The 144,179-nt window shown below is 40.7% G+C and overlaps 2 protein-coding genes across 14 annotated transcripts; one reads left to right on the top strand and one right to left on the bottom strand.

Annotated features, from left to right (window-relative positions):
- Positions 1-34,219: 34,219 nt before the first annotated feature.
- Positions 34,220-35,060, bottom strand: LOC118897977 (anoctamin-8-like). Its single transcript, XM_036857665.1, has 2 exons — positions 34,700-35,060; positions 34,220-34,450 (listed from the first exon to the last, which is right to left on the bottom strand). Exons 1-2 carry the CDS (start codon positions 35,058-35,060, stop codon positions 34,221-34,223), a joined length of 591 nt encoding a protein of 196 aa, XP_036713560.1. The 3' UTR covers position 34,220.
- Positions 35,061-35,258: 198 nt separating this feature from the next.
- Positions 35,259-142,882, top strand: KLF7 (Kruppel like factor 7). Of its 13 annotated transcripts, XR_005020592.1 has the most exons (6): positions 35,297-35,838; positions 75,520-76,153; positions 128,774-128,897; positions 140,669-141,122; positions 141,747-141,865; positions 142,221-142,882. XR_005020592.1 is itself a non-coding variant. In XM_036857905.1 (5 exons), exons 2-5 carry the CDS (start codon positions 35,737-35,739, stop codon positions 140,718-140,720), a joined length of 912 nt encoding a protein of 303 aa, XP_036713800.1. In that variant the 5' UTR covers positions 35,294-35,389; positions 35,599-35,736; the 3' UTR covers positions 140,721-142,882. The 13 variants fall into 13 exon arrangements, 6 of the variants coding, with proteins under 6 accessions (XP_036713801.1, XP_036713800.1, XP_036713799.1 ...); XR_005020595.1 differs by lacking the exon at positions 141,747-141,865 and having other exon boundaries at positions 35,263-35,838; positions 75,520-76,150; positions 140,669-141,132; XM_036857905.1 differs by having other exon boundaries at positions 35,294-35,389; positions 35,599-35,838; positions 140,669-142,882.
- Positions 142,883-144,179: the final 1,297 nt, after the last annotated feature.

Here is a 144,179-nt window from a genome sequence, read left to right as displayed (position 1 = left end):
ATGGCTGCCAGCTTTGTTAAAGCTCCCAAACTGACCATTGGTCCTTATTTCTTCTTTCTACATCAAATCCAGACCTCTGATCTGTTTTTCAAAATCCTCATCATAAAGCCTCACTTTGCCTCTTGCCTCTTCTCACAGCTCCTCTCAAACTGTACACTTCCATTGGCCCATCTTTGCTCTGTCCGTGGTCCTGACTTCTCAGGTTCATATTCTCACCTGCCCCTTCTTAGGCTCTCCAAATCCTCCTTATGTTTCAAGGCAGTTGAGGTTCCAGCTCTTCCAAGAAGCCTTCTATGATTATTCCAGTCCTCGTTGAGTTACTACTCTGAGATCTGACAGTGTTTCTGAAACCTGTTAAGATAGTGCCTGATTTTCACTGCTTTGGGTACCCATTGACTGTGACTGAAAGAAAATTGTTGTTAATTATAAGTGCAGTGTTATATTTGGCGATGTATCTGATCAAGAACACATCTCATATATTACCCTAATACGAATTTATCATATTGGCATAATAATAAATCAGTGAATTATACACAGTCATACTAAATATATGTATGAATTTCTATAAAATAGGCACAGATGAATATCTGACATTAATTTGCTAAAAGGAGATCAGGGTATTTAAAAGAGTGTATTTTTCTTATTAAAATGTTCATGTAAGTGGGAAAAATGCACAAAGATGTTTTTGGTAGCATTGTTTATCAAAACATTGAAAACACTCTAAATATATGTCAATAAGGCTTGAGATGTTATGATACATCCATACACAGGCAGACCATGTACTTACTGAAAAGAGCAAAATGGATCTCTATATATTGACAAGGAATGATGTCCTTGGTACATTATGTACAAAAAACAAGCTGCAGAGTAGTAATTATGACTAAATTTTTGTAAAGCAAACACATATTTCAAATATATTTTCTGTTCCTCTATGGATAGAAAACACCTAGATATACATTAAACTGTTAAAAGTGCTTATCTCTGAGAAGTTAGATATTGGAAATGGATTGGGGTAGCTAGAAGAATAGTTATTATGTTTTTTAAGAATCTATACAACAAATAAAAATCTGAGTCCTCTATGTCATAAATTTAGACCAATTATAATATGTATTTAAAATTTTATATACAAATATTATGATTGTTTTCTAATAATCATAAGGGTATTTAAAAATATATAAAGTATATGACTGAAATAATGTTTTTTTCCTCAGTATAAAGTTTCTCCCAGCAATAAGTGTTATTCGTATTGCCTTCCTTTAACCTTAGAGCTGCATTCAAATTTGACATTATTCCTCTCAAAAACCAATATTCAGTGTCTCCAAATTCAGAAATCCATTAAGGAGTTATGGAGGATGATATTTTAAAAATATGTCATATCCTCAATAACTTCTGCACTGACCAGTTAGAATGGATGCTGGCTAGCTAGTATGCCAGACTAGGCATCCTGGTGGAACACCGGCCCTGGCCTTAACTTTGTGAATTGGCAGAAGGTAGTCTCTGAAATCTGTTCTTCACCTTGGTTTGCTTGTGCTCCATCCCTCCCTTTTTCCACCCAACGCAGAATCGGGGGCCCAGAATTATTTTGAAGAATACTATTCACATAGTAAGGTGGAAGAGACAGCAGTTATACAGATGCTTTGGTCAAGATGATAGAAGGTGTGAAAGGGATTTTGAGAGAGTGGAAAGGGTGTGGACTTTGGAGCAGACAGATCTCGATTTGAGTCCTGGTTTGCTCATTTTCTCATTGTGTGACATGGGGCAAGATAGGTAATCTCTCTGTGCTGCTATTTCTTCATGTGTAAAATGATGTTAATCTCTACCCCACGGGGCACTTGTTAAGGGAAAATGAGGCAACCTGTAAAGTGTCTGGGGCATAATTGGTGTTTGTAAATGTTACTAATTCCCCCTCTTCCCTTCTCCCCAATCCTACTTCCCACGTGCCCTTGATTTACTCTAAGAATGTATGATTCAGGTCTTTTTAGCACCCGCTGGTGAATCCACTCTTTCCTTTGCCATGTACTACCTGTCTGAGTTACTGCTCAGTGCCAGGTCATGTGCCCATTGTGTCACTGTATTAAAGCATTGACGAGTGAAGTACAGGTGTTTATTAGGCAGCTTTGAGTGCATAATTGTCAAAACAGTCCAGATCAAAGAATACACCAACCTAGCAATTTGGCCATAATTACACATGGGTTCACATGGGTCAGTTTCACCTCTTCTAACTCAATCAGAAGCTCCCTGAGGGCAGAAGTCAATTATTCTCTTACATCTACAACAATGCCTTGCACAATTATGAACACACATATTTACCAAACATTTGTTGACTGATTGACCAACTGGCCTATGTGTAACAAGGTCTCTTTAGGTGTGGACAAAGCAGTTTTCAAACTGGTTAACAGGGCTTGAAAAGATATAAAGCCCAAATCTGACTGTTGGAGCTTAATTACACGTTATAAGCAAGCACATCTACACCTACATCATTGCAAATTGGAGAAAACCTTCCATCTGTAGCTATTCTTCATATTCACATTGGCTTTTCAGCGGCTCATTAGTGTAACGGAGATGCCTTGAGGCAAGCTTCGGTAGCCTTAGAGCACAGGCAGACATCCCTGAGCTCCGGAAAGAACCTGGACAGGCCCTGAAAGCATGAGGGAAAGCTTTGGAGAAGGCAATTGAGAAACCTCCTGGCGAGACATTGTCTGCGGATCACTGGCCCGATATCGCATAAAGGCCCCATCTGAGCCATTACAGCCTATTGTGTCAATGTGTTTTCTGGGAGGCTGTCATCCATAGATCACAGTCGGCAGCGAAAGTAATGCCTCCATGGGAACTGTTACTATTTCCCATCGGTGAATTCTATTAGAGGTCCGTGGGTTACTGCCACTGGAGTTCATATTAACTCGGTCAAAGGGATGGTGATTGATTCTGTGGAATTTTGTGAATACACACAAAATACATTTCATACTGTCATCTGGGTTTTGTATTGCACTTCCACGATCCCTGCTACATGGTTAATCCAATATCATCTACTCGAATTGCTACAGAGAAAAAAACAAATTTCCCATGCCATTTTAAAGCTGAGATACCTGCCCATTTCCTTTCTTCTCCAGTCACAAAAGATTTAGACCTAACTATAAACCATTGACTTCTCTTCTGACTTAACAACTTGATCTGATGGGAAAGGCATTTATTGAATGCCCACTGTGTACCAAGAAATAACAGTGGGAACTATGAACGATACCAAAAAATTAATACAGTAGGTTTGTGCCCCCATGGAATTTATAATATAATCAGAAAGAAGGCATTCATAGAATGATCAAAGAATATAATTACAAAACTAGTAACAGGAAGTGCCTAAATAAGATATAGTTGCATCACAAACAGTGCAATAGCTATATTCTTGAAAAGATGAATGGGTACTAAATCTTGTGAAGTGCTGAAAACAAACAGCTATTTATAGGAGTCCTTTATGGTAAAGTGATTTTTTTCATAGTCTAACTTATTGATATTAAAATTTCTAAAGTGTGTGAATGGGTTCCTTGATGTGGGTTTTATACTTTAGGCTCCTGGGCCAGGAAAAACACCAAGTTTAGGAGTAACCTTAGAAAGTTTCCTCAATTAAATGAATTTTAAATGAGATGTTGAAAATGAAGGACATGAGTTGGCAGTGATTTTAGAGAAGGCCAACTCTCCTACATGCTCAAAGTAGAAAAACATAGCATCAAGTCTCTATTTCCTTCCTGAGTGGATATTGCACGGCATAGGGAGAGCTGGTGCTAAGATGCTCGTGTTATTTACAGTGGAGTTTTATAACTGGTATAGGAGTACTTTCTTGAACATCCCTTCCTGAACTGCATTCTGATATATTCTGTATTCAGCACATCAACGGCTGGAGATCTTGTGTGTACATATAGACACTTAGTGGTCCTCTGACCCCACATTTGGACTCCTAGAGGAGAAGCAGGTACTCTCAGGGCATCCCAGGTTATTATGGTCAATGGGACACGGAGTGCAAGGACCAGAGAGTCTCATTCATTATGGAAATTCTTTTGTTCCCATGACTCCTCTCTCTGAAGGTCTTAAAAAATGGCAGAAATGCAGGAGAGTTCACTTTATTGAGATCTCCATTTTGAAAAGCGATGATCTGGATGGACAAAGTTCCTCCTAATTCCTTCCTAAAAACTCTTAAAATGTCCCTTGAGTTTGTACCTCCCTTCAATTCTCAAACTCCCCTGGCTGTTTGGATTCTCTTTGCCAGATAGATAGATAGATAAATAGATAGATAGATAGATAGATAGCAACAACCTCTTAGATGTTTATTCTAATTTTCGCCTCTCTTTGGTCCAACCCATTCTAAAACCTGCTGAACGCAACTGTCCTCAAGTGCAGAAACCATCATGTTACTCCTCTGATCAAGAATTTCCTATTGCTTACAATAAAGGTCCACATTCTTCACTTTAATATCAAGGTCCCTAACAAATGCCCTCTCACTGCAAGTAAACCCCTATCTCTACCCCTCTCTTTAATCATCAACATTTCTCCTTCCTCTCTACTCTCCGCTATCTCCTAAGTAAAGTTCGTTTCTTCCTCTTCTGTGGTTTTCCATGAGATATCCCACTGCTCGAAAGCCCTATCACATCTCCCTTCCAAGCCACACCTTTCAAAGCGTAGGTTTTTTAGATTATAAATTTAATGTGGTTGAAAGAACTAGCTATGCACTTAGACACCTTGTTTCCCTGGGACAATGGCTCCAGCGCCTGACAAGGAGGGATCATGGAGGACTGAGGAATGCTTGTGTAGGAGCCCCAGACATGGCAACAATGGAGCCCAATGTCCAACCCTCGCCCGCACCACCCCCTCCTTGGCAGGGAGCCGGTGTTGGCCAAATGCAGACATTAGTTCTGCAGGGCTGAGAAGGAATAGAGGATACTTTCCTCAGGCAAGACCAAAAGCTGAGAACCATGAGCAGGGGAGCAATTTAAGCTAAAAAGGTACAGGAAAAGCCTATGCTCAAGCCCCAGAAACACCGTATCCCAACAACCAGTTCTGAGGTCAGAGGGCAAGGGTCACACAGCTGAGAGGTGTGAGGAGAGAGTCAGTCAACAACAAAGAGTCCCTGGGAGCTGATGGTGTCTTTTAATGGTGGTGGTGGGGGTGGAAGGTATGTGGTGTGGGACAACACCCAGCCCCTTCCCAAGGGCAGTGACAGGGAACACAGTGACGGGAGGCTCCCTTCACGCTCTTGGCCTCTGGGGACTAGAGTGCTCCCTTGACATAGACAACCCTTTAGTCGGCCAGGTAAGCATTTATAACAGGGATTATTCCATCTACCTGATAAGGGAGCTTAGCTCTGTGAGACTACAGGCCAGATCTGTCTTATTCACCACCATGTCCCCAGAGTCGAGCAGGCTGCCTGGTACCATTTCTAATCAGTTTGTAGCTGCTGAGTGGGTAAGGTAGTTGAGAAAATTAAATGAAATCATATAGGGAAAGGTGCTATGGGCTGAATGTTTATGTCCCCTTAAAATTCATGTGTTGAAGCTCTAATTCCCAATGTGATGGTATTTGAAGATGGGGCCTTTGGGAGGTGATAAGGTTTGGATGAGGTCATGGGGGTGGAGTTCCCATGATGGGATTAGTGCCCTTATAAAGGGAAGAAGAGACCAGATGCCTGTCAGTCTCTTTCTCCTTGGCCATGTGAGGGTACAGTAAGAATGCAGCTGTCTACAAACCAGGAAGCAGGCTCTCACCAGATACCAGATCTGCTGGTAGCTTGATCTTGAACTTCTGAGCCTCCAGAACTATGAGACATAAATGTTTGTTGTTTTAAGCCACCAGTCCATGGTATTTATATTATAGCAGTGTAAACCGGCTAAGAACAAAGGGCTTAGCCAAAAGTGAATCACATATTTTGAAAGGCTAGTTTAATGACATTAATTTGTGAACAGATCTAACTTGAAATCCCACATCCATATCTCAACAATGGGTAATATTTTTGCTATAATGTGATATATGTACTCCTAAAAAAGAACTTGCGTTCTGTAAAAGCCCATACCCAAAATAGCAGCACTTTTGGGAAAAATAAGATTGAGGCAGACCGACTAACACTGAGGTAACATTGTAAACAAAGTACTAATAAAACAGTAATTTCAATCAAATTTTAGTATTTTATAAATCAGTCATACTGTTTTCTTAATAAATATGCACTACAGCAAATATAAGACTTTAAAAATGAAGGTGGCTTGACGAAATGGATGTTCAAGGAAGTATTGAGTCTGCAGATAATGGTACAAGGCCAAAATACAAAAAGATTGGGGAGAACTGTGTAAATAATTTTTTTTTGCTCTGTCTTAGAAGTCAGTAATCACTTCTAAGACAGAGCAGGGTGGACGGACCACTACTGTATTCCTCTGTGACTTGTTGCATTGAGCTAGGCTAATATACTTTGCATCCAGCTGCCATTACTGTGTGACACAAAACATTGATGTGCTGGCAGAAAACTCTGTGAAAAATCAGTGTGTCATTTCTGTTCTATTAACACAGTTTCCTTATTTACCACTCTTTTACATTCTGAAAACATGTTTTAAAGCAGAACAGACAAGATTTTCACATTTTGAATAAACGTGGACTGGAGAATTATTTCTCTTGACCATCATGAGTTTTACATTGAAGAAGGTTCATAATGGCTTATAGAAGTCTTTTGTGTGGCCTACAAAATATTTTTAAAAGTTTTGGATTGGTATGTCCAATATTCAAACATTTAGAGATTTTATGTAAGAAAGTGGATTTGCTGCCCCTTATTCCTATGCGGCAATAATTTGGCAGCCTGGGTAGAGGCTGCCTCCATTTAAAGAGTAGCTCTATTCATGTACTTTATTTTACCTGCATGATGCTGTAGGCATTGGGGTTGGCAAGACTGGTTATACCTTTTATTCTCCAGGCCTCTGCTCATATGCATGTGTGTTCATAAGTTGGATATTTGTAATTTAAGGAATGCCTGCATTTTATTTATATCCACAGTCCTTTCGTAGATTTTTCGTTACACTAAGATATATACTCTTTCATTTAAAAGTGACCCAGATCCATACTAAACAGGTCACAGGTAAGTGAGATAAATGAATCCCAGAAATAGAAAAAGAAATAATGAGTTTTATAGGCAAATCAAACATTATCCTCCTAATTATCACAGTTAGATGCTTAAGAAAGATCTGTTGATCACCTTTGAGCAGTGAGTATTTTAGCGTATTCTTTTAAATTTAATTTGACTTGATTGCTGTTATTCTTGTGGAAAGACAAGTGTATATAATGGCAATGTAGTTTTATTAGTTGCCTCCCACACAATTGCTTTAAAATAAACTAATTCTTCCTTGCTACACCTTAAGGTTCTGTTATTATTATTATAAACACACACAGAGCATAAAGCCTTTAATTTTTGTGCGACAACTGTCTAATAATTATTTTTACTGTTGATCTTGTTATTGAGATGAAATCAATACACATTTACATAATTAGTTTTTATTTTTCAAACAAGACGATGAACACTTCTTTATATTAATCTAGAAGATAAAAACTGGCACTGGGCTACTTCTCAATATAATTCTTATGTTTAAAATGTTTTGCCTTGGAGTTTGGCATTTCTTTATATGTGATTCTTTTTTTTTTTTAATTAATTAATTTAATTTATTTATTTTTGGCTGCGTTGGGTCTTTGCTGCACGCGGGCTTTCTCTAGTTGCGGCTAGTGGGTGCTACTCTTCGTTGCAGTATGCAGGCTTCTCATTGCGGTGGCTTCTCTTGTTGTGGGGCATGGGCTCTAGGCGCGTGGGCTTCGGTAGTTGTGGCTCGTGGGCTCAGTAGTTGTGGCTCGCGGGCTCTAGAGCGCAGGCTCAGTAGTTGTGGCGCACGGGCTTCGTTGCTCCGTGGCATGTGGAATCTTCCCCGACCAGGGCTCGAACCCATGTCCCCTGCATTGGCAGGCAGATTCTTAACCACTGTGCCACCAGGGAAGCCTATATGTGATTCTTATGGTATGTAAACCACCCCCCCTCTCCGCCACCAAATAGAATGAATAATCAAGAGCCCTGTTTCTGTGTTTGACCATGGAAGGGTTTGTATTATATTTAAGCCTTATTTAAAACAGTTCCTATTCCTTGACTTGAATTTAATGGATGTGTGTTCACTGCATTAAATTCACCTTGTTCTGTTCCAACAATGATTGACAGCCTTAAGACCAGTAAGTTAAAGGCAGGTTGTTCAAAGATGGCCACTATTCCCTATCAGGATGTCAATGGTCTATAGAAGATATACAATCCATAACCTTGGTTGTAGCTTTTCAAACGAAGAGAGGAAATAAAGAGAGCATAAAAATATAAATATATTAAAATATTAATGTAGCAGTTTCTTTTCTCCTTCTGATTTTCTTTGGTTAAAAGATTATTGACACCAATTTGAGCAGTCATCTAGCATGAGATAATTAAGTGGATTATAACTGAATTTTTGCAAGTCATTATTAATTTAATACCCTACCAGACCTGGAAGCTCAACTTGCTCTTCCTTTTGGTGTTATTGCTAATTAGTTGTGTTTTCAGGGTCAGAAATAGTCAATGCAGTTTTTTTCTGTCCTTCCACCACTGAAGTGTTATATAGATAAATATTTTTATAGAGTTTAGTTGTTGATTCTATAGGATAGTTGATTTACAAGGTTGTGTTAATTTCTACTGTACAGAAATAATTCAGTTCAATCTTATATATATATATATTTTTTTCATAATCTTTTCCATTATGGCTTATCACAGATACTGAATATAGTTCCCTGTGCTATACAGTAGCACCTTGTTGTTTATCCATTCTATATATAATAGTTTACATCTATTAATCCTAAACTCCCAATCTATCCCTCCTCTAACCCACCCCCTCCACACACACACACACACACACACATACACCCTTGGTAACCACAAGTCTGTTCTCTCTGTCTGTGAGTCTGTTCTAACAAGAATTTCTACTCTCACCTTTGGTAATTTTATTCATGATTATTAAATAAGTTCTTGAATAGATACATGACTTGCCAGTAAAACATTAAAAGAAATCACTTTCAAGGAATTTCCAGCTGGGAAGGAAGCCTGTAAGTGTGCACAGTATGCTGCTCACTACTGCAAGTCTTCACGACCGCAGGGACACAGCAGACACTGTCAGTGACCACGAAGTAACCGTGAACCCCAGGCTTCTGACACGCTAGCCTCTTCGGAGAGAACACTTGCACTGGGGGTTAGGAGAGCTGTTCTGCCCTTTACAGTGTAAATATTTAGTCCCCCGCCTCTTACCACAAATGGTTTGGGACAACTTACAACAATATTGCAACAATAATAAAGCCATAAATAGAAATAGTAAGTCAGGACAAATGAAAAGAAAAGAGAACCAGAAATGTGCCAAGTCTGGGGTTAGCAGAGCGGCTGTTGTTGAACTTGAAGTTAGAAGGACAAGGTTACCATCTAGGGTCCATCCACATCCTGGTGGCCTTGAGCAAGATGCTACATCTCTTTGCACTGTGACTTCCTCAACTAGAAAGTATAGGGATTACAATTCTTAGATGATTTGTGAACTATCGTCCAGCTTTAAAATTCCAGGTTTCTAGGATTTAGGGCTTTCATGAATCATTCAGCTGAATATAAAGAAAAAAATGATTTTAGGGCTGAGGGTGTATCTTGTAAGTCTAGCCAGTTATCTTGCAGATGAGGGTACTGTTGTTTGTGGTGTAGACAGTGCAGGAGAATGCAGAAGTGTGGACCCTGTCTCCCCTGGTTGGGGGAGGGCCTCAAAGCTGACCATGCTTTCATTTCCACAGGGATAGCCTGTGCAGTTAACCCCAAAAGAACAATGTCCTCTGCTTTGCTCTGATCTGCAAAGTCTCCTTTCAATTTTAGATGCAACTGATTTTTCAGATTTATTTATTCGTTGACTTAGATATGAATATCTGACATTTCTTTTAAAGGAAAACTCCTTTATAGTTTTTATACAATGTACATAATGTTTTTATATTACAAAGATATTGTAAGTGATACGGAAGAGTAAAGGCAGAAAGTAAAAACAAAAAAAGGAAACAAGCAAAGAAAAACCACACTAAATCTCACAACCCAGAAATCAGAATCATTGATTGCTCAGGTAAAGATACTCTGAGAATAGATAAATAGAAATGTTTTTATAACGTTGGGTCATATTATACTGACTATTTTAAACAGGAAGAATCAATTTTAATTTAATTCAAATTTAATACAAATGAAAAGAAACTGAAGTGAAACAAAGGGAATTACTGAACTTAAAAATGAATGCTTACTCCCAAATATTTGTTGTGGGGAGGAGACCTCTGCCCTAGTTTATCCCACACATCTACCTTCACTTATAAGGAGGTACAGAGACCAAAACATTTAATGCTGAACTCGTTCCCATCACTTGATTATTTTCTTCTACTGTGATATTTCAGTGCAACCCATGACTATACCTTAGAGTGTAATTCCAGTTAAACTTGTGTATTTGGACCACTGGTACCATGGGGAAAGCTACCACCGAGCCAAAAGGAAAGAAAGCCCATGTGTTTGTGTTTAATGTCTGACCCTCAGGGAGTTTCTAGAGAGATGATATGGTGACCCTGAGTATAAGCAGTGCCTGGCACGTGCTCCTTTGCACAAACAAAGTTATTTACTTCCGAAAACTGGCGAGAGGCAGTGTGATCAAACAGATGTGCTGAAGGGAGCCCAAGGATTTGCCCCCTGTGGGGCTCTGCCCGATCTGCCCCACTCAATAATTCAGTGGTTTCCAAGGCAGAGAGGACACAGGAAAATCTGTGACAAGAAGACGAATGTTGAAGTCATTCTTACAAAATCTCTATTTTTAGTGCATGCTTTACAATGTACGTAATATATTACTGCAGTGAAACAAGTATATATCACTTACAAAGAAATGAATAAAAAGATATACTTTGAGAGTGCAGGCTTAAAATTTTCTTTGAGGTAGGTGTGCCCAGTCAAGGCCCCTGCATTAAATGGTGGGAACAGTGCCAGTCTTTCTTTGCACCTCTGTCTCCTGATTTGTAAACAGAAGCTCTTCTCCCTTTTCTTTCTGCCCCCTCCCTTGCAGAGAAGTTGGGAGAGCCAAGGAGAGCACTGTTGCCCTAAAGAGCAAAAATTCCATAAACATTCTGCATTAACTGGGGTAATTTAATTCAGATTAAAAAATTGTTTTACAGCACTTATTTTAGTTCATATGTTAATGGTCTCCATTTCCTATGTTTAATTCATGTTTGTGGGCATTATCCCAAATATATATTCTGAGTTCAGTTAAGAAGCCAAAAAAAATGTCTAGGAGAGGCTTTTCACTGTACCCGACAGATTCGTATTAAATCCCTGTGTCTTAATATATGATTTAAGGGGAATAACATAAACGGACTCTGAATTTCTCCCATGTAGCTCATTTACAAAAGTACCTCGGCTTGCTAAGAATTCGCCTCTTGTTGGCCATTAGAACACTTACTAGAATATTTATTAGTTATTAACACAGAAAGTGTGTTTGCATGTGTGTGTGTGTGTGCGAGCACATACTGAGAGAAACATAGCTCTCTAGGCACTTATTGGTGGGGCTAGCTTAGACTGTAATACGTAATAGATGAATTTTTAAAAATAACTAAATTCAAGAGTGAATTGATGTGAGAGTCCGGAGTAGAGCTGATTGGTTGACTGGGGCAAAAGCGGAGAGAACCACCATGCCTAACATATCCTGTGTTTCTGGGATTCAGAGATGCAATCCCCAAGTAAATCCAAGCTGTAGAACTAGTTATGCCTGACACCATGGCTGTATCAGTTTGCTTGGGCCCCATACAATGCACAACACACCGGGTGGCTTAAACAACAGAAATAATTTTCTCATAGTTCTGGAGCCTGGAGGTCTGAGATCAAGGTGTCAATAATGTTGTTTTCCTCTGATGTCTCTCTCCTTGTCTTGTAGATGACTACCTTCTCCCTGTGTCTTCACATGGTCTTCCCTCTGTGTGTGTCTATATCCTAATCTCTTCTTTTAAGGACATATTATAAGAACATATACAATGTAAGGACATACAAGTCATATTGTAATAGGGTCCATCCTAGTGATTTCATGTCAACTCTCATTTTACCTCTTTAAAGACCCTATCTCCAAACATAGTAATTCTGAGATACTGGGAGTTAGGACTTCAACATATAAGTTTTGGGGGGACACAATTCAACTCATAAATAGTGGCCAAGGTCAGCTCAACAGCATTCCAGATAAGTTACAGATAAATTCACACTGAATAGTAGCATTTTTGGCCAGGACTATCTTTATACACCATTGTGAAATGCTTTATTGTGTGCTGTTAAATCAAATTTGTTGCTCACCATGCCAGAAGTGGCCCTACTCCAGAAATGAATGAAATGTTTCCTGTGTCTTTTCTGTAATGAGAGATAGAGAGAAAAGAAAATTGGGGGTAGTGCTGTCAGGTGCTATTATGAGGTATTTAAGAGTGCCAGTTTTAATTTATTTGTAGGTTTCATTTTCATGGAAAGAATTTGATTTCTACTTTAACATAAATTTGGTTTATTTTCCTCCTGAACTTGAACGCTTTAGAATACAGAGAAGAGGGTCAAAATACAATTGGTTTGCTAAGCTCTCACACAGATTCTCTTGCTAACATTTGCAGTATTTTCCTTGACTGACCAAGCACTTTTCTCCCTGGAAAGTAAACAGCAAACAGCTATCTATGAAATGGGTCAGAGCAAATATATTTGGTCAGGTGCAGGATAAATAGATCGTAGATTGACTAAAATAGCCCTAAACAAAACAGAACAAATCTCTAAGCCACACACATCCAACCTGAAGACTTTCAAAGGCAAAACAAACAAACAAAACAAAAACATCTAGTGTATCATGGACTAGTGCATATTTCTATTTAAAGTATGTTTCTTAAGTTTTTTTCTCACAACTGTAGATGACCAGAGTAGCAAACCTACCAACCCCAAAACCATGAGCCTGACAGAATTCTTACAAACTCTGATATCCCATGATGTCACAGACCAGAGAGGTGGTCTAGAGATTCTGGAACCCTCAAAATCACAGAGAACGTAATGGAGTGATTGTTGCCTCAAGAGATAGGAGGAGAATAGGAGAGGTTGATAACTGAGTCTGGCATTTCAGATAATGATGAGTATTCTTTTAATAACCAGGAAAGAATTTGAGAAAATATATGGACAGAATGTATAGAGAAAGAAAATACTAACTTGTAAAGCAAAACAAACAAAATCTGTCACCTCCACCAAAGATGAAACAAAAAAATTCTTTATTTTGTGCTTGCAAAGACAATTAGAAATTTAACAAATCTGTTAGGTATCAACTTCCAAAAACCTTTGGATTTTTACCATTCTATTTCAATTGTATCAGTTTCTTAGCAAAACCTGATATCATTACAACTGTCAACTGGGATCATAGAATTCTAGAATTCAGTGGGAAGTTAGCAATTATCCTTCCTTGAAACTCCCTTGGTTTTGATGGTATCAGTCTATCTTGGCTTTTCTTCCACCTTTCTGGTTGATTTTTCTCAGTCTTCTGTGCAGCCTCTTCCTTCTCTGTCCATCCTCAGATGTCAGTGGTTCAGTCCTTCTAACTCTCTCTGGGTGATCTTATTCACTCCCATGTCTTCTGCTATCATCTTTTTGCTGATGACTCATTGTGCACATCTCTCTTCTGATTCACGACCCAGAAGTCCAGCTCTCTACTGCCCATCCCCACCTTGATAGTGCTTGATAAGTACTTTATATTCAAAAACTGAAACATCCAGACTGAAGTTTCAGGGGTAGCCAAGCCACAAGATGACCCCTCATGATTCCCACCTCTTGATTTTTATGCCCTTGTACCCCTTTCCACACTGGTTAGGGCTGACCTGTGTAACCAAAAGAACATTATGGAAATGATGAAGAGTGCCTTCTGAGGCTTAGTCATAAAAGACATTGTGGCTTCTTTCTTGCTCTCTCTTGATTATTTGCTCTAGAGGGAGCTTACTACTATGTCATGAGGACACTCTGAGACAGGCTGGGACCTGGGACCCTTTGCTGCGGTGCTGCAATGCTTGTACCTGGACAAACCTCTCCTCCAGCAACAAAATACAAAGAAACTATATGGGACTAAAAATAACTGCGTGCATGCCCAGTTGGGGCAAATTCTGGACAAAAGATACAAAAAGACCAAAAAACCCCTACTACCACTTCTGAAGAGCCAGGAGCAAAAACAGGGTGTTGGGAGCAAAAGCAGGGTACTGAGCATGCCCCCTGCACTCAACACCACCAGAGGGGTGGGCAAAACACCTAAGCCACCCCTCCGGCCCGACCCCTGGACACACCCCTACCCTCACTCCATATAAGGAAGAAGCTTGTCCCCCCACCCCACCCCAAGCGAGCAAGCAAGGGAAACTGTTATTTGTTCTCACTACCCCCTGCTGCAGCAGGGGGTCCCAGTAAAGCCTTGCCTGAATTTCTTGTCTGGACTCTAGTCAATTACTATTGATTGGGGAAGGCCAAGAACCCTGGTCGGTATCAACTCAACCTCCCCATGGAGAGGACTGTGTGGTATGGAAGATGCCGCCTACCAACAACCAGCAGCAACTTGCCAGGCATGTGAGGGAGCCAAGCTGGAAGCAGATTTCCAGTCCCAGTCAAGCCTTCAGATGACTGCAGCCCCAACCAACATTTTGACTGTAATTCCATGAGAGAACCTGAATCAGAACCATCTAGCAAAGCCACTCTCAAACCTTGTGTCACAGAAACTATGTGAAATAATGTTTATTGTTGTTTGGGGACACTAAGTTTGGGGTCATGCAGCAAGTGTATAACCAATATTCCAACAAAGCCTAAAACTCCTCCTGTGTCCCCTTCTTCAGACATGTACACCACATTCTAATTTCAATAACTCACATAAGAAATAATGAGGACCCTGTTTAAAATAGTGGCAATAGATGTGGCAGAAAATGAAAGGACTAAATAGAAATTAAGGAAGTATATGATAGACTTGGTGATAGGCGGTGAGGAGGTAGAGAGTGACAGGAGTTTAGGATGAGAGGCTTGTTCATCGGTTCGTGTTTTACTATGCTCAATTCCAAAAGGAATGAAAGAAAAATACAGGCAAATAACCTTTAATGAGCTAGGTTTTCATACATCACTTTGCACAATTTCTTCACAGGAATCAGATTTTAAATATCATGATTGAAGAGGGAAAATAGCAAGAGGGGCTTACCTTTATGGTAGATCAACAATAATCTTTCATGCTTTCATAGTTCTGTTCCTACCCTTGAAATTTCCCTTATACGCATTATCTCATTTGCTGCTTACAACAATATTGTGTATTAGCTCAATCAGTCTTTATGCAAATATGCAAAATATTGTGACAGAAGACCCAAATCAAACTGGCTTAAGCTGAAAAGGAATTTTATTACTAGAAGTGTAGGAATAGGTACAGCTTCGGGTCAGTATGATTCAGTCCTCAACAAAGCTGCCGTAAGGATCCATGTCTTGGCTCTGCTTCATTGGTTCCTCTGGGCTGGCTCACTGTTAGCCTCTATGTGATATGGCTCAGTGGCCTTTGGCTCCTAGTATGACAACACTCAATACTCAGATTGATAAAGCTAGAGCAAGTCTCTTCAGGTAGCTTCTAGGGAAGTCCTGAGATTCAGTTCACATAATCCAGGGAAATATGAAATTCTGATGGGCCACGCTTAATTCACATGCTTCAGCTCTGGAGCTGAGAACGAATGAAGTCCATCCTGAAGCTCATGGGCTATGACTGGAAAAGAGGTAGTTCTCAGAGGAAAATCAGAGTAGGATTACCTATGCAGACAACTCAGGATGCTAGAGGACCAAAAATCAATAGCTGGCCTCTAGAACCATTATATGTAAAAGCAGGGAGCATATACCTGATGCATAGTCATTATCAAGAAAAAATGTTGTTAGGTCTAAATGTGAAAACCACAGCAAAAAAAGCACCTAAGCTAGAGTTAAAACCCAGAGAGCCTGCGTGTTAGATTGATTCGTGCCGCTTCTACCCTGCCCCTGCTGAGGTGGGAGGTTAACAGTCTCACGGGTTGCAGATAGTGGATGCTTGCCCTCCCATCTCCACCCCATCTACCTTCTCGTTTCAGGGCTGGGTTGAATCATCCTGTATTCTAAATGCTGACAGTGGAGGTCATGGCCATACCCATATACTGTTATCTCTGAGCCTCCTGTGACTGCAAAGATCCCTGAGACTTGCAGAATAGAAGCAAAGTTGAAGGTGGGGAGTTGGTTCCAATGAATCAGGCAGCAACCTGGCGAGAAGGGACACCTCCACCCGAGCGCAGGGATCGGAACGGATGGCTGAGCAATGGATATATTGTGCATCCTTCATTAGTGCTGAGACTACTTCTAGCTTTGAGTCCCAGGGAAGGGAAATTTCCTTCTAATCCCACAGCGGGGAGCACAGTGTCAAGCGGGGATACTGCAGCAGAGTTGCAGCAAAAACTCTGAAGTAGTGTGGGAAAGCATGTTTCCAAGGAGGGGCCAAAGTGATTCTTCATAAGCGAGTGCTGGGAAAATATGAGTAAGAGGTGGATGAAGCAGGCAAGGCATGATCACTTAGTCATAGCATCACAAGAACTCTACTCAGAGACCTTACAAGATTATCCAGTAAATGCCCTGGCTCAGGTGGGTCAGCTTTGAAACCATCCAAAATACCCAGTCTTCCATGTTATGGTTAAAGGAATTTGGAAAGGAAGATTCCCTAATTTGGAAACGTGTTCTAATGCTGAAGGACTCTTTCAATTGAAAATTCTTTCTTACATATTACTGTACTCCATTTCCTGTCTTTAAAGAGAGCTAAATAATTTGAATACAGGAAGTGAATTGAAGGATCAATTTTTCGTGACTGTTTGACCTCACATTTTGTCACCTGGTTTTTTAGTGCCCTGACTTTTACATCTATAAATCAGAAATCATAAGTCACCTCCTTTATGGGAGATAATGATGAGAAGATATGCTATAAAAAAGTATATTGAGCCTGAAAGACAAAAAGTACTATTTAAACAAGTGTATTATTAAAATCTCCATTATTACTAATAATCATAGTTATAGTAATACTCCTATATGCAGGAAGAAGAGAGTAATTTCTAGTTTGAGCAAAAATGTACACACACACAAATTAAGAAAAGATGAGTAGTAACACTTAGCTGTCACTGGATTTTGCATTTGTTATAAGGAAACAATTGGGAATTTCTATCTTTTGGAATGTGTATTTGTGTGTGGGGGGGGGGACTGTACAAAGAATTTGAAAAAGAATAGATACATGTATATGTATAACTAAATCACTTTTCAGTACACCTGAAACTATCACAACATTGTTAATCAACTATACTCCAATATAAAATAAAAAGTTAAAAAAAAGAATAAGCAATATTTTGCATTCAAGGCCAAAGCCATAAATTGGGGTGACTTCAAGTTTTGTTCATTAATTTTCATACCTTTCTTACGATAGCCCCCAGGTTATTATGAGAGGTTAAAACTAACCTTTTATTGTCTAATTTGAGAGCACTTTCTGGTGTGGATGATCATAAATCTCTCAAAAGGAGTATTGCTCACTTCTTTTAAGAATTAATGGTGATTCGTGTTTTACTATGCTCAATTCCAAAAGGAATGAAAGAAAAATACAGCCAAATAATAGGTGGGATAGTCATGCATCATACCCACAAGCATTAGGTTTTTCCCAGCAGAGACGCTCAAAAGAAGTCTGGCAACTTTTGTAGTTGCCAGCAATTTCACGGTTACTGTCTGAAGCAGAAAGGGCACATCATCAGATTCTTCCTTCTAATGCAATCTTGTCTTCCTGGGATTTGTAATATTTTTCTACTATGGATAGGGAATATTTTTTGAGAGTGCACAGTCATGTTAAAGTAAATACCCTGGAGAAATACTTTCAATTAAAATTCAGAAGGTTTAAAAATCCAGGCTAGAAAGGATTTCCCTGACCTACAAAGCCTAATAAGATTTTTCCTTTCCATTTCTCCCTCCTCATCCTCTCTAAGTGTGTGGAGCCGTCCTGCTTTCTTACCTGGTGGCCCCATTTAGCTCTGCCCTCTAGACATTTAAGTCAGAAAATGGCTTTAAAGAATGTTTTGAGAAAACCTGACATACTGATCTACTCTGAAACTCAATGAATTTTTTTTTTTAAGCTGGAAAAGAGTAAGAAACCACAAAAGCAAAGCAATAGTAAAATCTTTTAGTCAAGGAGGAAAAATCTGACCAGGAGATGAAGAGGTAGAACTTGTGGTGATTAAGGGGATTAAAACAAGAAAAGCTTGGAAAGCATGGATTTTGAGGCCTGAAGAGGGCGCAGGTGCCACAGGTGCAGCTGCGGCACTCCTGTTGGAGTGGCCCTATCTTCTGTGGGGCTCGGGGCAAGTCATTTACTGTCTCTGGGACTCATCTACCAGGTGGGATATGGATGCCTAGACTGTAGAATTTCTTAGTGTGTTACACATAGTACACTACACAGCTTGGGCACATAGGTACTCACTTATTTGGAGTTATCATTGTAAAAAATTAAATGCCTGGGTAGGAAGGAAAGAAAATATCCTTTTCTGTAATTGTGTTCTTATCAGGATTATGGTGAAAAGTATAACTATTCAACTGAAATTAATAAAACATACAGTTTAGAAGCAAAAAGCAGACATGTAGCAACTGAAATGAATTTAAGGGGGTAATAGTCCATTAGAGATCATTCTTGCTCGGAGGCAGGGCTGGGACGAGGGTGAGGCAGGAGAATAGCCCAGGGCAAAAATTAAGAGGTGCTGACCCTGCACTGCCTGGTGCTGAGTGTAAGCGCCTCCTTAAATTTTCCCCCCGAGTTTCCCCTCCTGCCTTATTCTAGTCCTTGTCTTCGGAGACATCCCGCCTGGCTTGTTGGTAACTGCACCTTGCCCTCTCCCCAGCGCTTTCTTTCACACTTTCAGTATCTGGAGAAACAACAGTCACTGCTGTCAGACTTCTTTAACTTCCCCAAGAATTCCAAAAGAGATCATTACAGGATGTGGCGTGTGAAAGGGAACAGAGGTGCAGTTAAGACTATAAATTTTAACTGCAGAGATGATCTCATGTTCCGTCGTCAAAGAAGTATATGGAGGGACTTGCTAAAATTTCCACTGTTGAGGGTTACAAGTCATGACCTCATTTCTCACCCTAGAGCCTTAGTATAAGCGCTAAGAATAGCAAGCAGGATCTTTTTTATTGGCTTGTCAAGAACACCACTCGGGGCTGGAAGACCCATTCACCTTCAAGAACAAGCAACAAAAGGGAGTTGGATGGAAGTTGGTGGACAGCCTCCAACATACGTATTTTTCGTAGACATTGTTTTCCAGAATGTCTGCAAAGTTACGGTACTTTCATTATTCAATTCAGTCAACCCTGTTTTCAATCTAATCATTCGTAAACATAGCTTGATAATAACTAGCTGTTTTACTCTGGATTAATTGGTATTATTTGATAAAATCACATAAAGCCAGTTCTTGGAAAATGTGATATAATAGGATGTGTTTAGCTATAAATAACAGAAAACCTGCTACAAGGACTTTTAGCATAGGGGTTAATTTGTCTCATGCAACAAGATGAAGAGTCAAGCAGCTCCTAATGTTGGTTCAATTCCTTAGTTCTCTTGGTTTTTTGCTCTTAATCCCAATAAGGCTGGGCAGCTCCAGCCACTGAGACAGTATATAAGGCAGAAAGAAGGAAGGACAGTGGAAAGATGGCACACTGTGGCTGTCCCCTTTTATGGGGAAAGCAAAGTCTTCTCCAGAAGCCCATACTCTCCCCATGTTAGGGTTGAATTGTGTCCCCTTAAACAAGGTATGTTGAAGTACTAACCCCAAGTACCTCAGAATGTGACCTTATTTAGAGATAGGGTCTTTACAGAGGTAACCAAGTTAAAATGGGTCATTAGGGTGGGCTCTAGCCCAATGTGACTGATGTCTTTATGAAAAGAGGAAATTTGAACACAAAGATGCGCATACAGGGAGAACACCACGTGAACAGGAAGGCAGCCAACGCCAAACCAAGGAGAGATACCTGGAACTGATACTTCCTTCATAGCCCTTGGAAGGAACCAACCTGGCCAACACCTTGATTTCAGACCTCTAGCCTCCAAAGCAGTGAGATAATATATTTCTGTTGTTTAAGCCACCCAGTTTGTGGTGCTTTGTTATGGCAGCCCCAGCAAACTAATACATTCCACAAGACTTCTATTTACATCTTATTGGCCAGAAGTGTGCCCCTGGCCACCCCTAGGTACAAGGGAGGCTGGGCAAATATGTATGTAGCTGAACATGGTCCACCCAAAGCATTAGGATTCCGGCAGCAAATTTAAAACGGAAGTTGGGCATTGGGTAGATAAGCCAGAGCATTTTCCATAGGGGAGAGAGTATTTGCTTGGTGGTGCTAAGATGGGTAGCTCTCCCTCCAACACAGCTCAGAGATTTGAATTAATGCTTTGGCGAGCTGACCGAGCAGTGGCAAGAATACAAGGGGTCTGCACACTAGCACTGACGTTGCCACTACTTGCTATATGGTTTCAAGTTGCTTTAGTAACTAAGCTTCAGCTTTTTTATCTGACAAATGGGAATAATAACCTATACTCTGAGCATTTTAATGCTAGATAGAACTGTTGTGAGGACCAAGTAAAACAGAAGATACGAAAGTACCTTTGAACTTACATATAGTATGTTGTAAATAGTCTGTTCAGATATAAAAGGATAATTAAGGAGGAGGTAGTTCAGCTTCTATGTCTTGGAAATGAAGGAAAGTTGAAACAAAACAGACTTCTCTTAGAAGTTAGAGGAAGTGAAAGGGGAATGGTGGTTCCTCTAAATCTAATTCTTACCAAAAAGAAGGCACCAATTGATGAAGTGGCAGTGACACCACAGGAAACAACCCCATTATCTCAGAGTAAATTGGAGTCAGGCAGGTGGGTGTAGCCAGATGGTACTGGCTCTAGGCTTCAGGAAGCCATTTTTAACAAGTTCAGAAAAAGAGAGGTGATGAGTCCTTGGCCTATAACAGTGCTTCTCAAACTTTACATGCACACAAATCACCTGGGGATTTTGTTAAAATGCAGATTGCAGTTCAGTAGGTCTGGGGTGTGGCTTGCCCTTCTGCAAGTCTCAGGTGTTGTCAGTGCTAGTGGTCCAAGGATCACACTTTGAATAGCAAGATCTACATCACTGAAAAGGAAGCTGAACCCAAAAAGGTTAGGAATTTTTCAGAACTGAAATTCTGACAACATATTGATGAATGACTCTACTAAGGAAAAAATTGTAAGGAATCTAAAGATACTGCCTTGACTGTCTTAGGGTAGCTTCAATAAGCTCAGATTCTAAAAGAATGTGTAGAAGTTGGAAGGAGAGACATATAATCAAGGAAAATTATAAACAAATGGTATAGACTTGTCTAGAAGGCATTAGAACAGAGTGAGCTGTTATTTAAAAGTTATTTTAATGTTATTTTAAAATTAGTTAAATTTTAAAAAGCAATGCTAGTGTACCCAGGAGATAGACCCATAGCCAAGAATCCTGTTTTCCTTAGTACCATGTGTATCCTTATAACAATCTATTTGGGGGTTTACCAAAATCCCCTCCTGGGTCAGATTGTATGTTGAATCTTGACACCATTTCTTAGCAAAATTCTAGAATTAATTATTAAACCAATAATTTGTATGGACCCAAAAGGAGAAGCCACAATACCCCGGAACCACCATCTATGCCCCAAGATGGAGTCAGGCCAAATAGCCCGGTGTCCTTGTTTAAGTGAGTGATGACCTAGCCAGAGGTAGAGGGACTGTGGACATAGTACATCTATGCAAAGCAGCCAATGAAATCATTCATGGTATCCTCATGGACAAGATGAAAGATATGTGTGATAACCAGTCCACTGACTTTATAGGTCCCCTAAGTGGGCTCAACGAGGAGGGTAGTCTCTAAAGGGTTCAGCATCCTCATCTTGTCTGTATAAATTGCCCTCAGAGATTTGAGGGAGCAAAGCACAGGGCAGTGACTAAGCATGCAGACTTAGGATTCAGATTTGGCCTATCACTTAGGAACTATGTGGTCCAGGGTTGGTTACTTAACCTCTCTGTACCTCCGGTTTTTTATGTATATAATGGGTATACAATTAGTACCTAATTCAGGGTATTATTATGAGCATGAAATAATACATGTAAAGCACCCAGAACAGTGCCTAGCACATGGGAAGCTTCATATATGTTAGCTGTTATTATTAGGCCTATCCAATTTGTAGGTGACATGGAATTGAGAGGAATAGCAAATGAGTTAGGTTATAAAATCAAGAACCTTTTAGATTTAGATTTTTTGACAGAAAGGAAACTTGAGCTGAATATAACAAAATTTTCCAGTGAATAACAATATATTCATCTAGATTCTACCATTACCATTTTGCTATACTTGTTTTGTTACATGTATATCTAAATATCACCTTTAAGTAGTACAAAACACATTTAAAAAATTTTATTGTGATATTGCCTTTAACGTACAGGATATTTAGTAGCATATTTCCTAATTTCCAAACACATGGGGACTTTACAGTTATCTTTTGCTGTTGATTTCTGGCTTAATTCCCACTATGGTAAGATAATCTATTCTGTATAGTTTTGCTCTTTGGAGTTTGCTGAGACTTGTGTATGGCACAACGTATGGTCTATTTTGGTAAATGTTCCATACGCACTTGAAAATATGTTTTCTATAGGCATTAATGCCATATTCTCTGTTTGACAATTAGACATCTTGTTGATCAAATTCTTTATACCCTTACTGATTTTTGTCTGTTTGTCCTATCAGTTACCAAGCAAAATTAAACTCTATCAGTATGATTATATATTTTTCTACTTTTCCTTTAATTCTTCCATTTTACTTTATCATTTTGAGACTATATCATTTTGAGGCTACATTAATAGCTTTAGAAGTGTTCTCTCTTTTTGGTGGACTCATAAACTATTCTTTTTATGTCTAGCTTATTAACTTAAAGTCTAATTTCTCTAATCGTCTCATATTTGTACTAATTATTCTCTTTTTTCTCTCCTTTCCTAGATTAATAATTTTATTCCTCCCCCTTTATTAGCTTGTTATTTAATATTCTTAAATTATTCTTTTAGTGGTTACCTTAGAAATTATAACATTTCTCTTTGATTTGTTAAAGTTGGATACACATTTGAACTTTTTACATGTCCTGGGACCATGCAAGGGGTATGAGAATATTTTAACTTCAATTACTTCCCTACTTTTGTGCTATTTTAATTCCACATAATTTAAAACCTCATAGACCTTATGATTATTGTTTTATAGAATCAATATTTATATTCACTCTTCCCCACCTCCCCATCTCCATATCTTCATCTGGCACCATTATCTTTCTGCCTTCAGAACTCTCCTTAGTAATATTTTAGGGTTGGTCTGCCCCCAGCAATTTTTGAAGGACATTTTCACTGGGTATAGAAATCTAAATTGACAGTTATTTTCTTTCAGTGCTTTGAATATGTCATTCCATTGCCTTCTGTTTCCAATGTTGCTGTTGAGAATAAAGAGTTCAATCTTATTTTTGTACTCTTGAAAGTAAAATACCGCTTCCTTAAATGCTTTTCAGATTTTTTCTTTGGTTGTCAGCAGTTTTTCTATGAATTGCTTAGAAATAGTTTTGCTGTATTTATCCATCTTGGGGTCTATATCTCTTTGTAGTCCGTGGTTTTTGATGTCTTTTGTTTAATTTTGGAAAACTCTCAGCCATTATCCCCTTCTCTCCTGTTCTCTCTTTTCTCTTTTACAGAATCCAGTTATACATATGAGAGAATGTTTCATGTTGTCCCCTTGCCATTTGTGCTCTTTTTCCTTTTCACCATTTTTGGCATCCCCAGGCTTTTGCCTGAATATTTTCTTCTAACCAACTTCCAATTCTCTCTTTATCCGTGTCTAATCTGTTGTTAAACTGTGGATTAGGGTTTTGTACAGAAACAGAACCAACAGGAGATATACATATAGATATCTATATCTATATCTATATCTATATATCTTGTCATTTAATTTTGTGATTATATTAATGACAGTTATTTTAAAGTATCAAAGGAAACCATGAACAAAATAAAAAGACAACCCATAGAATGGGAGAAAATATTTGCAAACGAAGTGACCGACAAGGGATTAATCTCCAAAATATACAAACAGCTCATGCAGCTCTATGTCAAAACAAAAACAAAATGAAACAAAAAAACCAAACAACCCAATCAAAAAATGGGCAGAAAATCTAAACAGACATTTCTCCAAAGAAGACATACAGATGGCCAAGAGGCACATGAAAAGATGCTCAACGTCACTAATTCTCAGAGAAATGCAAATCAAAACTACAATGAGGTATCAACTCACAGTGGTCAGAATGGCCATCATCAAAAAGTCTGCAAACAATCAATGCTGGAGAGGGTGTGGAGAAAAGGGAACCCTCCTACACTATTCATGGGAATGTAAATTGGTATAACCACTATGGAGAACAGTATGGAGGTTCCTTAAAAAACTTAAAATAGAACTACCATATGATCCAGCAAGCCCACTCCTGGGCATATATCTGGAGAAAACTGTAATTTGAAACGATACATGCACCCCAATGTTCACTGCAGCACTATTTACAATAGCCAAGACATGGCAGTAACCTAAATGTCCATCAACAGAGGAATGGATAAAGAAGATGTGGTACATATATATAATGGAATATTACTCAGCCATAAGAAAGAATGAAATAATGCCATTTGCAGCAACGTGAATGGACCTAGAGATTATCATGCTACGTGAAGTCAGACAGAGAAAGACAAATATCCTATGATATCACTCATATGTGGAATCTAATATTAAAAATGATACAAATGAAGTTATTTACAAAACAGAAACAGACTTACAGATTTTGAAAACAAACTTATGGTTACCAAAGGGGAAATGAAGGGTGGGAGGGATAAATTAGGAGCTTGGGATTAACATACACACACTACTGTATATAAAATAGATAATCAATAAGGACCTACTGTATAGAACGGGGAACCCTACTCAAAATTCTGTAATAACCTATATGGGTAAAGAATCTGCAAAAGAATGAATATATGTATATGTATAACTGAATCACTTTGCTGTACACCTGAAACTAACACAACATTGTAAATCAACTACACTCCAATAAAATTTTTAAGAAATTAAAGTGTATGTCTGATAATGGCAATGTCTGGATTTCTTATGGGTCAATTTCGACTATCTGATTTTTTAAATACTGGTTTTGGGGAAGTTTTACCTTTTTATGCCTCTTTCTTTTTAATTGAGTGCTGGACATTAAGTATAAAAAATTTTGTAGATTAGTTCAAGGTTCTGAATTATATTTTTGCAGAGAGGATTTACTCTTTTCTTCTGAAGGGAGCTTGACTAGGGGCAGACAACTTTACTCCAATCAAGTATTGTGATATGTCAAAGCCAGACTTCAGTCCTGGTAAGGTATAGCCTATTTCTGCCCTCCACACCTTCCCTCCCTCAACCTCCTGGTCAACTCTAAACTCTAATATTTATACTTCCAGCCTTTTGAATTTACTGAATCCTTTGCTCATCTTCCTTTTCAGTTGTGTTTTCTGCTCAGCTTCATAGCCTCTCAGCTTTCTCTTAGGTAATTACTTCCAGTGGGATAAAACCATGCTGATTTTTTAGTTTCTCTCTTTGGGTCTCCTTTCTTTCCAGGATCTAGGCTTGATGAGTTATTGCTGCATTGTTATTTCATAATATAATTTTTATATTTTGTCCAGATTTTCCAGGTGTTCTTTGGTATAGGGGAGGGCAGGGTTTATCCAATACCCGCTAGTCGACCTTTGCTGGAAGCACACATGATAATTTTTAAGCTCTTTCTAATATACAGCTAGTGCTGAGAATATTGAGTTTAAGAGTGCTCACTACCAGAAGTGATGTTGAATCTCACTTTCGCTTAGATTTTAGCTCAATAATTCCTTATTATCTTGTCAGCTCATCAAGACTTATATCCTAGCATTTTGGTTGTTTTTACATGGAGGGAGTCTGACCCAATAATCTAGTCTGCCATATTACTTATGTTACTTTTTATTTAAATCTCTCTTCACTTAACATGTTAGTTCCAGAAGGACAAGAATCATATCTCACTCATCCTTATAGTCCCACTCCCCAGCCTAGTGCTTGACAAAATAGGTACTCAATAATTGTTGAGTAAATGAAATGATGTGGCTTTAAATGAGACCACCTGGGCACATCTCAGTGGGTCCACCAGAACTGAAAAATATGAAGCTCAGTTTTGCCAGTTTAAAAACCAAATGACTACATTCACAGAAAGAAGATTCTCCGAATTGGTTCACGCTAGGCAAATTTACAAGGAAGTAGTTTATAAATAGCAACATACCTTGATCAGTGCTTAATGGGAGACACAGCTGGAATGATAATGGATACCTTCTATATTTCTTCTTCCCTTATTCTTTGGTACTTCTGTCTTTTCTTTAAGGCTAATAGTTTTCTGTATTACGTTTCCTGTGTTTTAATGTCTTTATTCATACTTCTCCTCTGGAAGTAGAAGAAATAATAAACAAGTAGGTAAATAAATAAAATTGATACTACATGTTTACAAAGGGCAATCTTGTATAAGTCAGTCCACTCAGAAGACCAAATTACAGATCAGAAGGTTGCCATGGTAAAGACAAGTCAGAAAGGGGAAATTCAAGGTTGCCAAATAACTTACTTTCAAGCTACTAAAGTAGATCTCTTTCTATTCTAAGTAATCTTTAAAGGTCATTTAGCATCAGGACATCCTCTACCCCAGGTCATTATAAAAGAAACTCAAATTTAAAAAATTCTATTCTCCAGCTTCCTTTTTGCTAACCTTCCCAGAAAAGTCTGTTATTACATCACTTTGTGAAATGTTACAATATTCAAGATTACAGTCTCTCTTAAAATGTAACAAATGTAACAGTGGCTGTTTCCTGATAGACTATGTAGTACCTTATTTAAAAATATACATTATCTGTGAATCACTCTGTAAAGTGGGTTCTTTGACAACATATCTCATATACTTTATGTAGATTTTGGTATTTAAAAAATTTTTTTAAATTAATTATTTAATTTATAAATTAATAAAATTTTAATTAATAAAATTAATTAATTAATTTATTGGCTGCATTGGGTCTTTGTTGCTGGGCATGGGCTTTTTCTAGTTGCAGCAAGCTGGGGCTACTCTTTGTTGTGGTGCAAGGGCTTCTGATTGCAGTGGCTTCTCTTGTTGTGGAGCACAGGCTCTAGGCATGAAGGCTTCAGTAGTTGTGGCACGTGGGCTCAGTAGTTGTGGTGCACGGGCTTAGTTGCTCCGTGGCATGTGGGATCTTCCCAGACCAGGGCTCAAACCCGTGTCCCCTGCATTGGCAGGCAGATTCTCAACCACTGTGCCACCAGGGAAGCCCAGATTTTGGTTTTGGTTTTGGTTTTTGTTTTTTAATTTATTTTAAATTATTTATTTATTTTTGGCTGCACTGGGTCTTTGTTGCTGCGTGTGGGCTTTCTCTAGTTGCGGCGAGCAGGGGCTACTCTTCGTTGCAGTGTGTGGGCTTCTCATTGTGGTGGCTTCTCTTGTTGCAGAGCACGGGCTCTAGGCACGTGGGCTTCAGTAGTTGTGGCATGTGGGCTCTAGAGCACAGGTTCAGTAGTTGTGGCACACGGGCTTAGTTGCTCCGCGGCATGTGGGATCTTCCCGGACCAGGGCTCGAACCTGTGTCCCCTGCATTGGCAGGCGGATTCTTAACCACTGCGCCACCGGGGAAGTCCCTAGATTTTGGTATTTTAATTACAGAGAATTTTGCCAGGAGCCTTAGATCTTCTTTTTTCTTTCAACCATATTTGACATCATTTGAGGTAATGCCATTTCCTCCTGCTTAGGTCAACCTAACAGAAGCCAGCACAAACAATAGTGTCCTAACAATACCGGAGAAGGAGTAATATTGTTTTTAAATATTACTGAAAATATTTTGTATGCTCTTTTTAAAGTTAGTTTTAAAAAAATTTGTGCTTATCATAACAGATACTAGATTCTCTATAGGGTGATCAGACACATGTTCCCTAAGAATTTATCATCTCAAAAGGGCAATGATGCACATGAACATGTGGAAAGGACAATAACACTTAAGAGGGGTTTAACAAGAGCATCCTCAAGATCAAGAATTGATGTTGCAGAAAAGCAAAGGATAGGTTAATGTATGGCACAGAGGAGTTGGGTTGAATCTCACATTTGGGCAAATTGGATAGAAGGAGTGAGCCTCTCTGAGTTATACTCACTGTTGGTCTTCATCAAATGGGATTTCCCTAGCTTCCCAGCAAAGCAGAGGAGCATGTCATACATGGGGACTAGCTTGGGCATGACCAAAATGTGATGACGCTGATGATTGCTTAGAACAATTTTTGAGCATTGCAAAGCAGTAGGGGGAGATGATGAGAGCTGGGAGAGGGTTGTGAAGCATTCTGAGGTGGACACTGAGGAATTTCCTCTGCCCCCTCCCATTTGGACTGCATAAATGGAAGTTTAGGGCATTTGCCTTGCTTACTCCTGAGAAAAGCAGTAACCAGTATTAAAAACTATGACTCAGCTGACTCTTCTAACCATTCAGATAAGCATCCTTCTGGTAAAGCAAAGTCGGTGAAATTCAAATGAGCAACCAGTCAGCAAAAAAACTGCTGCTGACATTATTAATCTTCCAAACTACCCAGATCTATCATCCACATAAAAACTTATCATTGGGCACTTGTGGAATAGGTATCCCTCACTTAAAGGAATGGTCATTGTCAGCAAAGTTAGCGGTCCAGACTTTCTATCAAATCAATCTTATTCTCTCATTGATTTCCATTACCAAATCTGAGATGCATTCTGCTGTTAAATCCCATTAAATGTGTACCAAACCCTTTGGAAATGGCATGTGTAAAAGAAAAATGATAATATCCTGATAAAACATTGACAGTGATATTTATATATTAATAGTAATGCTGTGCTGTATTCACCATGTCACAATAAAAATTGTTCAGGATGAAACATAACACAATCCTACAAACTGCCTCACACACTGCAAAGGACAATAATCCCTAAAACATTAGCAACTTAATTTCTCACTAGCTTCACAACTGTCTTGGCATTTCTATCATTACATAGCCAAAGGAATTCTTCTTTTTATTATTTAAAATCTTTTCTCATCTTCTACCAGTCTCTTTTCCAAAATCCTTGTCCAGAAACCCCTGAATAGCTTGTGATGCTATTCTCAGATGGGGAAAATTAGCCAGCCAGACTCAGTCATAGTGGTTTATCCCAGTGCCTGCTGGGATTTCCCCATCATTGGAGCAACGGGGCATCTCCTGGAAGGAATATTGTTGAGGGAAGCAGTGGACCTGTGAAAGTAGGACTAGATACTTCAAATGCTTTTTCTAAGTTCTGAGATACAGCTCTACCATCTGACATTGTTTACAGTGGTAAACATGTCTGTCTTTACCATTCTATTTTCAACCTATGCACTTTGCATAATATATGTTAAATGACCAAATGTTTTGCATAATATATGCCGAATGACTGAATGTTTTGCATAATATATGTTGAATGACTGATTGAATTTAGATGATGATTTTGTTTTTCATTGGAGAATATTGACACTTCTAAGTGCTCGTAGCTCAGGCTGGAAAAGTGGCTACCGTCGTTAATCTCCATAGGAAGTATGCGCCATAGGTCATAATGGCATTAAATGTCCAATGTTCTAAGGTCTGGACAGGACATTCCTGACAGTGAACTTTTGCTGAATTCTTGAGTTCCTTACCTTTATCATTGCGGTGAGTCAATTTTTTATTAAGCAATAAATAGCCTGCCTTCTTGCATCAGAACAACATGCCCATCACTGTTGATGCACCCCAGGTATTCCCCTTAATCCTTTTAGCATAGCCCACTGCAATGCAAAGTCAACATTCAGGGTTGACTTTACCATCTGATTAAAAAAATAAATGTTTTGATTAAACTATAACATACCCACAGAATTCTGAAGAGTCAGTGGCAAGATTGGGATGTTTTCTGGAGATCAGCAGGCTACGTGCCAAGAGTTTTTGGTTAATTCACTGAGAAAAGGGTTTTGCTGGTGGTGGTGTTTGTTTTTTTACCCATCATGTCCAGAAACCTCAACATGGAAGAATCTCAAAATTGAACACACCCAGGGAGTCAGACCCATGCTCACTGAACTCACGAGGAGCACACGTACAACTAAAAGGACTTTGTGTGGACAGAAACAACCAGAACTGTCACAATGACCACCAGGCTCCTGTGGTTGTAACCAGCACATTCTTTCCCTGCAGGCAGAACAAGTGGGAAGCCAAAGTATGAGCTGAAAGTAAGTAGAGAATGAAAACAAGAAGAGATGTGCATTCTCAAGGAATATTTTGTCCAGGACATGAGAGGCCTGAGGAAGCTGCCATTTTTTTTTTCAATCATGAAATAACTCTCTGGTTGTATGTATGTATGCATGTCATTGTATGTATGGTCACATACCTTTCCTTTCAGATTCAAACTGTCTCTCAGAGAGTCTTCGGCGTTCTTTGGCATCTCCATCTCCATCTCCTTGTCACTGTGATTTTCTCTGATACAAACAAAGCCTGCTCCCTAAGCTCACACTTTGTTCCACTATAGTAAGATTGTAAAGAGAAGAAAAAGTCAATGGTATATGAAAGTATTATTAATGATATGGCCACTTATAAATCAATCCCCCATTCAAACATCTCTTTTAAACATCTCCCCCCCACACACACAATGATGGTGAACATTTACAGCACAATGCATATACATTCAGTTCTATTGCAAATCTTGCAAAAGGTGTAAGGTCAGTGAAAGTGAGGTTGGTAAAACTGGCACATGAGGATCTATGGAGTTAAACACATGAAGGTAAAATCAACTGGGCTGATGACTATATCGATACTACAGAAGAGAATAGTTTGAATATCAAAGAATTAATTGAGACCCTTGGGAAAACTGAAGAAACTCTGAAACATTTTTACAAAAAATGACCCTCTTTTTTATTATTCTCTGAAAGTCAAATATGAAATAAAGCATGTTGTAAGGTGCTTCACAATGCGTAGGAGAAAATTAAGCCAACAATAATCATCTTGATTTATTATTTATTCATTCTATAATTAGCACATAGTTGTACTTATCAATTTTGTTCAATATAGGATAGAATAAATGTGTTTTAAAAATGTTGAGTTTTATTTTCAAGACAAGTCCCCAGCAAACCTTTTTTCACTAACTGCTCTGAAATTTGGTCTGTGTTTTAAGTAGATTTACTTTAAGGAGGCTTTCCCAGTGCTAATCACAATAGGATATTAAGGACTTCCTGTACTAATGACACAGAACTTTTCTAGTAGTAACAGTCTGATGTCTTGTTTCTATTTGCATATTGAATTTTTACTATTTTGTTCATAAAATATCCTCATTTCTCAGTTCTTGGGGGGTAACTTGTTATTTACTCTTAGGTGTTTCCTATAGGATCACTTCCAAAGGGTGATACTTTTAAAAGTATCATCAGTATCTTCTAAGGCAACACATGTGGAGGACATAGACTTTGGAGTCAACTTGGAGCCAGACCTATGTTTGAATCTGCTTTTGCCACTTAAGAGACATATGACAATGGGCAAATTATGTGCCCATTCTGAACTTTGGTATCTTCATCTGTGAAAATGGAGCAGTAATAGCTCCCTCACAAGATTGTGGTGAAGATTAGACGTGAACACGTGTAAATGCCAGGTACAGAGAAAGCATTCAGTATGCAGTAGTTGTAGCAGTGCTCTTTATTTTTGGTTTGTTTGGCGGCCAAATTTCCCTTGTGATCTTAATTTGTTGATTATTTTGTATATTCGGATTCTTTCCATGTGCTTTGCAATGTGAACCTAAGGTCTCTAGGCTATTAAAAGTAGCTAAATATGACTAATACTGAAAATATGCCTTTAGGAGCGCCTTGTTACATAAATCTCTCAGAATGAATTCTAATCTATAAAGCTTTGGAAAAACTCATAATGAGGTTTTTAGGATTTACATTGTAAAATTTTGGCTGAGTTCTTCTATAAGTTGGATGGCTGATATTTACATGTGAAAAACCTCAATGGAAGCCTCCCTCTCCACACCCAAGCAATTTTTATAAACAAGTCTTGACTTAAAACCAAGAAACTCAAGTCTTTCACCTTGCAGAGAGCCCCATGCAGAGCACAGTCTTGGAAGTCAGGTGGTCCTGGATTTGAACCCCTGTTTGGCTGCTTCCTGGTTGTGTGACCTTGACCAACTTAGTATTTCCAAGCCTGGGTATCTTTATCCATAAAGTTGGGGATAATAAAAATACCTACCTTGGGGCTGTCATGAGGATGAAATGAGACACAGCATATAAAATGTTTATGTGCCCATACAGCTTGGCACATTGTGCTTAAAATCTTCAAAGTTAACAGGTATGTCATATTTTGTTGAAAATGGTAATAGTGTAACACAAAAAAAACAAAAAACAAGTTCAGTTGAGTCTCAAATTATGTTCTTTGGTCTTGCTCTGCTTTTTGCCTCTTGCATTTCCTACATTTAAGATCCTTTCCCTCCCCTGGGTGGTGGTGGGATGAATTGGGAGACTGGGATTGACATGTATACACTAACATGTATAAAATAGATAACTAATAAGAACCTGCTATATAACAGAATAAATAAAATAAAATTCAAAAATAAATAAATAAATAAGATCCTTTCCCTCCCCTATTACTCCTGAACATGTCTTCTGCCCCAGTACTTCTCAGTGGTCTCTTCCCCATCCCCACACACAATCAGGATAGCATGTTGGGTTGCAGGGGAAGACCTTATTCCAAACTGGCAAGAGGTTTCTACCTTCTTCTTCTCTGAGACTGGTATATCCCCCTACAAGCCTGATTGGTTCAGATATTATTTAATTTACTCAGCTAAAGTCAGGAGGTAATGATGGCTAACATTTAGTATTCACCTATTAGCACCAGATACACTATGCTAGGTGAGTTAACAAACATTATTTTATAACATTTTGACTGTTCATAACAATCAGGCAAGGCAGATACCACTTTTCCTGTGTCTGAGAAGGGTAGCCAGAGGGTCTGAGCCAGTAATTTGCTCAAAGTCACACAGTAGTAAGTGGCAGTATCAATGGCCATAAGGATCAAGTTAATGCATTAATTGGTATGTGATGGCTCTAAATGGTTTTCTGCTTCTGGGAAAGGCCCACGCAGACTTCTCATACTGGCACTTATATGTGTGCTATCATAATATCACTTTAATCGTGTAGGACTTTTACCCTTTTCATACCATTTATCCCCTAGCACCACGAATGTGTATAATACATAATACTAAATGTACCAAGATCCTTGTACATTCCATGCACACACACTTACAGTACATTCACCAATTATACACATACACTGGATGCTGGAGATCTGACCAACAGAATTCCAGACATCAAAAAGCAAATAAACTAGACTTTTCTCAACTCAATAATTCCCATTTAATTTCCCCTGGCAAATACTGAATTTCAAACTGTGTTTGTTCTATAAAGTAGAACTTTCGAAATATTGTGATATGGAGTCCCACATAATCAGAAGGAGAGACAGTTGAGAAGGGCGATTAAGGTGGATGTGTTTCTTCCATTATGAATTGAATTTAAGTTTCTCATTTCAGAATAAGTACCAAATTCTGCAATGATTCCAAAAGTGGAAGTTCAGCTCACACTGCATTTTGGGGAAGCTTTAACCACACTAACCATTTAAGGTCAAGCAAACAAGCGGTCAACCCTCACAACGTGCGTAGTTCAGCTAAGAGATAATAGGGTCTCTATCTATACATCTCTATATGTTAGCGCCATAACGCAATCCGGGTCCTCCTCTCACCACCGCAGCTAGGCAGACGGACACCCTCTCTCCAAGCCACATGGGAAGTCTCACGTTTAAGCCCCCAAGCAAGTTGCCGACTCCTGCCTACACCCCGCGTCTACAAGGATTCCCTTTATTGTCTTTAACACACTCTCCAGCAAAACGTCCAGTTCCAATCATCTCTAACTCCGAGTGTGACCCCCGCCCGGTCCCCGGCGCCGGGTCAGAAGGCTGGGCGGGCGGGGCGGGGCGGGGCGCGGCGGCACGCACAGGGGCGCCGGCGGGGCTGGGGGCGGGGACTGCGCGCGGCGCGCGAGGCGGGGGCAGGCCGCTGTTTTCGCGCATTCCCCTTTGTTCTGCTCCATTGTGTGGCGCTTCCTTCTCTGGCGCTTCTTCTCTGCACCCTGGCAGCCTGTGGGGAATTCGTGAAGGGGCTTTTGGTGACTTTTTCTTTCTTCCCCCCTCCCCCCAACCCCCCGGTTTATTTTTGAGGAAGTGAGGAACTCCTTTGCGCTGCCCCGCCCTCGCGGTTCCCTGCCCCCGGGCCTAGAAGGGAGGCGGAGTGGGAAGCGGCCTGCCCTCCTCCCCAAGCCGGCTTCCTCGTCCTCCCGCCTCGCTGTTCCTCCGGGAGGCATCCTAACCCCGCATTCTGGACTTTCACCTCCTGACCGGCCGCGTCCACGCCAGAACGGCGATACGCGACCCTCTCCCCTCTGAGGGGCGCAGGCTCCGGCCGCCTGGGGCTCCACCTGGCGCCCAAGGGAAGGTCGGAGGCCGGCGTGCGGCCCGAGCCCAGTCGCCTCGGCGTCCCGGGAGCCGGTGCAAGTGTCGCCGCTACCCTCCCAATCCCTCGCGCTCGCACTCCCCGGCCACCGCACGGCCTTTTCGGCCCCCTTATATAGCCCTCTAAAAATAGCTCGCCTCGCACCGCCTTGTAAGGCAGCAGGGAGATTCGCAGCGTGCCAATCCGCGCCCGCCGCCAGGGCCAAGCCCCGCCCCAGGCCCTGCTCCACGCTGCCCATTGGTCCTCAGTGACTTCATGAGCCCCCTGTTTACCATACATGGTCACACGCGGCCTAATGGACGCCCTCCTCCGAGATCCCACGGCTGCGCGGAGAGCCGGGCGGAGGGAGGGAGTTTGGGGAGGGGGAAGAGCAGGAGGAGGAGAAAAGGAGGAGGGGGGGGGTGGAGAGACTACAAACTAGCAAGGATGGGGGTGGGGGTGGGGAGGGAAGGAAAGGGGGGGAGAGAAGCGATCGCGAGAAAAAAAAAATGCCACCTCCCAAAATAAAGAGCAAAGATTGCATTAGGAGCGAACAGCGCTGCAGAAATAGATGGCAGCTTCGTGTCAGTGAGTTTGCATCCCCCTTCCTGATCCACGAGCTGGAGTGATTAGAGCCCTGGAAGGGAATTGTTACTCCCGTGAAGTCCCCTTTTCCTGGCAGCCGTCTGCACTGTACACGCTGGATGCCTCTCTCCATCCACCCCACTCAGTCTCTCCTCTCTCACCTCCTCTCTCCCTCTCTTCTGCATTGATTTTTTTTTTTTTTTCCTTTTTAGTTGACTGAAACAAAACAAAACAAAAGGGCCACTGGATGTCTGCCTCCTTGGGGGGTGAGCCAGACAGACTGACAAACAAACAGACCCAACTGTGTTCGGGGGAGGGTTTCTCCTCCCGTTTTGCCCGGCAGCAGCAGCATGGACGTGTTGGCTAGTTATAGTATATTCCAGGAGCTACAACTTGTCCACGACACCGGCTACTTCTCAGCTTTGCCATCCCTGGAGGAGACCTGGCAGCAGGTGAATGATTTAAATTACTTGTGTAAATCGTGTGGTGGCGGCGGAGACGCAGGGGCTGCGTTGGTGTGGGCTTGGGGTTGAATTTTGTTTGTTTGTTTGTTTAATTTCCCCCCCCCCTTTTTGGCTGTCTGTTGTTTAAAATGTTTTCGGAAACAGTCGTATGCTTACCTCTCCACCCACCCCCTAACCCCTTAGTGTGCTGAGCTGAGCGGCCGGTCCGAGCTGCCTGCGTTTCAGTCACCAACACACATCCTTGCGCACACGTTGTGCGGCTCACTGCCCCCCAGCAGAGACCTGCCTAACTTCTGGGGTTCGGAGGAGCCGGGTGGGAAGGTGGTTTGGGGCTTTACGAGCCATCACAGACAGGTACCGCGTCCCTACATGCAGGAGCTCTACCTCCTTGGTACCTTAAATCCGGTTCATCTCTTTCAACTGGTGCTAACGACCGTCAGATGGGGGGGAGGGGATAGGAGCAAAGCGGAGTGTTTTGCTAGTAATTAGCGAGTATCAGTAAAGAATAGGAACTTGATTTTGAGATTAGAAGGTGGGCAGGAGGACGAGGAGCCCAGTGATAAAGGATACTCAAAGATATCTAGGAAGAGGATGGGAAGATGTATCTATCTCATGCTGACCGTGCATTGTAGGTTTCCCCAGTGCGGTGTCTTCAGAAGGAGAACACCCTCTGTGGGTGTCCTTGCTTCTCTTTCGTTTGGTGTGCCTCTCCACTTGCACAACCTCCGACAAAGGGTGGTGTGTGCTTCCAAGCCTCTGACTTTGTTTTAGAGGACTAGTCAAGAAACTCCTAAGATGCTGAAGGGCACCGATGCCAAGTTGGCTAGGTGTCCCAGTGAGGGGGAAGCGGGGCTGGTGACAAGTTCACTGGGCTTTGTGAAGTGGAATAAAGAAAGTACTGGTTAGTGGAAAGTGCTAGATCTGCTGCGGAAACAGTGGTTTTCTCAGTAAGGATTAGGAGCTGCTGAGGGGACATTCTGCAGGAAAGATGGTGGGTGGGGATGGAGGGACACGAACATTCTTTCAGAATTCTACAGTGTGCATCGTGGAACGTGCAAGAAGACAGTTCGGATTTGCACATTGGAAGTGTGAACGTGCACAGTCCGTCTGGGAGAAACGTGCTTGCCCTTGGGGAGGGCGGCAAGAGGCTTGGTGTGTGGCTGCTCATGTAACTTCTCTGCTCCGTGACAGCAGCTTGTTAAGGCTAATGAACAGCTGAATTTCCTCTGCCAGGATCCAAAGCGGGATTTGCCAGTTTGAGCCTGGGATGTAACAGTTGCTGTTTTAGTGAGTCAGGTTTGGCTTTTGGTATAAAGAGCCTATCCTGTGTACCATTGTTGCTAGTTGCTGTTCTCCCCTGATTTCGAGGCTGGAGTTTCTCCAGGTACTGGCCTCTGGTGTCTGTGCTTCCACACATACATTCCTGCCCAAGGATGCTGGCAGATGTGTTTGACTTTGTCTTTCTCTAAACGCACGCACAGCTCACATGTTTCTAGCAGAAGGCATTTCTCCAGTGCATCCTTTCCCCCATCCTCGATGAGACTATCTCAGGAAGGGTCTCAGTAGAGCTTTTTCCTCCTTTTATTTCACATGCTAATTAAACCAAAAGGTTGCCAGAATTTCATTTTCTGAAATAGTCTTCATTTCACACTGTCAGCCCACTGGTGTTGAATCGGTTGCCTATTAACAACTGTCTAGACAGGTTAGGGAAGAGAATCTGTTGATTTAGTCAGCCTGCCCAAGACAGCCCTTGTTTGTGACTAACTGTTAAGCAGGGTTGGAGGGAAGAAAGTTGGCTTTATTTGTTACAACGTTCCCTCCTGATGAATCACCCAACTTTGTTTTGGTTCAAGATTTCACAGTAGTAAAGCCTGCTTTGGGGGAAGGCCTCTCCAGAGGAAACCTGCTTTTCTAGATCTGGTTAGAGCATCCTTGAGAAAGTCTAGATCTGTAAAGAAACATCATTGGTTTGATAATGAGAAGGTGTATTGGATCTTTTGTTTCCTTAGAAGCCTTCTCCGCTTCCCACCCACCTCATCCTTCATCTCACCTCCTTCAGGGCATCTCTAGCTTAGTTTGTATCTGTGGGCAAAGAAATTTTCACCCCCCTATTTCTTGCCTTAATCCTCTCCTACTGCCAACTGCCCTCAGCTTAAAACCCTTTGCCAAGCTCTTTCAGAGGCATGCTCATAATCCATACTGAAACATAACTTGTGAGGACACGGTCCTAAATGAGATATCATTCCAAGGAGCTTTCTTCTGTGGACTCTGTAGTCACGGATGCTTTCTGTAAAGGTGATTGTGACTCCAAGTTCATGGTGATGACATAACCTCCAACCTCTGTCTCTTCCTTCCTCCCTCTACCTGCCCCCTCCCTCTTGCCTCTTCTGAGTATAAAGGAGGGGAGTGTGGTTATATGCAACTGTTGGTTCTAAATCAACCATCACATGGTGAAATTTTAAGGCTCCTTTGCTCAAATCAGCTCAAGAAGGTTGCTACAAAGAACCCCAGGCAGGAGGAAGTTTCCTGATGCTCGGGGGTAATCAAATTTTAGAGGTCAAATGAGGAGCAGTTATTAGATGTAGTCCTGAAAGTGAACAGTGTACCTTGAGGAGATGAGCCAAGTACAGAGATTCCAATAGTCTGATTTGGTTCGTAAGAAAGAGTGGCTTGGATGATAAACTCAAGAACAGCTGTGCATTTGAAAATTAAGGATGGACTCTTTGGAGATTTTATTTTAAACTCAAGTCTGAGGTAATTGTTCTGCTTAATAGTCAGTGAGCTTGTCATGGCCCTCCTGTCACAGGGGTCGTCATTTTGACATTGGGTTTTTGGGCAATAATGTCTTAGCCTCATACGGCTCCAACTATGAAAACCATTGTTGGTGTAATTTTTAAATCCACATGGACATCCTACATTAACAGCTCTCCATTCCTGGGCCCTGACTGCATACTTAAGCATTTGGCCCAAGTAACATCATCCTTGCCTGTCATATAACTGTAAATTACACTGTGCTTATGTGGTCTATTATTTTATGGAATTCCGCTGACGCACAACTCTTAAGGCTACCAGCCTTAAGCTCTTTGGAAACTTGCAGGAAAATTTCCAAGAGCTGTCTGAGCAAAAGTAGGAAAAAGTCAAAGGTAGGACAGAAACTAAGAGTAGCGTATAGGGTACCACTTGATGATGGATAAAGGGGGACCCATTCATGAGTTTTGTTGCCATTAGAAATCATGATTTTTCTGGACTCACTGCTGACTTGGAAAATAAAAAAGGATTTGGTACAATACTGATGGTTATTTTTCTTTGGGAAGCTACAAAGACTTTTAGAATTTGGATATATTCTTTATACCTAGACTGCTATTTCATGAGTGCAGGTCAAGTAATGATGTTCTAAGTCTTATTTGCACTTAGCTTTGCTTCATGCCATTGAGGATCATGGTATGTTTACTTGAAAACTCTTATGGAATTATGCTTGTTGTTAATGCTGATTCATAATTGGCAGATGGGGTCAGTTTCAGGCCTCCTTTTTGCTCAGAGAAAATTTTCCACTGCTACTGGAAACAAATAAATAAATCATAGAACATTCTTCCCTCCTCCCCCATTCCCCCATTGTTTTAAACTAATGGCATACTTGGCTACTGTAAGAACTACAGTGTCCCCATAACACTGCAATTTCATCTTGGTTTCAGGCACCCTGAAACACTTTTTACAAGGGCCTTTGGTATGAAGCATCTCTAGGGGACAACTTACAAAAATGGTTGCCTGCCAAGAACAGCCTCGTGGTGCAAGGGATGGGATTTGATCTGTGAGCTACATCGCTTCTCCTACGTTGGGATCTTGCCTTTGCACTGCCTTCTACAGGCCCGAGCAGCCGGGTGCTGTCTCAGCCAGAAAGACAAAGCAAACTGTAGGGTCCCTGCATCCGCAGGTTTGCCTCTGTCCCCAATTTGCAGAAAACCTTGTCATGAATTAGAATTTCTTGGCAACAGCACCACCCAGGGAAATTTGTAGACACAAAGGAGCCTTGCTAACCACACTGAAAGGATAAAATAGCTGGCTTTTTTTTTTCTTTTTTGTATGTGACTTGTGTGCTCTTTAGTTACCATAACTCTATTTTTTTTTTTTAAATTTGAAACAGTGACTTGATAGATGAAAAAAAAAATCAGAACTGCCCCTGTTCTCCAGATTTTCTAAATAAGGATGCAGTCACTCAATAAATGTAGCTTTACAAATGAAAGCACATGTGAATGCCATCTATCACACAGTTGGCCTTTCCATGTTCTTTTTAATTTTAATTTCCATGTTCTTTTTAATAGATACATCTTTGTGTAGATTTAGGGACTCTCAAACATTATCACTCAGTCTACCTGTTTGCAGTTCGGTATTTTAAAGTGAGTGAATGTTACAACGCAGATGTTTTTACTACATCTGTCTTTAGTTGGGGGGATAAAGGAAGTGGTGACTTCTTTGTTCTCCATGAAACTCCCACCCCCACTCCCTACCCTGAGGAGGATGTGATGTTGGGGTCCAATCCATTTAAAGGGCAGAGCAGAAGATGTGACACCTCACCCTGAAATGATTTATGTATGGGGATGTCAGAGACCTTCAGCGTTCAAAATGTGCTCTTCCTCTCTCCCAGCCCATTCTAAATATAAATGCCAGTGGGGGCTATTTGCCTCTCCACTTAAATGGGAATAGTTTAGAGAAGGTCCTAATGGAGCTTTCAGTAGCCATTCTCTTATAAATCTTCAGATTCTTCTCCCTTCAGAGAATTCCTGTATTTTAACTTTTTGAGTACAAGAAGGCAATGCAGTCTTCTTTAATCACTGTGTGCTTATTTGGGAGAGAAGACAGTTTCCTCTGGCCAGTCCGGACTGGCTCATGTTGATAGGATAGCTGGCCAGATGGGGTGGCAGACACCCGCTATCTCTGTGGTTTGTCAGTAGTGTGCAACGGGTTTTAAATCACCTTTGCTGGACTCCATGATTTGTGAATGCAGAGAACGCCTCTGTGATTCCGGTTCACTCAATCTATCAGTTAGCATGTATGTTTGGAATTGGGATTTGCTGAAAGTTTAGGACAGCTCCCCAACGTAACCTGAGCGGTGCCAGAAGGGTGAAGGGTGGAGATTTATCTCCCTACAAATAAACCCCTTTGTTTCCCCAAATTAGCTGAGTGCTTGCTTAGCATTAACAGGTGGAAATATTTTAACCCAAATTGCCAAATCTTACCTAGTACAGTGATTAGGAAGCTCTATAAGTACTAATGGTGTTAAAGTCGGTGGAACAAGATACACCATCTAATCATTAATGTTACATGCAACATCCACAAGTGAAGAAACAGTCCTCCGCCCAGTTACACTGTGTGCTCATTTTAGAGCGTCCACATGAGAAGCTGTCCTTACTCAGTTTAAAAGTGTTCCCCAAATCAAATATTGCATTACTGGAACAGGCTTTTACCTAAGATTGGTCATGATCTTGTTGCTCTCCCTTCTTGTTCCTTGGCCTTCATTTTCTGCTGCTAATTTGGAGAATCATTTCTCCTGCCTCGAATCCTTTTTGTTTTCCTCACTTGGTATTTTGCTGTGACCCTGAGAACTTGGTCCTGCTAAGTGTATTGTGTCCGTTGCACTCTCCATTAGAGCAGCTTCCAGCTGCCCCATCCACCACATGCGTGACATAGACGTGGACAGCGGGGGGTTAGCAGCAGCTTTGTGATCAGTCCAGAATCAGCCTGCTTGAGGTGGGTGTGACTTCTGATTTCATAGTGATACCATTCCTGACTGAGCATTACTGGAACAGGCTTTTACCTAAGATTGGTCATGCCTCTGAGCTGGTAGAGGCAGTCAGTCACACCTTGTGGGCTTTTCTCTGTTTATATTAAAATATGGAAAATATTTCACAGTCAGTACTTCATTCCTTTGCTCTAGTTATGTGCAAAATACTGTTCGGGTGATGCGAATTTGAATTGGATATAGTTCTGCCCTCTATGAGCTTGACTTCAGTAGGGGAGAGTGAGCATGTCCAGAATTAAGTAATACAGTATTAGAACAGGATTGCCGAAAAAAAGGAGATTTTAAGTCCAGTATTTGAACACTGACCCATGCCTCTCTGTACTTACCCACCTCGTTACAACCTTGCTTATAAAACATGCTTGAGATTTACTAAGTTTTCTTAGGCTTTTTTAGCTAATGGTGTGATGGGGCTGGTGGCCCTTTTAGGGCAGATGAGTCGACAGTGTGAATGAACACACATGTCCGTAATGGCCAGGAAACAGCATCCGTGTCTGTGTCATTCGGAAATGATTATAGGTAATTAAAATAATTAATGCAATATCTATTTCTGAATATGGGTTTATTGACATTTCCTGAGGTCATATTGAAAGTCAGGCCCCAGGCCTTGTACCAAAGCTAGACCCAGAGAATCTTAGAATTTCAAATCCTGAAAGGGTCTTGGTGTCTTTAACTCTAAAACACTATGCTAGGACCAAATGATTGTTGAAGCCAGATGAGGCATTGAACCTTCCAGGGTCACCCAGCTGTTGTTAACACGGATGGTGGTCCCAGGCCCAGTACTCTTTCAGATGCCCAAATCAGTTTGCTTGCTTTTCATCACACTGTTCTGTATATACTTTGAGTCACTTCTTATCTTTCCTCCTCTCTCTTTCCCCCTCTCCCCTTAAAGGGAAGCAAGAAAACCCCCATTTTACCTTGAACAATACTAGTACATGGAATTTTGGAATTGTCTGGGCCCTAAACCAAGCTACTGAATATCTTGGAGAAAGCTTATGTGTGTAATTTAATCTCTTTTCCATTTTTAATAGTGTGTGGTAACCTGGAAAATGTACACTGTACTGAAAAAACAAAACAAAAGCCCCCAGTTACAACTCCAGCCTGATGAAAAAAAGTACTGTCACTTAAATGATAACAAACGGAGTGAGAGTAAGGAGGGTGCGTTGAGATGTATGCGGTAGGGAGTTGGATGGATGATAGAACTGGGGTTTTATGTGGAAAGCGTCAAATGCGAAGTTTTGAAATGCTTTGTCTCTGACAACTTGCCAACAAAGGGACTGCATGAAACTGTAGCAGTTATCATGTGCCAATTCAGAAAAATCTCTTTTGAAGTGTTTTAAAATTTCTTGAGAGGGTTGGATGGGCAGTGAGGTGGTAATGTTTTACAAATTTAAACAAAAAACATTGCACATTGTGATAAGCAGTTGGGAAGAGAGTCAACTTCTGTGCGGTTTTTAAAAAGTCCTTATGGGGTGGGAGGGTGAAGCCAAGGCTCAATTTTCACAGTGTCCCTAGTGAGGAGAGGAAACGCAGGGTGCTCTTCACTCTGCTCAGTGACTTTTGGCCCTTCTCCACCCAATCTCTAGTGTAGTTATGATGGTGAAAATTCTCTCTTGGAACTTGGCTCACAGGTTGGTTTCACCTCTAAGATCTTAGAAACTGAAGATTTCTTCCCAAATGGAGACTTCTTTATTTCTTCAAAGCTGTAATCTACAACTCCAACTCCAAGATTTTCCTGAGTTTCAGGCCCACATTTTTGAACTGGAAACCTGGAGCTGACACTTAAGGCTTTTGAGGTTGTCCCATGAAGACCTCAGCTGAATATGTCCCAAAGCTTGAACTCATCAACTTCTTTCCTCCTTTTCCTGGCTTCCCTGTTTCTTTTATTGAGTTGACCTTTCTTCTGTGATCCAGGTTTGAAGGTCCAGCCATCTTTGGCTCCTCTCTTTCCCTTCACTCTGATTGGTTGAAAAATCCCATTGATTTGGTTCTTACAGTACTTCACCATGGTCTTCCACTTTCTTCTTGCTCTGCCATTGCCCCAGGGCAGCCCCATCACCTCCCCTGGACTGACTTACTACCTCCATCACCATGTTTCAAACTGTCAGTGGAGCCCTCTTTTACATACGATGAGGCCAAACGTCTAAGAGTCACGATGTTCGAAGACTGGGTCTAGGTAGTAGTCAAAAGTTTCCCCCTTTGTTACCATGTGCGGTAACCGCCATCCAAATCGAATGACTGTACTTTTCCTGCTTCTCTCTTCATTTATGTCATTTCCTTCAACCTTTTCCTTTTTCTTCCTCTTTGAGTCTCTTTGTCCAAATTCTACCCATCCTTTAACTTTCAGATGGTTGCCACATCTTCCAGGAAACTCCCTCCCTTTCCCTTGGCCAAAAGTAATTGCTGCTGTTTCTATACTCTTGTGTAGAACTTTTTACTTCCTCATGATGCTTTTCAGTTTTGTCCTGTAGTATAGTTTTTCTTTTCTTTTTTTTCCCCATTGCCTTATTTTTCCAGTTAGGTTGTATGATTTAGAGCAGAGTCCATGCCTTGGTTATAATTTTGATAATAAACTTTGAATACATAACCCTTCAGGTTCTTAGAAAGCCTTGCACCTGGTAGATACGCAATAGATATTTAGGGCTTATGATGTGACTTAAGATTTGGCTATGTCTGTAGTAATGGCTCACAACTGTGGCTGCACCCCAGACCAATTAAATCAGTATTCCTTTGAGTGGAACCCAGGTATCAGTGTTGTTTTGTTTTTGTTTTTTTATAAATTTATTTTATTTTATTTATTTATTTATTTATTTATTTTTGACTGTGTTGGGTCTTCGTTGCTGCGCATGGGCTTTCTCTAGTTGCAGTGAGCAGGGGCTACTCTTTGTTGCAGCGTGTGGGCTTCTCATTGCGGTGGCTTCTCTTGTTGCGGAGCACGGGCTCTAGGCGTGCAGGCTTCAGTAGTTGTGGCACATGGGCTCAGTAGTTGTGGCTTGTGGGCTCTAGATCGCAGGCTCAGTAATTGTGGCGCCCAGGCTTAGTTGCTCCACGGCATGTGGGATCTTCCTGGAACCCGTGTCCTCTGCATTGGCAGGTGGATTCTTAACCACTGCGCCACCAGGGAACTCCCTCAGTGTTTTTTTAAAGCTTCTGGGTGATTCCAATATGCAGCCAAGGCTTTGAGCCATTAATCTATAGAGGGTTAATATCAGAGATATCAGAGTTGCAGGTGGCTACTACTTATATGGAAATATTTCATTTCTTGTATAACTTGGAATCTAAGTGTAATAGAGGTTTATAATAAAGCAGGACAGTGGTGGATGTACTTCATCCAGCTCCCTGGTTAATAGCAACTGTCCAAGTGTTGTTTCATCTTTCTTGTTTTACTTTCCCTTACCCTAAAGTGTTTCTCATTTAGCTCACATTTCCTGTGACCCACTAGAGGTTTGCTTAACCTGGTCAAATTCCATTTCTGGTACCTTTGTGGTGGTGGGCATTAAACTCCAACCATGCCGTGCTTCAAATAATTCATTCTCAGCAGGCTCTCGACCATGATTTTCCACTTACCTCAGCCTGCTCTGTGGTTTTAAAGGGATGGATGCATGCACGAACATTTGTTGGATGATGCCAGATAGGCATTAGGTAGCAGCTCTACATATTTCTTCCTGACCTCACTGTTTGCAAGTAGACTCTGTTTATAAAGAATTTCAAAGGACCCATGTTTCTAGTAAGAGGAGCAAAAATAAACTGTGGAAGAATCGCCGCTGAGGACATTCAGGCAAGGAGGCTGCCTCCTCGTCCATAGAAGGCTTTAGCTCTTGTGGTAATGACTGTGGGCATGTGGCGATGTTCACAAAGAAGCCTTAGAAATGCCTCTATTTCAAACTGTGATGTTTGCAAAAATGTATGTACTGTAGCTACATCCTTTCATCTATAAACTGTCTTTGATGGGGGTATGGTTGGCAAGAGAGAACATCATGAGAGGAGCTCAGAGCTTAGGGTTGAAGGATGTCTTTTGGAAAGCTCAACCCAGCCGTGAAAATGGCAATTAGCTGTGGAGCAATTGCTCTGCAAGGAAGTGCCCGCCTGCTCCTGACCCCGCTTTCACACTCACCTTCCAGAGCCGAGGTAGCAGGAATTCAATGGAGTGGCCACAGTGCTGGCTCTTATTTTTGGAGAGGCGGCAAATTCGCTCATCACACAAAGGAGTGGAAATAGATTGCCCCATCCCTACCTTTTGAGCTCTTAGTGTTTGTTCATATGGCCACTGTAGACCCTGTTAATAGAGCACAGTTCCTGCCTAAGGGGTGAAGGGTGTCTTCTGTGAGGGGGCCTCTGTGCAGAACCGATTCTCCATGAGCTCCCTGAGATGCTGCTCAACGGCAGACCGCGTCTCTGGCTTTGCTTTCTGCGTTCCAAGATGGCTCAGTCCTCCCCTGTGCACTTGCCTCCCTATATCGAGGTTCTTGCTTTCTTTGATATGGACCAAGATATGATTTCCTCTGTGACGGAGATGTTCATGTTGGCTTGTGAGAGTCTAACAAACATCTGTATTGAGCTTTTTTTCTTAAGGGCTCAGGGTGTTTTGCTCAGGATCTCTTGTCATTGGCACATTCTTTTTGTAACTAAGGAACAGACAGGTATTACAGAATTTCCCGTTCAGAGGTGAGAAAATTGGGGCAGAGGAAGATGAAGCAAGTTGTCTTAATGTGGCCGCAAAGCAAATGAGTTGCAAAACCAGTGGTGGAACACACTTCCCTCTTCCTTCTTTCCACTTGGCTATTCTGCCTATTATCATAATAAGCATCATAATAATATCTAATATCTGTCAAATATTTCCTAGAGATGATCTCATCTGAGCACTTTATGTGCATCATTTCATTTAATCCTCACACCAACCCTGTGAGATACATATTCTTTTTATCCCCACTTTACAGATGGAGATGTTGAGGTTCGCGTTATTAAATGACTTTGCCTAAAGTCACACAACTTGGAAGTGGTTGAGCCAGAATGCAAACCCGGGCAGTATGCTCAGGACTCCGAATTTTTACATTTATACTGACTCCTAGTTAGGCAGGAGACACCAGGGCAAGAGCCAAAGGTCATGGCCTGGGACTCAGTGGAACTGTACGGGTTTGAACAGCTTTCTGGTCTGCTTTCTGGGCCTTGGTTTTCTCATCTGAAAAAGAACTGGGTTGTGCTAGGGCTCCTAATGTCGTAGTGTTTGTAGTAGTCAAATTACACGAGGCGTTGAAATCAGGCAGAGCTGGAACCTTGAGAAAGTCACCTAACGTCTCTGAGTCTCATTCTGTCATGAGTGGAATGGAGTTAATAATGCCTAGGTAAGGGCAGGCCTGTTGGCTCTCTGGCCCAGTGTCTGGTACATGGCATCCACTCAACAAATGCTCTTTCCTTCCCCGTTTTCAACCATCCTTCCTCCTGTTAAAAACAGTGCAGAGTGACACAATGCTCTTTTTCTAAATAGTATCACTGGTCTCTCTAAGATCCCAGTGATTTTGGAGTGTCTAAGAGAAGGTGAATGATGAAAGGCCAGGCCAGGGAGAATGCTGGGCATTGGACATGGTGTTCCTTTATCCATCCCACAAGAGAGCTCTCACGAAGTCACTGGTGCTTAGAAGTGGGGAAATACTAGCAATATCCATTGCCCCCCCAAAACTCAGCCTCCTTTGATATCCTTGGAATTTGCTTGACTTGCTCACACAAATGTCCAACTCGTTCCCTTTCTTTCCAGTCTTACTTCTGACTTACTTCCCTTAAGTTTTTCCAGCATGCGGTTTTTTTTTCTTTACGAGCCAGAATTAGGCACATATACTATAATATAGTGCTGGTTACTACACCTGCCTTCTCTGCCTTACCTGATGACTGAGCTTACAGCAGCTTATGAGAGTGAATCTGGTTTTATGAGATCTATAAATATCTCCGATAGGATTTTTATTTCATTTCCCCCCCTTCAAGTAAGACATAATGGAAGCAATCACATACACAAGGAATATTCTTTCTGTGATAAAGTGGGTGTTTTTGAATTGGCCTCTGAAAAGCAATAATTTGATGTGTTTGTTCATGTTGGGAGTTTTATGGGGGAGGGGGAAGGATCACGCATACGCTGCTATAAAACTCGAATGTTATTTCCTCATGTTGAAGGTTTAGCCCAGCACCTATGGGGAGATTTATGTCGGAGATGCCAGCCCTGTGTGCAGACTGTATTTCCTCCTCCTGAGGAGTGTGCATTTGTGTTTTCTTAGACACATAGACTCCAGGGAAGGAAAGTCCCATTGGCTGGCAGGAGGGGGCTCCCAGAAAGAAGGTTTCCAGTTCTTTGTCTCATCTGTTTCCAGCTGCCCCAAGGGAGGATGTTCTCATCCTTCTCTGCACTTCGTGGATTTCCTAGGAAGATTTCACACCACTTCACGTATCTCAGTGAGATTTTTTTCCCTTGGTATTTCCCTTTTTAAAAAAAAGAGTCTTAAACTTATCCAATTTTTAAAAATGTACTATTCCCCAGTACCAAGTATGGAAAGGATTTTCCTTACCTTGCTCTTTGAGGAGTGTCTAGAAGGAACCTTGAACATGTAACTTTAAAGAATACATTAAAAAAAAAAAAAAAAAAGCCATGCGAGTTCTATGTACCTCGTTTTTCCTGTCTGGAAAATGGAAGTCAGGAGCTCCATTTGCCATCTTACTCAGGACCATTGTGACAAAGTTAATTATGGATTTAACAATTGTTTTTGAAAAATTGAATATCTGACTCTGACTACTTAGGATTTTTTAATTTATTTTTTTGGTACAACCTCTCCTTGCATACATACATCTTCCCCCAGTTCTCAGAAGCTTTGTGTTTAGCTAGATGATAATATAATTTGGCCTCTGAAAGAATAACCCATGTGAACTTAGTACACCTGATCCAAGGGCATGCAGGATTTTTGCCTTAATGTCATTTCATTTTTTCTATTTAACTTCAGCTCAGTGTGTAATATAATCCTATCATTTTGGCTCTGCTACCTACAAACACTATTCTGTGCTTATCATCAAATAATGTGACTTTCTGGTCCTCAGTTTCCTCATGTGTATATAGTAGTGTAGAGTTAGGAATAGTCAGCGATCAGAGATACAAACAGGAAGGTCCTGGGATAAACTGGCTTCACGAGCTGTTTTATTTGGCCAGCATACATATTTCAATTTCTTTTTAATTGGAATGCTTTTAGACAGATATGCACTCTTCAATTAACCTTGTCTCCACTATTTCTACCTTGCTTAGTTTCTGATTTCTGGCCAGGTGAGCATGCATTTGGGTTTGTGACCCTCAGACTGGCAGCTCTCTAAGTCACCTTCCCCTCCAAAACGCTGTGATTTGGGGACAACGTTTATATATTTATCAGTCTCAAGCTGGCTTGATTACTACTCTTACCTGGAATCCATTTTCATTTCTTTTTAGATTTCTCTGCCTTGTTGAATGTCTTTGTTTGGGATTCTGTTTTATAAAGCAGATTCCAAATTGCTTCTCAATTTCTCCTAGTCATCCAGGTTCTGTTGTAGATCATCGAAATCTGGGTTGGAAAAGACCATCTGGTTTACCCCTCTCCCCGCCTGGGCTGAGCAGTGTCTGCAGAGCATGTTTATTACTTATTGGTATTTGCAACATTTTCCAATTTGGAAACTGACTCTATGTTTCCTGAGCTTGCAGCCTCTTCTTGGTGGAAATGGGAGTGAAATGGGACAATACCAAACAAAAAGTTCTTTTGGTCTAACAGCCCTCATTAACAAATGACTGCCATTGTCACTGTTTCTTTTGTCACTCCTGAGACCCAACTGGTCAGTGGTGGGAAAAACTCCTTTTTGTGGTAGAAAAACATGTAACCATTTCTGAGGTTTCTTAGTCTTGACATAGAAGCATGTTGTACAGAACCCCATTAACTGCTTTAACTGCTTATTTTGTGTGGAAGTAGATTTTATATGACTTGTTTCACTGAGGAAGTGATGCTTTTTGTGTGAAGAACTCCAGGGCATTATAATAAAGTACTTTCCTGAGAATCAAGTAATTTGCATTTTTTCCTACGCTTGGCACTCAAATACTGCCAGCAAGGCACTTGGCCTTCATTTTCTAATGCTTTCAGGATGCTGGTCTACATTAGGGGTGTTTAAAAAAATTTATTCTTTTGTATTGGCTCCCTGATATTACTAAGGATATCATTTAGTTTGACCAGCTGGTGATTTTCAGGGTCATTCTTTTCCTGTTAAAAAAACCCCGTCATTCCATTAAATTACTTGATGCAGGGTGTTTCTCCTTTTCTCCAATCTCCAATTACTTTTTCTTTCTTTCTTTTTTTTTCTTTTTTAAAAACTCTGAGTGTTAAGTAAAGGTCCAGGTTCATTATCTTGTTAACATATATATTAATTAATTTTTTAAACTAATAGCTGTTTATCTTACTGCGTGAATTGGCAGCTATTAAAATATTTCTGAAAAAATACCCCTAGAAAGGAAGAAAGAAAGAAAAGAAAGATAGAAAATGAGGAAAAGAAAAGGAAAAAGGAAAGAAAGACATTATGTGGGCTTCAACTGTCCTTGCACAGTTCTTCTGTGAAGGAGAAGCAGAATGCAAACCAGTTGTCTTCCTATCCAGGATGTGCCTGCCTACATTTTCCTCCTGTTTTTGCATTCATGATCTCTTTTTTTATGCTCCCTATTCATAGAGACTAGGATTTTACAAATATTAGAATTTGAGGACCATTAGACATTTCACTGCAATCTGTTTTCTTCTCCTCAATTTGTGGGTAACCTGCCTGAACTTTAGAGAACATTATTTAAGTCCAAGCCAGTATTGGACCATCAAGAACTGTGAGCCCCCTTTCAATATTTTGTTTATTTATTTTTCAAATTTTTATTGAAGTATAGTTGATTTACACTGTTGTGTTACTTTCAGGTGTACAGCAGTGATTCAGTTATACATACATACACACACACACACACTTTTTCAGATTCTTTTCCATCATAGGCTATTTTAAGATACTGAGTATAGTTCCCTGTGCTATACAGTAGGTCCTTGTTGGTTATCTATTTTATATATAGTAGTTTGTATATGTTAATCCCAAACTCATCATTTACCCCTTTTCAGTATTTCAAATGCATTCTCATGTTAACACAATGCGTGGTATAGCATGGCTCAAGGCAGTGCTTCTTGAAGGGTGGGCTGCACTCGTGGGCTTCATGAGCACAGCCTTAAATAACAACAGAACCACCTTGGGAGGCCTTACTATTCCCTTTTTAGTTTTCTTTCAATCCTTCTGACTAACTCAAGGCGAAAGACTCAGCTTTGTGGTAGTATGTCTTTAAGGCTTGATAATCTTTTCTTCTCCTCCGCCTTCTCTGTCCTGTCCTCCCTCCCTCCCTTTGTTCCTTACTTCTTGCCTCTTTTTCTTTCCTCCCTCCCTCCCTCCCTCCCTTCCTTCCTTCCTTTCTTTCTTTCTTCCTTTCTTTCTCTTTCTCTCTCTCTCTTTCTCTTTCTTTCTTTCTTTCTCTCTCTCTCTCTTTCTTCCTCCCTCCCTCCCTCCCCCCTCCCTCCCCCCTTCCTCCCTCCCTCCCTTCCTTCCTACCTTCCTTCCTTCCTTCCTTCCTTCCTTCTGACAACAGATCCCAGACCCAGAGATTTTGACAGGCAAACATCCAGCTAAAAGTTAATAATATCATTTTGGCTTTATTGTTTTTAATTTTATGATTATCTTTTATTGATGAACATTTACAGGAAGAGTATTTTAAAATATATTCAGCCTTAATACATAATGCCTTAGGCAATTAAAAATGTAAATAATAGGGAAATGATTACACAGATGGAATGCTGATTTGGTAAAAATGTATGAAGGTGGAATGAAATGAAGTCTGAGGAATGCTGGTGTGGTAGAAAATCAGGGGACTTGGAGTCAGAAAACTGGAATTAGGCCTGACTTTGTAAGTATAAACCAGGGCAAATTGCTAAGCTGCATTTTCCCATCTGCAGTGTGGGGTTTATAATAATAGGATTCTTATAATCAAATGATATATGGCTGTGAAAGTGCTTTGTAAACTGTCATATGCTATATAATGTTATTGTTTTCTATTCTGTGACAGGGGAGGCTTTAGTTTCAAACCTTAAACTAGCACTCCTTGTTGACTTTCTTCTTCCTTATGATTTCTATTTAGTGTTCTCAGCAGGGATATAATAGCTTCTTACTTGTTCAAATGGGGCTATTACTTGTGCCTTAATTATGGCACTTTGAAAAACCTTCCTATTGGTTTTCTAGTAGTGGGGACATAATTTCTAATTTCTTTGTGTGTGTGTGCTAGCTTTTAAATAAATTTTGAAAAAGTAAACTTAGTATCTATAGTATGTCAGAACTTCTAGATTAAGATAATACATTTAGCTTAATTGATTTTTTAAGATAAATTTTTAAAAGTTAAAATATTTTACCACACTCATGAAACAATTGTGTGCATTTGTGTGTGTATGTGTGTTGGTGCCCAAGGATGAAGGAAGTTTGGATTTTGTGTAGAAAGGAGAACCCTGGGGACAGTTTGCTTCTGAAAGTGGAAGTCTGGGTGGCTAAAATGACTCATTCACAATGTCTGTCACATGTTGTTAGATGATAAGAAGATGGGGACTTGCCTGGATAGGAAGTCCTAGACTTACCGGGACCTTTCAGCTGACTTACAGGGAAACCCAGCTTCTGCTACACAAGGATTGGAGTGACAGAGCAGCATGCATGCTGTCTGGGACATGGACTTTTATCCTGCCCAAGACAACCCTGGTAGGAGGTAACTGTAGATAAGAAGGGAGGTTGATCTCTCTGACATGAGGACCACACTATGTTGGTCAAGCTCCATGAACGCTTCAACTCAGGATGCTCAGATCTCCATGCTGCTTAAGACAGGTGCCCTATTGACAAGAATTTGGGGGCCTGGAGTGTCAGGTCCAAAGGCCCACTCTCATACTGCCTCATCTGGAGCACTGGTGGAAATGAGGGTACATCTGGATCACTGTCTATGAGGCCACTTAGGGTTTTAGCCCATCCCTGTTTTGGGGGGTTGAGTAGCTCTGTCTTTCTACGTTCCTTCAAAGCGAAGGCTTGCAGCTTTGATGGTCCTGGGGAGCAGCCCATGTGGAGGCTTGGCATGGGACTGTCTTGCTCTGCCTGCCTGGGTCAGGTGGCAGCCACGGCCCTCCCCTCACCCTAGCTAGAGTTGGAGGGGGTCCCTGAAGCTCACAGCTGCCTGTTTGCCCTGGCTGCAGATTTTCAAGGGGAAGTGGCGATGGAGAGGGACAGGAATCTACTTCTGTAGGGGTTTGTCAGGACATACCTTTGGCTCAACCTCCCACATGAGAAATTTGATTCTGGGGTCAGGAATGTGACAAAACACTTAGGTATGCAGCTGGATTTTTGCCATCAATGTGATTTGCAGGGAAGTGTGACCATAAAATGCTTGAGATCATGAATTGGATGGACTCCCCATCTGGAGAGCCATACCTTTCCCTGCAAAATTAAATATTTATGTACTTTTAAAGTTTAGTTTTGATTTTTTTAAAAGAGGATAGAAGCGCACTCAACTATTAAGAAAAAAAACATGAATTGCTTCAGATCTAGTGGTAACATTTTCAAGTTTGCAACAAACAGCTTTATTGGAAAACATTGTTTTGTTCTTTAAAGAAAATCAAACCCATCCTAAGATGTTTCAAGACCCGGCTGATGCTATAGTCCTGGCCCGTGAACACCATGGAAGCAGCAGAGGCTGGGGCTGGCGTTGGCACATTATATTATCAGAGAGCTTTGTCGCCATCTGTTACTCCGTGTCCTCTCGCTTTCAGGTTCCTCCACTGTGGCTTTCCCCGTCAAGTGCTAACTTATTTCATTTTAAAAACACTTTTTATTTTGAAATAATTATAGACTCATAGTAAGTTGCAAAAACAATACAGAGTCCTGTGTTTCCCCCAGTGGCGACATCTTATTCTATAGCTATCAGATGACTTACTTCATTTTGAGGCACTTGCTCTGAGGGAGTTGGGCAGGTGTGGTAGGAGGGAACACCTTGGAAAGCAGGGTGACATCCTTTTGGGGCAAAGGGAGCTGTGGGCAGGGGGCAGAGGGGGAATCGAGAAGGAATCCAGGCCATCCCCTCCCCAGCCGCTTTGTACCTGGGACCTCTCAGCTGTCAAAATGAAAAGCCAATTACCTTCTGTTTAAATGAGGAAAAAGAAGAAATAAAACTGTCTATTTGCTGATATGCATAACATTTCAAATAAAAGGATATACATAAGTACTTATTGACAGTTTTGAGGAGAAGGAGGAGAGGGTGCTGGGAGATAGAAAAGGGAGATTTTACTTTTTATACCTTTTCTGTTCTGTTTAAATGTTTTTGACCCTCACGTATGGTCATTACTTTTAATTTTTTTAAGACAATCCTGGTGATGGAGTGATGGGCCACTTACATTTTCCTCGTGTTATACATATATATATATATATATATATATATATATATATATATATATTTTAGTCTTATGTTCATTTAAAAAATACCAAGCCTCTTGAGAAGATCAATAATTATCAACAATTTGGACTGTTGACAGTTGTCTATAATTATACCATGATTGCCGTTATTTTAGTGGGGCTAATAAATTAACCCCATCTCTCCCCTCCCTAACCTATTTGAGAAAACAGATACGGGAACCAGAGAGAGAGAGGTTAAATATCAGGTCTAAAATTGATAAAACTGGGTTTGGACCCCGCTGGGCGGTGCCACGTCCCTCTGGCTTCCCAGTATTTACCATAACCCTCCCGCTGGTGGCCTGCGGGCTGACCCGTCCACGGGAAGCGTGTGCTCCACAGAACAGCAGGTTGCCAGCCTTGCCTGCCTACCTGGCCCCTCCGTGCTTCCCCCGCGGCAGGTGGCAGAACCTTCCAGGAAGAGGTCAGGGCAACAAGAGAGGAGCATGGGCTCCAGTATGTTTTCTTTTCTTAATGTTTTTTCTCCCAGTATCACTGATCACTTTCTTTCTTGGGCAGGAGTGAGGGAAGGAAGTAAAAAGAAGTTTGGAAGCTTTACTTCCAGGATGTCCTGGGAGATATTTACTTCTGGAAGAGGGAGCCCTGTGCCTCTGGAAGAATTCCAGAGGAGGGCAGGGAGAAGCCCAGCACAGCAAGGGGAGGGGCTCAGGATGCAGAAGGAAGACTGGAAGCAGCAGTGACAGTTTTACATTGGCCTGACTCAGGGGCGGGGCTCAAGGGTCCATTGTCTTAGGCCCTTGTCCTCGAGGAACGCTGGCCGGAAAGGAACGAGGAGCAGTCAGGGAAGGGGAGTGACCCAGAGTGTGTTCGGTTCTAGTGTGTCCTGAATTCCCCCGACCTCACCCTGCAAGTAAAAATGGAAAGAATTTGAAGACTATAGGCAGGTAGCCTTAACAGAAGAGTGGCAGAGGTGGAGAGATGAGAACAGAAGAATCTTGTGTCTCCAAAACACTCTGGTTGTGGAGACGGCTTTGTCCCTTACCTCTCCACCTGCCCACTTACCTCTCCGTGGCCACTTCACATCAGAACAGAACTCACTCCTAGTCCCTGAAGTCAGCTGGCCCTTGCTGATCGAGTTTGTCATCCACCAACAAGCGGTGAAGGAGTCGGAATAGTCACACTCGCCTGTAATAAACCATTGGGATTCTTGAGAAGGAAGTAGAGAATGCTCAGTTTTGTAGTTGTGCTTCATTTCTCCTCTGTGATTTTTGTTTGGTTCTCTTTCTTTAGGATTTTCTCAGCGATGTCTTGTCCATGAATAGTTGTTAGTTGTTCTTCTTGTGAAGTCTGGAACCACCTATATTGCCATCTTAGTGATGTCACTCTTCTGGTTCTTTTTCTTTAATTTATTCATTTAATTCCTCTTTTCTCCTTCTCTTCCTTCCTTGAGGGCTTTGGATGTGCCAAGCATTGTGCTAGGCGCTGAGAATGTACTAGTGACCCAAACAGATATTGTCCCTGCTGTCATGGAGCTTAGAGTCTAGAGGTGGACCCAGAAGATAAATAGATACATATGGATGTATGCATTGTGATTGGCATATAAGGAAAAGAACAGGGTGTCAGGAGAGAACATTTCTTCAGTGACTTTCCCAGTCACATCTGAAATAGTTAAGGAATTTTCCTATTCATCTCATAGCTTTTTTATATACTTCCCAAAATGTTCTTCTGAAACCTTTTTCCTGGAAGTGTATAGTTACCACTCAAAAAGGAAATCTAAAACGGAACAGACATTTTGGGTTGAGGATACTTACAACCTTTAGACACCTGTATTTCATGTATTACTAGTCTCCTCCTGGGTATATAAATTCTCTTCTATGTGTGCAGCTGGAGTTTTAACATCGCTAAACAAAGAGGTTGTCATGCTCTGTATCCTATATGTATTGTTACTGTTTGAGTAAGTATATTTTTGTTTAAAGGGTTTTTTTTAACCTCAACTCTTTTTTCTAATAGATTTATTTTATTCCTTTCATAGGAAAAAAAAACGAGGGAAGTAAAGAAAAGGAAAAGCTAATGGGTCTTTTCATGTCACACAGCAAATCATGGCAGGCAAGAGATTTTGACTAAGCATGTCAGTTAAGGCTTTAATGATATGTTACTGTACAGCACTTCCTTATAAAATCTGTATATGAAAAAGCAGTAGGTAATTTATGGTCATCAGTGGTGGCAGTTTTAAAAATATACAGATACGATGAACATTCTGTTCCTTAAGTTCTGCCTCAGGATTGGTGAGCTGCCATTGCGTCCTGTTGAGTGATGTGAATAATATTGATAAACATATCGGGTCGTATTTGTCTGATTCTGGCTTGGTACATAGCTAAAGGGAAAAAAACCTTTCTGGGAAGAGTGATGCTTCTTTAACAGCAAATGGATTGAATTGATGTAAGTATGATTTGCAACAGGGGATGCTTAACCTTCTATCTAGAATCAAATGCCGGAATTAGAGACGCTGAAGACAACAGTGACTTTAACAGCAGTAAGACTTTTGCTTGATCTGCGTGATTGGAAGAAGGATTTGGGGATAAAGATGTATCTGAAAACTTAACTTTGCTTACCTTTAACATCTGCCAGTTTTCAGCCTTGCAGTGACAGTTACTGGCATTACCGAGGGATGGTGGCAGGGTACTGGAGAGACCAAGGTACACCTTCGTGTGAAGGAAAGCATGAAATGAACCTTGTTCATCGGGTGTGCATGAGATTTGTTGACACTGACTTGGTGATGGAGGCAGTTGAATTGGGTCATGTGACCTATGAGAGGGAAGCAGTGACTCCCAGCTGGTTGGGAGTCCTAAGCAAATCAGAAGGGACACAAGCATAGGGCTGGTGGTTTCATTTCCATGCAGGTATAACAAAAGCTCTGTATTTTCTTCTGGTGAAAACATTGGAAAATGTTCATTTTGGTACTTGTAGGTGACCCAGGAAAACAAGTTAAAAGTTAGCTACAGTGGGATGCTGTAAAACTTGTGACTCAACATTTGTATGATGTTTTTGAAACTTTTGCCTTGGGTTAGCCCCCTGGCATGACTTTTTGGAAGTCTGCACTAAACAATAACTCTTTGTCATTCAGACCTAGCTTGGCTACCTGTACTTCCTTCCACTATGACAGCTCCTTGACCAAGGGCAAGATTTTTATGGGGGTGGGGGCGGTGCTATATCAATACTGGCTTCATCTGTAGAGCTTAAACGCATTTGCCTCCTGAGAGTTAAGACTTTAATGAGGCATCCTTTCCCTTGGAGCCAGCCTGCCTTTCTGCCGTCTTTGCTGTCCACCAAGGCAGAGAGCAAAGCCTTCTGTTATGATATTGCGGAGTTAATAATGCTGCTCTATTGATTTTATGAGGCTCTCAGTCACAGGGGAATGTATGGGGGATGGGGCCAGCACTCACAGTGCGCTTCCTCCAACTCTCTTTCCAGCCCTGGAGCTTTTGTTTTGAATCTGGAAGCTTCCAACCAGGGCTGGATTTCCAAAGGTCAAATGTGCCTGCACATTTTGTCCTTAATGAGCTAGCTTTGCCCTGGAGCCCTCTCTGAACTTGCCAGCGTTCAACCTGAGTGGTAGCAGCAGCTTCATGACCAGATCCAATTGACGTTCCACCCTTGCGAGGTGCCAAAAGGAGCCACCTAGGGTTATTGGCCAGGAGAATGTGGTCATAAATGCATGTCTACAGGAATGGGCGAGGTTTCCTCTTTGCTTAGAAAGCCAGAAAAACATCAACAGAAAGGGGCTACAAAGGAAAAAAACACATCCAGGCACTGAACCTTTGGTCCCCTCACCAACAAAACAGCTGATGGTTTTAATGAGGAAATTTCACTTTTTTTAAAAAGGGGAGATAATCATCTTCTTTTTTCCTCTTGTTTTTTCTCTTTTATTCCACATTTTCTTGTCTTCCTCCTCTTCTTGCTTTAAAGGTGGCATACACAGGTCAACTGATATCTGAGGAAATCATGTTTCTTTTACTTGATGATGAGAATTTCTTAACTCAGTATTGATCTTTTTGCCTTGGCTACCAGGAAACTCAGGGCTGAATTTAATTCTGTGCATGATCCAGTAGCACTTTTTTAAGCTAAGATTTCTTTTTGGTAATATTTATCTTCTTTTGTTCTCATTTTAAGGTTTGTTATATGTACGTCTTAAATTAGTATGAATCTGAAACGGAAAATGCCTTAGATGACTTTGTAAAACATTTGGGTTCAGGAGTATTACTTGGTAGCATTAATATGACCATTGGGCCTCACTAGTATCTTTTGAGTTCTTGATCTTTCCCTGAATTATCACTGAGGATCTAGAGAAACAGCCATTGCTGTTTAGTAAGTATACTGGTAAAGCTGAACCTAGAACAAACCAGCAACGTCATTGTCAGCCAAAAACTGTTTGCATTTTCTAGGCCCTGGGGATGCATTTTTTGCTGCCCCTTTACAGATACCCCGTGTATCAGACCCCCTAGACTGCTCACCCTTTTCCAAGCACACAGTGGGGCTTTCATGTGTCTACATCATTGCTCATGTTGTGTGCTCTTTCTAGAATGTTATTGTTCCCTTTCTACATTTGACAAAAGCTCACTTATTTTCAAGGTCTAGCTCAAATGTGACTTCTTCATGTGGCTTTCACTGACGTCTCTAGGAGAGTGAGTTGGTTCCTTTGCTGTGTTGCCATAACACGTTGTTTGTCCTAGCTATTGGTCACACATATACCCTGTTCTCTTTAATTGTATGTGTTTCTATGCCTCTGTCCTTACTATACCATGGGCATCTTATAGGTAGATATTGAGCCCTAGGATTCCCCGAAATCTCTAGCAAAGTGTCTGATGTAAAGTGGAGGCTCAGTAAATAACTGTTAAATTAATTTAAAAGAAGTACAAATACAGTACCTGCCCCTGAAAGGCCAACAGAGTTCAAATGGGTATAACCTACATATCGTAGCAGAGTTCTTCCTCTCTGGCCGCTATCCTGCTAAGACAAAGCTACCAGTCTGATCCAGTCACCCTTGCGAAGAGCACAGAATGATAAGTAATAGTGGCTCCTAATCAAGATTTTTTTAAAAATTCATTTAGGAAGAATTTATTGAGCAGCTGTTGATTATACCGAGCACTGTGCTTAGCCCGAGGGAGGTTTAAAACTTGGTGCCAGACCTCCAGGCTCTTGTAGATTTGTTAGCGCTTACCCTCTCCTGCTTGACTTTTCGTGGTGACATCTCTGCAGATTTCCCTTTCTTGTATCAAGATTCTTCTTGAGAGCAGGGATTCCAGCTGCGTGGTGCTGGGCAAGAGTAGCTGAGCAGGAGACGAAGGAAGGTGCTGCTCATTTGTGATTTCCTCCAGCTGGGTCTCTCCTCAAATAAGCAATTTCTTAGGAAAACTTGGTGGAAGTGTTTACCACAGTTCCCACCAGTCTCTGCTGTCATATTCTTTTCACTAATGTGTATTAGCCTCCTGTAGGTGTTTGAGTTTGTGAATCCTGACCTAGATTTATCAGGAAGGGCATTGATAACTACTAGAGGAGGGGATCCTTAGAAACAACACCTGCCTACCCCAGCATGTCAAGGACAACTATCTGGCCTTGTTTCATGGGACCTCACCTGCGAGGTTGGGCAGAAATTGCAGTCCAGAATCTGAAATCGAGATACCTGAAGACTCCTATAAACAGAGGGATCAGAATAGTAAATTCCATCTTCATCATGCCTTGCTTCCTTGAGGCAAGCAAGATTTGGTCACGAGAAACCAAGGATCAAAGAGGAAGTGACTTCAGGAAGGCCACAAAGCTAATTACATAGGAGGAGCTGAAAAAAGTCCTCCTGACTTTGGTCTGTGTTCTCTCCGTGACACCACATTGCCTTTGATTTTATATACCTATAAAAAGTCCCAAAGTTAAAAGATTTTGATATCCCAGGTTGATTAGGTACCCCCTCCCAATAAGATGCTAAATTACTTGATTTTTAATAAAGATGGTCTTCCACAACTACACATTTCTGAATGGCAATAATAATTCTTTCTTCTTAGTTTACTACCAAATGATTATAGATAAAACCACTTTAAAATTAAGGTTTAGGTTCCATGTAGGGAGCAGGGCTAAGTGTCAGTTTTGCCCTTGTGTTGATTTGCTGCCCAAAGTTTGATGGATCCCCTTGGTTAGAGGTATGTCACCTGATAAGAGCTACTGGCATCCAGGATTTTTACACAGAAGTGAAATGCTTGCTGTTCATCTGTTTTCCATTACTACTATTTTTCCTCCCCTTCTTGCTGCTTCTAATCCTTCCATGTTCTTTTTCAAGCTGCATTTTCTATTTGAATCTCGAACAAAAGAAATGAGTGATTGATAATACTGGTGTTGAAAATGGGCTAAGATCCAGTATTCTGAAGGGCACTGGGTTGGGGGGGAGTGTTGAATCTGGTTTAGTGAAATATGCATTTTTATGTTTATTAAAACTAGGAAAATTTTTTTCAAATGTTGAATGACAAATTCAAATACCCCCTTTAAAAAAAGTGTATCACTTACAGTTTTCATATATTTGGTATTAATCCAATAAACAAGTAAAATTAGGTTCTTAGTAAACTGTAATTATAAATTTTCTCAGTTCAGATCTTAAAAAATGATACTGGTTCCATTTCTTTCTATCTCAGTGATGACACTTGATGTTGACAGATTGGAATGACTAAAATACTATTTACTTTTAACAATCCAACCAAGATTTGGAACAGTCAGAGAAAACTCAGAAGTCTCTTAATAAAGGCTGTTGTCAAAACTAAGACCTCTTTTTGTTCTCACCAGGAGAAATTACATAGAAATTACATACGTAGATGAAAAGTTTGTGAAGTGAAATTTGGGATCGGGTATTGTGTTTACAATTTGGAAAGATCCTGAACCTTTTTCAGGAATCCTGTTGCTTCAAGGTTACTGCAGATGGTTTGTTGAATTTTTTAGAATGTTTTGAGATCGTGGTAGAGGGTTCAGATTTGGACCAGAAAAAAAGCCTAAGGGAAAAAGGCAAGAAACTTTTGGTTCTGTTTCTGGTCTATAGTGTGGCTATAGAAGTATGGAAAACCCAGTTTTCTTTACTAGCTTGGGTTCCCCATCAATAGGATGGGGATTTTAATCCTTGTTGTCTAGTTGGTCTCACAGGGGGACTTTGAGGTTACATGAAAATATTGACAACCATTTTCAGAAGCTTTTCACAAAAGAATTCTCTGTAAAAAAAGGTATATGTCATTTCATATGGATTGGATTGGAAAAGTCCCAGTTTCACCTGGCTGCTATAGTTATGATTTGTTCCCGATTCTGTCAGCCTGTTTTCTAGAGAAAATGGAAGGTTTCTGTAGATCTCTGATTCAGTGAATCGTGGGTTCAGAGCTCAGAGTATGCTTTTAAGAACAGCACAGATAAAGCATCCCTGCCTTAGCAAAAGTGATCCTTTCATTCATATAGTTGTTTGCAAATCCTGATAGTGGGGATGGCATTTTAATTTTATTTTTCCAAGAAACACATTCAAGAACTCAATTTATATACACTAATATGTATAAAATAGATAACTAATAAGAACTGCTGTATTAAAAATAAAATAAAATTTGGAAAAAAAGAACTCAATTTATTGAAGATCAAGCCAAATATAAGCAAATTTTATGGCAATTGCAGATATAGACACAACATCAAAATATCTCTTAAATTAAGGCTGTGGCTCTGCTGGGGCCCACATTCCAGGATTCTCAGTAGAGAAAACATGTTTTCTTTATAGGGGAGTTTTATTAGCAGCAATGTTCCGGTATGTGGTTCAGGTTAATTAATGATGTAGTCACACTGGTGTCTTGCCATGAGTTTTATTCCAGTAAGTAGGGCACTAGGAAGTCTCATTGGCATATCCTGTCATGCCAAAATGGAATCCTTAATTTGGACCATTAAAATACATCTCAGTGAGGTCTGTCAACAAGGTAGTTTAAGAATTTTTAATGTGGATACTACCTTACACTGTGAATTCATTCACCATAAACTATTAAGTAGCATGTGCATTGGTTTCAATGAATATATGCCATTCTAGAATATTTTGTTGGCTGAGATGATTGAGACGATTGAGACCTCAAAGACCCAGACCACCCACAAGCTCTGGTAGAGTTGACCTTCAATTGTGTAAGGAGATTTGTACTAAGAACCACCTTTTCCCCATGAGAGTTTCTATTAATTTTAAATCACGGTGGCGTTTTAAAACTTAATTTTATGTTGTGCATATGTAGCAACCTTCCTTGGAGGTTGAAACAACAAAGCAACTGGATTGGAAATTAGATTTTCCCCCTTATGCTGCTAATGTAGTTCTTGTTCCATTGGGATTTCCCTTTGCATGGGCTGATGATTTCTTTGAAACTGTATGGAAATTGGTTCAGACAGGAACAAAGGGGAGAAGGGATGGCAGTGATGATTCAAATTAGTGTCTCTTCTTCAGTGAGAGTCTGGTGCGCCTGAAAGTGCATGTCTTGCGGTACCAGGCGAGCCACCTAAGGTTAAATGAGATGCCAGAGCTACTGGAAACCAAACTTCAGGGCCTCAGCCCTTGATTCCTCCCTGTCCAGTTGGGTTGAGTTGTTAATTTGAAATCTGCAACATCAGAATGTGGTTCAGAAATGGGCCAAGCACAATTTTTCTTTTCTTTATGTGATGGAAAACCTTCTCTTTCTTTCTCCTTCATCTTTTTCCAGCCATCATGTGAAAGCTTCCTATTGCCTAACATAACAAACAGGAAAGGGAATGACTTTGTGACTCTGGGAACAATGACGGGTTTAGAGAAAGGCATCCGAAAGACATGAAAAAGAATCTACATTTCATTGTCAGTGGCATGTGCACACACACGCATACATGTGTTCATACACACACAGGGACCCTGTACAGCTTATATTCAATATTTTCACCCTTAGCTCTTGCCTAGTTTAAACGCCATACCCTCTTAATTGGATTTTGGCTTCCTTCCAGGTTCAGTGTTTGAGGGCTCTGTATCCGTGAAGTAATGATACTGAAATAAATAGCATCTCTCAGTAGAGATATCTTTTTATGTAGAATTCTTAAAGGGAATGGAGAGGAACGAAATGCTTTGTGTTTAGGAATTTATGGGAAGGTCACCAGAATGGGCCAAAACAGGAATTTCCAAGGACCTCACCTATGTAAGTGAAGTGTGCGGCTATTTAGGATGACAGAAAACATGAGTCCTCCCTGCCTGCGAGATTTGAATGCACTGTTTCATCGAAATATCAGTGAATGTGGGATGCCCATGTTGGGAACCAAATGGATGTGACCCTCAAGTGCTTCAGAGACCAGTGGCCAGAGTTGCCTTTCTCAGGGAGGTCCTTTTGGGTAATAGAAATGGGAATAAATGATATAAGATGGTTGAGCCTCTATCTTTAATCTGTCCCCTCAGGGCACCAGTTAACAAGAACCTGGTTGCGGAGGCCAGGAGAGGGTGGGTTTGTTCATCTGAGCGACACTTGGAGCACATGATGCAATACAGACTCCTTAGAAGAAATGCCCTCTTTGCATCTGTTTGAAATGGGCAGGTGTGAGGACCCAAGACTGATCTCTTTGTCTTGAGCAGAGATTCCATCGTACTGAGTCTGATGAGTATGAGTCAGTGAGTGCTTTCTCGGTGCTAAAATGTGAATGGAGGAGAAACATCGATGGAGCCCTCTGACCTAATAAGGTAGACATTTTAGGATAGCTTTCCTGGCTGGTGAGACCAGCTAACGTCCTCCCTGGAATTCCGGATTGACTAATGGCTTCATTGATTCATTTACCCATTAAACTAGTATGTTTAGATGCCTTTTCCAGGCCCTGTGCTGGGTGTGGAGATTCATTGGCACATAAGCCCAGGTCCCTACTCTGCTGGAACTTCCCTAATAGTAGGGAAAGATGGACAATAAACATGAAAACAAATAATTTAGATCTTTCCAGGGCTTGGTAAGTAACTAAAAAACAAATAAAACAAGGTAGTCTGAGGGAGAATGAATAGGGTGTTTGGGTTAGTTTATCTAGGCAGATCAAAGGACTCTCTGAATAGGTGGCAATTAAACCAAAACATAACAGATTAAAAGAAAACAGGTATGCCATGACCTGGGGAGTCTGGATTCTGGGGTGCAGGAATAGCAGGCACTATGGCTCTGCGCTTGGGTGTGTTTGTGTGAATGGGAGGGGGGGTAAAAGGTGAAGAAAACAAGACTGGTTCACATAGGATCTGATTTGCATGGCGAGGAAGTAAGTGTGATGGCAGGCCATTGAAGGACTATTGGCAAGAATTTGAGCTGGAAGGGGTCTTTGAGAGGGTGGTTCACTCACTTTGCGAGAAGGAAATGAACTCCCTGCTCAGGGTTAGTAGTTCAGTGGGAAGGGAAGAGGCAGTGTTGGAAAGGGAGGTGTTGAATCTGATTCCCAGGCCAGGTTCTTTTTACCAATACAAAATGAGAGTTGAACAGCATCTTGTCCACTTGTGTTTATGGCTTCTCTTCCTGGTGGTTTCTGGAGGCCAGAGGAGAAAAGATGAAGTGGCAGGAGGAAGAGGAACGCTCTCTGAGATGAGGAAATGGCTTTTACTTCCTACACAGGGCTGCCCTATGGCCTTGTAGGAATCTAAATGTGCCTCTCATTTGGGAATGCTGGGTGTATCCCAGACAGTAAGCATTTAAACTTTTTTTTTTTCTTTAATGAAAAACATTGAAGAGACAAGTAAATATCACCTGTAATTAAATATTAAAATGCTGCTGAAGCCTACAAGGACTGTTGTTGGTTATGTATGCATACATATTGTTTCTGGTGTTCTTTTGGTGAAGGAAGAAGAATTTTGGGCTTGTATCATACTCTTCGACCCATGCCTGACCAGAATTGTGATCAAATGTGTTGACATTTTGACTGAATTGTTTGTTTGAGAGTTGCTTCATTCATTCATTCATTCATTCATTCGACAAGACAAATGTTTGAATCAGGCCATGAGTCAAAAACAAATCCGGGTGTCTTTGAGGAGCCCATATTCTAGTGAAGATTATATTTAGATGCTGGCGGGCTCATATCCATGGTGAACCAGAGAATTCATTTCATAGAATCTGTAAACCTGGGTTAGTGAGTGTCTTAAGCTTCATGAGCGAGGCCATGAGGTCCCTGTGAAGAGGCCAAAGACCACCTTCTTCTGGGTTTTGCAGCCTCCTTCCTTTCACCAGCCAGTTGGGCAGCAAAGCCATTGGTCTGTTCCTTCGAACCTGTTCTGAATGAGCCATTCCCATGTTTCTTTACCCTGCCACCACTATTTCATGGCCTCCTGGAACTCCAGACTAGTAGGTTCCTGAGAACCCCCATCCATTCACCTGGTAGGTGAGAAAACAGCCCAGTGAGGTCGATCATGCAGCCGGAGTCCCCTGCTCACTTAACCTTTTCCACTCAACAGCTTTGCTTTACATTGATAATTATTTGGTGTTTTTATCTTCCCTTTCCGTGCCCTTGATATATTTATTTCCTTCTTAGATGTGTAATGAAAAGAACACATTATATATTGGCTATAGCATCCATAGTGTGTGTTTCAGGCCCTGTTATAAGCACTTGACACTTGAGAGTGATTGAACTCTCACACACTTCTGCGTTGTAGGTTCTTCTGTTATCTCACTTTACAGATGAGGAAACTGAGGCAGAGGGGTCAAGTAACTTGCCCAGCAGTGATGTGAGCTAGTAAGTAGTGCAACCTGATTTTGGACCCAGGCAGTCTATCTCCAGGGCCAACTCTTAACCCCCTTGCTTCTGCCTTTCAGGGTACACAGGGCCCGTTTCCTTAACTGGGGTGAGCAGCACAGTGGCACACCCACACAGGCACCTTAAATATTTTGGGAAGTTGATTCCAAGGACCCTGAATTAAGTAAATGTACAGCCATCTATGTCAGGAAAAGCGGCTTAGGGCTTGGTTTCATTATGTCTTTGGTTGTCACTTTTCGAAGTCTGATGAGCAAAACAAACATTCCTCTTAGTGCCCCTACGTTGTCTTCAACATTCCACAGTGGAAGTTCTTAAACTCTCTTGGTTTTGAAAAGATCCTCTGTGATCACCAGCCACTAAATTGCATCTGCCACTGAGGGCCCCGATGGGATTTGAACCTGTTGTTCTTGGGATATTCAAACTTCAAGTGGGTTTGTGTGTGTGTGTGTGTGTGTGTATACATTGTACACCTGGGCAGCTGTGCTTCGGGGTGAAAAACAATCATGTATGTATATGTATTTTTTATGGGAGGTAGAGGAAGGATATATTTAATTTACCCGACTGAGAAGGATATAACAATGGTCCAGAAGGGAGTCAATGAATTGAGCTTGCTTTAAAAAAAAAAAAAAAAAAATCCCAGTAGCCTGAGTCAGCCTGTGCAAGTGATTTGGGAGAGGAAGGGGAGATGATGTCATGGGTTCGGCATGTTCCGATCTTGGCCATTCAGTGCAGAGGGGCCCGGGGAGTTTGGGGAGGGTGTGTGCGTGTGTGTGCAAAGTTCACAGGAGCGGGTAGGGGGGTGAGTAAGAGTGGGTTGTAAAACAGGATTAATAACCCCTTGTCAGACCTTTCCCTGTTACTGTGTTTTGCAGTAATTTTGGTTTGAATGAAGGCTCTCTAGCCAATTAATGTTTATTTGTTTCCTTTGGCAAGACCCGTTGGGGGAAGGGATGAGATTGGTGAATTTAAAATTTTTGTTTTGTTTTTGCATTTTGGAAGAAGAGGCAAGTAATGTGAGTGCGGGTTTTCAATGAAGGCTCCCCTGCCCACCCGCCCCCTCCCAGCCCCAATCCACCCCTTTAAGAGGCAGGAGGCAAGACATGGCCAGCTGGTGCCTTGCACTGACACAGGTGCAGAGGCAGTGGGGGGGTGGCGAGCCAAGAATAATTACAGGTTTCTGAACCATCAGGCCCCTCCTGACACAAGCGCTCATCGCAAAAACTGCTCTTTATGGAGAATTAATGGTGAAGCTGAGCAACTGTCAGGGTCATTGTTCTTGCAAAGCATCACTCCTCACGGGGGAGGCCTTCTCCCGAGTCCTTGGGCTCTCATGAGTTGCTGGAGCAGGGTGCCCTTCTTCTCGAGCAAGGACTGCTTGGCCCTCTCCTGCACAGCGATGGGCTTTTCCTTTGGGGGTGTCTCTTGTGCATTTTGTTTCTTTTTTAAACCACACTCTCAGCCCAGATCTGGGTCTTTGCTCTAGCGTAGGATGGTTTTTCATTGACTATTAAGGCATGAACTTTATTTCGTCCATGGAAGTATAATAACTGAAGCAGAGACATCTAATGAAACTTATTTTCAAGCTCTAAAGTAACAAATGGGGTTTCCTCCAGTGTGTGTCAAGCTAAATGGAGACTTAGCTGGGAAGTAAGTTGATAGTGGACCCCAGCGTGTTCTGTGACCTAGCTGTGACGAGCAGTGGTGTCTCTGCACCACTCAGAAGTTGAATTTAGTTATAGTTCAGTGGCCAAGTGAGAGCGAGTGACCCTCCTTAAGGGCTGATGGAGGGTAGGTGCAGTAATTGTAGGTAGAGGCCAGAGTGATAGACTTCTCATTGGTGTGTTCTGAAAAGTAACATATGGAAAAACAACCCTGAACCAAGATAGGACGGCCTCTCGTGCATGGGCCACCTTATCCCTAGTGGACACTGAATTTTAAGGGTCACAGACGCTGTGAAGGAGGAAAGAGCTCTTCCAGGTTGTGGGAGGCCTGGGGGACAAGGAGCACAAGACCTGGGCCCCAACTCTGCGCAGGTTACGTGGCTGTAAAATTCGCCTTAACTCTTAATTCGGATTTGAGTTGTTTGGTGTTTGTTGGTTTGTTTGTTTTTAATGTGCTGCAACTAAGGAATCTCTGGGAGATGAAAGGGGTATTTGAGGCTGTCTATTTCAAAGACGTCACCCTCTCCCCAGGTCTTTAATTTTGTCTCCTTTCTCCCCAGCCTCCCCAAAGGAAAAATATACAACAAATATTTTCTTTGTATGTTGAAAATCGTTGGGGGAGGAGAAACACTAAAGGGGTTTTTGGTAGAGATTTCCCAACTTTCATGTTTGTTTAGAATTCAGTTAATTTGCATAGCACTGTCTCTCAGAATTTACGGATTACTAGAGGGAAATACTTAATTTGGTTCCAGCTCCGGCAACCAGCTGATGTGAGAGACAGTGGGAAGGAATGGCATTTACACTGGTTGCAGTACTCGGTGGTTTTGCGGAGTTCGGCAGTTCTGACAATGATGGGTAATACTGTTGTACCTCTGGGGTGTGCTATTGATGTGGGTTCTTTTTTTTTAACCTAATAGCTAAAAAATGCAGTAAGAGATTTTCACTTATACCATATACTTGCTCACCCACAATTTCTAGACAGAATTTATTCTCTCCTAACCTTCCACCCAAATATTTTCTGGCAGTGAAAGTCAAGAAAAAGTGAATGTTTGTTTAAAGTCTATCTCTAGGTCTTACAAGTTTGATTCTTGTCACTGGTTCATACCTCCTCTCTGCCACGAGTTAGGTTCACTGTTACATTTCTCCTCCTCAGAACTGCTTTGAAATGTCGAAACCCAGGGAGATGGGCAAAACGTTGAGGTGCCTGTTATGTGAGGTTCTCGCATAGGCTTACTGAGTTTATCAATTATGGTGCTTCCTTTCCCTCCCCCAATCCCTCAGAAAAACGGTACCAGAACTCTGGCCATGCTTTCAACTTCCTTTCCCATCTTTCAACTCTGACCTAATTTAGAAAGACTAGAAATGTGTCAGAACCATTACATCATACCATCCTTTGAAGAGGGGAAAAAAAAAAATCACAAAGTTCCCATAAATATCAATCTTTGCAATCCTATAGAGTTTTCAAGTTGGCTTGGAGTTAGAAGAATAAAGATTTTGCCAAAAAGTGTGAAGTGTGAACTTAGTTAATAATATGTTAGAAGGAATGAGTATTTTAGAAGATTGCTTTACAAAAGAAGCACAAATTACCCTACTGTCAGTAGCTTGTTTTGTGTCACTTTGAATTTCCATTCTGGGTTGTGTGTTAATTTCAGAGCACAGAAAAGTAATTAAGCTCTGGGACACTCCCAGGAGAAAGGTAAGAGGTTCGGCTCCCTGTTTGTATACTTCAGACTCTTTGGGGACTGTGGCACCATGGTTAATAGCACGTGACAAAACCACACATAACAAATGTCAGGAAGGGGCTCCCATGGGCAGCCAAGTGCAGTTCACCTGCGTGTGCAGTTACCTGGGTGAGCATTCTTTCTGGGAACCAAAATTCACCCCTTCCTTGCTGGAAGCATCGGCATCATCATTATCATCAGCATCAGTAGGTCAAGGTCTGATCTCAGAAGAAGCATGACTTTGCAAGTTTCCATGAAGGAGATTGCTGGTATCTCCCCATATTTTTGCCTCTATGTTCTTTCCCCAATTTGTTTGATCTCTTTGTTCTTTTAACTCTTGGATCTTTTAGGTGAATGAAATAGGTGGAATACTTGGAATGAAGGGCAGCTGGCTAAAGGGAACACAAATGACTGATAATTGATTATGAACATAGGTAGTAGTGTAGGTGGCACTTTATTTCAATGACTATATTATTCCAGAAAGTAATCATTAGCAAAATGCCATTTCTTTTATTTCTTCTATTTCTTTTTTGACTCACTAACTCAAGTATATGTGGATCCAAAGACTACAAATAACTACTCCTAATGACACAGTTACTGAGTGGTGGCAAGAATATTGGACCAATGGCTTTGTCTTATGTTCTAATTAAAAGACAGAAAAAGAACTAGAACTTTTTATGTTTTAAAAACATGGGTATAGTTTCAGCGGTGGTGATGGATGGGGGTTGTGAGGTAAGCTTATTTTTTAGAAAGTTCTTATAATGGTACACCACTTCAAATACTTAGACATATCTGCCATCTGAGATAGCAAAGGTAGAATTTAGCTCTAAAAGATTATTTTTATTGTTTGAGACCTATGTGATTTAAACAATGTGGTCATTGCTTTTAAGGAGATCATAATCTTAATAAACCAGACATGCTACCAATTTATGGACCCTTAGATTCATTCTGGAGACACTGTTTAATTGTCCAGGATTGAGGAGGGTTGTCTTTCAACACTTGACAGCCAGCATATTTTCTTAACTCTGTGTTTCCTAAACCAGGCTTCCTGAAAGAGATAGACTTTATGCTGAACTTTGGATGAAAGAACGATTAGTGGGAGAGAAAATGAAAGATTGTGTCAAGCATATGGGCATGAGGGGAAGTTAAGGAGAGGAAAAATAGGTGAGGGAAACCCTTTACGGGAGGGTTTTAGGGGAAATGGCAAAAGTGCCTGGAGATATTTGCAATCTTGACTGGCAAGTTTCATGTAAATTATGATGAGATAAGGACAGGTTGAACAAGAGCCATTTGGTAACCTTGGCATCGTCATGCCCGCATATGACCAAGTTTCTTACATATTTCTTGATCCTGTGAAAGTAACTACCTCTTGCCAACAACAGGGAGATTTTGGTGAACTTAATTTGTCCTGCAAGACTTGGATTATCCTGTTTTCTGTCAAATTCTGCCTGTGGATCCTATCGTAGAAGTAGCAGGTATGGCAGTAACAGGTGTGAATTTTTTTCTTTTTTTAAAACTAGGTCTTGGATTATCATTTTAATAAGCATGTTTCAACAAGAAGGCTATGAAGAGAATGGAGAGAGTATTTTAAAATATTTCAGGGTGATCATTTCAAAACCAAGTGCAGGTGATATTTGTTAGGAAACTAGAAGAAGCCATGCATTTCGAAATTGGGATATCGGAGAGCCTTCACAAAACTCATCTGTGACTCATAAATAATAAGAAAGTCACTTTGCTCTTGGGTGCGTTTCCTCCCCATTGCTGACGGTAGTGGAGTTTTGAGAAGGCGGAGGCTGATCCAGTGGCTCAAGCCCTAAGTTGTATCGTTAGCTCAGGCTGAGGAAAGCCTCATTTCTCCAAGGTGGGGTACCAGACAGCCATGATTTCTGTCGTTAAATTGACATCTGCTGACTCCAGTGTGGAGTTTGCTGGCTAGTGTCATTGGGACAGAGTAAATCTCTGGTTCTGGTGGACAAACAAACATTTGAACTCTGTATCGAAATTTGCAATCTGGAGACACTCCTAGTGTGCCGATGGGCATTTCTTTTCTCTCTCTCTCTCTCTCTCTTTTGAAAGTATTTAGACTTACAGTACGTTGCAAAAATTGTACATAGAGTTCCTGTATACACTCTTTGCAGCTTCCCTTAATGTTACATGATCATAATACAAGTATCAGAACAAGAAATTAACCTTGATAAAATACCATTAACTAATTTATACACTTTATTTGAATTACATTATTTTTCCCACCGGTGTCCTTTTTCTCTTCCAGGATCCAGGCAGGGATCCATTGCATTTAGTTGTCTTATCTCCTTAGTTTCCTGCAATCTGTGACAGCTTCTCCTTTGTTCCTCATGACCTTCATACTTTCAAAGAATACCGGCCAGTTATTTTGTATAATGGCCCTCAATTTGTATTGGTCTCATGTTTTCTCATGATTAGATTGAAGTTAGGTACTTTTGGCAAGAATGGCACAGAATAATGTTGTGCCCTTTTCAGACTGTCATGTGCGGGGAGCATGATATCAGTATGCTGCTAAATTTCATCATATGGTGAAGGTGGTGCATGCCAGGTTTCTCTACTGTAAAATTATTATTTTTGTCTTTGTAGTTAATAAATGTCTTGTTGGGGGAGTGCTTTGAGACTAGGCAAATATCTTGTTTCTCATTATACCTTCATCTATTAATTTTAACATCCATTGGTGATTCTTGCCTGTACTCATTACTACTTTGTTGTTTGACTAATGGCGATTTTCTATTTTAATACTTCTATTTCAATACTTCTATGTTTATTAATTGTAATTTTATTATAAGTAGGAGCTGATCTATCTCCTCCATTTATTTATTTATTCAACCATTTATTTATATCACTATGGATTCATGGATATTAATTGTATTCCATGGATTAGAATCTTTTATCATTATTCGTTTTTGTTGCTCACATTGCCTAGATTTGGGCTTTGAGAACTCCTTCACGTTGGCTCATGAGTCTTTTTGACATGCCTCCATCAGTTTATGAGCACTTCCTTATCTTCTGATACGACCGTATATTCTAGTCTCATCTTTATTTTCTTTGCCTCAGCCTTTCAATCAACTATTTCTCCAAGGCACCCTGGTTCCCTTTATTGGATAGTGATATTTAGAAACCAAGATCTTCATGCCAGGTGTGCTCACTGCTACTGGAGTGTCTTTGCTTGTAGACTCTTCTCATTGACAGAGCTAGGAAATACATGTATATATACACATACATGCATATACACATTTATTTCTATATATACCTCTGTGTGTATATGTATTAAAATCTCTGAGTAAATACTGATACCTTATATTCCAATTAAACATCATAGGCATTTCTTAAGGGAGTTCTTATAATTATTTTTCAAAAACATTGGTGGTAAACTGTCTCTTTTGCTTGGAAATAATCTAACATTGAAATCATCATCCTTAACATTTTAATCTCCAACACTCCTGATGAGTTTCTGGTTGACCAAGTCTTCTTTTCTATCTAAGCTTCATCACCAGCAAATATTACAAGAAGTAGATTTCTCAAGACAAAAGTATTCCATAATGATTTCAGAGGGCTACCCAGCACATTCTGATGGGTACTCATGCTTCTCTATCTCTCAGATGGAATAAGAATGCCTTGTATTAGGATTGCAAGTGATAGCCTCTCTTAAGTGGTCCAGATTTTCCCACATTTTAGTGATGGGAAGTATCTCCATCCTTAGATAATTAGTGTGATCCATGTGTTCTGGGATTCAAACTAGGGCATACTGGGTAGGTTATTTTTTATCCTCCCTGAAGAGTGTGTAAATGCATTTAGAATATCTCAGTTCCTTAGAACTCTGAATGTGAAGAGATCTGAGCTTCCTAATAATCACAACAATTTCTTAGTGACTTTTGATTCTTTGAGCTAAAAATATGTAAGATGACATGACATCCAAAAGCTCTATCCATAGACACTGGTGACTGTGGGTGTGAAATAGTCCTTGTGTGTGTGACGCCGGGAACTGCCTCAAGGACCTCTTATAACCCATGATTCAGCTGATTTCTACCTGAAACATATCTGTGTCTCAAAGGTCTGGTTCTGCTCTTTGGGCAAAGCTAAAGGAGCATTACAATTATGTTCTAGAAGACATGTATTAGTGGTCATTTCTAGGATTGCTAGCCTCAGCCTAGTCCAGGTTAGGGTCAGCAGGTGGCTTTTGTAGAGTGGAGTAGAATAAAATGATCAAAATAATAGCATAAAGTTGATTTTATCTTTGTTTGATAGACATTATGTACCTGATGGGTACCAGACACTGTACTAGGTAGATGATGGTTTAAAAAGGGAAGGGGAGGTTTAAAGGAGGTTTCAGGGCTAATATCTTATAATTCAGAAGTGAATTGGCTGGGGCTAACACTGAGGGTTTCAGTATTGGAAAGAAGTAAATGATAATTTTTAGCAATGAGATGGAAAAATGAAAGGGAAAATCTCTGAAACATAGAATTCAGAAAAGGGGCAAATAAGGATAAGACAAATTCCTAGACCTGAGAAGGTGGTAGTACTTGTTTCGGATATAAAGTGGTGGGAAGCTACTCAGCAAGAGCTATTATTTAATCAATAAGCAAAATATAATCAAACTTAACTTTTCCAATAAGCTTTACTTGATTAATACCTCCATAATATAGAGTACAGAATTCATTGTCCACTCATCCCCTAAGAACTTATCAACATACTTTATTGTTATGTTATTTGGTACCACTTTGCTTATAAATTCATGTAATTTTTAGCTTGTAATTGTTTATTCTGCACCTACATCACGTGGATCTATCACAGTCTTCTCCTTCTAACATACAGAAAGCCTTGCACCTTGCTGGGAACACAGTAGTTGAGTGAACACGTGTGACATGAGGGTTGAATGAAGATTGGAGCCATTCATTAGTTTATCCTATTAAAAATCAATAGTGAGACCCAAAGGTGATTCATTGTTAAAAATCTGCTTTTCTTATTCAGTAATGCAGAGTTTTACCAGAAGGCTGATTAAAAACCAATCTTTTGAAATGTCACCAAAATAAAATCCTTGACAGATACAACGCAACTAGGTATATCATTAAAATAGATTCTTAACAGAATAAAAACCTAGAATCAGAACACTGGTTGAAAACATAGAAGCTCTACAGAGGCAGTACATTAGGAGCTAGTCACATTTAAAATTTGCCGTCAGTGTTTCTTTGTTGAAGCCCCAGAAGTTAGAGCAAATTGAACTGATAATATAAGTTAGCACCATGGTTTTCTACCAGATTCTGGAAGAGTAGGATTAAGTGAGGAGAGCTTTTAGATTATAAACTTAAAATCCGCTTTGGCCATAAAAGTGCTTCCCCCATTACAAAGACTTACATGCACCATGGATGAAGATTTGTTGAAACTCTGAACCTTTCTGTTTTTTTTGGTTTCTTTTTCCTCACTTCTTTACCAGGTGAAAACTTTATATTGAAATAGATTGTGTTTTATCTTTAACAATTCAAATAGCTATGATTGAACTTATTTTTATCATGGAGTCAGAGATGTCAAACTATTGTAATGGGTCTCATGCTCCTTGCCACACAGTATGTAGCAATTGTATTTTGAATAACTTGCTGTAAACAATGGGGGTTTTGTCATGTGCATCAAAGGTTTTATACAAGGCGTTCTTTAGAACAGTGTCCATTCCTGCTGGTTAGGGAATCCATTCCCAAGGCAGGGCTTGCTGTTGGTTCAGCTCATGACTTAGTTTGGGTGGGCATGGTTTATTCTTCAGGTCAAGTTGGAAAATTGTCTTATTTTTGTGACTTGCTAAAGTCTATTTGAAAAATTAAGTTGGACTGTGGGGAGTCTTATCTCGATATGAAAACCTTGTCTGATTCTATTTGCTTCTTGCTTGTGTGGGAACTCCTAGGGAGGCTTAGAGCATCTCACCTGCTGAATTGGATTGTGGAGCATGAGACCATTTTAACATTAAATGTTCTCAGGGAACTTGATGGTGTGAGATAGCCCTTCTGGGCTTCTAGTTCCCCATTAACTATAGATGTGACCCTTGTGAACCCTTCAGAAGTGTCCAGGGAGGAAATAACAAGGTCAGACCTTTCAACAAGAGAATTTCAGATACGAGCCATGGAACATTCTCTGTTCCTTCCTGTATCTTCTTCCTCAGCCTGTCAACATGTGGTCTTATGGTGTTCTTTGCTTCTGATGGCTGTTTCTCTCCCTCCCTCCTTCCCCTCTGCAGACATGCCTTGAATTGGAACGCTACCTGCAGACGGAGCCTAGGAGGATCTCGGAGACCTTTGGGGAGGACTTGGACTGTTTCCTCCGTGCTTCTCCTCCCCCGTGCATTGAGGAAAGTTTCCGGCGCTTAGACCCCCTGCTGCTCCCTGTGGAAGCGACCATCTGTGAGAAGAGTTCGGCAGTGGACATTTTGCTCTCTCGGGACAAGTTGCTATCTGAGACCTGCCTCAGTCTCCAGCCAACCAGCTCTTCTCTAGACAGCTACACAGCCGTCAACCAGGCCCAGCTCAACGCAGTGACCTCATTAACGCCCCCCTCGTCCCCTGAGCTCAGCCGCCATCTGGTCAAAACCTCACAGACTCTCTCAGCCGTGGATGGCACAGTGACGTTGAAACTGGTGGCCAAGAAGGCTGCACTCAGCTCAGTAAAGGTGGGAGGGGTGGCGACAGCAGCGGCAGCCGTGGCGGCAGCTGGGACAGTTAAGAGTGGACAGAGCGACAGTGAACAAGGAGGGGTAGGGGCTGAGGCATGCCCCGAAAACAAGAAGAGGGTTCACCGCTGTCAGTTTAACGGGTGCCGGAAAGTTTATACAAAAAGCTCCCACTTAAAGGCCCACCAGAGGACTCACACAGGTAGTGGTACAAGTTGGCCGCACGTGGTTTCTTCTTTTTCCTCCTTTAGCCTCGTGGTGGGAAGGGCTTCTCTCTGTTCCGACAAGTGGCATCCATGCCAACTAGGAGGTGTAGAGAGGCAGGTGGGCCTGGGTGGGGAAGCAGGTGACTCACTCGCTACCTTAGGATCTCCAGGTGTCCTGAGCACAGGACATGGGTTTGTCACTCACTGGCTCGGAGACACTTTCAGAGGCAATGCCAACCACGGTGTAGAATCAGACACTACTGAGGATGCCTGAACAGGGGCTCTGGTGGTGTGACTCACAACCATACGTGATATGTGCACTTGTCACTTTCCTGACAGTTTTCATTGTTTTATCAGTGTCATTCTGCAGTTTGGATCAACACTGGAATCCGAGGAGGTACATTTGAAATTCACAATTGAACAAGGTAGCCAAGGTGTCCCTATTCACTCTTTTTCCAGCATCCGTGATTTTTCATCAAAGTCACCAACAGCAGGAGGGTTTCAGAGTTCATTAGAGGTGATCATTCTATAATTAATTGGCATCTCCTCTTTTGCATTGTTCTCTGGCGCATGCTTTAATGGAGAGATGGCAGAATTGCTTTTTAATGAGCTTGTTACTGAGAAGTTGCTAAAGTGATTACATTGCTATGTGTGTGGTAAGGGCGCTGGGGACCGGTGGGGACTGTATATTTTCCTCAGGACTTCTGTGGTGACTCCCAGGAATCATGTTGATCTTGGGAGCGATGGGATAATTTGGAAGAGTGGGGTTTGCAGAGAAAAGAGTGAGATTAGCATTTTCCTTGAATCTGGTCTTTGTTCTCTGGTTTGAGTTGGAAGCTTAGGGCTGGTGTCTCTTCTTGGGGTTAGCATCGTAGGAGCAATTACTGTCATTGGGGGTTTTTTAATGAGTCCCTGACAGTGTATTGCTGGTATGGTTTTTGCATACTGCGTGCACAGTACAAGCTGGACAAGGAAAAGCTCTGAAAGTATAAACAGCAGAATCAGAGTGTTGTCAGGGAGAAATAGGTGATTGGATCTAGGCTGGGAGATGTGTTGGTGAGAGTTCTTTTCGGGCTCACTGCTTGTCTTCCAGGTACTCTGTGGTGGTTTGTGGACTGTGTCACCAAGGAAGTGTACAGTGCAAAGTTCATTGGCTGGAAAATCAGGAAAACCTGGGTTCTATTCTAATGCTATTACTAACTAGCTTTGTGACCTTGAGCACATCGCTTTACCTCACTGGCGGCCTCATTTTCCACATCTGCCAAACAATCCGGATCTTAATGCCCCTCTCAGCTTTAGTGTTCTGGGGGGAGGGGGTCTGCGAAATGTCTTTGTGCAGGACAGAGGAGCTTCCCTGAGGTAGGAGTGCATAATGTGTGACTAGAAGCCATCACCACCGTGAACCTGGAAGGTACTCCCACGGGAGGATGAGCGTGGACATTGCTTCCTCACACCACAGGACTTAGGCATGCTCTCCTCTAATTCCGAACTGACTTTCCCTTGTGCCCTCGCTTGGTTCATGGGAAGGTCCCCTAAGGTAACTTTTGAACCCGTGGCTCAGGTTCGGGTGCCACTCAGGGTTCCCACTGGAGATTGGGTTCAAGTCCTTCAGTCCACATACATCAAGGCGAAAGCTTCCTGCTATTTTCAGCTTTTTTTCCCCTCTCTCTGATATTGTCCTGGAGGTCATTTTTATTTATATGTCTTTCTTTCTCAAGTCAGTGAGTAAAGTAACGAGAAGACATTGCAGTGCTCCCAGGCTCCAGCCATGACTCATCTCCTGTTCCCCGCAGGAAACCAGAGAAGGCAGGATGCGGCAAGAAGGCTGAGCTTTGTTGGGGGTGTGGGATTCATGCTTATGAGCACAGTTTTTCATTACTGACGTGAGACAGGCAATGTCCCGCCTAGTATGGAGACTGGACAGCTCTGGGGAAGCAGAGAGTCTTTTTTGGGGGTGAGTCCAGGGCATTTTCTTCTTTTCCCTCTCCCCTCTTTCCAGTGGATGTGTTAGAAGGATAACTCTGAGGCGTGATGCGTATTTTGTGCTTTGTTTTTTGGGCATTTTCTGTTCAGAGTGATTATCAAGGTGGAGCTCATTATGTTTCCCAGCACCTGCAACCCCTTGCCTTATAGTGGATTAAAGTGGAAAGACTCCTCCCCGTGGGGAATTTACCCAAGAAGGCACCATGCATTATTAGAAAGGCAGTACTGCAGAGTGGTTAAGAGCAGGGCTTTGCAGTCGGGGAGACTTGGGTTTGAATTCTGGCTCTACAACTTCCTAGATTTATGACCTGGATACATGATGTATCTTCCCTGAGCCTCAGTTTCCTCACCTGTAAAATAGGGATAATTTACCTCCTAGATTGTTTTGAAGATTAAATGAGTAAACATATGTAAAATACTTGGCAGATGGTAAGAGCTCATTAAGGATAGTAATAGGGTTGGTTGTAGTTGTGACTATTGCCGATGATATTGATTAGCAGTGATTTTGTGCAAAAACAGCTTTATGTAAACTAGAAATAAACCACTTAAAGTTAAATGCCACCAAAAAACAAGAAGCTTTTCTTTCCTCACTTCCATAATTTCAGTGTAGGGGTGATGATACAAGGACATTATTCATGGAGGGTGAAATTGGACATGCAGGCATTGGCCCGTTGAAGTTGGCAGTAATGTAGAGCATGACTTTCCTAAAACAACACATGAAGCAATGGCCTCGCACCCTCCAGAAGCATTTTGCCGGTAAAACCTTCTGCAGAGACAAGCATGGAGGGAAAAGTAGGTGCTATAAGAAAGAGAAACAGACAGGAGGGGAGGTAAAAGTGGAGATGGGGGATGAGGAGAGGGAATCTGAATTAATTTGGATGAAATGGATGAGAATCAGAAGTATTTATTTGGAATTGGTGTGAAGGGGGCACATGGGGAACTGAAAAAAACAAAAGTGATAATTTATGTGGTGTGGATGAACTAAGAATAATGAAAAAAGCATGAAGGATGGAATCAAATTAAGTGCAAACATATCAAGGAAGTAGACTAGTAAAAAGCTTGAGGGCCAAGGTATAGGGTGATGGGAATTCAGGTTGGAGACGAGTCTGCTGCTAGAAGTGAACGGAGTAGGGAGAGCCGCTGACCAAATGTTGAAATGAAGTTTAAAAAAATGGACTCTGGTTGGATTCAGGCAAGCTGTTTTAACACAGGGCTCACTTTAATTCAGTGAAAATATTTTCTTATCCATCAGCTGGGGAAGTGTTTTCGGGCATAAAAAGAGAGAGAGAGAGAGAGAGAGAGAGAGAGAGAAAACCATCCAGGAGAAAGATGGGAAATATTGGCATTTTGTTCTCTAGAGTTATATATATGATCTATCTCTTCTACATGGTAATATGTTGAAAAAGAGACACACTTGCAAATGTGAAATAAAATGTGTGGGTCTCTGTCTATGCATAAAGAAGGACAATACATTGTTGGTAACATGGATTTCCTTGCATTGAAGAATTTTTAAAAGTGTTATTCATTTAATCTTTATACAGATAGGATTTACTGAGCTGGAAAAGATATGCTTCTTCTTCCTCTTCTTTTTTTTTTTTTCCCTTCTGTGGCTGTTTTTTGAGGATGCTGAATCCTTCAAACTTTTTGCCCTGGAGGATGTTAGGCAATGAGGTGGTTTTTCTTTTTTTCAGGTAGCAGATGTTCAAGTTGGTAGCTAGGGCACAAATACTGGTTGCCCAAGGAGGTGAAGTGAGGGATGGGGGAGCCAGGCTGGGGGTGGCAGAAGATGAGGCAGGGACTGGGACAAAAGGAATATTGTGAAGTAGCAGAATCTTAGTGAAAGGAAGCATATAAAAATGGACATATGGTTTATTCATTGGGAAGAGCACTTAGTGCTGGCATGAGCGTAAAAATGTCCTTTAGCAGCCAAGCCATTACAGACCTTTCTCTCCCACTCTGTTTTCTGGTCTTTGTATAATATATTTTTCTTTCTCAATAAGTCAACCATTATGTTCATAGTTTTATTCATCTTCTTGGAGACAGCTAAATAATTCTTATATTTTGATGCAGGGGAATCCCTCACTTTCAATTTAAAAAAAACCCCACTTTATTATGCTTATTTTCAGCAAAAATCAATTTGTTAAAATGTTAGTAGTTTCTATTCAAAATGAGAAAGAATAATATTCTACATTTCTTCTCGATCACTACTGAGTAGGAAAGGAAGAAAGTCTGTGATTGAAATGGTGCTTTGTGTTAAGTGAGCAGACTTTTCTAATATGGAAATTCATATAAAAGCATGTCCACATTTACACTATTAAGATGAGTCAGGTTGGTAAATTCCGGACAAAGGCCAGCAATGGAATCTTTGGTTGTTGGTCACGGAGGAGGGAGAAAAGAGGCCACGTCCTCTCTTGTGCTACTTGGAGAACTCTCTATAGACTGGGGTTGCTTTAGCCTAATCCATGGGTGGTGATCGGACATTCTAGATTTTGCACTGAAAAATATAAAAGTATGCTTTCTAAGTGAAAAGATAAAACGAACGTGCAATTTACTTAGCATTTTATATCTGCTTTGGGGTGGTCATAGTGAATCAAGATGTGGCACAATCTCTAAGTTTAATTAGGATTTAGGGAAATTGTTTTTAAATGGAAAGGTGGGTAAAAACATTACAAACAAAAAGATGAGTGTAGTATTTAAGAGGCAAACAAAAGTGCTTATTTTATACATATAATGAAAGTTCTTTAAAGTTTGAAATATAATTTATTTTACTTATTCAACAAATACTTAAAAACACTTGCTATATGCCAGGTATTGTTCAGAGTATTAAGAAACAAAATTCAATTGAGTACATTTTAAAGATCTTACTGGCTTTATTCAGTGGTTCATGAATTGGGCAGCATCTCATCTAACAGATAGAAAGGAGCTCTGAAGCACTATACAAAACAAAAGACTTTTATAGACAGAAGGGGGCTGGACAAGGAAGTTGTACCGGCAAAGAGCTGATTGTTTGTGGCAAGGTCACCTTCCTTTAGGGGATGACAGCGGTCTATCAGGCAGATTACCTCACTAGTGCTGATCAGGTAATTCCAGATTGACTGGTTTAAGATTCCATTCTTGGGGCGGGTGAACCTATATTAAAATTGTAAGTTTCAGTTTGGTGAAGTGGGGCTTAGCACAAGTGACTCCATTTTGGGCCAGTTGTCTCTTTTTTAACAGTTCTGCCCTTCTGATCCGACTCAGCCTGAGAGATGTGATCAAAATTTAACGCATTAATGCCACTCCCAGCTACTGCTCTGAAGATCTCACAGTTTTTGCTGATTCTCTGTGTGCTATTCACAGGTCATGACTTAAGGTTCACACTTTTTAAGTTGGTCATTCTCTTCATCCCTTTTCTGACATTTCAGTCTTAGGGTATTACTTGCTTGGTGGTTAGTGGCCATGAACATGCACTTAAACGTGCATTTAAAGTGCACCAGGAAGACTACTATGATTATTGTAAGCAAGACAATTCCCAGTATCTGGAGCGCACTTCAGAGCCATGCTCCCCAAGACCCAAACCAATCAAAATCAAATACGTCAAGGAAGACCTCGTTGAAGGAGTCACTTTTTAAAGCCAAGTGGCTTATTCAGTGATTTTATGTAGCTGAGTTTCAGCTTCCCCAGAAGTGTTAATCCAAGTGCAGCAAGTGGTATTGGACGCAGCACAGACACCTTATTGTTCAGCTAAAAGATAATCCAGGGCTATCCCATTATCAAGAACAACCTTGGTCAGAGAGTCTAAGGAATTTTCTTGGGCAGCTGTTGCTTTAGCAGTGGATTCTGCAGTACTTTCAAGAGTTAAGGAAGGTTCCTGATCATAGTCTCATTTGTCCTCACTCCTAACCAGGGAAGTAGGTGCCTGCCAAAGGAAGCGAACCCTGAGTCCTGAAGCCTTCTGATAGGTCCCTTCTAACTTGACAATGTAAATCAGGGGAGTTGACCAATGAGGTGCCTTAGTTTGATTGTGGATGGTTAGGGGCACAGTTAGATAACCTAAGAGGCATTGCCTGGTTATGTACCAGCCATCTAGGCATGCATAAGCCCAAGGAGAATGATAATCACCACAGACAAAGATTAATCATGTCAGGGCACAAACCATTCCCATGAATGTGGCACTGTTAACGGATTCATTTGCAGGGATCGTTGCACTTGCCCATTCAAGCCAGGGGTCAGTTAGTTTTTCAGTGCATTTGGAAAGTAAATCTCCTCGCCCCAAATAAAAAGTTGTTCTAAATTCCTTGAAGAAATGGGTGCTGCTGGTAAGATCTTCTCATGATTGGGGTAAGATCTGATTTAGATAATCATAAGGATGTGAGGGTGCGAATATACTATGGTTTGTCTAGGTGTTGTGTCTAGTTGGGCAAGTACAGCTATAATCAGAGAAAAGTAAAAACAAGGCACTGAATGTCCTGGCCGTAAAAGTTAGACCCTCTAAGTGACTTCTAAGGGGGCTTCAATTGTAGTTTACAGGACATTAGGAATAGAAGAAAAATTGGTCGCAGGAAGGACCAGGGGGTCTCTAGCATTATGGACAGGTTGGAGTTTTTAATGGCAAATCCAGCAGTCTAAAAGGTTATCCCCCTTGGTAATGGCCTGGGAGATATGATGGTGTTGTCGTTCCAGGCCAATGCCACAGTAAAGGAAAGAAAGAGAAGAAGAAAGGGTTTTTAATGCTTAAAGTGTGAAGTCTTGATTCAGCATCTTGGGTGGAAGTAGTCTATACTGATGTCAGCTACTTCTCTTCCTAGTTAGTTTGATTTGCAGGTCTCCAGAGTTTGCCCAGGAGCAGATGTCAGGTAGAGCCTTCTTCAGCTGTGAGATATGTACCCAAGGTTCAGTGCCTTCTAGTTTTGCAGCAGTGTCAGTGGTCAGGAGCACTTGGTAAGGTCCTTTCCATGAGTCTCACTTTTGCAAAAATATCAGAGTAAAACAATAACTGCCTGTAAATTATAAAAGACTTTAAAATGCCCACTGTTAAGATCTGATGAGAACTCATTTGCTAAGGAAGTGTATTTATTTCTGTGATATACATTTTAAGATAGTAACTGGAATTACGACTGATAACCTTTTACCAGAACATTTAAGATTTCCAGGAATTTCATACGATTTCTGGAACACTTATAACATATACAAATACGAAATAGAGAAGACTTATTGTTACCTATTTGACAATGCTTCTCATTTAATTTAATGTATCAAATAAGCCTATTTAGTTTAGCATCTTTCTTTTTATGAGGAGAGAGAACAAATCTCTTGAGATATTCCAGGGGCCCTCTGGAAAATCCCAAAGAAAGTTTGAAGTCAAAAAACTTCACTTAGAATTTGATTTGGGGGGAAGTGTGTCAAAAATATCCATTTAATAGTGACAGTAGATATTGTTAAAGGCAAATACAGAAGGTTACATAGTTGTAAGCAAAACTTAGCTCTTTTAATATTGAGAAGATTGGGTTTTCTCAAGCAATCAAAGACCTGATAAAGACAGTGTGAAGCACGGTAAGTTACTGTGGTAAGACACAAAATCTTCACTGTCCAGGCAGATTACTTAAAAAATAAAGAAAATTTCACAATCCGTTATCAAAAGCAGACTAAAAGTCCAGTAAAGCCTTGTAATTTTAACAGAGAAAACCAAATTCTAATTTTGTACCAGTGTACTTTTGATATTAAAACTCATTTTTTTTAAACTTAAATAAATTCATTCTAATCTTAGCCAGCCTGACTACACATAAAATTTGTTTCCCAAGGTTCCTTTTCCACAAACTTTCTACAATTTTGTCCTATTTTTTTTTTCTCTTTCTCATTTTGGAACAATCAATCATTTTACTTTCCTTACCTACTTTTCATACACGGTTGTTTTCCTTCACCCTTATTTTTTTCTAAGTAGTTTTAATTACATATATTGATAATATCGAAAATAAGGAATACATCCTTAATTCATAGTGAAAACTAAGATGTAAGAAATTGTGGACTGTCTCTTATATGGGCATTCTGTGGATTGGCAGATTTATAAATACATTTCATAATTTCTAGAAGTATATTCTTTCTCATAATAAATTTTCCAATGTGGCAAAAAACCCCATGTCTACTAATAAACCCAAGTTTCTCAGTAATAAGAAGCTAAAAGTAGATAAACCTATGTTCAGGACTAATGTTCCAGTATTTAAATGGAAATGATCTAGATAGTCAGTGACTATTCATCATTTAATTTAACTTAGCAAAGCTCTAAGGTTTCAAGTTACCAAAAAGATTGGGGAAACTATTTAAGTAGATATACCATAAACCATAGTTATTGCTGGAAAGTGGAAGCGCTTACCCACTTACATCTACTTAAATCACTTGTTCTTAACAGTTATGTTTAGATTACTCATGAAAATTTTATCATACCAAGTTATTTTTCTTGCTGAAAAATTTTGTAACGGAGATAACATGAACTTATTTGACTAGTAAACCCAGGTAGAGTAAAAGTTGTATGTCTGCATTATTTTCAATGTTGATAACTCTAAAGACATATCTATTTTAATTAAGCCAACAAACTTAAACTAGCTTTTATTTACTGAAGATTATCCTAGGTCATGTGAACTTGAAAAACATTTGAGTTAGTTTTCATATTTTTGAGACTATGTTCAATTTATATAACATTTGTTTTTAAACCAATTAAATGGAGCCGTTTACAAATTAATTTTAGCAATACCATCCAGAGGTAGAAAATACCACACATCTACAACACATATACAGTTGACCCTTGAACAATGTGGGGTTCAGGGGTGCCAGCCCTCTGCATAGTGGAAAATCTGTGTGTAACTCATCGTCCGCCCTCTGTATGCATGGTTCCTCTATATCTGTGGATTCAACCAACTGCAGATCATATAGTACTGAAATACTGACTGTTGGAAAAAACCTGCAAACAAGTGGATCCAAGCAGTTCAAATCTTTGTGGTTCAAGTGTCAACTGTGTATATAGACACACATAAACATACATACAGACAGACTCAGAGACCTTAAAGCTTCCATTCTCAAATTTTAGCCATGAATTAGGTACAGTAATACAAAACTCACTAGTTATATAAAATAAGTTGGATCAAAATTGTGTGTTTGGCAGACGGAATAAGTTAAGGCTCAGATGGCTAAAGCTTTTCACTAATATTTGTGAAGAAGACACTTAAGATTTTTCATTTATCTTAGTTCCAAATAACTCCCTACCCCCCTTTTTTCCCTTTGATAAGAATTACCTCCCTGGAGTTTGCATTTCAAAGAGATATGGCCTAGATACGATTTCCTGGAGATGACCTGGTAGAACATTTACATCTCAAAGGCACAGGAAAAGAATGCAAGTTCTTCCAAGAAGGACTCTTGTTTCATAAGGCCAGAATTTTTACAATACCTACAAGTCTTTTGAGATGAATAGGGGAGGTTTGGAGATTGGGCTTCAAATTGTTTCTAGAGCTGCATTTCTGGTTTTGCAAAAATTTGTAAGATAGGGGCAGTTGTTTTTAATTTCTCAAAGAAGTGGATTGTAGCCTAAATGATTATCAAGGGGTTGATTTGCTTATTCAGCCACATTATCTTCAATTTGCTTTTTTATACTGGGGAGAGGATTTCCAACTAAGATGGAAATGAAAATTTATGTTCTGGATTTAGAGCTGTTTGCCTTCGGAATGTTTTAGTAAATCCTTCCACAAAGGCATCAGAATGTTTTTTGTTATTTTATTTTTTTCCTCCTGGGTACATAGTTTCATTTCTCTTAGGGGAGAAGGTTTAAAAATTTTTTTCTATCAGGCTCTGAATATCAGCTTCCAGTTTGGCCAACTTCTGATCACAGAGCTACTTAAAAAATGCTTTCAAATATCTTGTCAGTTTTCAGCTGAAACACGCAATAAATATAAATAAATAAGATGAAATAAAAAATACTGGCAGTATTGAACAATCCTATGGACTCAAGAGGTGTCCCCAAAGAGGGTGCAAAAGTTATTACCCTCCCAAGATCCAGAGCCACTCCCAAAGATAGTCAAAAGGAGAAAGAAAGAAAAAAATAAAGACTTAGACAATTCCCCTGAGGGCTGGCTGTATACCCAAGCTGCAAATGGAGTCTAGCCCACATTTCTGTCCAGCCATATCTAGCAGCACATGGGATATAACCTACATTTCTGCCCAGTCATATCTTGAGGCCCTCAAATTGACAAGCCAAGTTCTCAGGACGTAAAATAAGACAAACAAGAAGGTAACAGCTGTCCTTGGGAGAGAAAGGATCAATAACCAGTGGATCTGGATTTAGAAAGGAAAGGGCAATGTGAAATTTTATTTTCCTCTCCCAACTGGGCATAACAGACAGAAATTCGGGAGAGCTCCCTCTGCTAAGAACTCTCACTCTTCACTGGCTTCTGCCAGTTTCCCAGGATCCCATCTGCAGGCTGTAGTATCTACCAGAATTTGACAAGGTTTTCCCATTAATTTTAATTTTATTTTTCCTTGGCTGTTTAAGGAAATAATGTAGCAGTTTACCAGAAAATCCCTCAGAGTCCTCTGAGGAGGGGTGCATGTGGGGACCTTCCTTTGAGGGTAGATATGGGGGTGTCTGTATGGCCACTAACTTGGCAGACTTGTTCACAGTCCTGTAGTCTCTTCAGAATGGAAAGACAATTCAGACAGAAGACAGTAGAATGAATGCTCCAGTAAAGGAGGGTAGAGGGGAGCAGTCGGAGCTGTGTCCCTCATATGGTCTTTGGTTTTAGGTACCTCTTGAGTCTTTTCATTAGCCTTTTATAACAAATCTTTCAGTGAAGGTATCTTGGAACTTTGGAGCCTTTTGGAGCCTCTGCATGCCAATTACAGTAGGTATCCCATTCTGTTTGTTTGATTTGGGAACCCTTGTTTTAAGGCACGCTTTCTTAAATGATCATGTCTAATTGGAACGTTCCCTATAACGGCCGTTGTAATTCTAGGTTGTCTTTAGTAAGGTTTTGCCATTGTTGTTAAGATATTTATAGCTTCCAGGACCATAGTTCTTAGACATAAAATAAGCAGGTGTGCCAGAGGTAGTGTACTCAGTTCTTTGAAACATAAGGATCCCAATTTTTTTTAGCTAAGCCTTGGGTCTCTCGGAGCCAGCATTAATACCCAAGAGGGATGTGGCACTGGGTTGGGGATTGTGTGGTGTTTTACAGCATACCTTGTTGTGTGGAAATTTTCTTGGGATTGGCAGGTGACCTGGTGTCAATCTAACCTGTTTTGTGACCAATTTATCCTAACACAGGAGTCTTTTGAGTTAGGTGACAAGCGCTCTAACAGCTTTTAAGTGCTCCACCACACCCATCAATTTTGTGACTTTTGTCTTCTGAGATTCCCATTAGCAATAGTCGTTACCTCATATGCACACTAACATACCAGCAGTAACCAAAGAGATGTTACTGCAAACTGGCCAAGAGAAGGTGCTAGGTGGACACCACCAGCTGTTCCCAATGAGGAGCTACAGACTAAACTAACAGTCCCTAATAAATGGGGATTGTGGACTAACCAAGGGCTAGGGACTTGGGTTCCAGGTGGGACCATCTGCCAGCTCACGCTTACCCACTAAGCCCTGGACTGGGACCGTGGTCTAACCAAGGGCTAAGGATTGGCACTCGGTTAGAGCCTCCTGTCATACCAGACTGGCCCATTAACCCTGCACTGGAAAGCCAATTGGATCAGGAGCTCAATGCAAAGAGAGCAGAACTCAGAGCTGAGAGGAACTTACCCACAGCCCTTGAAAATAATGAGAAAGACAAAGAACTCAAAGGGTTTACAGGTACCAGTGCCTGTGTTTCTTGTTACCTCTGAAGCCATCAGAAGTTTCCTTTGGATCCCACCACTGCCTCCAAATCTGTTAAAAAACAAAATTCAACTGAGTAAATTTTAACGATCTTACTGGCTTTATTCAATGATTCAAGAAATGGGCAGCATCCCATCTGGCAAATAGCAAGGAGCTCTGAAGAGCTGTACAAAATGTAAGACTTTTATAGGCAGAAGGTGGCAGGACAAGGAAGTTATACCAGCACAGAGCTGTTTGTGGCAAGATCATCTTCCTTTAGGGGGGATGGCAGGGGTCTCTCAGGCAGATTACCTCACTAGTGCTGACCAGGTAATTCCAGATTGACTTGTTTAAGATTTCATTCTTGGGGGAGGCTAAAACTATAGTTAAGTTAGGTATTAAGTCTTGGTTTGATGATGTGGGGCTTAGCACAAATGACTCCATTTTGGGCCTGTTGTCTTTTTTTTTAACAGAAATCTTTTACAAATATAACCCTTTAAGCCATATTAATCTAATGACACAGGTGCTATTCTTATTTCACAGAGGAGAAAAATGAGACCAGGAGAGGTCAAGTAACTCGTCCAGTGTCACAGAGGTCCTAGATGGCTGGGCCAAGATTCAAATCAAACAGTATTGCTGCAGTCCGAGCTCTTAACTTCTGTGCTAACTCATGAGGGGAAAAGAAGTCATACAGATATTTTTCTTCATAACCCATTATTCAGAGGAAATGAGAAACTTATAGTTTAAATACAAATTGACAATGAAAACTACTTTAAGTGTCTTCTAAATAGGTAAGAACTGGGAGAATCCTTAAACATACTGCCTCATCAAGTGACTAAGAGCCAGAACAAGGAAATTACAAAGGAATGATCTTCCGTTTCCAGGCCCATTATTGTTACTGCAATAGTTACTATTATTATGGTCATTATTATTAAACCGTTTTTTTTTTTTACTTTAAAATTAAAGAGAGACTTTCTTATAACATTCCCAATTCACTCACTAAAATGACAAATGTTAATACTCTATCCATATGAAATAATAAAAACAAGCATTATCACATATAGTGGTAACTGAGGACCAAAACTATAAAAGTGCCTTAGTCCAGGATATACAACCTGCCACTGGCACAATTAAAATTTGTACCGTGTCCCTTAGGCTTGCATTCTGTTTAGTAGAATTTAGTAGTATTCTTATTTACTTTGTTCATTCAGTCATTCTACAAACAGGTATTAAGTGCCTGTAGATGTCAGGTGCTGTGCCACAGAAATGACCAGCAGTTAAGAAGGGAAGAGCCGGTCAGATAAGGAGTTCTAAAGGAAGACAGGGCATTAAATGAGATCAGGGCTCCTGTCAGTGGTCAGAAGCAGCATGGATGATTCAGAGATACGAAGTTGCTCTTCTCTTTCTGGAAAGGGTGTTTTTTATTGATGCTGTTCATCTTTTAAAATGATGCCAATGTGATAATACACTAATTTATATAAAATAGAAACCCTAATTCAAGGTCAGGCGTATCAGCAGGATGAAATTAAATACCTCAGTCTGGAACTGTAGGGGGCCCATCGACCACTTTCAACCTCCTCAGCGCCATAGATAAGAATTCTTTGAATTTATACAATAGCAACTGAAATAGGGCAATTTTAAGACATTAAAGGGCCTTTAATATGCTGAGACACATGGCTGCTAATGAAGTTTATCCATGTGTTGAGGCAGAAACTCATTAAACCCCTATTATGGGATGGAAACTAGCATAAGGGTTAACTGTTCAGTTCACAAGGTGGAAAGAGTTTAATAGGAGGGTTTGATAGTTTGGATTTAGCATATTCAGGGGCTTAAGAGAAAGAGTTCGAAAGAAGGGGCGTGAATGAGGTGGTGAAAAACAATTGATGGGAGAATTTTATGATTCAGGAAAATCTTAGAGCTTCACCACATGATAATTTAGCAATATGCTAGCTCTTAACATTTATGAAGATAAATTTAGGTAAACATATATTGAGTAGAATGGCTTAAACTCAGCATATACACAGCAAACATATTTATTTTATTATTATAATATGGTAATAACTATAGGCTTTGTGGGATGCCTATTGCAGATGTCCTTTTAATGGATAATTGGTAGTCACAAAGTAAATAAATATGTTAAAATAAGAATTGAGGAGAAAGAAAAAACCATGAAATTAAAAAGTATTTCACCATAAACAATATTTATTGAACACCCACTATACTAGATACTGTTCCTTCCCCGACCTCTGAGAACCTCATTTTTTGATGCAAAAGCCTGAAATATGGTTTCATAAAGCCATTATATTTAGAACCTGATTTCAAAAGAGAATAGAGCATGGATTGGGGATGGGAGGTAGGAAGAGGGAAAAGAAAAGAGGAATCTCATTTCAGAAAAGGCAGTGGAAGTAATCGAATTTTATAAATTCTAAGATTTAAAGGTTAGGCCAGCTCTGTTTGCTAAAGAGGAAAAGAGGGTCATGAGAAGTCTGTGCAAATGAAGGAATGGCATTGGGAAGGCCAAGTGTGAACCTGAAAAAAACTGTTCCCTTTAATAAATAATTAATGTATAGATGCTGTTTCTAATACAGTAAGAATATTAATAACCATGATCATTATGGTTATCCTGTATATATTATATTGGGAGGTTGGAGGAAAGTTAAACGGAGCTTTTTTTAAAAAAAAATTTATTTATTTATTTATTTTTGGCTGTGTTGGGTCTTCGTTTCTGTGCGTGGGCTTTCTCTAGTTGCGGCGAGCGGGGGCCACTCTTCATCGCGGTGCGCGGGCCTCTCACTGTCGCGGTCTCTCTTGTTGCGGAGCACAGGCTCCAGACGCGCAGACTCAGTAGTTGTGGCTCACGGGCCTAGTTGCTCCGCGGCATGTGGGATGTTCCCAGACCAGGGCTCGAACCCGTGTCCCTTGCATTGGCAGGCAGATTCTCAACCACTGCACCACCAGGGAAGCCCCTAAACGGAGCTTTGTAAAGAGTGCAGGCAAAGATAATATTGTAAGAATTAATTGGTGGTAGGCAATAGTTTTTTTATGTCTCCTGAAGTTGAAACAGTAATGGAGTGATTCTGTTAGAATCAGGAAACAAAGGGGAGTTCAAGAAAGTCATGTGTAATAAAACCAAAACCAAAACCAATACCTTTTTTTTTTTTAAGCTTTGGAATAATCCTTTTGAAAAAATTAGTTGAAATACAAGGACAGATGAAAAAGTATTTGTAAAATGATGTGCCTTTCTTTGAAAAATATTCAGTTTGAATTTTGTAGAAATTGTAGTTGAAACCTTGAATATGGATCATGAGGAAACAAACTTTTCATATAAAGAGGTTAATTCTGGTAAGCAAATGGAACTCTTTGGGAATCCAGCCTACTATGGATATATGTGTAATGGGACTCAGAGCCAGGCTATCAGGTACCAAATGGAGAGAGCGTGACCCTTTGAACCAGGCAGTTTCAATTTGTCCCCAGTCTAATGGAGGCGATCTGGATGGCGGCAAATTTGTTTTCTAAAAATCTCAGTTCCTTCCTTCTTCATGCCCCACCAAAGAATCTTATACTTGATGCTTTCCTATACTGAGTCACTTCCTGCCTTTTTTAGCCTTCCTTTACCCTCCCTTACATCAGGAAGGATCTGGTACACTATTGATTGGTGGATGACATATCCATCAACCAGTATAAAACACTGAAATCTTTTATTATGTTTTGAATCTTCAATTATAGGAGACTTAATGGAATTTCAGGAATCTGCAAGCAAGTAGGGAGTCAAGATGGGGGCGCGTTGGAAGCTGGAGCAGCATTCTGCACCTCCCACTCTTCCCCCTTCCCCTGCTACTGGATTTTCTACATTTTCTAAGAGTAACCTCTTTTCAGCCATTTTTTAAAGTAATGTACTGACAGGACAGTTATTAAGCTAAATGTTAATAGAAGGAAGACCATTCAAAATAAACAAAAGTTAGTGACTTTTTTTTTTTTAATTAATTAATTAATTAATTAATTTATGGCTGTGTTGGGTCTTCGTTTCCGTGCGAGGGCTTTCTCCAGTTGCGGCAAGTGGGGGCCACTCTTCATCGCAGTGCGCGGGCCTCTCACTATCGCGGCCTCTCCCGTTGCGGAGCACAGGCTCCAGACGCGCAGGCTCAGTAATTGTGGCTCACGGGCCTAGCCGCTCCGCGGCACGTGGGATCTTCCCAGACCAGGGCCCGAACCCGTGTCCCCTGCATTGGCAGGTGGATTCTCAACCACTGCGCCACCAGGGAAGCCCAGTGACTTTTTAATGTGCTGGCTATTTGGCCAACCAGTGACAGAGTCACCCCCCATTCCTGCAGTGTCTCTATATTTGGTTGCCAGTGTTAGGACCTGACTAGCTTATATAATGGAAGTCAACCTACTTAAATTATTTAAGGGTGTCTGCAGAGAGAATATACTTTCTGTGGTCTGTCCCATATTTATGTTCACCTTGCCTCCTCCTTTATTATCTGTGCTTATTGAGGTAGGTGAGTTGGGGACTGACCCAGGATGGAAGCCAATAAGTTTTGGGGGATGGAAGACCAGGGCGCCCCATTACTAATTCCTTATGGATCCTAGGTCCAGCTTTGTCTTAAACCAGGCGTACTTGGCAGACTTTCTTACTTTTTGGACTTTGCATCTTTTCCTTTCTTCCCTTCAAAAGTTACCTGCAGTCAGGTTAGACTCCTTTTATTTTATTTGCAAAATAAAAATGCACTTACAATTTAAAACTCATTTTATATGATAAGCCACTCATCTGGTGTCAGCAAGCATATACTTTAGACTTCTTTTGTTGTTTTTGTCTTCAGAATGTATCCTCTTTCCATTACTGTAATTGACATTTAATGTACGGAATTCAGTAAAGTAAAACAGTATTATGCATACTGTTTTCAAGCAAACAATACAAAAATTTTAAAAATCCCAAATCTGTTGGGATACAATAGTTTCAACCATTCCACTAGGTGAGCTAAAGTTGACAAAAGCCATCAATCCTTTTGTTGTGGGCAGGAAGCCAGAAGCCATCCTCAATGGAGAAAGTCCTTTTCCTTCATGGAAGAGTGTTGCCCAGTGAAGTGTGTTATGGTGTCTAATGTCTTCTTCTGGAGCCCTTGGAGTTTTCATAGCAGGGGAATTTTGTAAGAAGGGTGATAGATTGTTCCAATATTGAAGGTACTGTTAAAATGAGACAGGTTCTAGGAGTCTAAAGGATGCCCTAAAAATGTGAAATTATATAATCTGTGCCCTGATGACTAGAACCCAGGAAAAAGGTTGACGCCAGTACATATTCTAGTATATAAGATGGGCAGTGTGCAGTTGGAAATATTTTAGAATAGCTGCACGATAGTCATGTTTAAATGTTTTCTGTCTTCATTTTGTATGTTCATGAGGTTTAATATCACCTCACTGGAATTCATTACTGTGATTTTGAACTTACAACATGGCGTTTGAATTCCCTTAGTGCGGTATTCACACACTCTTCACCTGTACTCAACTTCTATTGTAGAAAGGAAATAATGATTCCTCATACCGAATTCTCCATTGGTCATGAGCCTATTGAACGTAGTATCAGTATTTTAAAAAGAGCAACAAAAGATACATCTCCCTTCTCTGATACAGGTAATAAGACATTTTATGTTCCCAGTGTTCAGGAGAGAGTGTCAGAAAATCAATATGAATAAATTCAAGTACACAGAAGATTCAACCTATTCGAAAATATAGTGTATGGCAGAATGATGGTATGCATTATTAAATGTTTCTTGCTTCACTCACATGTGAATAGTAGCATGAAGAAAAGGTACCATAGGCTACTTATAAATTTAGGCAGAAGGCAATTTGCTGGCTTTTTGTTTTTTTCGTTCTTTGTTGTTGTTGTTTAGTGTCTCAAGGCTTACAGCTAATCTGAATTTGAAACTAAATACTGTCATTACAGAAGATTTTTTTCCGAGTTCTTCCAATTTCTCTGGGGACAAAATAATGGCTGCTTGAAGCAGTGGAGAAACAGTAATTAGGGCAAATAGTAATACTGTGCATGATTGAGGAAAATGTGAGGAAGGGAGGGAGAAAATGCAACAGACAGACTTGTACAGCCTGTTACTAGGAAACCACATCAGCATTAAATACAGTGTGCTAATTGGCTATCCTGTTTCTGCCTGGGTACCAGCCTGGGCCTGCTACACAGCTGTTTCTGCTCTTTCTGGTTGCTAGGTAACTGCATCAATTTTTTTCCCCCTCTTTGTATTCTGGAGGCTAATTGGCTACTTCTGCTCCTGGTGTTGCTGCTGGGTACCAGTCTGGGCCTGCTGCTCTGCTGTTTTCCAGAGGGATTTAATGGGGGGAGGGGAGGAAAAAGGGAAAGGAAGATATGCTGGCAATTAATGGAGCATAAGTGCAAATTCTACACAATGTCTGGCACCTGCGTCCCTTCAGCCTGCTTTCTCAACTAAATCCTTTAGCTATGAAAACACATTAGAATCTTGAAGTCTTTCTTCTCTCTGCTTACCTTTTGAATATAGTTTAAAAGAAAAAAGACGTTTGAAGACTTATTACTTCAATGATGGATTTGATCTTAAGAAAGAACGGGCAAATTATTACACATCTATAGTTGATATGGGCACTAATAGAATTTGTGCAAACATGAACATTTCTAACTTAATAACAAAGCAGCATCTTTAACATCTTAAGGAGAGTACCACTTTATCTCTTAAATGGACCAAATTCCTTTGTAGCCGTTCTTCTTGATATCATACATAGTATAAAGTAAGAAATCAAATGGACTAAAAGCAACTATAGGATTTTCCCAACTGTTTTATTCATTAAGAAAGAGTGAAGGGAAGCTTCTAGACCCATGCCTTTCCATTATGGATTTCATTCCTCTGATGTGCAGAGCGCATGTCCTGAGTACTCTTTGGTGATACATTGCATTTACATAGAAATAAGCATGTTTGCACACCTTATTTTTCTTTCCTTATAGCAAACAAACAAATGTGGTGCAAAGTAAACCTAAAATCAGTTTTGTGATTTTTTTTAAAAAGTGTAATTACTTTCCATATCATTTTTATTTCCTATCTAAGTAGAGGTTTCCATTTCATCATTATTGAAATTCTCCCTGGAAGTATGGGGAGGAAGATTCTTCAGAAGTGAAATGATGCTTCAAGGAGGTTTCACTTTAAATGGTTGGGAAAGTATATGTAAATTGAGGCCCCTTGAAGAGGCAACTTCATCCCCCTGGGAAGAAGCTGTTTTATTGAGAAAACTCAGAACATGTTGTGTGACTGTGCACAGAAATAGTTAGCAGAGGCAACTCTTACTCAACGCTAATGGCTAGTACCGGCTTCCCATACTAATGAGATCTACCCTCCTCTATTGAAAGTGAAGCAGGAGAAGCTCTATTCTGAGCAACAGCCCTGCCGCTAGTAGATCAGATCAGGCTCTATGGAATCATTTCTGTTTAAAGTATCCTTAAAATAGGTAGAAGGCCTCAAACTAGGCTAGGATGATGGAGAGAATAGTGCAGTGTTCCATAGATCTTAAGGAAACCAGCTAGCTGTTAGTAGCGATCGAACCGCAAAAGAAAACCTTATTATCAGAGGATAACTACAGAGCAGGTGTAGTATTATCTCTGCTGTCTCTATTAAAAGGACCACTGTTAATCACTCCGAAATATTATGGGTCATCTGCAGTCAACTGAAGCAGGATATGGAGGAAAAGTCCAAGGAAGCCCTGGCTGTTTTTGTCCATTCCTCTTCATCCGTGGATTGGACGTATCTGCATCCTGGCTCTGGTGAGACCTGAGAAACCAAGGCAGAGGTCTTGGAAGACTGAAGCAGTCATGATTAGCCCTAGCCATAAACAAACACCGGGACCCACTTCCTAGCTTCTTCTCTTCCTGCTCTTCAGGCAGGCAGATCTTTATTCTTCGCATGGCTCCCTAGTGAAAGCAATAGTGGGAGTGCAAGCATGCTTTGGGGGTTGAGGAAAGGAGATGTTCCATGCAGCTGCTTCAAACTTTCGATTCTCCTCAGTCACAAAAAAACCTGCTTTGCTAATTCTCATCTGCACGCAATGTTGCTGCCTCTTGTATGAGGTACATCAGCTGATGAACCTGGAAAAGAGGAACCTGATGGCTGCTAGCTGCCCAGTAGGGCTGCGGCTAACCCATAGCATGCTTTTGTGTGAATCAGAAAAAGGTGTGCCTTCCGTGGGGCAGATGTGGCCCGTGCTTGAGCAGCAGAGCTGGATTCAGGCCTCCTCCGCCCTGCAGCTGGCCACCCTGTGTGCACAACCTCACATGGCTGCCTACTCACCACGGGAGCGGATCCACTCGGCGGGCCTTCCCTGAGCCTCCAAGAACTTGAGCAGCTAATGAGGTGCCGGCAGGAACATGAAAGTCGCATGACTGTTCGGGGTGGGGGTGGGTATTGGGACCTCCTCTCAGTGGCGGAAGAGGCCGCCCATTATGTGTGAGGGTAAACCTTTTAGCCCAGTCGCGCTCCCCAAATGTGAGATCATTAGTTGCCTAATGCTCTGATTCTCAACTTGGGCCCATTTTCCCCCTTGGGGCATTTGGCAATGTCTGGAGACACTTTGGGTTGTCACATCTTGGAGGGGGATTGCTACTGGCATCTGGTACGTGGAGGGCAGGAATGCTGGTAAACGCACTACAGTGCACAGGACGGCCTCCACAAAGGAGACTCATGGGGCCCAAGCGTCCACAGGACCGAGATTGAGAAACCCTGGCCTAACGCAACCTTAGCCGTCCTTCGCTCCTTCGCTTTGGGTTCCTCTGCACCACTTGCAAAATATTTCCTGATCCTTTTAAGACTACCAGCCAGGTCTTGCCTTTCCTTTTGTGCTCTTTTTTTAAAAAAATTATTTATTTATTTATTTATTTATTTATTTATTTTGGCTTCGTTGGGTCTTCGTTTCTGTGCGAGGGCTTTCTCTAGTTGTGGCGAGTGGGGGCCACTCTTCATCGCGGTGCGCGGGCCTCTCACTATCGCGGCTTCTCTTGTTGCGGAGCACAGGCTCCAGACGCGCAGGCTCAGCAGTTGTGGCTCACGGGCCTAGTTGCTCCGCGGCATGTGGGATCTTCCCAGACCAGGGCTCGAACCCGTGTCCCCTGCATTGGCAGGCAGATCCTCAACCACTGCGCCACCAGGGAAGCCCCCTTTTGTGCTCTTTTAAAAATTGACAATATAACTACTGTATAATGTATTATTTCTTTTGGGTCTTAGAAGATGTTCTATTCCCCCACCCCCCCCACTTATGGTATAGGGAAATCTCTCCACCTCTCCCCGATGCTTAGCTTTCTAGAATTAACATTCATGATTGTAGTTCCTCACAAGCGACATCCCCTCCCCTCTTGCTGAAGGCTCCTGACCTGTAATAATTTGAGCTTTTGCTGAGGCAGGGATTTAAATCACATGGGCTGCCAGGCTGGTAGGTGGGAGAGAGGCTTTTAGCCAGGAAATGGGTCCAGCTGACCAGGCACTGACGATCATTTTCTACCCGTCCTCTCATGTACAGCAGTCTCGCCAAATTGTAACAATTGTTTCCTTATTATCAAAGAGAAAGTTGACTGTTAGGGCAGAAATAAGGCTGAGAATAAATATTTTCAGTCAGAAAATGGACCTTTTATTGGGAAAAGTGTATTATACTGGTATGTGCTACCTCAGTGCACTTGCTGTCGTTCACTGTCTGGTTCACACCAGCATTGTGAGGAAAGTACCGTGAAGCATTGTGAGTTCCCAGGGAGAAAGGTGCTACCTCACGTAAAAGGATTTTAAGTGGCATTATCTAATGGACACATACTTCATGCTAGCATTTTGTCAGGAGATGTGAATTATGCATTGGCCCTTTCAGCTGCAATCACATGCATAGAAAATAACATTGTCAGACATGTCATCCCAAGATACAATGGACAATATGCTATTATAATTGTGTGGCATTGTCCTTGCTGTTTGGAGATAATACTGCTGACATTATTCCTCTCATACATGTGAATGTGGCTATAGGGAGGACGTGACATCTGTGTCTTTCACACAGATTAGCTTATCCCTTGCCACTTGGAGAGATTGCGATTAGTGGGCTGGCCTCCTGGGGTCATGGTAAGTGCCATGTTTTGGATCACAGTTGTTATCGGACCTTAGTTTTAGGTCCAGTAGGGAATTAGTAATATTTATCTTGATGACCTGAAGAGGCAGTGGTTATTTAGTCAGCTCCCCAGAGCAGATGTACTAAAGAAAGGGTAGGCTGAGGCATTCCTGCTCAGATTGGCTTTGGAAATGAGAAGGCAGTTGGGGACCAAGCCTGGATGGCTACTTAACACATTATTGCTTTATCCAAGGAAGTAAGCAATAAGATATCACTTGTATTGGTTGTCATAGCTCACCAAGTGCTTTTACATACCTCATTTGATTTAACCCTCACTTACCTGTGGGGTAAATGTTCTCATTATTCCCATTTTAGAGATGAGGAGACTAAGGCTCTGAGAATGATTTTTCTGTGATGAACTCTACAGCATACCCCATTCTGTTTGTCCTTTGGAAATCAGTTATTTTGCGGGGATGGGGCTAAATTCAAACAATATAAATGAGTTTAGTTGTGTTTATGGTTCAGCAAAATAAATGGCTTAACGTTTGCCATCCTTCTTATCTCACACACATGCTAAGTAACAGGTGAGTTGTTATATATCCAGTATGACAAGTTTAGAATAGCTAAGAGAACTGAAAGTTTGTCTAATCTATTCCTATATTCTATTTAGATTGAACTTAAGAATCTTTAATCTTGGTTGTTTTTTTCTATTTTAAGAAAGAAAGCTTTGAAGATGCCAGCAAGTGCAAGGCATTGATTCTTGAAGTGATAGCTCAGTACTAGCGCATTTGCATATTTTAGAAAATGTATGGAGAGAAATCATAAATGAAAACTTCTCCTGACCCCTTACAGAATGCACCTTAGTCCTCTTTCCTTACTAAACTGGAAAATCCAAATGGAGTGCCTTAGAGAAGAGGTGGGAGAAGCTGTGGATGGATGGATCTTGGTGTGTAGGTTACTCGTTGCTGTCTTAGGTATACCAGAGCTTTGCTTGGGGAGTTTGAACAAATAATTTGTGCTCTTATTTTTATTTGTATGATAATTATGGAGTTAAAAAGTAATCCTGTTTATCCCTCTTTTGCCCCACTTTTTGGAGGATATTTATGGACGTGTTAAACGTCTTAAGGAGAAAAACACTTGATCGATACAGTAATTATAAATCCCCTAGTGGGCAAAGATCCCAAACTCAGGTGAAGATTCTGCTGCTGTGTGCAGCCATCTCCCCTCTGTATTCACAAAAGCACGTGGTGAAGAATAGCTGCTTTCTAGCATTCTGCCAAAAGGATCTATAGGAACCTCTGAGTGACAAGCACTTGCATTGTCTTCTGGAGAGCTGAAGAAAGAAAAGGTTTTAACACCAAAAGACAAATTCCTGGAAAGTGGAAGGAACAGCACACATGAACCCTGAGGGCTCTACTTTTTGAGGATTGTTTGCCTGTAGATTTAATTTTGTCTGATCCTGGGTTCCTGTGCATCTTCATATTTTCAAATTTACTTCCCCCTTTTATTTATTCTACCTGCCAAAGAAATAATCGTAACAAATCATTAGAACTGGCAGGGCCCTCATCCTCATTTGATATGAGCTTCTTGTTTGCTTAGAATTTGCTGCTAAGCATTAGAACGCTTTCTAACCCATGTGCGTCTTTTCCCCCCTCCCACAGTCAGATCTTGAAGTTTTTCCTGTGGTTTTCCTTGGTGTCCATCTTTTCCACAAGGAATGTTAAATAAGCAACGGCAGGGACTGGAAATAATCCTTTCAACTAAGGAAAACCTTTGATGCATCTTTCCCACTAGTGTCATCGCACGAGTTAGAAGGACCATAGGCACAAAGTTTATGGGATCAATTACAATGAGTTGACTGTTAAACATTTTTTTAAAAATCTGTTGTGAGAAGAATAAAGCAATAATTAAAATTAACTGAACAGCTTTTGCTCTATTGAGGCGTTAAACCTTTGTGTAAACACAATCATATTGTGCAAACATGGGTCTTTTCACTTGGCTGATTCAGACAGTGAAACCGCTAAAGTTTTGAGGTCTCGGGGTCAAGGGCCCATTTTGGCTTGGCTTGAAAGGTCACCTGCTCATTTGTGTCTCTGCTGCGCCGCACACAGGGCCGTGAGCAGGTATGATTCCTTGCCCGCCGCGGCACAGAGAGGAGCTGGCAGATCTCAGGTGTGAGGCCGGCACGTGAAGACAGCGTGCTGCCCACGGGGCGGGTGTGGGCGCCTGCTGGCCGCTGGGGCCCAGGCAGTGAGCCGGCTCGAGTGTGGAGAAAACAGCAGTTCTAAAATATAAATGTGTTTATTATTACACTGGGCCCCATGCTATATGATTTCACACACACTCATATTTGTGATTTATGGCCACAGCTTCATATGGAGGAAAAACTTGCTAATTTATCCAAATTGATAGGGAGGCCTCTGAAGATGATCAAATTGGAAGGAGCGGGGTAACGGAGAAAAACTGGTCTCCTAAAACAACCAAAAAAAAAAGTGGCTGCTGTGTCGGAGGCATCCTTTGTTCATTTATTTTGATTAGCAGAGCTTTGCCTTAATTATTCATGATAATGCTGGCCCTGCAAGGAGTGTCCCTCCCCTGTCCTGGCAGCCTCGGCTCGGTGCTGGGTTCTCCGTGAGGTTAATGCCAAAAACACCCAGCCCAGCTTTTCTTGAGATGGTGTCATGCTTTCACCTGTGAGAGGTGAGACGGATGAAGATTGGGAGGTTCACGCACACCTGCCGCCTGCGCCTTTTTGGGAGACGGATGTTGAGTGGGTTGAAGGAGGGGAGGCCTCAGCCCCGGTTTGAGGCACTACTGTGCTAATCAGGCTGCTTGCTGGTGCTGTACCTGTGTCCCTGCCCTGAATCCTCCCAAGGTGGGTGGTGATTTTCCCATCTCAGCGAGGAAAAATAGAGGCCTAGAAGAGCCCAGGGATACCCAGCTAATAAGGAGCTAAGCTGACTTGAAGTCAAGATCTGACTCCAAAGTCGGTTCTCCTGCAGTATTCTGCTGGAATTTTCTAGGAGAGAAGCCAGGAAGGGGCATAGGAGCAAAGACCCCACCCAGCTTCCACCACAGCCCATCCCATTGGCTGTGCTTTCAGCCCATTTCCTGATCTTAGCAGCAATAAACATCATCGTTTCCGACAGCTTTCCAAAGTGATTCTTGTCTTGGCAGAATCTTGAGTTACTTGTTCTGGGAGCTCTTCAGAAGGAAAGCACTTTGGAATGGCATACGCTGGTTCCAGAGCACTCAGAGCGTCCATGATTCATGCCTCTTGCAGAAGAACTTCTTGCAGGCAGAATACTGAGACCCCGGGATGACTTGATGGGCTATTTTTACTTGGATGTACAATTACTAGAGAGTGGATACTGAATGGCCCACCCACTCTATTCATAGCAGAACCTTGGGAGTCATCCCTGTACACAACCTTTTGTTTCCCCCTTATTCAATCATTTTCTATAACTTTTTGGCATTACTTTCTAACTATGTTTTGTATTTGTTCACTTCTCTCCTTCTCTGCTGCTAGGGACAATGCCATCCATGTTCCAGCCACAGTCTTCTCTCTCCCAGACTGTTGTAGAGCCTCCTAGAGAGTCTGCCACAACATCAGCTTATTTCCCTCTGCAGCCCATTCTCCGTTTTGTAGCCAGGGTGATATTTTAAAGATTCAAATCTGATCGTGGTATGCCTCTGCTTAAAAGCTCACAGTAGCTGCCATTGTTCTTAGGATAATGTCCAAATCCTTACACGTGGTGTGTAAGATGACTGTCCAATAGAAATATGTAATACAAGCCACATGTGTGTTTATATATACATATCCTGGCAGCTTTATTTTAGAAGCAATTAATTATACTAATTAATTAATTTTAATACTAGACTTTAAAATAATTTCAACATGTAATCAATATTAACATTTATTAATGAACTACTTTACATTTTTTCCCATAGTAAGTCTTTTTTTTAATTTTTTTATTTTTATTTTTGGCTGCGTTGGGTCTTCGTTGCTGTGTGCGGGCTTTCTCTAGTTGCGGTGAGCAGGGGCTACTCTTCGTTGTGGTGCATGGGCTTCTCATTGTGGTGGCTTCTCTTGTTGCGGAGCACGGGCTCTAGGCGCGCGGGCTTCAGTAGTTGTGGCTCACGGGCTCAGTAGTTGTGGCTCGTGGGCTCTAGAGTGCAGGCTCAGTAGTTGTGGCACACGGGCTTAGTTGCTCCGCGGCATGGGGGATCTTCCCGGGCCAGGGATTGAACCTGTGTCCCCTGCATTGGCAGGCGGATTCTTAACCACTACGCCACCAGGGAAGTCCCCATAGTAAGTCTTTGATATCCAGCATGTATTTTACACTTAGAGCACATCTATATTCAGATTGCTCACATTTCAGATGCTCGGAAGGCACATGGGACTAGTGGCTTCCAGATTGGACCCAGCAGTCTGGCCCCTTACTGATTTCTCCAGTCCCATTGTGTTGCTCTCTCCCTGCAGGACACACCAGATCCTCCTCTGTGGGCTTCTGGGCTAGGTGTGGGAGAGGATGTGGCGGAGAGGTAGGAGTTTGAGGAGATAGCCCAACACAGAGCCATCTTCAGTCTACCTTTGGACCTGCAGAGCTTTCAGGCAGTCAGAGGTATGGGTTAAGAATGAAGCCGTTGCTTTTCTGTTGGCCTTGGGGGTTTCCATTTTGGTTTATCTAGGGCTGTGTCAGGCTAAACTGATGCTTTTTTGAGAAAGTGAAGGGAATTAAATGGAAAACCACTGGTAAAGTTGATATGTGGTATCACCTTTGCCTGCCTACCCCACACAGAGGTCCTGTAGGGAGTAGTACCATTATATGAGCTAAAGATGAGACTGTGGGACTTGACAGGGGTGAGTGAGGGGTAGTTCACATCCCTGGCTTCTAGTCTCAGTGGATAATATTCCTTCATTTATTCATTTTTTAAAAGTTACAACAGCTACTGTATGGGTGCCTCTAAAGAGTTCTGGCATTCTTTCCAGTTGAAAGATTTATTTTATCAGAAAATATTTCCAAAAGGAATATGAACATTTATTTTTATTGTTGGCATTTAAATAAGAGGCAGAGTGAGATAAGGGTTAATCATGTGGACTCAAGGTGAGCCTGCCTGGGTTTAAATCTTGACTGTACCACTCATAAGCTGGTGAACTTGGGGACTGGCTTAATTTCTCTTACCCTCAGTTTCTCATCTATAAAATGGGGGAGGATGATAGCATGTATCTCATAGGGCTGTTGAGAGGATTAAAGGAGAGAATAGCCTTGAAGCCCTTAGAGTGCTGCAGTGCCAGCCCATAATGAGTGCTGGGTAAATATTAGCCAGTAGCCTGTTGCCCCAGGATTTATAAAATATCATCATTGATTGAGGATTGATGGAATTGGGCCACAAGTCTTGGCTCAGGATGATCATGCAAGATGTTTTCTTGGGAAAGATACATTTATTGTCTGTTTGTGTATAATGTTTTGTGTTTTTCTCTCTCACTTGGTTTCTGCTATATGTACATCTATGTGAGGAAGGAAAATAGAGACATCCTATCAGGATTTGATTCTGCCGTATGTGTATCTAACAGAAAGAGCCGAACATATTTTAGTGCATGAGGTGTGTGGCATGGTGAGATGTATACCATATTTAGTGGTACATGGACTGTGAGCTATTTTTCTATTAAAAAAAGTTGTGCTGTTTGGTCCAAACCCTTTGTGTTTCTAATCAGTGACACAGTGCAAGTTGAGAAGTTGGGGCTTAGGGTGACATCTCTGATCATTAACTGAAAGACTAGCACCAGGAGGTGGTCTGCTCCTGACACCATACACTGATCTCTAACCATGTTAGCTAGAAACAGGTGATTGCAGACCTTTTGTTCACCAAGAGGGTACATCTGGCTACTGGGTGTTGATATGAGCCACCTTGCATAAAGAAGGATGTTTGTTGGGAATATTTTAATAATAAGTTTGCTTACATAATACAAAGCACTTGCCCAGCCATCATCTCTCTTCATACTTCATAAAAGTCCTGTGAGGCCAACATCAAAGAAGAGATTAGCCCCATTTGTTTCTGGTTTTATGTTTATCTTAGTATAGTATTTAGTGCTTATTATCATTGGTGGATTTGTTTATTGGTTTGGTTGCTCTCTTTCTTTTATTTATATATATATATATATATATATATATGTTCTTTTTTTTCCTTTTTCTCTTTTTGTAAGTGTGTATGTGTATGCTTTTTGTGATTTTATCTGTATAGGTTTGCTTTTACCATTTGTCCTAGGGTTCTGTCTGTTTGTTTTTTTCTTTCTTTTTTTTGTTTTTTTGTTTTTTCTCTCTTCCCTTTCTTCTGAGCTGTGTGGCTGTCAGGGTCTTGGTGCTCTGGCCGGTTGTCAAGCCTGAGCCTCTGAGGAGAGAGGGCCGAGTCCAGGACATTGGACACCAGAAACCTCCTGGCCCCATGTAATATCAATCGGCGAGAGCTCTCCCAGAGATCTCTGTCTCAACACTAAGACCCAGCTCCACCCAACGGCCAGAAAGCTCCAGTGCTGGACACCCCATGCCAAACAACTAGCAAGAAAGGAACACAACCCCACCCATTAGCAGAGAGGCTGCCTAAAGTCATACTAAGTTCACAGACACTCCAAAACACACCTCTGGACGCGGCCCTGCCCACCAGAAGGACAAGATACAGCCCCACCCACCAGAACACAGGCACCAGTCCCCACTACCAGGAAGCCTACACAAGCCACTGAACCAACCTCACCCACTGGGGACACACACCAAAAAGAACAGGCACTACAAACCTGCAGCCTGCAAAAAGGAGACCCCAAATACAGTAAGTTAAACAGAATGAGAAAACAGAGAAATATGCAGCAGATGAAGGAGCAAGGTAAAAATCCACCAGACCAAACAAAGGAAGAGGAAATAGGCAGTCTACCTGAAAAAGAATTCAGAGTAATGATAGTAAAGATGATCCAAAATCTCGGAAACAGAATGGAGAAAATGCAAGAAACATTTAACAAGGACCTAGAAGAGCTAAAGAGCAAACAAACAATGATAAACAACACAATAAATGAAATATAAAATACTCTAGAAGAAATCAATAGCAGAATAACTGAAGCAGAAGAACAGATAAGTGACCTGGAAGATAAACTAGTGGAAATAATTGCCACAGAGCAGAATAAAGGAAAAAGAATGAAAAGAATTGAGGACAGTCTCAGAGACCTCTGGGACAACATTAAACACACCAACATTTGAATTATAGGGGTCCCAGAAGAAGAAAAGAAACAGAAAGAGTTGGAGAAAATATTTGAAGAGACTGTAGTTGAAAACTTCCCTAACATGGGAAAGGAAATAATCAAGTCCAGGAAGTGCAGAGAGTCCCACACAGGATAAATCCAAGGAGAAACATGCCAAGACACATATTAATCAAACTATCAAAAATTAAATTCAAAGAAAAAATATTAAAAGCAGAAAGGGAAAAGCAACAAATAACTTACAAGGGAAACACCATAAGGTTAACAGCTGATCTTTCAGCAGAAACTCTGCAAGCCAGAAGGCAGTGGTAGAACATATTTAAAGTGATGAACGGGAAAAACCTACAACCAAGATTACTCTACCCGGGAAGGATTTCATTCAGATTCGACGGAGAACTTAAAACCTTTACAGACAAACAAAAGTTAAGAGAAATCAGCAACACAAAATCAGCTTTACAACAAATGATAAAGGAACGTCTCTAGGCAGGAAACACAAGAGAAGGAAAAGACCTACAATAACAAGCCCAAAACAGTTAAGACAATGGTAATAGGAAAGTAGATATTGATAATTACCTTAAATGTAAATAGAGTAAATGCTCCAACCAAATGACACAGACTGGCTGAATGGATGCAAAAACAGACCCATATATTTGCTGTCTACAAGAGACCCACTTCAGACCTAGGGACACATACAGACTGAAAGTGAGGGGATGGAAAAAGGTATTCCGTGCAAATGGAAATCAAAAGAAAGCTGGAGTAGCAATTCTCCTATCAGACAAAATAGACATTAAAATAAAGACTATTAAAAGAGACAAGGACACTACATAATGATCAAGGGATCAATCCAAGAAGAAGATATAAAAATTGTAAATATTTATGCACCCAACATAGGAGCACCTCAATACATAAGGCAAATGCTAACAGCCATAAAAGGGGAAATCGACAGTAACACAATCAGAGTATGGGACTTGAACATTCCACTCTCAACAGTGGACATGTCATCCAAAATGAAAATAAATAAACACAAGCTTTAAATGACACTTTAAACAATATGGGCTTAATTGATATTCATAGGACATTACAACAAAAAACAACAGAATACACTTTCTTCTCAAGTGCTCATGGAACATTCTCCAAGATAGAGCATAAATTGGGTCACAAATCAAGCCTCGGTAAATTTAAGAAAATTGAAATCGTATCAAGTATCTTTTCCGACCACAATGCCATGAGACTAGATACCAATTACAGGAAAAAATCTGTAAAAAAATACAAACACATGGAGGCTAAACAATATACTACTAAATAACCAAGAGATAACTGAAGGAATCAAAGAGGAAATTAAAAAATACCTAGAAACAAATGACAATGAAAACACGACTACCTAAAACCTATGGGATGCAGCAAAAGCAGTTCTAAGAGGGACGTTTATAGCAATACAATCCTACCTCAAGAAACAAGAAACATCTCAAATAAACAACCTAACCTTACACCTAAAGCAATTAGAGAAAGAAGAACAAAAAAACCCCAAAGTTAGCGGAAGAAAAGAAATCATAAAGATCACATCAGAAATAAATGAAAAAGAAATGAAGGAAACAGTAGCAAAGATCAATAAAACTAAAAGCTCGTTCTCTGAGAAGATAAACAAAATTGATAAACCATTAGCCAAACTCATCAGGAAAAAAAGGGAGAAGACTCAGATCAACAGATTTAGAAATGAAAAAGAAGTAACAACTGACACTGCAGAACACAAAGGATCATGAGAGGCTACTACAGGCAACTCTACACCAATAAAATGAACAACCTGGAAGAAATGGACAATTTCTTAGAAAGGTACAACCTTCCAAGACTGAACCAGGAAGAAATAGGAAATATGACAGACTGAAATTTCAGACAAGCACTGAAATTGAAACTGTGATTTAAAATATTCCAACCAACAAAAGCCCAGGACCAGATGGCTTCACAGGTGAATTCTATCAAACATTTAGAGAAGACCTAACACCCATCCTTCTCAAACTCTTCCAAAATGTAGCAGAGGGAGGAACACTCCCAAACTCATTCTATGAGGCCACCATCACCCTGATACCAAAACCAAAGATGTCACACAAAAAAATTACAGACCAATATCACTGATGAACATAGATGCAAAAATCCTCAACAAAATACTAGCAAATAGAATCCACCAGCACATTAAAAGGATCATACACCATGATCAAGTGGGGTTTATCCCAGAAATGCAAGGATTCTTCAATATACGTAAATCAATCAATGTGATAAACCATATTAACAAACTGAAGGAGAAAAACTGTATGTTCTCAATAGATGCAGAAAAAGCTTTCAACAAAATTCAACACCCGTTTATGATAAAAACTCTCCAGAAAGTGAGCATAGAGGGAACCCACCTCAACATAATAAAGGCCATGTATGACAAACCCTCAGCCAACATCATTCTTAATGGTGAAAGACTGAAACCATTTCCTCTAAGATCAGGAACAAGACAAGGTTGCCCACTCTCACCACTATTATTCCACATAGTTTTGGAAGTTTTAACCATAGCAATCAGAGAAGAAAAAGAAATAAAAGGAAAAGAAATAAAGTCCAAATCGGAAAAGAAGAAGTAAAACTGTCACTGTTTGCAGATGACATGATCCTATACGTAGAGAATCCTCAAGATGCTACCAGAAAACTACTAGAGCTAATCAATGAATTTGGTAAAGTAGCAGGATACAAATTAAATGCACAGAAATGTCTTGAATTCCTATATACTAGCGATGAAAAATCTGAAAGAGAAATTAAAAATCCCATTTACCACTGCAACAAAAAGAATAAAATATCTAGGAATAAACCTTCCTAAGGAGACAAAAGACCTGTATGCAGAAAACTATAAGACACTGATGAAAGAAATTAAAGATGGTACAAACAGATGGAGAGATATACCATGTTCTTGGATTGGAAGAATCAACATTGTGAAAATGACTATACTACCCAAAGCAATCTACAGATTCAGTGCAATCCCTATCAAGCTACTAATGGCATTTTTCACAGAACTAGAACAAAAAATTTTACAATGTGTATGGAAACACAAAAGACCCCAAATAGCCAAAGCAATCTTGAGAAAGACAAACGGAGCTGGGGGAATGAGGATCCCAAACTTCAGACTATACTATAAAGCTACAGTAATAAAGACAGTATGTTACTGGCACAAAAACAGAAATAGAGATCAATGGAACAGGCTAGAAAGCCCAGAGATAAACCCACACACGTATGGTCACCTTATCTTTGACAAAGGAGGCAAGAATATACAATGGAGAAAAGACAGCCTCTTCAATAAGTGGTGCTGGGAAAACTGAATAGCTACATGTAAAAGAATGAAATTAGAGCACTTCCTAACACCATACACAAAAGTAAACTCCAAATGGATTAAAGTCCTACATGTAAGGCCAGACACTATAAAACTCTTAGAGGAAAACGTAGGAAGAACACTCTATGACATAAATCACAGCAAGATCCTTTTTGAACCACCTCCTAGAGAAATGGAAATAAAGAAAAAAATAAACAAATGGGACCTAATGAAACTTAAAAGCCTTTGCACAGCAAAGGAAACCATAAACAAGACAAAAAGGCAACCCTCAGAATGGGAGAAAATATTTGCAAATGATGCAACTGACAAAGGATTAATCTCCAAGATATACAATCAGCTCATGCAGCTCAATATAAACAACCCAATCCAGAAATGCATGGAAGACCTAAATAGACATTTCTCCAAAGAAGATATACAGATTGCCAACAAACACATGAAAGGATTCTCAGCATCACTAATCATTAGAGAAATGCAAATCAAAACTACAATGAGGTATCACCTCACAGTGGTCAGAATGGCCATCATCAAAAAATCTACAAATAATAAATGCTGGAGAGGGTTTGGAGAAAAGGGAACCCTCCTGCACTGTTGGTGGGAATGTAAATTGATACAGCCACTATGGAGAACAGTATGGAGGTTCCTTACAAAACTAAAAACAGAACTACCATATGACCCAGCAATCCCACTACTGGGCATATACCCTGAGAAAACCATAATTCAAAAAGAGACATGTACCACAATGTTCATTGCAACACTATTTACAATAGCCAGGACATGGAAGCAACCTAAGTGTCCATTGATAGACGAATGGATAAAGAAGATGTGGCACATATATACAATAGAATATTACTCGGCCATAAAAAGAAACAAAATTGAGTTATTTGTAGTGAGGTGGATGGACCTAGAGTCTGTCATCCAGAGTGAAGTAAGTCAGAAAGAGAAAAACAAATACCGTATGCTAACACATATATATGGAATCTAAAAAAAAAAAAAAAAGGGTTCTGAAGAACCTAGGGGCAGGACAGGAATAAAGACGCAGAGGTACAGGATGGACTTGAGGACACGGCGAGGGGGAAGGGTAAGCTGGGACGAAGTGAAAGAGTAGCATTGACATATATACACTACCAAATGTAAAATAGATAGCTAGTGGGAAGCAGCTGTAGAGCACAGGGAGATCAGCTCTGTGCTTTGTGACCACCTAGAGGGGTGGGATAGGGTGGGATAAGGAGGGTGAGAGGGAGGGGATATGGAGATATATGTATACATATAACTGATTAACTTTGTTACACAGCAGAAACTAACACAACATTTTAAAGCAATTATACTTCAATGAAGATGTTAATTTAAAAAAAAGAGGTTAGCCCCATTTTGCAGAGGAGGAAAGTGAGACTCAAAGAGTATGTAACTTTCTAAGAGCAAATAGTAAGTAGTAAGAGTAAACACTAGAACCCAGGTCTCCTGATTGTGAGTCGTGTGTGTGTGTGTGTGTATGTATGTGTGTGTGTGTGTGTGTGTGCGTGCGCATATGTATTTTCCACTGAACTATACTTGCAAACATGATACTCCATTTCCAGAATTTCTGGCAACCTTTCTGAATAAAACAAAAAGTGAAATTGAGATGTGAAATAATGCTTTTACTGCAAATTTTCCATTTGGGCATGTATCATTTTCATTCATTGCTTTCTGTTTACCCTTTGAATTAATAAGAACATAAATGAAGCTCTTTGTGACAGAGACCCAAGCTAACAGAGGCTTAAAAGAAGATGGAAGATTTTTTTTCTCTTTCACATAAAAGTCCAGGCTCTGAGGCAGGTGTGCTCTGAGAAGTTTTCAAAAGCCCAGACTCCTTCTGTCCTGTTGGTCCCTCCCGCATCCCAAGGGTTTCTGTCCTTAAGGGATCGCCCATGTCCATGCAATTCAAGATGGCTACTCCCAGGCCTGCTTTATAGCAACCTAGTTTTCATGCAACTATTTTGAAAGTGGGAAGGGGAGAGGATGTCCCAACCTTTAAAAGTACAGCTTGGAATTGCACTTATCACTTCCACTCACATCTCATCAGCCAGAAGTTAGTTATATGTCGATATGCAACTGCAAAGGAGCTGGGAAGTAGAATTCTCATTCTAGGTGGCAATGAGCATGACTAAAATCTGGGGATTCTCTTATAATAGAAAAAGGGAGAATGAGTATAGAAGGACAACTGGCTGTTGCTGCTCTGCTCTGAGTCTTAAGAATAGCCTCTTTTTAAGACATTCAAACATGAAGCACTTCAGTTCAGAAATTCTAAAAGTATAATATGGTAAGAAAAAAAATCCTAGTGCATTTTAGTTTGTGGCACATTGCACAGTCAAAATAACTGCAGGAAAACTAGCTTCCTGTGGTATTCCAGAAGTTCTGAATGGAAATTTAATTTACATTTTGCATTTTATGAGAATATTGCATTATTGGCATAATATGAAGTGACTGGGAAATGAATAACTTTGAGAAAGTAAGCCTATAGGGTCAAATGAACCACATCTTAATATTCTTGCACTTTTTTCTTTCCAAAGTATCAAGTCACATTGCACTGACATTTTCATCCCAAGATGAAAATTTAGTAGAAGAATGAAGAGAAAAGTATTTTGTAGCTGTGGGTTTAGCGCAGACAAAATTAAGGCTGTTTGAGGTTAGAGGTATATAGTCTGACAGATTGTGTGGGGATGTTTTTACATATGTGGGTGTCAACATGTTTGTGCTGAATTGTTTGCAGATTTGGGGGGGAGGTGGTTTTGTGTGTGTGTGTGTGTGTATGTGTGTGTGTGTGTTAATGTAGACTCCATGGGTGGCTTCAATCATTGTGTTTTCTTCCTAATTCCTATTACAAAGCAGCAGAAGGAGGTTGTAGGAGGATCTAAGCTACAGTGCTTGAAGGAAGGTTTGAACTAAGGACTAGTCATAGATGCATGTTTGTTCGATCAAGTTAATTGACGGTCTTTGAAATGTCTCCACTGTTTTAAATAAGTCTTAGAAATACTAAGGTAAATAAACCTGGCCTCTGCCCTTGCAGGACCAGTTGGTTTTGTGAGGCGACAGCATGTAAACAAATCACTCAAGCAGTAAGATAAGACTCTCCTGAAGAAGTTATAGGATCAGAGAGGAAGGGGCACCCAGTTCTACCAGAGTTGGTCTGGAATCGCTTCCCAGCGGATACGCTTTGTGAGGTACTGGTGCCACACATTAGGCTAGGCTCTGATGATACAGCTATGTAAAGACGTGAACTCTCACTTCAAGGAAATCAGTCTCCTGAGAGGGGGGTGGCTTGTCATCAAGGCCCCTAAGGGTGTGGTTCTTACTTCTTTCCAGTCCATTCTTGAAATTCCTCTTCATATCCTCCCCCTTCACCTCAGCTGTGACACCCCCCTGTTCCTCATCTGTGGCCCTTTGCACCTGCTGTTCCTTCTCCCTGAAATGCCCACTACCCTTGTCCCTGGCATCCTTCAAGTTTCAGTGAGGCTTCTGTCTTCTGGGATGCCTACCCTGAGGGTCCTACAGAGTCTAGGGATGGCCTTCTCCACACATCCACGCACACGCACTGATCAGACACATCGGGCTTTTGTTGTTTGTGTGCACGTGTGGGGCTTCCCCACCTGGAAACCTCTCTAAAACAGAGACCCTTTACTTTTTTGCTTTTATCTCCGGCACTGTCATTGCTTGGTGCATATAAGAACCAACAAGTAATGTTGGTTGAATCTAGGTTGTCACACTGAAGAGGCTGATGGTATTTTCACCATCAGTGAGTTAGACCAGAAGTCTTTGTATCTGACTTTGCCTGCTCACTTGTGGACAGAGATGAGGTGTGTCGGAAACAATGCATGTTAGGATTTATGAATCTGGAAGGCAGGATGTTACTGTTGATTTCTGATTGATCACTGACCTGTTCATTAGTAAGTGTCATTCTGAGTGCACTATATGCACTGAGAATGCCTGAGCTGGTACTCGACAGTGGGAGATGACAAAGAGGCAAGCGAGAAAACATCTAGCTCTGTTCCTAGACACATTGGATATTCAGGCAGGGCAAAAGATCAAGGCATAAAAAGATAAATATCTATAGGAAATAGCAAACAAGTGGCCAAAGAGTGAAAACTCGCACAAAACTATAGTTTTCTGAGGAGGAGAAATACTTTGGGCTGGGGTGACACGTAGAAGACAGACACATCTTGACTTGAGGACATCCCCGTAAGCAAGAAGGGCTGGGGAGGGCTGCTTGGGAATGTTGGAGAGTGAGGGGTTTGTGGAAGGAGTAGTGGATAGATAAGGGTAGGAAAAAAAGTGAGACGGTTTTGTGGACATCTTTTCCGAAGTACATAGGCAGTGGTATTTGAAGAGCAACTTGCGTAAGTTATCATTTGTCAAAATAAGAGACTAATATTTTCCTTTTGAGTTTTTTTTTCTTAAACTTCATACTTGGGTAGGTACATATGTGGGATGGCTTAGCTAATGGGGAAATTCAGTCTCTGGGAAAAAAGGGGGTTAATCTTGGGAGAGTTAAGTTATATAGACAAATTGATGTTTTAAGTCTTGACTTGAAACCTCTAGGGAATTGGGTCCATATCTATTCAACCTGAATGGTAGCTGGTCCAGGTGAGGGCCCATATCTCCATCATCTGTATGTAAATGATACAATTTGGGCTTTTTGAGGATTGATAAAGTTACCTTTTTGTTTTTTAACTTAAGACAAATTGCCTTATCCAGTATTGATTTGCTTAGACCACTTCTCTACCATCTGCATTTGTATAATCAGGGAATAACAATTAATGATTGTGTTAGCTGAATCAGAACAAATTCAGGATGCTGACACTAGTCATTTGATAATTTCCAAAATCAGATCTAACATGGTTTTTGGATTATCCAGTCTTATGGTTTTCTATACCACCGGTCCATCTCTTTTCATATATATCACATATGTAGCAGAAAATTAACTCTGTACCCTAATATATGTGTTTCAAGCTTATATTATCCAATTTTTAGTTAGCAAAAAAGGAAAATTCAGTGTATCTAAGACAATAAATTAGGCATCATCTACTAATGTGATATGTGATGACTACCATGTGTCCTGGATCCGGTGAGATTTGTTTTAGCCTCCCCTCCTGACACAGTGGTACTGGACCTCCATGCCTCTCTTTTTTTCATAAATCCCAGATACACAATCCTCTCCCACTGCCCTCAGGTTCTCCCAAATCCTCACCAGTAGGTATCAGGCCTACTCTCATTCAAAGCTCTGTGCTACCCATTATTCTTTTTCTTACTACCTCCCCTCATGCTAGAAGAAGAAATTCCTGCCAATACTCACTTGAAGTTGTACACCTGCGTTGCCAGCCTCTGAAATTCATTGGACCTCTGGGGGGAAGGGTTCCTGTTCTATATTGGTTTGCTTCTGAAGGGCACACTCCTGCATTAGAGATATTATTACTTTCACAGTGGCTTGGTGATACTTTTCGTATCAACTAAGCTTGGAACATGTTGATTGGGCTAAAGTTACATTTTTTTCCTCTTCATTTTTAAAATTAAATTTTTTTTAAATGATTCAAAAATTAATAGTTTGGGCATGGTTGTAATAGTAATAGACTGTTCCTGCATGTACCCTTTGCAATCATGCTATATTTACATTTGAATGCAAAAATCAAAGATTGGCCATGAGTTTGAAATTCATAGTTCTTAATCAAATTCTTACCTAAATACATCACATTGAATTGTGGAGACCTGGCTTACAGAGTAATATCTTTATTGCTAAATGGAGGAAATGCCCTACAAATTAGTTTCAAATAAATTCACATGGTGTAGTTATTGTGACAGGAAAAGAGACAAATGTTTTGACAATTTTTTTCTTCAAATTTAATTTCTATCTAGCTTTTAACTTTTATTGTAACTTTGGTAATCACCAAAATGTACTTAAATTTCCAAATTGATGTTAAACTTTCCTTGAATTTATCCTTAAAAAGCTGATAAAAATAATTTTTAAAATTAATATTGGACAATAGCAACAAAAAGAAGCCATTAAGAGTCAAAGCAAAATAAGAAAAAATTAACCATGGTGCCAGAAAAACATTTAGTTCCCCGAATGGTCATACTTACCTATTTTACAGCTTGAGAACATATAACTTCAGGTATGAGTGTTGAATTTTTAAGTGAGTTTACAATCTTTTGAGAATTACTCTCCTAAGAGTTGTGGAATTTTGTTTTTGTTTTGCTGGGGGAAGGGAATTAATTGTAACTTAATGAAAATATTAGAATGCTGTATGCATTTTGATAAAATAAAAAATCAATTTGACTTTGAGAATATTATGATACCCCTAGCCTTATGGGACACATGCTGTGGTATCTAAAAACAAATGTATTGGACTCACAGGTTGCACATTTGCAAAAACTCTATAATTGCTGAGAGCTATACTTGTTCCAGCATCTGTGATGGTTTCCCATTTTCATGACCAATCCAGTCTTCCTTCAGCATTTCAAACAAAATTCACCAAGAATCTAACAGTTCACCTCCAAAGGAACGTTTTAGAAAAAGTTAACAGTCATTAAAAATGGAATATGTCCCCAAAGACTTGTTTAATCCTGTGTATTTCCAGGCCATGTTTCACAAAGCTAGGTGGGTCTGAGAAGTGATTCATTGCGATGCTTGGGCTCCAGTTTAAGTTTCATGGAGAAGCCCTTGTGCCCTTGCCCTGCATACAGAGGTGACAGAAGTCTCTGTTCCCATAGTCTTCTCTGGCCTCCTGCACACCTGCAAACTCCATTTTGATATCACCATCATTGTCAATACACCCTTTATCCATTTGGGACTTCGTAATTGACCACTTTTATGTACTAGATTCCATTGAATCTTCATAACTACAAGAGAAGCAGGAAGATGTTTTAAAATTTCTTTTCTACGTGGTTAAGAACAGTAAATCCAGAAGAAGAAGTTAACTGACTCTACGAGGCTATATTGCTAGTATGTGGCAAAGCCAGAACTAAAAGAATCTGTTTTTGGATGACTAGTCCTTTTTCTCTCCACCAGACCAATGATTCAAGTTTCATCGAGGCATTGAGGGAAGCCTACCCTGAGGGTCCTACAGAGTCTAGGGATGGCCTTCTCCACACATCCACGCACACACATCTATCAGATGCATTGGGCTTGTGTTGTTTGTGTTCACGCATGGGGCTTCCCCACCTGGGAACTCCTTTAGTGCCGAGACCATTTACTTTTGCTTTAATCTCTAGCACTGTCATTGCTCGGTGCATATTAGAACCAACAATTAATGTTGGCTGAATCCAGGTTGTCACACTGAAGAGGCTGATGGTATTTTCACTATCAGTGAGTTAGACCAGAAGCATCAGTATTTGACTTTGCCTCCTTACCTGCAGACAGAGATGAGTTGTTTTGGATGATGTGTGCTAGGGTTTGTGAATCTGGATAGCAGGGTGGTAACATAGCTTTTTGGGCTGGGCATTGGTAAGAGTTTAGAAAGGATGAGCCCTTACACTTGAATTAATGGTGGGAATTCTACATAGAAGCTATATTTTAAACTAGTGCTGTCTAAAATAGAAATATATGCAAGCCATGTATGTGATTTAAAATTTTCTAGTAACCACATTTTTAAAAAAGTAAATAGAAATAGGTAATAGTAATTTTAATAATATATTTTATCTAAACCAATATATCCAAAATATTTTTTCAACATAAATCAATATGAAAAAATTATTGAGCTATATTTTATGTATTCTTTTTATTAATAAGTCTTCCATATCCGGTGTATTCTATACTTATTGCATGCCTAAATCCATATGCTAAATTTTCAGCGGTTAAAGTTACATACAGTCCTACCAAAAGAAGAGTATAAAATATTCTTTATATTGCTTCAGTTTTCAAATTTTAATTTACATTAAATTAAATCGGAAGTTCAGTTCTTTAGTTGCCTTAGCCACATTTCAAGTGCTCACAGCCACATGTGGTTTGTGACTACTGTATTGGACACTGCAGTTGTTGACAGCTGTGGGATTAAGTCAAAATCCTCTCACCTCCCTCCATATTCTGAAGTAGGAGCTATACCTCATTAAGGATATAAGGTTTAAATTTTAATTTATAAATTTTTAAACAACCGTTTTAAGGTGGTGATCCAGGCAATGAGGAGTTAACCTAACCTAGGCCAGTTATTATTTTATTAGTTATTTTAAAAATTTAAAAAAAGTAGAGTAAATGTTTGTATGGTCTGTAAAGTGTCTGGTGCTTTGCATCAATTCAGTAACTCAGGCCCTAGCACCTAGTTGGCTTTTGGGTGAGCAAGTAAATGGATGAATGAGAAAAATCAACATGGAGCATAAATAAATGAGTACATATTTTATTTTATGTAATAGTTATAAATGCTTTTGAAATTCTGGAAAATAAAGCCCTTGTCTCATTTTTCCATCACTCCCGTAATCTAAAAACCTTGGGAAAAAAAAATATTTAAAATTCAGCTGGAATCTAAGAGGAACTCTGAGACAGTTTTCCAAAGCAGAGTTAATAACATGGAGTATTTTTTAGTTGTAGCACATACACCCTGAGAAGGGACTGCCAAACTATGGAGTGATGTTTACTGGTTACTCTTTTTCCAGTTTTTTTTTTTAATGTTTATTTATTTATTTATTTATTTTCTTATTAGTCATCCGTTTTATACACATGAGTGTATACATGTCAATCCCAGTCTCCCAATTCATCCCAGCACCACCACCACCCCCCGCCGCTTTCCCCCCTTGTTGTCCATACGTTTGTTCTCTACTTCTGTGTCTCAATTTCTACTCTGCAAACCGGTTCATCTGTACCATTTTCTAGGTTTCACATATATGTGTTAATATACGATATTTGTTTTTCTCTTTCTGACTTACTTCACTCTGTATGGTAGTCTCTAGATGCATCCATGTCTCTACAAATGACCCAATTTCGATCCTTTTTATGGCTGAGTAATATTCCATTGTATATATGTACCACATCTTCTTTATCCATTCATCTGTCAGTGGGCATTTAGGTTGCTTCCATGACCTGGCTATTGTAAATGGTGCTGCGGTGAGCACTGGGGTGCATGTGTCTTTTTGAATTATGGTTTTCTCTGGGTATATGCCCAGTAGTGGGATTGCTGGGTCATATAGTAATTCCATTTTTAGTTCTTTAAGGAACCTCCATACTGTTCTCCATAGTGGCTGTATCAATTTACATTCCCACCAACAGTGCAAGAGGGTTCCCTTTTCTCCACACCCTCTCCAGTATTTGTTGTTTGTAGATTTTCTGATGATGCCCATTCTAACTGGTGTGAGGTGATACCTTGTAGTTTTGATTTGCATTTCTCTAATAATTAGTGATGTTGAGCAGCTTTTCATGTGCTTCTTGGCCATCTGTATGTCTTCTATGGAGAAATGTCTGTTTAGGTCTTCTGCCCATTTTTTGATTGGGTTGTTTGTTTCTTTAATATTGAGCTGCATGAGCTGTTTATATATTTTGGAGATTAATCCTTTGTCTGATGATTCATTTGCAAATATTTTCTCCCATTTTGAGGGTTGTCTTTTCGTCTTGTTTATGGTTTCCTTTGCTGTGCAAAAGCTTTTAAGTTTCATTAGGTCCCATTTGTTTATTTTTGCTTTTATTTTCATTACTCTAGGAGGTGGATCAAAAAAGATCTTGCTGTGATTTATGTCAAAGAGTGTTCTTCCTATGTTTTCCTCTAAGAGTTTTATAGTGCCTGGTCTTACATTTAGGTCTCTAATCCATTTTGAGTTTATTTTTGTGTATGGTGTTAGGGAGTGTTCTAATTTCATTCTTTTACATGTAGCTGTCCAGTTTTCCCAGCACCACTTATTGAAGAGACTGTCTTTTCTCCATTGTATATCCTTGCCTCCTTTGTCATAGATTAGTTGACCATAGGTGCATGGGTTTATCTCTGGGCTTTCTATCCTGTTCCATTGATCTATATTTCTGTTTTTGTGCCAGTACCATATTGTCTTGATAACTGTAGCTTTGTAGTATAGTCTGAAGTCAGGGAGTCTGATTCCTCCAGCTCTGTTTTTTTCCCTCAAGACTGCTTTGGCTATTCGGGGTCTTTTGTGTCTCCATACAAATTTTAAGATATTTTGTTCTAGTTCTGTAAAAAATGCCATTGGTAATTTGATAAGGATTGCATTGAATCTGTAGATTGCTTTGGTTAGTATAGTCATTTTCACAATTTGATTCTTCCGTCCAAGAACATGGTATATCTCTCCATCTGTTGGTATCATCTTTAATTTCTTTCATCAGTGTCTTATAGTTTTCTGCATACAGGTCTTTTGTCTCCCTAGGTAGGTTTATTCCTAGGTATTTTATTCTTTTTGTTGCAGTGGTAAATGGGAGTGTTTTCTTAATTTCTCTTTCAGATTTTTCATCATTAGTGGAGAGGAATGCAAGAGACTTCTGTGCATTAATTTTGTATCCTGCTACTTTACCAAATTCATTGATTAGCTCTAGTAGTTTTCTGGTGGCATTTTTGGATTCTCTATGTATAGTATCGTGTCATCTGCAAACAGTGACAGTTTTACTTCTTCTTGGAAAAGAAGATTGGAAGATTTGGATTCCTTTTATTTCTTTTTCTTCTCTGATTGCCATGGCTAGGACTTCCAAAACTATGTTGAATAATAGTGGTGAGAGTGGACATCCTTGTCTCGTTCCTGATCTTAGAGGAAATGCTTTCACTTTTTCACCATTGAGAATGATGTTTGCTGTGGGTTTGTCGTATATGGCCTTTATTATGTTGAAGTAGGTTCCCTCTATGCCCACTTTCCGGAGAGTTTTTATCATAAATGGTGTTGAATTTTGTCAAAAGCTTTTTCTGCATCTGTTGAGATAATCATATGGTTTTTTGTTTTTTGTTTTTTTTAATTAATTTATTTATTTTTGGCTGTGTTGGGTCTTCGTTTCTGTGTGAGGGCTTTCTCTAGTTGCGGCGAGTGGGGGCCACTCTGCATCGCGGTGCGTGGGCCTCTCACTATCGCGGCCTCTCCCATTGCGGAGCACAGGCTCCAGACGCGCAGGCTCAGTAGTTGTGGCTCACAGGCTTAGTTGCTCCGTGGCATGTGGGATCTTCCCAGACCAGGGCTCGAACCCGTGTCCCCTGCATTGGCAGGCAGATTCTTAACCACTGCGCCACCAGGGAAGCCCAATCATATGGTTTTTATTCTGCAATTTGTTAATATGGTGTGTCACGTTGATTGATTTGCATATATTGAAGAATCCTTGCATCTCTGGGATAAATCCCACTTGATCATGGCGTATGATCCTTTTAATGTGTTGTTGGATTCTGTTTGCTAGTATTTTGTTGAGGATTTTTGCATCTATATTCATCAGTGATATTGGTCTGTAATTTTCTTTTTTTGTAGTATCTTTGTCTGGTTTTGTTATCAGCGTGATGGTGGCCTCACAGAATATGTTTGGGAGTTTTACTTCCTCTGCAATTTTTTGGAAGAGTTTGGGAAGGATGGGTGTTAGCTCTTCTCTAAATGTTTGATAGAATTCACCTGTGAAGCCATGTGGTCCTGGACTTTTGTTTGTTGGAAGATTTTTAATCACAGTTTCAATTTCATTACTTGTGATTGGTCTGTTCATATTTTCTGTTTCTTCCTGGTTCAATCTTGGAAGGTTATACCTTTCTAAGAATTTGTCCATTTCTTCCAGGTTGTCCATTTTATTGGCATAGAGTTGCTTGTAGTAGTCTCTTAGGATGCTTTGTATTTCTGTGGTGTCTATTGTAACTTCTCCTTTTCCATTTCTAATTTTATTGATTTGAGTCCTCTCCCTCTTTTTCTTGATGAGTCTGGCTAATGGTTTATCAGTTTTGTTTATCTTCTCAAGAACCAGCTTTTAGTTTTATTGATCTTTGCTATTATTTTCTTTGTTTCTATTTCATTTATTTCTGCTCTGAAAATTCCAATTCCAATTTTTGTTTGTTCTTCTTTCTCTAGTTCCCTTAGGTGTAACGTTAGATTGTTTATTTGAGATTTTTCTTGTTTCTTTAGGTAGGCTTGCATAGCTATAAACTTCCTTCTTAGAACTGCTTTTGCTGCATCCCATAGGTTTTGGATTATCGTGTTTTCTTTGTCATTTGTCTCTAGGTATTTTTTGGTTTCCTCTTTGATTTCTTCAGTGATCTCTTGGTTATTTAGTAACGTATTGTTTAGCCTCCATGTGTTTTGTGTTTTTTACATTTTTTTCCCTGTAATTGATTTCTGATCTCATAGCATTGTGGTCAGAAAAGTGCACACTTGAGAAGAAAGTGTAATCTGCTGTTTTTGGATGGAATGTCCTATAAATATCAATTAAATCTATCTGGTCTATTGTGTCATTTAAAGCTTCTGTTTCCTTAGTAATTTTCTGTTTGGATGATCTGTCCATTGGTGTAAGTGACGTGTTAAAGTCCCCCCTATTATTGTGTTACTGTCGATTTCCTCTTTTAGAGCTGTTAGCAGTTGCCTTATGTATTGAGGTGCTTCTATGTTGGGTGCATATATATTTATAATTGTTATATCTTCTTCTTGGATTGATCCCTTGATCATTACATAGTGTCCTTCCTTGTCTCTTGTAACATTCTTTATTTTAAAGTCTATTTTATCTGATATGAGTGTTGCTACTCCAGCTTTCTTTTGATTTCCATTTGCATGGAATATCTTTTTCCATCCCCTCACTTTCAGTCTGTATGTTTCCCTAGGTCTGAAGTGGGTCTCTTATAGACAGCATATACATGGGTCTTGTTTTTGTTTCCGTTAAGCAAGCCTGTGTCTTTTGGTTGGAACATTTAATCCATTCACGTTTAAGGTAATTATCGATATGTATGTTCCTATGACCATTTTCTTAATTGTTTTGGGTTTGTTTTTGTAGGTCCTTTTCTTCTCTTCTGTTTCCCACTTAGAGAATTTCCTTTAGCATTTGTTGTAGAGCTGGTTTGGTGGTGCTGAATTCTCTTAGCTTTTGCTTGTCTGTAAAGCTTTTGATTTCTCCATCAAATCTGAATGAGATCCTTGCCGGGTAGAGTAATCTTGGTTGTAGGTTCTTCCCTTTCATCGCTTTAAGTATATCATGCCACTCCCTTCTGGCTTGTAGAGTTTCTGCTGAGAAGTCAGCTGTTAACCTTATGGGAGTTCCCTTGTATGTTATTTGTCATTTTTCCCTTGCTGCTTTCCATAATTTTTCTTTGTCTTTAATTTTTGCCAATTTGATTACTGTTTGTCTCGGCATGTTTCTCCTTGGGTTTATCCTGTATGGGACTCTCTGCGCTTCCTGGACTTGGCTGGTTATTTCCTTTCCCATGTTAGGGAAGTTTTTGACTATAATCTCTTCAAATACTTCCTCAGGTCCTTTCTCTCTCTCTTCTCCTTCTGGGACCCCTATAATGCGCATGTTGTTGTGTTTAATGTTGTCCCAGAGGTCTCTTAGGCTGTCTCCATTTATTTTCATTCTTTTTTCTTTATTCTGTTCCGCAGCAGTGAATTCTACCATTCTGTCTTCCAGGTCACTTGCCCGTTCTTCTGCCTCAGTTATTCTGCTATTGATTCCTTCTAGTGTAGTTTTCATTTCAGTTATTGTATTGTTCATCTCTGTTTGTTTGTTCTTTAATTCTTCTAGATCTTTTTAAAACATTTCTTGCATCTTCTCAATCTTTGCCTCCATTCTTTTTCTGAGGTCCTGGACCATCTTCACTATCATTTTTCTGAATTATTTTTCTGGAAGATTGCCTATCTCCATTTCATTTAGTTGTTTTTCTGGGCTTTTATCTTGTTCCTTCATCTGGTACATAGCCCTCTGCCTTTTCATCTTGTCTATCTTTCTGTGAATGTGGTTTTTGTTCCACAGGCTGCAGGATTGTAGTTCTTCTTGCTTCTGCTGTCTGCCCTCTGGTGGATGAGCCTCTTTTTCCAATGTTAAGAAAGCTTTGTGACATTTTCTCTCTCAGTGTCTTTTTTCCCCAGGTGGTTTAAATTCTCTAGTGTTGCTGAGTGTGATGTGAAAGCAATTGATGGGTCTTTGCTGGTTTCCTCTAGATGTGCTAGGTGATAATATAAACCCATTACAGAGTACCCTTTCTCCTTTCCATTTTGCTTTTTCATTTCCTGATCTGCAGAATTTCAAATTCCTAATCCAAGTCCTAAGGAGACTAGGACCCTAACATGCCCGATAACAGAAATCTAGTAGCTACATTTTTTAAACAAATAAAAAGAAATAGATAGAATTAGTTTTAACAGAAACCTAGGTACATCCACGTCCTAGTCTCCTTAGGAAATGGATTAGGAACTTGAAATTTTGCAGATCAGGAAATGAATGCAGAAAATTTGCATTAGCAATGTTTATTTTCAAGAAACTTTTAATGCAAGATTCTGACACCTGTTCATATTTCATGCAACAATCTATATCTTAAAGGCAAATGTATAGTGCAGTACGTTTGACATATCACTTATGCTCTCCCAAACCCATCTTCAGTGAGAACCTCTACCAGTGAGTTCCGTAAAATGATGCACTTGGTTTCCCAGAGGGGATGTTGCTCAGGAGACTGATCCCAGGGTTGAGATGAAGGTTACAGGAAGATTTTCGGGACACTCCTTTTTTAGGCTCGGGCAGATAGGGAAGAAGTGGGAAGTGATCTTTGATGGTGAAGGAATAGTTAATCCATTGTAGAGTTTCACATTGTAGTCCCTGTCACAGAGGCGTGGCCAGGTTTAAACAAGCAAGCAAACATTTTCTACTCTTATGCCAGTTCAGTACATAGAGAGGGACTGAAATCACTCAGGCTGTCCTGCCCCTCTGCTGTACCTGGGTCTTTGTTGCAAATCAGGATGCTTTATTCATGCAGTGTCTTTTACAGGATTGAGCCAGGCCCTGCTTTAGTGCTGTTGGTATCACAATGAACAAAAGAGATGCCTGCATGAAGCTTATACTCTCCTAGGGGAAGCAGACAGTAGTACACACAAACAATATGCAGTCTAATTTCAGAGCGACTAAGTAGTATATAGAAGGTGACAGAATCTGCTGTTCAGCAGAGGATGGGGAGGGTAGGTCTCTCCGAGGTGGAGACATTTGAACATTGACCTGAATGATGTGAGGCAACAAGAGTGTTCCAGGTAGCAAGTGCAGAGGTTCTGAGGTGGGAGCAGCCAGATAGGGTGTGGGGAATCAGGTTGGCGGGGGCAGATCATGTAGACTCTGTACTACAGGACCTTATAGGCTTTTGACTTTTATTCTAAAAGCAATAGGAAACCGTTGGAGCATTTACACTTTAATATCTTCTTAACCATTTTTGGGTCATGAACTTCTTTGGCAGTCTGGTGAAGCCTGTGGAACCCTCTGCAGAATAATGTTTTTAAATGCATAAAATAAAATCCAGGGGATGTTAAAGAAAAAAATTATATGGAAATATAAAGATTGAAACCCTCTGTAAGGGACACACATGCTCTGATTTACATTTTCAAAGGGTTGTTCTGACTGCTGCAGCGAGAATAGACCGTAGGGGCCAAGGATAGAAGCACAGAGACCAGTGAGCTTGGAGCCAAGCTGTTTTCATCTACTCTGTAGGGCAATGGTCTCGAAATAGGGTTGTGCAACACAGTCTTTTTGAGTGCAGGAAGAAAAATTTATAACTTCTATTTATATTTAATTGACCCTAATTCTTTTAAATTTCTATATTGAGTGTATGTTTTATAATATCCTAATATATTAGGACATTAGTACATTTATATAATTCATGAATAAATCTACATGTATTGGAGGTACATGTTCAAAAGGTAATGGTGACAATATATTTTGATCAATCAAATGTGATGATTGTGATGTAGGAAGAGTTACTCTGTAAGAAACTAAAAAAAAAAATGCCACACTGCTTTAGACCACATTCCATTTCAGAGGCCATTTTGTGGGGAAGCATGAATTTGTGCCATGATTCAGCCTTGCTAAATGTCAGTCCTGTTTCTCAAGCATCCTTAACTCTCCTTAAGAGCCCTCATATGGCTATAAATCTATTTACACCTGATTAGACCTACTATCACGTCTGACGTGACACATACTCCCCCAGGGAAATGTTTCCTGGGGTTAATAACTTCCAGAAAGGAAAAGTAGTTCTTGATGTTCCCCCTAAAATTCAGAGGATTCTGAAGAGCATCTTCTACTGCGGGCCCTGTGAACCGTGCAGGCACTGTCGTGCTCTCCTGTGCATCCTCTTTGTCACGTGCTTGCCTTCATTCACACACTCCTTCAGGACTTGAGTCCTGATGTTTGAAGCCTGTCTCCCATCTGCCTGTCTCACAGACACCTCTCTTGAACATTTTTGTTCACTCTTGAGATGCAGTGAGCCAAATGCTGGGCATTCTAGGTGCCGCAAGTGTAGCGTGGGTCAGGGGTATGACATTTTCTGTTTTATACCCTGGAATAGGACCTGGAGTGGAGCAAGGAGAGAAGGGAGGGTGAGGCAGATGAGCTGATTTTGCATGAATCTGCTCAGTTATTACTGAACTGCCTTTTTTATTTCTTTCTTTCTCCCTCCCTCCCTCCTTCCCTTCTTCTCTATCTCCCACTCTCTTTCTTTTCCTCCCTCCCTCCCTCCCTTCCTTCCTTCCTTCCTTCCTTTCTCCCACAACCCTTTCGCCCCCTGTCTTTTTTTTCTAAAAGACTTTGTTTTCTTTTATAAAGAAAGCCGTTCTTTTCTAAAGAAGGAAACCCAAGCCTTTCATAAAATGAGCAGAAATCCTCAGGTACGGTGTTAGGATAAAAACTAATGCGTTGTGGGTGTAGGTTGTTCTGCCCCCAAGATCCAGCAGTCAGGTGTTGGTGTCTGGGGGATGTAATCTTGGCCATGCAAAGTACTGATGGAAGAATTTCACTGACTTGAGGGTAGATATTAGTTTGTGGAAGTGGGTACAGAACCCAGAAACTAGGCCAGCCTAACCACACTATTTGTGAGCTTTAGATAGGAAATTGTATTCCCAATTCTTTGTATTTTTTCCTGTCCCTCTAATTTCTGAACTCTCCCTGTTTCAGGCACTACTCCTTCATTTGGCTGAGTTCTTTCTTGGTTATTTTAAATTTCTTATTAGTGAGTATTTGTGGAAATGGCAACTGGTAGGTCAATTAATCAGGAGCTAGAAAAATAACTTGATGAATCACCGTAGTATAACTTGGCTAAACGAGCAGGGCACAGAGGGTCTTGTCCTTAGTGTTATTCTGTATAGCACCTGCTGCAAGCAGGAAACAATGTTAGGTGACACGATTCAGAGCTAAGTCAAGCTGTTTGTAGTTTCTGTCTGTGCAGTGGCAAAAGGGACACAGCCACTGGAAGGACACTGAAATAGCTACTGGGAAGAGGATGGTTGGTTTGTGCCAGGAATTAACAGAGCATCTACATTATTTTCTGGGAAATAACTAAATCCTTGATATTATTTGTCAGAATAAAACAGAACAAAACTGGCTAAAGAAAATTCAGCAAGGGGAAAAGCAAACACTTGGAAATTTTTTTAAAAAATACCCAAAGACATCTACTTTAATCTCCCTCATTTTCTCTCTGTCCTTCCTGTGTCCTTCAGAATGTGGTTGCCTATGATGAACGGGTCTGTTCGATTGTGGGATTGATTCTGGGGACTGGATGTCTCTGCTCGTTGCTGTAGGATGTCATGGGATTTCCAGATGCCTTGTTGCATTTGGGGTATGCTTGGTACCCAAGGTTCCAGGACTCTCCAATTTTACTTGCTTTTGAAGGCCTTTGGGGGTGGAGGGTATTTTGAATTTCTGAAGTCTTTGGTGCCTCATTCTCCATTTCTTGTTGTTGTTTGTGCCAGATTTCCTTGAAGTAACAGAGCCTTGTGGGTGATCAATAACATTAAGTAAATGATGCCAACAGGCCTCTCTGAGAGGGCACTTCTCTCTCCTACTTGGGTCTCTTATTTCTCCTTCAGCATCCCACTCATTCAGAGCAGATCTAAAGAGCACAGTTTTTCTGGTCCATTCTCCATCAGTATACTGAAAATACTTAAAACTTAAAAAGACTCTCTGTTTTCCAATATTTAGTTTGCCCAGAGTGACTCCAGACCCAGCTGTCTGGAGCCTGAGCCCTGGAAGTTTGTACTGACGGCCAGTGAGACCTGTCTCCTCAGCAGCCTCTAAGAATATAGGCGAACGGAGAGGAAAGGGGGTTCAGATTAATTGAACATTTACCTTGTGCCAGGCTCTGGAAATGCCTTATACACAACAACTTATGTGAACCTCACGATAAACACAGGCATCTCACCCCCATTTGACAGATAAGGACACTGAGGCCTGGTGTCTGCAACGAATGAATAAGATCCCAGGTGTGCTAACTCCAAAGCTGACTTGACCCCTCCACTCTTCACCTTCTCTGCAGCAGGCGCATTTTTCCAAAATTGTGGCTTTAAGGATCCAGAAGGTGAACTTTTAACACCGCTCAGTGATTCTTTTTTTTTTTTTTTTTTCTGGTTTCCAAAACTGAATGGGTTTCCTCCTGTGCTTCTGGCCCTCCTTCATGTCCTCTTGGTTCGATTGAAAAGAAATGCCTGTGTTTCTCATTCCTCTTCTCCATGGGTTTTACAGAGCAGCAGCCCACTAGGGTACCAATTTAATGAAATGAAATTTTCCATCATGTTTGGTTCAATTCTAGGTGATACAAATAAAGGATTGTGAATGCTTTGTAGTTAGGTTCAAAGGGAAGGAAAAAGGTGGAAAGAAGAAAGTGGGTCAAGTATAGTACCTGGGCAATGTCTCCTTAAGTGCTGCCTAGTGAAGGTTGAGCTATTAAAAATGGAGGAATAATGGGGCAGCCGTACTACTTCGGCACTTGTGTATCTGGAAATTTCAGGTTTGGCGGTTTATAATACTTACCTATGCCAGGCGTTGTTCTAATTTATATATAGTACATATGTATATTAATTTATCCTCTCCAAACCCTTTAAGGTACATATCTCTAAGAAAACAGAGGCACAGAGATGTTGATTAACTTGCCCAAGGATAGACAGTTAAGGGCGGAACCAAAAGTTGAGCCTAGGAAGGTTGGCTTCAGAGCTGTTGACTGCTATGCTAACCAGCCTCTCAGTTACAGGGCTCAGTAACTCTCATGATTTCAAAGATCATTTTTCTTCTTATTAGAACCAGCCCACCATACAGTTGGAAGGGTAAATATTTGTCATGTTTGAAGACAGACGTTGATGGGTTAAAAAAAAAGGTCTTAGGAAAAGTCATGTACTTTCTCTTCCATATTCCTCCATCTGTATTTACTGTGCGAAAAGGTCACTTGAGCACAGAGCTCGAATTTCGTGCTTCTAAGCAGCTTCACTGTGGCTGAACCCTTGCTCTACAAATTGACTTTAAAAATATTTTGTAATAATGTGTATCACGCTCAAATATGAACGCTCTGGAGTCATTAAGTGATGAGCTTCTTAAATAGGACTTTTGCAACTGTATTTTACATAAATGCCGGGAATCGTTAAGTGATTTTTGTTTTACTCTCAAATCGTAGCCTTTCCTCGTGACTGTCCATCCACTTACATTTACTGGAAGGAACTGGGTTTCTGGGAGACCTGAGCTCTTTGCCTTGTCAGTCAGCTGCCTGGCTACAGTGTGTGGTAGGAGGGAAGAGAGGGGAGAAGACTAAAAAGGCCAAAATGGTAAATTACTGTAGGTTCTGGAGAAAAATAGAATTAGAAGCATTTGTGGTTCAGATGAAAATAGCACATTTCCTTTCTGCTTGGAGTCGGGGGAAGGGGGTCAAAGTGCTCCAGGGAATAGAAAATAAATAAAAATTGATCCCTCACCAGTTGAAGGAAATGCTCTGACTCTGGGAACTGAAATGACAGCTCCAGATTTGAAGATCTTGTGAAACCACTTTTGAAGGTTAAAAAATAAAATAAAATAAAATAAAATAACAACAAGAAAAACACCAGGAGACTAAAAAAAAAAATGTGACATACTGTGTTAGGAAATGCAGTCTTTCAAGAATGATTTCACAGCCCTTTTCCAAGACTGTAGAATAGGTAGCAGACCCTGATCAGGTGTGTGCCCGTTTTGTTCCTGTCGCTGACCATGGTCATTCCATCTCTTCTTGCAGGTGAGAAGCCTTATAAGTGCTCATGGGAAGGGTGTGAGTGGCGTTTTGCACGAAGCGATGAGCTCACAAGGCACTACAGGAAACACACAGGTGCAAAGCCCTTTAAATGCAACCACTGCGACAGGTAAAGAAACTTAGAAGCTGCTGGGATGGGGAAGGGAGATGCTGAAATGGGTGGGAGGGGGGGCTGGTCGTGTGCTCTTGGGTTTATCACAAGCCTCTCTTGCAGAGACTCAGGCCTGGGAATGCCTTTTACTTCTCCATGGAGAAAACCAATTAGATAAGTGTGCCTCCTTGCATGTAACCAAGAGATGATATGAATTCTTGGGTCAGTTACATAAGTATTTAATGAGCACCAGAGCTGTGATAGTCACTGAGTATCAATAAGACATAGCTCCTACCCTCAAGGGGATGATGTGACAGATAATTTTAGTATAATAGGAAAAGTGATAGGATAGAGAATGGTCACCTGTAGCTTCTGATCTTTTTATTAACATCAATACTATTTTTCCTCATCCTTAATAACGTGAAAGAATAGAAAGCCTGCTTAATGGAGGGAAGGTTAGTTATAAGGCTTTCCTTTAAAGCACTATTAGAAATGAATTTGCTGAAGAGAGTTCCCATCCTTTGAGGGGCCTGAACCATCCTTTCTTCTTTGAAAATAGGTACAAAGGTCTAAAAGTTGGTGAGGCTTTGAGAACTTATCCTATAATTCAATTTCAAACCTTCAGCATTTGATAGTGGAAGAAAGAGCACGTAGCAGCAGATACTACGCAAGTAATAGTATCTGACAGCCCTGGCATTATCAACCAATAAACCCCAAAATGGAGACTCTGCAGGCCAAGGTGAAGGCAGGATTAGGTTTAGACATAATCAAATAATGGGCTTGCATCTGAGCGTGTTAGCCTTCTAATCCTATTTCTGTGTTTAAAAGGAAGCTTAAGAAAATTAACCATCTTTTTAATGCACTACTAAAGGTCTCGGTTATGATGAGAAAAATGCTTCTAATACGATAAAAGCCCTCAAAGCCTCAGGGTTCCCCGGCTCAGCCAGCAGTTCGCAGGCTGGCAGGAGGGGTGTGCAGGATGTCTGCAGAGGCCTGGCTCTCCGTCGGAGGAAATGCGGTGGTTTTCACATCCTGCCCCCCTCATCACTGTGCCGGCACCTCCCTCACCAGACCTTCCTCTGGAGTAGTGCCTGTTTGTTTGGAGAGCAGGGCAAGAGTGACCAGATCTCATGGGTGGCCAGTTGGCTTGGAGCTCCTTTAAGATGCTTATAAAGGAGCATTCAGGTTTTTCCTCCTTTTTTTTTTTTCCTTTTTCCTGAAGAGGCTATTTTCCTCTTATCTTCATTCTTGAAGAACTAAATAAAGCCCCCCATGCCTCCTGGAGCCCAAAGATAACCTCCCACCCCAGGGCTGAGGAAGTACATTCCATGAAGCTATTGTCTCTCATTCCCTTGGAGCTCTCTTCTGCTACCTAAAAACACAACCTGTTTTTTCATTTCTATCCCATTACCTCAAAGTCCCCCTAAATGTATGTGAATCAGCAGCTGTTCTTCTACAGATTATATTTCAGTGATGTTTCTCCTTATTTGATATCTTCTCTCGACTCCCATCCCAAGTTCATTCCTCTCTAACCCTGGCTACTAATAAAGAAGTTATATGGATGGTGACTCTTTGACCACAGTCCTTTGAGGAAGAGCCTTATATCAGTGGGGATGAAGAGGATCCTTTGTGAGTTATCAAAGTGTGGTGGTAGTAGGTACACACGAGTCGCCTTGCCCTGTAGGGCGGTGAGGCTATTCCTTGGAGGTGGTGCGCTATGGATGGCCATGGTCCGGGGAAATTGCCCGAGTTAGTATTCCTCTCTTTAGGTCCACCGAGTTCCTAAGCAGTATGCAACTGTCCAGCACTTGACACATTAGGATTAAAGCTGGCCATTTGTGTGGTTTATATGGAGAAATATTTCAAACCGACTGGATATTTCAGTGAAGGAGATGTCAGGGATGGGTAATTTGGTTAGTCTTTTGCTTTATTTTCCTCATTGAAATATACTCTGGTTTCTGGAGTTAGAAATTTGAGGAGCAGGTGGTACAGATTCTGTGACGTGGTATTTGGGGGAGCTGGTGAGTAGCTCAGCGTCCTGTGACATGGGCCAAGAGTCAGTGCATTTCAACAGGGTCAGAAATCAGGGGCAAGAGTCTCATTCGTGTCTCCTGACAGGCAGCACCTTGTACTTTAGTTGCAGGAATTAAGCTAAGAATAGAGCAGGTCTGGGAGGTGGCGCGGGGAGTTGGAGTGGTCCCAAAGCCTAGGGAAGGAAAGCCTGGAGTGACCGCGGACTTGGCATTCCTTAGAAGACTTTACCTTCAGAAACAGAGGGCATCTGTAGCCCTTAGCAGGACACTGAATCCTATTGGTCCCAAAGGGTGTATGAGCCCAAGAAACCTATCTCTTGCCTCGTATAATTTAGCAATCAGACCACCCTACTTAGAGGCTGAACTAGGATTAGGGTTTCTTGTCCTTAAAGCAGGTACCAAGTCTAACTTATACTTTTATTTTGCCTGAAGGGTAGATTAAAAATACATGAGTTTTTGTTTGTTTTGCTAACGTTTAAAATTGCTAAGTGCCACAGAAATCTCTATTCCTGGCTTTGTCTGAAAAACTCGGAAGATCCGGTAACGGTGGGCTCACATTCCCACGTGGCCGTGATTTTCTGGCGCTGAAGAGTCATCACTACCTTTCAGTGATGGCCCTGTGGTCACTCATTTCTCACTGTCCCTCCTCCCCCACCACAGTCTCTCCAGTGAGAAGGCAGAGCATCAGTCGCTGTGTATCATCACACTTCTCGTTATGTCCTCTCAATCCATGCCTTATCAGAAGTGGAATCACATAGTTTAACATAGTTTAACTGTGTGTTTCTTACACTTCACCCATTGCACCCATTTACTTTATCTGCCTGGCCCCTGAAGACATTGGGTTTTGTGACCTCTGGCTTCAGGTTTGGGTTAGAGGAGAAAGCAGTGAGGTGGCTCTGCCATTTTCTTACCGTCAAACTCAACAGTGCAGCCCACTCAGTGATCAGCTGCTTACAGGGCTGAATCTTGTTTCCCAGCCCATAGAGCATGAAGCTGCTGATGGTGGTAGTCAGGGCTGTTCCCACAAGTGGTCATATGCAGATATAATCCAGGGAGACTGCTCCCGGGGTAGTACCTCCAAGATCCTGGGAAGTTTAGAGGAGGCATTTTGATCTTTGATCTCTAAGTCAGCTCAGTCAGTAAGAGGTGGTGACAAATACCAATCCCTATCTGGCCCTTCAGTGCCCTAGAGGATTGCTATCAGCTTAATGCCCATGTGACTTTAGTGGGCCTTTTTCATAAGCAGCAGAAATTACAATAGGGGTTTGACTAGTTCTCTGTAATGAACAAATTTCAATCATTAAGGACCTTCTTATTCAAGGTCATCTGACTGCTGTAGAGTCACAAATACCCTCTGGGGGTATATTACCCTTACAATTATTTGATTCTGCATTTCTAGATGCTGAGTTTATTACTTTTTACTTTACTATTCCTATGTGGAACTCAGTAAGTATAAATTAATAAATATAAATTAATCATGACTAAGTATCTTGCTGGTGTACTGGATTTAAATAAAACCTCAGTGGTGAGGGACCTAGTCTAATTTTTTTTTTAACGTCTTTATTGGAGTATAATTGCTTTACAATGGTTTGTTAGTTTCTGCTTCATAACAAAGTGAATCAGCTATACATATACATATATCCCCGTATCTCTTCGCTTTGCATCTCCCTCCCACCCTCCCTATCCCACCCCTCTAAGTGGTCACAAAGCACCAAGCTGATCTGCCTGTGCTATGCGGCTGCTTCCCACTAGCTATCTGTTTTACATTTAGTAGTGTATATATGTCCATGCCAATCTCTCACTTCGTCCCAGCTTACCCTTCCCACTCCCCATGTCCTCAAGTCCATTCTCTACGTCTGCGTCTTTATTCCTGTCCTGCCCCTAGGTTCTTCAGAACCTTTTTTTTTTTTTTAGATTCCATATATATATGCTGGCATATGGTATTTGTTTTTCTCTTTCTGACTCACTTCACTCTGTATGACAGACTCTAGGTCCATCCACCTCACTACAAATAACTCAATTTTGTTTCTTTTATGGCTGAGTAATATTCCATTGTATATATGTGCCACATCTTCTTTATCCATTCATCCGATGATGGACACTTAGGTTGCTTCCATTACCTGGCTATTGTAAGTAGAGCTGCAATGAACATTTTGGTACATGACTATTTTTGAATTATGGGTTTCCCAGGGTATATGCCCAGTAGTGGGATTGCTGGGTCATATGGTAGTTCTATTTTTAGTTTTTTAATGAACCTCCATACTGTTCTCCATAGTGGCTGTATCAATTTACATTCCTACCAACAGTGCAAGAGGGTTCCCTTTTCTCCACACCCTCTCCAGCATTTATTGTTTATAGATTTTTTGATGGTGGCCATTCTGACCAGTGTGAGGTGATGCCTCACCTCACATGGAGGTGAGAATATACAATGGAGAAAAGACAGTCTCTTCAATAATATTGTGATGATCATACGTTTTTTCTCCTTCCATTTGTTAATATGGTTTATCACATTGATTGATCTGTGTATATTGAAGAATCCTTGCATTCCTGGGATAAATCCCACTTGATCATGGTGTATGATCCTTTTAATATGCTGTTGGATTCTGTTTGCTAGTATTTTGTTGAGGATTTTTGCATCTATGTTCATCAGAGATATTGACCTGTAGTTTTCTTTCTTTGTGACATCTTTGGTTTTGGTATCAGAGTGATGGTGGCCTCGTAGAATGAGTTTGGGAGTGTTCCTCCCTCTGCTACATTTTGGAAGAGTTTGAGAAGGATAGGTGTTAGCTCTTCTCTAAATGTTTGATAGACTTCACCTGTGAAACCATCTGGTCCTGGGCTTTTGTTTGTTGGAAGACTTTTAATCAGAGTCTCAACTTCAGTGCTTGTGATTGGTCTGTTTATATTTTCTATTTCTTCCTGGTTCAGTCTCAGAAGGTTGTGCTTTTCTAAGAATTTGTCCATTTCTTCCAGGTTGTCTATTTTATTGGCATAGAGTTGCTTGTAGTAATCTCTCATGATCCTTTATTTCTGCAGTGTAAATTGTTACTTCTCCTTTTTCACTTCTAATTCTGTTGAATTGAGTCTTCTCCCTTTTTTTCTTGATGAGTCTGGCTAATGGCTTATCAATTTTGTTTATCTTCTCAAAGAACCAGCTTTTAGTTTTATTGATCTTTGCTATCGTTTCCTTCATTTATTTTTCATTTATTTCTGATCTGATCTTTATGATTTCTTTCCTTCTGCTAACTTCTGGGTTTTTTTGTTCTTCTTTCTCTAATTGTTTTAGGTGTAAGGTTAGGTTGTTTATTTGAGATGTTTCTTGTTTCTTGAGGTAGGATTGTATTGCTATAAACTTCCCTCTTAGAACTGCTTTTGCTGCATCCCATAGGTTTTGGGTCGTAGTGTTTTGATTGTCATTTGTTTCTAGGTATTTTTTGATTTTCTCTTTGATTTCTTTAGTGATCTCTCGGTTATTTAGTAGTGTATTGTTTAGCCTCCATGTGTTTGTATTTTTTACAGATTTTTTTCCTGTAATTGATATCTAGTCTCATGACATTGTAGTCGGAAAAGATACTTGATACGATTTGAATTTTCTTAAATTTACCAAGGCTTGATTTGTGACCCAAGGTATGATCTACTCTGGAGAATGTTCCATGAGCACTTGAGAAGAAAGTGTATCCTGTTGTTTTTTGTTGGAATGTCCTATAAATATCAATTAAGTCCACCTTGTTTAATGTATCATTTAAAGTTTGTGTTTCCTTATTTATTTTCATTTTGGATGATCTGTCCATTGGTGAAAGTGGGGTGTTCAAGTCCCCTACTCTGATTGTGTTACAGTTGATTTCCCCTTTTATGGCTGTTAGCATTTGCCTTATGTATTGAGGTGCTCCTATGTTGGATGCATAAATATTTACAATTGTTATATCTTCTTCTTGGATTGATCCTTTGATCATTATGTAGTGTCCTTCTTTGTCTCTTTTAATAGTCTTTATTTTAAAGTCTATTTTGTCAGATATGAGAATTGCTACTCCAGCTTTCTTTTGATTTCCATTTGCATGGAATATCTTTTTCCATCCCCTCACTTTCAGTCTGTATGTGTCCCTAGGTCTGAAGTGGGTCTCTTGTAGACAGCATATATATGGGTCTTGTTTTTGTATCCATTCAGCCAGTCTATGTCTTTTGGTTGGAGCATTTAATCCATTTACATTTAAAGTAATTATTGATATGTATGTTCCTATTACCATTTTCTTAATTGTTTTGGGTTTGTTATTGTAGGTCTTTTCCTTCTCGTGTGTTTCCTGCCTAGAGAAGTTCCTTTAGCATTTGTTGTAAAGCTGGTTTGGTGGTGCTGAATTCTCTTAGCTTTTGCTTGTCTGAAAAGCTTTTGATTTCTCTGTCAAATCTGAATGAGATCCTTGCTGTGTAGAGTAATCTTGGTTGTCGGTTTTTCACTTTTATCACTTTAAATGTGTCCTGCCACCCCCTTCTGGCTTGAAGAGTTTCTGCTGAAAGATCAGCTGTTAACCTATGGGGATTCCCTTGTGTGTTATTTGTTGTTTTTCCCTTGCTGCTTTTAATATTTTTTCTTTGTATTTAATTTTTGATAGTTTGATTAATACGTGTCTTGGCGTGTTTCTCCTTGGATTTATCCTGTATGGGACTCTCTGTGCTTCCTGGACTTGATTGACTATTTCCTTTTCCATAGTAGGGAAGTTTTCAACTATAATCTTTTCAAATATTTTCTCGGTCCCTTTCTTTTTCTCTTCTTCTTCTGGGACCCCTATAATTCGAATGTTGGTGCGTTTAATGTTGTCCCAGAGGTCTCTGAGACTGTCCTCAATTCTTTTCATTCTCTTTTCTTTATCCTGCTCTACGGTAATTATTTCCACTGTTTTATCTTCCAGGTCACTTATCCATTCTTCTGCCTCATTTATTCTGCTATTGATTCCTTCTAGAGAATTTTTAATTTCATTTATTGTGTTGTTCATCATTGTTTGTTTGCTCTTTAGTTCTTCTAGATCCTTCTTAAACATTTCTTGTATTTTCTGCATTCTGTTTCCAAGATTTTGGATCATCTTTACTATCATTACTCTGAATTCTTTTTCAGGTAGACTGCCTATTTCCTCTTCATGTGTTTGGTCTGATGGGTTTTTACCTTGCTCCTTCATCTGCTGTGTGCTTCTCTCTCTTCTGATTTTGCTTAACTTACTGTGTTTGGGGTCTCCTTTTCACAGGCTGCAGGTTCATAGTTCCCGTTGTTTTTGGTGTCTGCCCCCAGTTGCTAAGGTTGGTTCAGTGGGTTGTGTAGGCTTCCTGGTGGAGGGGACTGGTGCCTGTGTTCTGGTGGATGAGGCTAGATCTTGTCTTTCTGGTGGGCAGGACCATGTCCGGGGGTGTGTTTTGGGGTGTCTGTGAACTTATTATGATTTTAGGCAGCCTTTCTGCTGACGGGTGGGGTTGTGTTCCTGCCTTGCTAGTTGTTTGGCATAGGGTGTCTAGCACTGTATCTTGCTGGTCGTTGAGTGGAGCTGCGTCTTGGTGTTGAGATGGAGATCTCTGGGAGAGCTTTCGCCATTTTATATTGTGTGGACCCGGGAGGTCTCTGGTGGACCAGTGTCCTAAACTTGGCTCTCCCACCTCAGAGGCACAGGCCTGACACATGGCCGGAGCACCAAGACCCTGTCAGCCATACAGCAGTGAAAATCTGCAATCTTTTCCTCTACGATCAGGAACAAGACATGGATGCCTCCTCTTAACTACTTCTATTCATATAGCACTGGAAGTCCTTTTTGGACAGAAAGATCTTGCTCCTGGATTGTCATAATGACTTGATGATGATCAGTTAACCAAAATTTGACTTATTCAGGAAGTCTGGAGTGCAGTCCTGTAACAGTTATATCCTAGGGCAAGTTATTGAACTTCTCTGTATATCAATTCCTCATCTTCTTCAACTGTTTTATAAAAATGTTAGCCACCCCTCTTCAGATTTATGGTTTTCAGTAACACTGTCTTGATCTCTCAAGAATGATGGTGCTGATAAAGAGTTCAAAGAAGTAGTCATAAGAATGCTTGCCAGAAGAATGCTTGGGAGAAGAAAGGAGGAACTCAGTGAGAACTTCAGCGAAGACCTCTGAATGCAAAGGCCATACTGCCTGTGGTTTATCTTCCCATATTTCTGTAGGTCAGAAATCCAGCCTGGCCTGGCTAGGTTCTCTCCTCAGAGTATCATAAGGCTTCTTGCTATGGGAGGCCTGAAGTCCTATTTCCTTGTTTGCTATCAGCCAGAACCACTCTTAGCTCCTAGAGGCTGCCCACATTCCTTGCCCTGCAGTCTTCTTCATCTCCAGTTCAGAAACCACCTAGTCCAATTCTAAACATCATGTACTTCCTAGAATTTTAACAAATAATGATGCTAGTTTGATTCAGGAGGGGTGCAGTTACGTTTCATACCATGTCAAAGATTTGGTTTACTTTTTTCTGAAAGAACTTGAAGGGTAAAGATAGTTGCTTGTACATATATTGCTAGATACCCAGCACGGGCTAGGCAAGTGGTAAAAGCAGAATAAAAGTATGGAACACATACATTACGGAGTGGTAATTTCAAATGAAGTCCTATATCAAGAATACTGTTGTCCTGTATGTTCTCAGGATATGGAAAGGAAAGGAAAGAGGTTTTGTACTGCCATGACTTATACTTTGCTTCTTACTGTCTCAAATCCCCATGTGCCTCTTTTGGACAGGCAGGATTCTTAGTACCTGCTCTGTTGCTTTCTTATAAGTAGGTCCTTACTGCTCAGGCCTGACCAGATTAACTTCTGGATTAGTTTTCTAGCTGCTGCCATTACCAATTGCCACAAATTTATATCACCCTTATTTGTCTTTATAAATTTTTATCTTACAGTTCTGTAGGTCAGAAGTCCAACACAGGTCTCACTGGGGACAAAATCAAGATGGGGACTGTGTTCTGTTGCTTTCTGGAGTCTCAAGGGGAGAATCCATTTCCTTGTCTTTTCCAGCTTTCAGCTTTGCCCACATTCCTTGGCCCCTGACCCCATTCCTTCATCATCAAAGCTGTTGAGTCCTTCTCATGCTGCCATCTCTCTGGTTTTCTCTTTTAATTCTCTCTTCCACTTTTGAAGACCCTTGTGGTGACACTGGGCCTACCCAGATAAATCAGAGTAATCTCCCTATCTTAAGATCAGTTGATCAGCAAATTAATTCCATCCACAACCTTAACTCCCCTTTGTCTTTGAACCTAACATATTCACAAGTCCTGGGGATGAGGTGTAGATATCTGGGGAGGGCCATCCGTTATTCTGCCTACTACAAACTCTTTAAATTGACAGCTCAGCTTGACCTTCTTTTCAGCCTAAAAAGCAGATATGGCTAAGAGCATGTGCTCTGGAGTCAGGCTACTTGGGTTCAGATTTTGGCTTTGCCTCTTTTTGATGAGTATCTCATCTGGTAGTGGGGATAAGAATGGTACCGTCTTTATATAGAGTTCTTGTGAGGATGTTAACTTTAAAAAGGAAATACCTACAAAAAGAACTTCCTGGCTTAGATCTTCTTCCTCAAGGCTGTTGAGATGAAGGACGGAGAAAAGAAAGAAGGGAGGAAGGGAGGGAGGGAGGGAAAGAAAGAGAAGAGGCAGTGGGCAGTACTAAGTGTGCCTTCAGGACAGGACAGAGTCGTGCAAGTCAAATACTAAATTCCCTGCAGGCTGTATTGCTTTTTCTTGTACCAGTGACATCAAGTACTTGCTTTTAAAGAAAATTTATCACTGTCTTACAGGAAATCAAATCCCCTTTCAGTGGAACTCTAAGGGATTATCCAAGTATCTTGCTCATACCAAATCAGAGCCTGAAATAAGTGGTTATAGTTAGAATTACTATTATTCAACACGTTATTGGATTAGATCATTTTCTACTGTACTTTTCCCTTTTTTTTTTCATTTTACCTTTGTTCTGTTTTGCTTCATTTCCTTGAGGTTCTATCCTGCATGTGTACCTGTTTACGAAATGAACACAAAAGGTGTGTGGAGAAATGTTGGGATCAGGGGATAGGGCCGGTTTTTGTTTTTGTTTGTTTGTTTTAGGAATGAACAAATACAGGGAAATTCTGCACTGAACAGGAAACCTTGCTAACCTGAGCAGGACAGCTTGCTAACATCCCAACAAGAGTTTTGGACTGTGAGGGTATCTCAGGCCTCAGGGAATCCTGGGAACATTCTCCCAAGTAGGAGGGTGGCCGGTTTCTAGAAGAGGATCTGAGGGAGGACGTACACCCAGAACTAAGAATGACTGCTGTCTGAGGTGCTGACTTCACTGGGATTCCAGCCAGAACCTGAGATTGTATGTAGGCTTTGGGGATATGGAAATGGCCACTCTATTAGTTATAAGTACAGAACCCTGATTCAGACTGGTGTTAGCTTCCAAGGGTATTTATTAGCTCTAATAACTAAGAAGAATAGAATTGGATTTGTCTTTTGGCTTGGCTGGGTCCAGGTTCTCAGATGTTTTTCATCAGGACTAGAAACTCTGTCTTCCTTTCTACCCTCTGGCCCCATTTTTCTCTGTTGACTTTGTTCCCAAGCAGGCTCTTTCCCACATGGCCATATGGACACCAGCAGCTCCAGGCTTCAGTATTAGTATCTTAACCCCAGTGGAAAGAGAGCTTCTCTCTTCCAATAGTTTCAGCAAATGTCCCAGAGCTGGCTCTCGTTGACCTTTGTGGGTCACATGACTGTCACTAAGCAGATCACTGTGGCCATAAAACTTCAGCCTTAGGAGGAGGGTCAGGCCCATACAATTGAGAATGCAGAAGAGTTGCTGTCCCGGGCAAGATCAAGTTGGTGGTGTCAGAAGAAGGGGGAAGGAGTGAAAACAACCACTGCATCAGCTCTGAGGCTGACAAAGGCACTCAGCGGTGGACCTTGGGTACCAAGAAACAGTTCAAAAGAGTGGGCTTACAGATCTGCCTGGGTTCTCACCCCATGGCTGCCACTCACTGGCTGTGTGACGCAAGCCTCAGTGTCCTTAGCACATGCACACAAAAGGGGTGCGAAGATTTACCATGGAAGGCTGCTGAGGATATTACTGGGGTGAGATTGGGGAAATAGCCAGCACGTGCCTGCATATGATACCATCCTTAATAAACATGAGCTTTTTCTCGACTTGAATATAGAATGTCTATATAGACCTGCAGGTATCACAGGCAGCATTTCTGGGCTTCCATTGTAAAGCTTAGGACTGAAATCTGGGTGTTGAAATGTTAGAGTTTCATCATTCAATGGTACAGGCTAATCATTCTTTATTTACCCTATACGGGCATGACACGTCATTTCCAACACACTTTTACATTCGTTTCTTCTTTAATAATGACAATTTCGATAATAATAGTTAATATTCATCGAGATCTTACCATATGCCAGAGAATTTTCTAAGCACTTTACATAGATCATCTCATTTAATCCTCACAACCAATCTATGAAGTAAGTGCTGTAATTATCCCCGTTTTATTGAGGAGGAATTAAGGCACAGAGAGGTTAAAGTGCTCAGAGTCACACAGCTATTGGAAGAGCTGGGATTTGAACCCAAGCAGTCTGACTCCTGAGCTCACCTTCCCTACACACCTTATTTCTCAACACATACGCACTGCCTCTCTTCAAGGTAGGGCTAATCGTTTTCTAAGGGGTGATGGAAGTTGAGTTCTTTACCCAGATCTCTCTAATACCCTCGTTATTTTTATGTTTCCTAGGTGTTTTTCCAGGTCTGACCATCTTGCCCTCCATATGAAGAGACATATCTAAAAAACCTAAAGGCCACAGTTGCCATGGCGCCAGCCGTTGTCTGAAGGAAATGCCATGAGGCAGGGGGCTGGACTTCAGGCGGGGAACCATTGCCTCGCAGAAGAAAGTTCTCACTTATTAAACCTCTGTGTACACACACGCACAGACACACACAGACATGCACACACGCACTCACACATAGACACACACACACGCACACACACACACTGTCATGCACTCAGCTATATTTAAAATATATACGTCTATTCTTTATGCCTTGCCCTAGCCAGATGGTAGAAGACGAAGAAGAAGGAAACCAGGTGAACTCAGCAAGGCAGTCTGGCTGCTTACTTCAGCACTATTGGAATTATTTCCCGCTGTTGCCAATGGAAATCAAAGAAAATGGATGTGACGTCTCTGCAGGTGGACGGCAGTAAGAGGGGCTTATTTAACTTGCTTCTCAGTGCAACTTGATAGGAGAATACAACGTCTTAAAGTTGCATACGTGTAGCACTAATGTTTCTTTTTAAATAGTTGGGGGAAAATGACCTAGAAAACCAAATTGCAGTTTGGTAGCCAAAATTAACTCTTGGTTTATTTGTCCTTTGTGTGTGAAAAGTCCTACTATTCCGTGCGTCCGACTTCCTCACAGAACTGTTGATCAGTTTTGGTTCTTCTTAGTACTATTGAGATCTATCCAGTTGATACCAACGGCCTTAGCGGCGGCAGACTCTGGAATAACTCCTTACACCTTTCTGGCCTGCATTTCTCTAGACTTCACTCTCCAGGGAGGAGTTTTCTTTTCTTACTTTTTGACTCTCTTGCACACCATATGCACTAGGGATTCTGGAAACTTCTAGCATGACTGCAAAGTGGCCAAGAGAATAAAGTCCTTGATGATAAATCACAGTATATCCCTTGAGCCTCACCTTATTGCCAGTGCTAGATTTTTTCTTTTTAATCTCTGTTTTTTGCTAACGAAAACTTGAAAAGCTTATTTGGAAGCTTAAATGTTTTATCTTTTCTCCATGGACTAAACCTCTCCAGGACACTCTCTCGGCACCTGGATGTCCAGCTCTCGAAGCAGCCAATCAGATGGGACATCACACTTTTCTCATCCCCCTTGAGGCATCCTGACCTCAGCTTACAGTGATCAACCCTGTGCTGTATGTCATTGCTACCCTATAACCAGTTTCAGCATAGATGTTGCTAGTCTCAAAGGGCAGCTGCATATTTAACCTAACTCTGGGTTACGACCTGACAAAAAGCCAAAAATATCACTCTTTCCAGGAGTGGGGAGAACAGAGGATGCCTCCCAAGTCTAGTGACTTCAGAAACCATCACCCTTTCTTCCTCTCTCATACCCACTGAGTCCTATCACCCCACTTGTTAAGACACACAGTTCAAAATGCCATTGTGGGAATGAAGGGTGGACATTTAAAGAAAGGGTTGAGATATTTCTCTCATGCTCTGTCTAAAAAGAGAGACATATTTCTGATTTTTTTTTTTTTTTTTGGCTAGGCCCACCATGACTTGTGACCTAGAGCACCCGGGATCCACAGAGGCCTCACTCTTACTCTGCAAGCTGACGCCGAGGGGGTTACATGCCTCACTTTCCATCCCACACACACGTCCCAATATCGGCCTCCATCTACCCGCATTCTTAGCTAGCTGGCACTGGCCTCAACTCCAAAGACTGCCTTTAGGACCATTAAATGGCGTATGCAAGCAAGCGGGGTGGTTTTAGGGCAGATTGTATATTTTGTATATTCTGGGACCATCCCTTCAAGACACGTCTAAAAAAACAAAAATGGCATTTGGTCCACCCATGGTTGCTGCTCCTTCATACCAGCTGGCTCCCCTCCTGCCCTCCTTGACTGTTTGACTCCTTGACTGTTAAAATGCCACCCCATACCTATTTGGGATGCAAAAGTGAAGTCTTTGAAAGGAAATAATAATATAAGAAACACAGATGCATTTATGACAGCAACCTTCAAGATCCTTGGCATTTGGTTTCTCAGCTTTCTGCAAACTTTGATTTCACTGAAATGTTGAAACTACTCGTCTGAGGGCAAAGGAGCCTCCTTATCACAAATGCTGTAGCTGCCAATTGGACACTTGGGGCATTCTGAGGTCTGGCCCTTAACGTTTTCTTTCCCTTTTTCCTTTTTTCAATTTAGACCAAAAAAAAAGAAAAAAAAGAAAAAAAAAAAAAGAAAAATGAAACAACAAAAAAAAAACAGCAAAAAAAGAAAAACCACCCTAAACACACATACACACAAAATCTGCCCATTTGCCAGAGGCAATTATGTATATGTTAGTCGGAGGGTATTTAAAAAAATCAGTTTTATTCCAAAGATTTAAAACTAGACATGACTTAGAAACCATTTCTGGAGCACTGCTTGCTGACAATCTCATAGTTCTCGACTGCATTCGAGTGCATTTGTAGCCAGTCCATCAGGGCGGACCATGGGATTATATTTGAATGTGTGGTGCATCCTTTCTCGATGAAGGATGTGTGAGGGACCTTGACCCTCAGCTGTATTAGACTGTAGCGCCTCCAGTCAGTGCACTAGATGAAACTTTAGACACCCCAGGTTTTGTTGGTTCGTTGATTTCCCTTTCTAGAGCAGCCTCCAGCATGACTGCACGCACACACCAGTGATGGCGTTAGCCATGGCTGCCACGATTTACAAACGTTCTCTCCCCAGCTGGAGTTGCTCTTGCCTCTCGAAATGCTATTATTATTAAGGGTTTATAATACTTAATTTAATTTTTGAACTGACCAATGCAAGGCTCTATTAAAAAGAAAGTTTTAAAAAAATGCAAAAGAGTAATCATTGCTTGCTCGCTCCCCATTGTCATCTGTGGTCTTGAAAAGATCTCATTTGAACGTGGCAGAACAAAGGGCATTTGGTCTTCATCAGCGTCTGAAATGTTCGGCAGTTTCTCTCTCTTTTGTATCAGTGAGGTCCTTTGTAATCTGCTCCTGACCTTTCTCTTAGCAGGGTGCACTGAACCTCGATGGTGGGGCTGGCTTGCTTGCTTCAGGTATTTGTTGACTGTGAGAATTGGCCTGAGAATTTGGTGGGCGCTAAGTGTATGGCTTTGAAACTGTTCTTCTCTAGCCCGATTGACACCTCTGAATGATAACCAGTCCTGTCCGTGGTGGGTGGGGTGGGGGGCAGTAGCCCCAATCATTTTGGAAATGGATTTGTGATCAAGTGTCCATCATCTCTGAAACGGCAGAGATGGTTGGAAAGAGCCTGCTGGCGTGAACAGGCTTTCCAAGAAATAACCTGAAGCTAGTTCGCTTCCAAGAGGACAGGTTATTTAGAACAGTGCTTTAATGGACCTTTGAAATACAGTAAACCGCTTTCTCGTTTAAATTGTTACCTCCCAACATTCCAGGGGATCTCAAATTTGAAAGGAAAAACCTGGCATGGTGTTTCTTGTGGTTGTCCTCTCAAGCTCGGTTTA

This window comes from Balaenoptera musculus, chromosome 7 (assembly GCF_009873245.2).
Source record: "Balaenoptera musculus isolate JJ_BM4_2016_0621 chromosome 7, mBalMus1.pri.v3, whole genome shotgun sequence".
Classification (NCBI taxonomy): domain Eukaryota; kingdom Metazoa; phylum Chordata; class Mammalia; order Artiodactyla; family Balaenopteridae; genus Balaenoptera; species Balaenoptera musculus.
Note: the sequence above shows the minus strand (reverse complement) of the source record. Positions and strands in the feature narration are given on the sequence as shown.

Coding starts and splice junctions, on each gene's coding strand:
- LOC118897977 (XM_036857665.1), bottom strand. CDS start 35,060: ATGGGCAGCGTGGAGCAGGGCCTGGGGCGGGGCTTGGCCCTGGCGGCG. Junction 34,451..34,699: donor TGGACGCGGCCGGTCAGGAG/GTGAAAGTCCAG, acceptor AATTCCCCACAG/GCTGCCAGGGTGCAGAGAAG.
- KLF7 (XM_036857905.1), top strand. CDS start 35,737: ATGGACGTGTTGGCTAGTTATAGTATATTCCAGGAGCTACAACTTGTC. Junction 35,839..75,519: donor TGGAGGAGACCTGGCAGCAG/GTGAATGATTTA, acceptor TCCCCTCTGCAG/ACATGCCTTGAATTGGAACG. Junction 128,898..140,668: donor AAATGCAACCACTGCGACAG/GTAAAGAAACTT, acceptor TATGTTTCCTAG/GTGTTTTTCCAGGTCTGACC.